The sequence below is a fragment of the Pteronotus mesoamericanus genome, unplaced genomic scaffold (assembly GCF_021234165.1).
Source record: "Pteronotus mesoamericanus isolate MK-2021 breed Mesoamerican mustached bat unplaced genomic scaffold, CSHL_Meso_final contig_32, whole genome shotgun sequence".
Classification (NCBI taxonomy): Eukaryota; Metazoa; Chordata; class Mammalia; order Chiroptera; family Mormoopidae; genus Pteronotus; species Pteronotus mesoamericanus.
Genome location: NW_026555134.1, coordinates 9,550,824 through 9,695,002, shown reverse-complemented (window position 1 = coordinate 9,695,002; position 144,179 = coordinate 9,550,824). Strand labels below are relative to the sequence as shown.

The window sequence follows — 144,179 nt, the reverse complement described above, 5'->3', positions numbered from 1 at the left end:
AACATTATTTTCAAGAAGGATGCTAAACTAGTAATTAGCTTCAAGAATTTAAGTAGATTTAATGATAATGTTCATAATATATTAATTCTTTCTCCTGGGCATTTCTCCCATTTTATACATTAAATTTACTATTAATAGAACTCATAATATATCTTCCCATGCTTTCAATGCCTTTTATGCCAGCCTGAGAATTGAAGTGGTTTCCTCTGGTAATATAAAAGCTTTTCTCTTTTTTTCTTGCTCTCTCATCTTTTTCTTTAAAGGCAGTGTGATGGCCTCCCATAGTGCCGCTCTGTTTATTCCAAGAACAATCAACAGGATAAAAGAAAGCACATCCTATGAAATTTTGCTTTGAGTTTAAAAAGCATGCCTGGCACTCACAAAAAGAAATGTCTTTCCCAGTGGAATAACACATTTATTATCTTTCTTCTTTGCCTCGACTGTAAGGTAGAATTTAAGCAATAGCAGGTCACTTCTGTTACAATTTTTACTCATAGGATTTCTACAAATCCTAACGTATAAGTAGGCCTATGAAATATTATAAGACTTTTGTTTTGGATGTAATGTTCTTATATTTTCCTTTGTGTAACCAGTTCTTATTAAAGGTAAGTAGAATCAATGAAAATATACACAATGAATTATACATAATTCAAAGTATAAAAACTTGAAAGCTGATGCTTACCCGTTGTAATGGAGCAATTAACAATCATTTAGGCACAATGTCTACCATTTTAGCATAATTCTCTTTTGCACAATTATTCCCTTGGGTTAGCACATGAAATATAGATTTAATAAAATGCATCCATTATATGAATCAAATGAAAAATTCTATCAACTACTTAATACTATTTCTGCATCAACATATATTAAATATATAACCACAGAGTAAAATACAAATGCCTATGTTGAATAAAGTTAACGTCAGAAAAAAACCCTATTTTTTGCATTATATCATAGCCTGGTAAATGCTTCATGCTGATCAGCAGGGGTTAGCAGACCAACATTTGAAACTTCTAATCTGGACCAACTCTCATGGAAATGAGGAAATAAAACCAGCACTTTTGAAGAATTCACTCCTAAAAGGGATTCCCTAATGGGCTGAGTGGAATTAAACTCAGTGTCCTTTTGTCAGAGGCAAAGGCACTATGCTTGCCCTTCTAATGGTAAAACTCAATCTATCATCTCCATTAGCAAAAGTGCCCTTTTAATGGTTAAGTGATTTTTTTTTTTTTGGCTAAATAAATTTCCAAAGGTTGATTTGATTTCCAGAAAACCTGTGATTAAGTCTAGTGTTGCAACAAAAGATTTTGCCTTGTCAGCAATAATAACCTTGCTGGTTTCTGGAATGACCAAGGTCAGTTACTCTGCCTGTATTTTTGCAGCTACCAACAAGTGTTTATAAATGTGTGAAAAGGAACTTCTTTTGTAATCTATCTAGGTGTCCCTTTGAAAAATGTTTTAGTTTAAAATAAAAAGAATGGGTCACGAGTAGGGCGACCATATAATTTATTATCATAAACCAGGCCATTTTGAGAGTAAAAAGGGATGCTATTAATAATTATTCTGGGGTGACAGGGCAAACCAGAGTTGTTCCAGACAAACTGGGATTTGTTTTCAGCTTAGTAGTGTTTTTCTTGTGGTTTTCAAACTGAACTCCACATTTGAGAAAATAAATGATACTGCATTTTTCTGTATTATTGGGATAAGTAAAAAGATGAGTTTAGCCCTGGCTGGTGTGGTAAGGTGGGTTGAGTGCCAGCCTGAGAACCAAAAGTTGCTGGTTAGATTTGCATTTGGCACGTGCTGGTGTATGAGAGGCAACTGCGCATTGATAATTTCTCTCCTCTCCCTCACTTCTCCTCTCTCTAAAAATAAAAACAAATAAAATCTTTTAAAAAATGATGAGTTTATCAGTAAAATATTTGATAGTGAGTACAGCAAAGGTTATTGTGACTCTTACAGTTTTAGAAGGTAAAACACAAAAAAATACAATCTTTAAAAAATTATTTTATTTACCTACATTGAGGTTGTTGGCTGATATATTTAATTCATGGATTCAGAGAAATGGCACTATTACATTTTTAAAAAGATATGACTTCATCCCAAATTGTGTATATTTGATGTGTTTATATATTTAGCCAAGGGGGAAAAGAAACTTAAACATGTTATTCTCTACAATGGCATGTGAAATGCCATACTAATTGTAAAAGAATCATATTATTTGGTGTCTTGTTTTGGACATGTGGAAGGATAAATGAGAAGGAAAAGAGATGAAAGAAGGTGTTAACATACAAATTTACATTTTCACCCATGAAACTTAAAGAGCATAATGTCAAGAATGAAAGTATTTATACATTTAGAATTCATGAATGTGGTAAAATAGTAACTTTGTCAATCCCTCACTTCTCTGGAGTTGAAAATCCTTAAATAGAAGTTTGGCATTTCTTTGTTGAAACATAATTTCCAAAAAGGGTGACTAAACAAGTATTTACATCGAGTTTTGTGGTCCCTTAACCTACTATAGTGGGTTCTTTATGTACAATAATAGCATAACATTTTCCTCTTCATTTTTTCCTTCCTTTCTTTCTTTCCTTTTTTCCTTCCTTCTCTCCTAATTTTTCTTTTTTAACCAAAATTATTGCCATGGAAAATCAGAATATAAACAATTCTTTCTGGGGAATTATAAGGAATTCAATGTAAGAGACAGGTTTTAGAATACTCACTTGAGATGTTAGTTATATGTTGTGGGGTCCCAATATTTGATAAAACTACTGTCAAGTTACAAATGAGGTCTAAAGTGTGATTCAGAGCCTCTGTATAATGAATCTGGAATATCCATTTTATGTCTTTCTGTTGAGTACTAGATAAATTTTAAATTGCTGTTTAGGTCCATCAGAAAATAAATCAGCACCTTTCAATCCTAGTATGAAACATCAGAGACCAACACAGACATAATTCATCATATTTAACAAAAGCATTATAATTTCAAGCAACTCTGTTGCCATAGGCACACAGCCATCCCAAAGATCTAAACGCCTGACACAAACCAAAACTAACCACACCAAGTGAGCATCTCATTTGCTCAGCCAAGAGACTACCATTTTAAAATAATGTTGAGTTATTAATGTTTAATAAAATAACATTTGCACTTTATGAGAAAATATAGAGTATCTGAAAAAGCATGTTAGGACAAGTTGCTAACCATTGGGGAGAGGAAAAAGTTAGAACCACATTAAGATTGCACCTAAAAAATGTTAAATGAATACAAGATAATGGAACTTTGGGTTGTGAAAGTCTAAATATGATTGCTGAGTCAGAAAACATACATTATTCAATGGAAGATGACTTTTTAATATTAATTATTATGAAAAATATATTCCCATATGTGGAGACATGTACAGTGTGTGACAAAAGTAGGTTTACAGTTGAGAGTATGCAAAACACAGATAATTCTTATATTATTATTTTTTAATTATTGTATTATTTTTCATATGAACAATGATAAATGTACTTTTGCCCCACCCTGTATGGTATATAGACAATGCTGTGTTGAGAGAAATTATAAAGTCACATTTTGTCATGGTGGGAACCATCCTATGAATTAAGAAATTAGTGGCAAATGCAGTGTGTATTTTCATTCAGTTCTACCTTAACATTTTATAACTTTTAAGATGGTATGAGATCTGAAGATCATTTAAAGGAACTAGTATTATTTACTTTTGAAAAAGACAAAACTAGAGGAATATATTATTTAAAATATTTCACTTGAGTTTCTCAATGTAAGAGTACTAAATCAGCTGGAAATTACAGAATCAGATATAGACTTCATAAAAAGGAAGAATTCTCTAGCAATGAGAAGGTTTAATGATGAAATAAGATGTTTCTTTGTTGGATTTATTCATAAGAAGCTAGGTCACCACTGGGGATGTTTTAGAAACAACTCATGTAAGAACAATAAATGAGAGAACATTTACTACGTGTCAGATTCCATGATAATCATTTTCACACACATAATGTCATAGTTGATGATTAGAATAAATTCTCATACATAGTTGACACAGAATTAATTATACCAATCATGGTAGAATAAAAGGAAGAGTTGATGATCAGTCTTAGAGACCATAGTTCTGAGTGTACTTGAAAGTAATTTATCTCAATAAATAAGCCAACTTCAATTATTTCACATGTACATTTCAATTAATACTCTGTCAGAATTTCCACTGTAAAACCGCATTTCAAAGCCTTGTCTGCCATACCACAAGGGGGCAGAGGGGGGTGTGCTCTGAGTTAAAACTAAGCCAAACAACTGTCAGCTTCAGTACATTTCTTTTATTCACAAATTATATTAAGTCGCTAAATGAAAAACTACAGCAAAAGAAAAATAGTGTATTGGGGGAAATGATGTATTGAAGAATATTAAATTGTTCAAATTTAAAAGTAAATATTATTCATGTTAAATAAAAATACTGAATATAATTTTTATCACACATACAAGGTAATCCTATTTTAAGATTATTTTCTTAATAGAAAATCAAGAGATTCAAAATCTTAGAAAAATGTAAAAGAAACTACAAATTTTAACCTCATCTACTGAATTTTGACCAGATGCAATACTCTACATGAGTCTGAATAGTTTTCTCAGACCAAATTTAAGGAGAGAAAAAAATTAAATACTGTTATTCATTTTGGAAGTATGATAACTTTAGAGGCAGAAGAGCAGTGAAAGAAAATATTATCCTATTTCTAGCAATTACATAAGGTTAAAGCTTAATGATGTTTATCATGCAGTATTTCCTCCAAACCATTCTTATCTAAGACCTAATTTTCCTGATTATTATAACTCCTTGTTATGAATCTCACCATCACCTAATCCCATCTAGTTTACACATAAAAAAATCTTCTATTAACAATATGATAATATTGCTTCACTATTTAAAAAAACAAGATATGTCTTTATTGCATACTATAAAGGCCAGCAATCTGTGTACCATGTGTGGAAAGTTGCTATAAAGATTATTTTCAATGGTAGAATGAAGGTTTTAACTGGATAGTATTATGAAGTTGCCAGAGGGTGTATCTTTATTTTCATTCTCCTCTACTCACAACGTTAGCTTTCTCTCTCCTGGATTCTTGCCCTTTGCTCCATCCATTTCAAAGCATCAGTAATGTGCCCTTCTCTCAGCTCTGCATTTCTAATGTACTCTGTGATGTAAGTAGGGCTCTACACCCCTAATAGTCCAACAGAGTAGGGTAGAGTCAGTAACAAAAACAGTCATTTTCATGGCCTTTTTAATTCCTTACTTTACTAGAATTTTAAGTATCAGTTTAGGTAAAATTACAGGGTAGAGCTGAGGAAGGCAGTGTCAATTACAGAGTCTTGATGGATATAAATCAACTATTTTTTAAAGTAATTGATTATTTTTCATTCCAAAATTAAAACAATACTCAGTGTAATACAATTTGATAATGCCAGATCACATGGTTCCTAGGGGCAAAAAGAAGTCATTGAAGAGTTTTAAGCAGGTATGGGATATACTTAGATTTTTCTTTGATTCTCTCTAAGTTTATGAAAAATTTGAGCCACCAGTTTTGAATGGCTAGGTAACAGTTAAAGAGAGAAGTTTTAAATATTATAATGATGTAAATAACTAATATCACTTAGACATATTTGCCAAATAACAGTATCTTCTACAAAGCACTTTTTCTCAATATGTCCAAGTGAATTGTCCAGAACTTCTAATTATACAAAGATAAATAGAAGAGTTCTGGATTCAGGAAGTATGGACAATATATAAAAATAAAAGTTTTGGCCTAATTTTCAAAAAGAGAAAAAACAAACTAAAATCCTTTAAATGCCTTTTTGAATGATGTGCTAAATTACTATTCAAATAGTAAAATCAGTGTGGTTCTTCATTACTGTAAAATGCCAGTTTTTCAAATATGTAGTTTCTACCTACACACACACAACACACAGTTACTCACCAGTAAATTTTATTTATTATCAATTACGTTGATAATTTTCATGCAAACCTCTTTCTTGTTTTCAATCACTCTTTCTTAGTCTCTCATCCTTTTGTGTAAATTTGATGTGTTTTCTTTTAACATTCTCTTCCTAAATCCTATCTAGTGCTTTCTTTCCCACTCCACAATAAAATATACTATTTCATTTACCTTATTTCTACTCTTTCATCCTTCAAGTTTCTTCCTTTGTTTGGCTAGGTTTGGTTTTCAATTCATGTTTAAAAACAGATTTCTGGGTAGCCATACCTGCGTAACTGTGTGACTGTTGTTGGCTAAGACTGTCCCAAGAAACCCCCAAAAGTGCATATTTCTGTTCAGCAGTTGCTTTATGGGATAAGCAGTGAGTGGGCACACCTGTCTTTGGAAAAGTGTTCATCAAAATACCACATTTATCTCTAAGGTTCTGGTATCTGCTTCAATGGCAATAGTTTTATCCAATCAACCTCTTTCTGTTTCATTAAAGAAAAGTCTTGTAGAACATGTTTGTTTGTTGCTGGGAGTGAGAGACAAGCTGCCTGAGCTCCAAGCTTTCCGAGTTGGGCAATGTCAAAGAGTTTGTCTCTAGGGCCGCTGCCTCCTCATGTTTTAGACCTCATCTCTCTACCTTTCAGAGAGTTGATACATTAGCCCATCTCTTCACTCCTTAAATTACCTTTCTTTTATGCTTATTTGACTTTATACTTTTAATGTCATTTTACTTAAGTATTGGGAGTAAGGGGAAACTAGTGTTTAATAATGTTGAATAGTAGCTATTCATACTTATATTATATTTCCAAGCATTTTACTTCTAGAAAAATGAATTGAGAACACAGCCTTTCATTAAACCTCTGAAATGACATCTTTTACCAAGGAATATAATGAGTAAATATCCTTACAGTATAAAAAAGAGTAAATATACTTTTGCACTGTGCAGAGTTCAATGTAGAATAGCTTTGAATCGAGAGAGAATGCAATTTGAGTTATAGCCCAAGCACAGTCTTTGGGGAAGATGCCGAATTTCTGTGATGTAATGCCTACTACACAGGCATGTACAGGGATTTAAAACAAAAAACAAAAAACAAAAAAACCTTAACATGTGTTATGCATAGCAATGTCTGGAATGGAAAAAGTGCTCAATTAATATAGATATGAATATAAGCATAGATGTAGATGATATATAAATAAGCATATAGAGTACTACTAAGGGCTAGGCACTCACTATACTAAGCTCTGACAATACAGTAGAAGGATAGATATATTTCTTGCCCTCAGAAAACTTTCAGATAATTAAACAAACAAGCAATTTCAGTAAAGTATAATACTAAGATAAGAGAAGTAGAAGTCTGTTTTCAAAGATTGTGACATTATGTGGTGAAAAGTTGTTTTCAGTAAACCTTTCCAGAAAATTCTTCCACAGCTTTTTAGACATTAGAAAGATCTCAGTCTGCCTACTTCTGAGCTGTAATACCCCATGGGGCTCATCAATTCAGCAGAGTCAGGATGAATCATTTATTAAATTAGAGGCCTACAAAGAGAACGCCCAATGTGAGTCAGAGAGAGCTGTTGCTAACGCATTATTGACTGCTGTTCTTTGAGGCTTTGCTGAACCCTGTCCCAGTGTGAGAGGCCAAGACAAAGGAGACAGACACAGGGGACATTTAAACACAGCAATTCGATTGTTTTCATTTCAGGGCCTCTGTGGGTTTTTTTCTCTGGCTTTGTGGCCAACCTGCAGTGATATTGCCTTCTTCTACAGAGAACGTGGTGCTAAATCAAGAAACTGAAGCAGAAGAAAACTGGAGTTGCTTCTTTTTCTTTTTCTTTTTCTTTTTAATTTAATTTACTGGGGTGACATTGGTTGATAAAATTATATAGGTTTCGGATGTGCAATTACATGGTATATTATCTGTATATTGCTTTGTGTACCCACCACCCAGTCAAATCTTCCTTCAACACCATATATTTGATCCTCTTTATCTTTCACTACTTCCTACTTTGTTTCTTGTGCTTCACCTACAAAATCTACCTTAACACGAGAAGTAAGAGGAGGGCTCTCTCTCTCTCTCTCTCTCTCCCTCTCTCTCTCCCCCCACCCCCTTCCTATTTTAACCCCCTCGTGAAGTAGACCTAGGTGAGATGCTAACTCTGGCAGCATCTCATCCTGTGGTGTCCTATGTTTGGTCTGGTACATTAGGAGTTAGAGTCTCCTCCCAAGACAATGTCCTGAACAGACAAGCAGCTGCATATTAAGCCAGTACGTAGAGCAGTTGGAGAAAATCTATATACTCAAAATGGAATTGGGAATTAAAATGATTCAGAAATGATATATTTTAGGACAACTTCAAGAAAGGTACATTTCCTGGATTGAAATTAGGGGCACTCATTCTGTTTAACTGAACATTGAAACTAAATGAATATAGCCCCTGGTTTTAAAAAATGCAACATGAAATACAAGAAGAAATAGGCTGGCAAGAGTTTAGTAAAAAAAAAATTGTAATTAAAAAAATGGCAAATATGCTGCAAATGGCTTTCTGCAAATAATAAAAACACTCAAAATGTAGGTTCTGTTCTCTAAACATTTACCGTCTTCTTTCAGGCCTGAGGTCCTCAGGCCATTCCTCTATCTGCACATAAAAAGAGCATCTGTAAGTGCTTTTCTACAATGTCAACCTAATAACATCCTTCTATATTCACTTTTTAGAGACAGTGCTTTTAATTAAAAAAAATCTTTATATTCAAAGGATGCGGATATTGTGGTATTTTAAAATTACAATGTTTTTAATTAATTTGTTTCTTTCTGTCAAAAAACAAACTCAATTTCATTCTTCAACTTTCAGATGCATTGTACAAGAATTTTGAAGAACAGAATATAATAGTAATACCTATAAATAATAATCAAATTTAGCCTAGTGAGATCACTGGCTTTTGCCCTGGATGCCTTGTGCCTTCTTCCTTAACATTCAGTTCTGTTTCCTTGGAAGTTGTCATGCTTTTCAGCTTAGGAGGTTTTGTATCTTTGCCCTGTAGGCCTCATTTATACTCCATGTGGCCTTTCTAAGGCCACTGAATTGCAATGACAGCACTATCTTCCCAGCAAATTCTGTCCTTCCTCTAATTAGCCCAAACAAAAAGTACATAGAAAAAGACTTAGCAGTTCTTTGGGGCCTTGTTTACTCAGGTCTACCAAGATGAGCAGTTTCATTGTATAATAGTTATACTTTTGCATGTAATGTGTATGAGTTCAGTTTTTTCAAGAGACATTGCAATTTATTATGGAGAAAATTGATTCTCAAAAATTCCAGAACACCTGGTTCAGTGATGTGTGGGAGAAGTGTTCTACATTTTGCCCAGAGGGGTCGAAGAGGGTCCGTCAGCCACCATGTCTTTGGAAGTGTTGGGGTGGGAGCAAATCAAATTATCCACACTGTGAAAGACTGTTGAGGTCGTATATGATGATTCCTCCCCTCTGCCACTGGAAATCTTCAAAATGTTTATGGGATCTGATATTTGGGAGATAATGGAGAGTAAAATTTAATATCTTGGTATTATATTGGGTGTAATTGAGCAGACCACAATGTCTCAGAATTAGAGACAAAGAAAAAGCAAGTAGTGAGTCTTGGAAAGTATGGAGAGGGCCTCAACCTGCCCAGGGCTGTGGATCTGGAGACCAGGGTAGCCTTACCTCAGTCACCAAAGGACAGGGTGACTCTCCTTGTATTATGCAGGCTATTTGCTATATGCTACAAATATGCAATAGATCAGGTAAGGCTACTGATCAAAAAAACAAATAAAAATTACAAATCAGTATTAAGATATATGGTGTCCCTACAAGGCAAATGACAGATCTCACCAAATCTTCAATTAACAAAGTGGTTCCGTGTACACTTTGCAATATATTTAAAATAGGACCCATGGATATTCCTTCCTCCAGACTGAGTCAAAGACAACAATGAGTCCTTCTAAGCCAAGAAGGAAGGAAAAACCTTTTTGCCCCTATTCAGTGCTGCCAGATAACTATGTTTATACACTGTCCTTTGCAAAGCTCAGCAGGACAAACATATACCATAGAGAAAAAAGCAGCAACCTGAGTGTCCAGGATTATAGATCAAGGAATCTATAATCCCTATTATACCTTTGGTTGCAACACCCGTTGTAGTCAATCTTGCAAATATGCTGAGACAGAGCTACATTAAACAAAAACACTTTGTTCTTAGGATTTAATTTAAATATATAGCATATATTTTAAAAACATGATATATATATTTTCTATAAAATATATACACATATATATAAAAGTAGTTCACTCAGATTTAGTATAATCTCTTCCCCATTGTAACAGGCATCATGGACAAAGGCAATTAAGGTCCACTTCTCTAACAGTATTTTTCTTAGCAAATGTTCCTTATGAAGCAGGTTGGGTTTTCCCTTTTTAATTAAAAGTGAAAACTGATCTTGCCAATAGGAGATCTCAGATAACATACTTGGTTGACATTTTGCTCGACTGGATGATGTTGACAACCATTCATATCTACTGTCCCTGATGTTCTGCCCCACCATTCAGCCCTATGAAAGACTCTAAAGATACTAGAAGTAAGTACAGATGTTCTCACTTACTTTGCATCTGCTCCAGCTATCAACTGGTTTCCTTGAACTACCTGTCAATTATTCCCTTAGGTCAGAAAAACATCAGACACATTTTCACTCAATATTATGAACAAAATAAGAAAATGTTTTGGACGTGCTGGAGAGACCCTCACTTTTAATCCCTAATTAGAGTGATGTATAAACATGAATCATTGAATGACTTGATGGCACTTTTTTTTATGGCTCAAGTATTTATAATTTTATTTTCTACAACAAATGCCTGGGGTAAAAAGCTTTTGCTTTCATGTAATAAAAATCATATAATAATTTTATTGTCATTACTGAATGTAAACAACAATCTAATAGATTGGATATAGAAAATAATTGACCTTAATTTAATGTTAACCAAGTGGATGCATATCACTGATATCTGCACTGTGCCATTGAAAATTAAATCAAAAGCTCATCATAATAAACAGCACTGCCACAAATCAAAAAGCCTTTAGAAAGCTTCTTACATAGCAAACTTTCTTGTAGATTATTTCCATGACAAAGCAACTAAATTGACCAAGGCCCAAGTCTTTATTCCTCTTTGACATATAAAATTCTTCTTAATGTCATATGAAAATTTCCAACAATAAAAAATGAAACATTGTTTTATAGAGAAAAAAGAAAGAAACAGATTCATAAAATGGCCATTGTGAAGTTGTAGGCTTGTATTAAGGTTTCTAATGTTCTGGGCGACATAAAGAATAGTTTTATGTCTGTAAGTATTTTATTACCTTTTGTATGAGATGGAGAGGGAACTCAGCTAGTGCTTGTAGAAGATTATAGTTTACATATGAAACAAGAAGGCAGGTCTCAGCCATTCAAAATACTTTTGTGGTGTAACGATGTATTAGAATTAAATCAAAGGAGTCACATACTGATAAATGTTATCCTTGTTAGAAGTTGTGGGTGATAAGAGCATTATCAACAGTTAATCACTACAGTAGTTTAAAATAATTTCTAAACTAATGGTAGTGAACCATAAATATTACTTGCATATACAGGACTTCATTTATATTTGAAATACTACATATAAACATATATCTTCACAGATAAGAACAAGAAAAAACAAAAGTCTCCACTAATATAGGCAGAGGAGTCTGGAGAGAGAGAAAGAGATGCTCTTAATCAATGGCTCTGCATAAAATTAGGAAAATGTTTTTGTTTCTATTCTCAAAGAATCATGCACTCAGGTGTGGCTTAATTGGAAAAAAAAACAAACCTGAAAGTGGCCATGGTTGGTAGGCAGTATATAAGGTGCCATCATCAGGGCAGCCAGGTGACATCTTACTATTCTTTTAACTGACTGAATGATTGTCTGTGTTTAGAAGCCAGGGGAATAATTTTGTTTGAAACTCCAAGTCCAGGGAGTTTAATGGCCCTAACGTTCCCAGGACTTTGTCAGTTTTAGTACTGAAAGTAGTGCACCCTGGAGATGCCTCAGTCCTGGGCAAAGTGAGCAGTTAGTTACTTTTCCAGGATATCTATGCATGGACTTCAAGTAGCAAATGTAGAGTACCAGCTGCAGGCCAACAATGGGCTACAGTCAGGCACATGGGTTGAAATCCCCTCTTCGCTCTACTTGGTAGGTGACCTTGTGTACTTTATCTCTCTGCAGTTCATTTTCATCATCTGCAAAGGGAGATAATACCTAACCTAATAAGTTTAAGTAGTAATGAAATGATGTATATGAAGCAGTCAACACATACTGGGTTTGAAATAAGTGGTCTTTTCATTCTCTACCAACTAACTGCGGCTTAAAAAATAGAAGTTATTTCCATGAGGAACAATGGCAAAGTCAAGCTTACTGCTAAAGCTGTTTGAAACTATATTTAATCAACATATCCTTACTCTTCTAAATACACAGGGAATAAAATTATATTAAGTCAGCTTTCTTTTCCAATTACCCAGCATAAGCTGAAAGCACAGTACATGTAGGATGAGTGGCTAGATTCAATACAGCTAAGTAATGCTGATGCTAAGTGTTGATACTTCACATCACTAGATGGACTGTTCCTTTTATTCAGGGTTTCATGTTTAAAACATAAGAACAAAATAAAGATATATCACAGCCAAACCACAATGATGCATGCCAGATATTTTGCTCCTACATTTTCTTTTTATTGGGTGAGAGAAGAGAGGGAGGGAGTGGCGGACAATATAAAGCAGCCTACCCTGCCTCTATTCTGGTCTTTTAACTGGGATGAAAAATCCAAATGTACAATAGCGAAATGGGTTTAAAAGGCAGAGTGTCACTTGTGTTAAGAAATGCATATTAATGATAACCATCTGGCAAAGAAGAAAGAAAGCATTCTTATTCTACCCCGTGAGTCAAAAAGAATAATTTATGATATGGCATAAAAATGATTCCACCTTGTTATTAAGCTGGTTGTACCCTTCCTAACGACAACCTATCTCTACAGAGATTGGATAGTAACTAAGTTTTCATGAGCTCTCTGATCATTTTCGTCTTCACACAGTATTTCTCCTTTGTGTGTGTGCTTTACATCTCCCTCATGCCACACCTTTATAGGCATATTTAGCCCTGTCCCCTCACCACCCCTACCCTGCTACCCATGCATCGGTTCTTCAAGTATATAATTGTGCCATTTCAAGACTGTTGCATATACAGAATCATAGAGTACGCGATCTTTTGAGATAGGATTTTTTTTTCATTTGGAATACTTCTGTTGAAATCCATCCAAGTTGTTGCATTGTTAATGGGTTATCCCTCTGTAGTGCTGAGTAGTAGTCTAGAGAGCGGGTGCACACACTTTGTTTAATCATGCCATCGCTGAAGAACATATAAGTTATCTGCAGTTTTTGGCCATTGTCCAAGTTCGTCAGAAAAGGGCAAGAACCATATCATTTTAACCCTATGTGGGATATAAAACAGAAAGCAACAAACAAACAAAAAACGGACTTATAGATGCAGACAACAGAACGGTGGTCACCAGAGGGTAAAGGGGATCAAATATATGGTGATGAAAGACGAGATTTCAGGTGGTGAGCAGACAGTGAAGGATGCAGATATCATATCATAAAGTTACACACCTTAAATGTATGTCATGTTTTTATCCAATGTTATCACAATAAATCTGTTTTAAAATTAAAAATTAAAATATTGTGAAAAAGTGAAACCAAAATAAACCATCTTGGGCGCATATTTTGCGTGTACGTGGATTTTCATTTCCCTGGGAGGAATGCTTGGGAGTGGAATTGCTAAGTCTTATCATCAGTGTAGTGTGGCTGAGAAACTACCAAACCATTTTTTATCCCCCTTCACCCCACACAATATCTTTGAATAAAAACATAGTAGCACTTGTACCAATATAACAAGTTTGCACATATATATTATGCTTTTTAGTATATTTGTTTTAGAGGTTTTGGCTGCTTCCTAGTGTTACAGGAGTCATTATGGTCACTAAATATGTGGGTGAAATGCAAAGAGATGGTGAGTGCAGATAGTGAAATCAACAGAAAAAATAGAGAATTGTTTAAGTATAATATTATGACTTTGACATTTAAAATGCGTATAAACTGTGTATAGTGTCATGATTTTGTGTCTACTGATATGAATGTTTATAACAAATTCCAGAAGGAATATTATAAATCAGCTCTTAGATATCACCAATAAGTGCAATATATGAAGAGTTATTATAGTGTCAGCTATTATAGTCCTTTGGGAACCCAGCATTTATTTTATTACATATATATGTTTATTTAATTTGAATAGCATTAGCCAAAAACTTGGTGGTGACCATTAGTTACTCTATTTTCTATTCTTTTTGTCATTTGAAATTCACAGCTAACTTAAATACTTCTGGTGCTTTACTGTGAATATGTCCGCAGTTCTTTAAATTCTCATAACAGTGCTGCAAAGTTAACATACCTCTCCCTGGAAAATTCTCTAATAAGAAAAATGTTGCAGCATGTACTGAAAAAGTAAAACTGAATTGGTTCTATTTATACTTTCAAAAGAATAAGAAGTTAATGTAATATGGATTTAATAGAGTATTTCCTTTGAGTAGACATGGTTAAGTGGCATAGAGCATACAAAATTGGTCTAACCAAAATACAATGCGTCACTTGTATTTTTCACAGTAGAAAACAAACCTTGAAAGACATGATTTAACTGGTTTTGTTTTTCTAAAAAAAAAACATAGAACCAGAGCAATAAAGTTCTTCTATGGATAGAAGCACGTTTAACCCCCTTTACTGTTTCACAGTGAGGGCAGGAGGGGCCCCAGGAATGAAGCAGCCCTTAGAGGTGCAAGGTGTTTCGATCACTGCAGCACATTCAGCAGGCTGACTCCATGCCCTCGGTACAAGTAGTACATTCCAGATAGTATTGCAGAACAATCTGCTCCTTCCCCATCCACACACGTATCCAAACTATCCTGGGGAACCACTGTAACCTCATTCAATATTCCATCAGGGAACTTCAAAATGTCCTTCCAGACTATAAACACTCATGGTCTCAGCTCCAGTTTTAATTATGCTAATGTATTTAGCCATCTGTGTCTTTGTTTCATAGTCTATAAATCTGTACTATCTGTGCAATCCCCTATTCTACTCACATAGATATGATGTTTAAAAAAATAAATCATATGAAATGTTTTCTATAAATATATTCTCATGCGTCAATTCTATATTTCATTACTCAAATGGAACTCTGGTATGGGTAATCAATGACATAATAGTAATGGGCTACTAATAGAATAAAATCAAGATTTCTCTGCTTCTGAAGCAACATCCTTATTTATATGCGGTTCTTCCTCTCCTTATAGAGCTGGAAACTTCTGACCTGTTGTGATGTCACATCTGTTTAACCATTGTCACCTATGCCATTCTTTTTTTATTGACTATATAGAATCCTAGCATTATAGCATTATAAGGTCAAGAGGTTGTTTCAAGGTCACCTGTCAAGTATTTCATAAACAAATTGAAATAGTAGTTGAGGCAAATAAATTAAAATATTGAATTATCTGCTTGGGAAGAAAACAAATCAAGATTTAATGATAATAACAGAGCACAATGACCAGAGGAGTAATTTGGAAGGAGGCTTTAGAAGGGACTAAGAATTCTATCAGACCTTGTAGTTATGATGATCCAAACTTATCTTGAGGTTAACATATGGGCCATATCATATGGCTTCAGAAACCATCCATGGTAGAGAGGGGTAACAACTAATGCATAAAAATATTGTGTTTCTCTAAGTTGTCTCAGGATATTATGTAGAAAGGAACCAGCTGGCCACAGTGAGATCAGTGGGAAGGAGTTATCACTTAAAACGCATATTTCTGGGTCTCAGACTCTCTAAAAGTGGTCAAAGGCTAAACCTTTAAAAAGTACTCCAGGTAAGTCTCAGGTACATGAGGTCTTGTGAATCACTGGACTATGATTTTGACGACTCTACTGAATTTATAAACTATTTGTAACTTTTCCAGGATTATTATTTTGTTTTCTTTTAACCCATATTTTGCCTCATTATAATTGAGTAAAATATATATTTGTTTTTGTTTGTAAAGATTGTGCCCTACTCTATTGCTAGTTTTAAAAGAAAAGAACCTCATTAAAACAAAGCAGAGCAAAGAGGATGAGACTGAATCCCAATGAACCTCTGAAGAGGAAAGGCAAGATGGCTTAGTAACTGCCCAGAGCAGGCAAGCGGACCGGGCCTCCTGAGGCAACCCATCCCCTGCAGTTGATATACTTAGCACCTGACAATTTGAGTGGTAGAACAGAATGGCTTTAACCAGAACATAACTTTGTAAGTCATCTTATTTCCTCCCTTCTTTATCAAAGGCTGGAATTCCATGGCTTTTCTTAAGAACTTAAAACACAATTTTAATGATCTTGACCTGTAGCCTTGAAGGAACTGAGCCTTCATTATGGAATTAGTAAGAAAACTATGGGGAAAAATATCAGAATTGAACAACATGGAGAATTAAAATTAAAATGGCATTGTGAAACTGGAAGAGTATGTAAAAATCTTTAAACCTCAAGCCTCATTTATAAAATCAGGAGGTTGAGTGAGCTGATTGCTAGTTTTCTTGGTCACATGGCTTGCTATCTATCTATGGGAGTACAATGCATTCCTCTCTCTGGTCCATCCCTGGACTCAAGGAGTACATGTTTTGCTACCAAACAAAATGTGCAGTCCTCAAGGACACACAAATAGACCACCAAGGGGAAGAGAGTTTATACAAAGAAGAAAATAATTAATAAAATTGCTTGAGGCCGGCTGCTTTGCTCTTTTGTGTATTTTTCCTTAGTCACTGTCTTCTTCACTCCAGTGCAGCTGGTGTGGTAGGAGAGTCGGGAGGAGCCTCTCATTAAGATGGCTTCTTGGAATAGGTCTGGGGATAGGAAGCAATAAGACTCCGTTCAACTTCTCTCCAGGCCTTAGACTAAAACGTCTCTGAGGTTTCCACGTAGCTCAGCTCAACAGGCCATAATGTGAGGATCAGATTTGCATTTGAGGTTAGGCAGTGATTAGAGATTATTTTTTTTTCTTTGATTCTCCTCCATATACACATCCTTTAGGGATTCATTCAGAAGGGAAACCTAACTGCAATTGATTGATCAGGGTATGATTATCATTTTTCACCTCTGTCATGATTAACAATTACTAAAAAAAGTCAATCTCAAAAAAAAGAAAAGGAGACATGACTTGAGGTGGTACACATACAATGTACAGATGATCTATTGTATATCTGAAACCTATATAATTTTATTAACTAATGTCACCCCAATAAATTCAATAAAAAATAACAATAGTATTCTCTTTAGATTGCCTTGAAAATAATGACTGTGTTTCTACCGTCTGATAATATAATTCCCATTGGATCAAATAACTTGGTATAAAAGACAGCCATTATATCAAATGATATTATCATGGTTCAGAAAAAAGTTTAAGTTAAGTATTTATTTTACATTAAATATTACATTAGCCTGTGACTTCAGGTAAAAAAAACTGATTTGTCAAGGACTCAGAAGACAACAGATGATTTAACCACCCAAGACCCTCCTATACTTTTTCTTCCTTGTATTCCCAAATGCCTTAATGTTGAAATAACCTCTTGCCATTACAGGATGAACAGTGCAGAGAAAAAGAAAGAGAAACTTTGTTTTAATCCAAACAGGGGAAAATTTAACTATTGAAAACCGTTTTCAGTACTGGATAATGGAAATAGGAAACCTGAGGGCATGGTAGCAACTACTTTTCAAAATGGTCAAAAGAATAGCACCTAGTTAACTACAGAAATTACTCGTGTGAAATGAACACTTGCTATAGAGATTGATTTGAAGCTGCTGATTAAAAAGCCAACATGCATGATGAAGCTAGCTTTTGGGGAACTATGGAATGAAGCTGGTCATAGAAATAATTATTACTAATAGAGACAGATTCTTCAGTTTTCAAAATACAGAGCTACACTATTGTATTAAAAATATTTAATTTATGAAAACAATTTACGAAAGCCTTTTCCTGTATAATTTCCATATTTGTCTGTTACTCTATGGTTGTATCTATAAAATGGAAATGATTATTATATTCAACCACCATACAATAAATAAATGCCCTCTATGCTATTTATCCCAGAGAAACAAAGGCATGTTACACATGTGCGTGTGCACGTGCACACACACACACTCCCCCCACCTGTACACAAATGTTCGCAGAAGCTTTACACATAATACCACAAAACTGGAAACAACTCAAATGTCCCTCAATGGGTGAATGGTTAAGAAAATTGTGGTACATCCATACTACAGAATATTATTTAGCATTAAAAAATAAAATATTAATATACACATCAACCTCTATGAATCTTCATAGAAATATGCTGAGTGAACAAAGCTAACCCCAAGAGGTTAAGTATTGTATAATTACATTTGTATAATATTTTTGAAATGAAAACATAGAAATACAGACTAAATTGGGAATTTCCAGGTGTCAAGGGTTAGGGTGAGGTGAGAGAGAAAGTGGGTGTGATTATGAAAGGCCAACTAGAGGAATCTTTGTGGTGATGAAAATGCTCTGTATCTTGACTATATCGATTTCAGTTTCCTGGTTGTGATAATGTACTTATCTTTTACAAAACACTACCTCCACCAGGGAAAATTGGGTAAATGGGGTATGGGATCTCTTTGTATTATTTCATACAATTACATGTGAATCTGCAATCATCTTAAAATTTAAAACAAGTTAATTTTAAAAATATTGATAAAAACACAAAAATTGAACATAGAGGAAATTATGTCTTAAATGAGTTCCCAAGTAATAGATACATGTCACATGTAATTTTAAATTCTTAGCATGGAGAGTGTCATTACATCATATTTATTCAACTTTCAGAGGAATAAATGCATAGAATTACTACAGTAACTAATGAGTGTTAATGCTAGTTGAAATTCTGATTCATTTTTTAGGAGGAGAACAAAAGAAAGAATTGCCTTAATTATTAAGTTTTACTAAATGTTCTGTCAGTATAAGCAAATTGAGGCCAAATATTAATTTTCTAAATGTCTTCTAGTGCTCTAATGGAAGCTTTTCTAAACTTGCTCTCACTGAAAGGCATGTTTAATGTTTCATTATTGAACATGCCGCTGTATTGGTAACTGTTCAAGGGATGATGCCACAAGCTGGAGCCTCAGTTGGGAAGACACTTTACCAACAAAAGTGTAAAACAAATCCATTTATTCCTACTATGAAGTAGAGGATAATAATAAGGCATAATATTAGTTGAAAGCTTAGATGAAGTAGAACAAAATGAAGACCAAGGTATGAAGTGTTTAGACCCCAAAGACTCACTGCAAGTTTCAGGTCCTCACAAATGAGAGAAAAAAGAAAAGTTCTGAGGTGAGGGATGCGCACAAGACAGGAATGACCGGAAGAAACAGCCCTCTGGGTCTGTTCATTGGGGCAGAGGCACAAGCAGAGACTGAGCTTCTATGATCTTGGTCCAGGAAAGTGATCTCCCAGCAAACACAAGCACAAGGAAAACTGGATCTCCCAGGCCAAGAGCAATCTAACAGAGTTTAGCTTCCAACAACCAGGGCTCACACTTTTTTTTTATTATAGGTTCTTAATAAAGAGAAATGGAAAGGTTAATATCAGAATTTCCATGTATATTACTTGTGGCTGTTATAAATATGCATATATAATTGTACAATTTTATGTTATAGAATAGAATATGTCTTATTTCTACAATTAAGGTTTTTCAGAGCTTAGGAACTCCTTTCTAATGCTCACAAGGTACCAAATAAAAAAAACCAAATATACAGTCCAAATACAGTATGTTGGCATCTGTGGCATATGATGCCAGCTAGAACCAGCCTGATGCCCAGACCCATGCTTGTTACACCGCATTTGACATTTTCAGAAAGAAAAAAGGGGAAAGGAAAAATAGAGAAGTGACTCTGGTGTGTTGTGTCCCTTTTTACTTCCCTGTGTCACTTGTTGCCATGGTTCCTTTTATCAGTACCTGCCAATGGCAGTTTAGCTATCAACCTAACAACTAAGCTAAAAATAGATAACAGTTTCAAATAAATTAGAGCTAGGTAGATAATCTCTTTATACCATCGTTCATATTTCTTTCTTGCTCTCAGTTTTGACAGGCAAAAAAGGAAATAAGAACAAGGTTCAACTTTGAATTGCATTTGCCACAGTGGCAAATGTCAAAAGTTTTGTTAATGCTGACATACAGTCCAATATTAAGTAAACAGTAATGTCTTTGTCTTTACCTTTAGTTTATGCAAAACACGTAATACAGTATCATACATTTTTATCTTTTTGAAAGAAAGAAAAAATGATACTATGGCCTTTACCCTTTTTATTATTTTCTTCATTTAATATAGGACTTAAGTTCAGTGGTTTAGAAACTTCAAATTAAATAACATAATATAAAACATTACAAATGAGCAATATATAAGAAAATTTATTTTGTTCATCTATATTCATGGAAATTTTTTTTCTTCACCTAAAAACAAAATGGTAGTTTAACATCATAGTACATTCAATTTATATGAAAACATAAAATCATTATCTTTAACTGTGTTATTTTTCAGTCGTTAGAAGTCTGGGTGCAAAGAGATTCAGTGTTCTGACTGGAACATAGCAAGTTAGTGGCAGATTGAAGGCAAAGGAGAAGTCTCTTAGTTTCCATTCTATGGCTTTTCCCACCAAAACACGCTATTTCTTTTCTTCTAGAGTTGCTCAAAAATCTGCTTAAAAGGAAGAACTAGAACATAGTTTTCCTCAAAACAGAACCCATGTCTAATGAAATGTTTAGAAATAAGCTTTCTTCATTTAAACCAACAAAAGACATCAACAGAAATAAAAATAAAATTCTAATAACTATAAGGTAAATATTTACATTTGATACATTTTTATATATTTAGGTAGTTGGCTCCTAATGTTGACCAATTTTATATATTTTGATAGGTGGCTTCTCTGTCGGTGGAAGCATCTCACACATGTGCTTGAGTGGAATCTCTCATTCTCTCTCTCACATACACACATGCGCATATGACAAAAGAAGTGTAAAGCAGAGACATTATTAATTTTTTAACGACAAATGGGAGCAGAGAGGTCTTTGATCTTTGCATGCCATCTATATCACAGACTGGTATTTAATGTAGTTCAGGAAAATAAAGCAAATCAAAGTAAAACATTTTTAATTGGTGGTTTAACTATGTGATTAATGATGTCTTTTTAAAGAAAATGCCTGTACCAGTAAATGAAAAACTCATTATTTCTAAAAGCTGGTTTTCTCTGCTTAATGACTTCTTTTAATAGGCAGATAAATTGAACAACAACGTATGAAACCTATTAGCCTGAACATTTTCACAGGGAACAAAATTGAATGTTGTGTTGCAGGTTGTTGATCAGCTAATGTGAAAGTAATGAAACAAACACCATTATACAGAGGCTTCTTTTAAAATAGCATGCAACTAGCTTTTAAACAACTACACAACACAGCTGAATCTTATTGCCACAACAGAATCATCTGTAGTAAAATGACAGCACTTACGAAAATATTAAATTAGACCCTGGAAACACAATTCTGCTTGTGTTAATATGCTTTACCCATTTATTTGGGGGACATTTCAACCATGTTCGAAATGTCTAAAAAATAAAATTTATCCCAGGAAAAGAGGAGAAATAGTTTTTGAAATATCTGGTTAATAATACTGTCAGAATTCAAAAAAAAGATTTCCTTAAAGTCAGTAAAGCAGTGACTGTGTCAGTAAAATACAATGTCCAAAGACTTGGCCTCCAGGGCCAACCAAACTTCGTGTGACTCCAGCTTAGCAATTTTACAGATGAATGTCTTTGTGACCTGAACTTCACTGTGCCTCACTAGGCTCATCGGTAAATTGGAACTAATACTATTACCTATTTCAAAGCGTTATACTCAAGTATGAGATGGTGCATGTAAAGCATTTAGCAGGAATTTATTGTAGTTCCAATTTTTTAGCAATAATTATTGTTATACCATATGTCAATAAATTGTGGTTAATATCTTCACTAATTAATTGTGCTTACTGCTCTGTAATAAGGCCCCCAAAACAAAAAAGATACATCTGCTTCTTTGATTTTCCCTACTCTGTTTATACAAATTAATTCTCAAAATAAAACATAAATATGTTGCTGCCATCAGAGTTTTTCTAAGGTGGTCATGCATCGTCCATGAGTAGAGAAGTGGGTGAGGGCTAATTTAACATGCTTTCACTTCACTCTTTTCTGGAGGTGGGGGACATGTGCTTATTTAGGGCGGGTGAGTATTTTTTTAGTATAATTTAATATGTCACCCAATAACAAATGTTTTATCAGAACTAATTATTAGTCTAAAAAGTGTGAAATGTGCTCATTTCCCTTCTCCCAATTTACTGAAATTGTACTCATCCTTCAAGGCATAAATACTAATATTTTTCAAAACAGATTTTTTCCAATCCTAAAGTCAAATAGATAGTTCTTTTCTCTCTGGTAAAACAGTGCGTTGCTTGTCTTTCTCTTTGGCCCTTCTTTCATTCTCTTCCTATTATAATTGCCTACTTGTGTGGACAGTAGGCTGTGACCTCAAATGGCTTCCAAGTGCATATCAAACCCCTCGAAGGGTTTGCAAGGATACACATGATATGGCTTGTGGTTACTTCTCTAGTCTTTCCCTGCACCATTGTCTCCACTGCTCATACTCCAGCTCACTGGAAGGTTCTTTTCTTAGCGCTGCATGTGTCTGTTCTCCTCCTTGTGGTTTCATCTTAAATATTGACCTTTACAAGATCCTTCCTCTAACCATACTTTCAAAGTACCGAAGTCACCATCATCTCTCACCCCGACCCGAATAGTAGCTTTAGGCCTGTATCCCAGTTGCCATTGTTGACTTGCATTCTCGCTGTTACAGCAGCCAGAGCGATTATTGCAAAACTTGTATAGTTAAAGAACTTGTATAGTGTATGGTAAACTCTTGAAAGTGTTGTGTTTTATTATTGTTATGAGTATGTTTTCTTTTCCTGCCAGTCCTAATTCATTTACTACTTTGACAACTGCGTGCAAGGGCTTCTATAGTTCAGTTCTCAGAATAAAGTTCTGGTAGGACGTATATTCACAAATGGAGCTATAGAAGCTATCTAGGAGTCACTTTGAAGACTTGGAAAAATGCATCTCTAGCTGTTTTTCTCAAAGGCAAATTAGGTGTAAAAACAAAACATGAAACAGTAATTTATGAAACTGAGTGAGTCTGTTATAAGCAGAATGTCATTCAAAATAAAACTTGGAAAAACATGGGGTAATATTTCAGAAAGTGATTGCAAGTTTCAAATATAGAGCAAATAACCTTTTTTCCTACATTATCTTTTTTCAAGTTTGAAAAAAATAGTTGTTTTTTTCATTTGTTTGTTTTCTCACATGGCACTAGAACATAATGAGTAGTATGTCCAGCTGTCACTGATCACAAAGTACAGTTAGACTACATGTCTGAGAAAAATAGCTATATATCTGATGTGTCAACTCATCAAATGTGCAATACCTATGCATAGAAAAATAAATGGAGAGTGTAATAAATATACGAATGCTATTAATTTTACAAATGAAACTAGTCCAACAAAGTCTCATTAACCTCTCTACCCTAAAATACTCGGGGAAACCAATTGGTGTCCTGCCAGAATTGCATGTTTAATATTCTCTTTATAATTTTAATTGTCCTCTATCTTTTCTCCACAGACCTTGATATTAAAATTAGAAACCATACATCACAATTATAAATTTAATCTTTAACTCTATCTGGTTGTTGCTCACCTTTGGCTAAAGTATAGAGTGATATATAGTGAGTGAATAGGAAAAGTATACTTTTAAATTTCCATTTGTTTTGTATGTAATTGGTGTATCTAATTATGTTCCCAGTGATTTTACATAATGAAAGTTACATTAATAGAAAATAAGTTAAAATGCTTTGTTTATCTTATAACTGCACATTACCAATGACCACACGAAAACAATTAATTTTAGATGCAATCATAACCACATCAATCCACATAGTAGCCACTGTCTGACTCAGAAATAATATCAAGACATGAATTTGCAAAGTCTTCTGGGTTATGTTTTAATATTTGTATGTATTTAACTGACAGATTCCCACCCATGTTTTAGTCCAGTTTTTGTCCCTGTGTTGAGTGTACACCAGGGTAATGAAAAGAAACTTATCTTACTTTTTAGTTTACCAAGATTTGTTTTACAATCTCATTTCAGCAAATACTTTGGGTATGGAGAGTCACATGAGTTCATGTAGTAGTGAAAATGTAATATGACATGTAGACTTGTCAGTTTCCCTTGTATTTCTGCCAAGTTTGTTTTTAAATATTTTAAAACCAAGAGGCTTTAGAAATTTTAATTTCTCTACTAAGCTATACTAAACTTTAATTGACACAAAGAGCTTGGAAAATTTTACTCTGATTTTAACATTATAGCTTTGTTTTAATTTTTGAATAAGATATTGTTTTATATACTCAATGTTTGTTTACATATGCCCTCATATGTCCTGCTTTGCCTGCTCGTCATTGTTTCCTCCTATCAGACCTCTCAGTGAGGATTGCTTTCGGGGAAAAGAGGGGCTGCAATATCCTCCTTACTTAGGGTCTATTTAAAGCAAACGTTCTTGGTGTTTTTGTTTAAATGAAAATGCCAATAGTTTGCTCTCATTTCTAAAAGAAGGTTTTGTTGATTATCCAATTCTTTGTTCATAGTTCTTTTCTCTCTGCTAATTTTAAAGTATTATCTCATTGTTTTCTGGTTTCTATTGGAAAATTAGCTGACAGTCTAATTGTTATTCCTTTGATTGCAATCAGTTGACTCTTTGTGCTTCCTTTTAAGAATTCTGTGTCTTCAGTTATCTACAATTTCACTATAAAATAAATGTCTTTGTGTAAATAACTATTAGCATAGTCAGAATCAAAGGTTCTCAGTGCTGGAACTACTGACATTTTGGGCTGGGTAATTCTTTGTTGTGGAGGCTGTCCTTGATCTTGTAGGATGTTTAGGAGTAATCCCTGTCCTCTATACAATAGATGTCCACAGCAGCGCTACTACCCCCTACCCCAATTGTGTCAGTCAAAAATGACTCAGACATTGACACATAACCCCTGCGGGGCAAAATCACTCCCCATACAGAACTGCTCAGCCAGTTTGAACTGTATTAACAAAAAAAAATATTCAAAATTTATCAATAGATTTGGACAACAAATGGGCATATCTCACCTATGCTACATGTTCATTGTGGGCTGACTGTGGCTTTGCTCCAAGTCTTCATTTGTCTGGGATCCACGCAGATTTTCAGTAATCATGAAAGACAAGAAGAAAGGTCTGACAAAACACCTTAAGGCTTCAGCTCATAAAACACTCATGTCACTTCGACCTCATCTCACTAACTAAAGAACGTTACACTGCCAAGCTCAATATTACTAGGAAGAGAAATACTGTCCCTCCTTAGGAAGGAGCAGGAAGTATTTATGAATAAAAATACAGTTTCCCACAATGTGGATATGCTTTTTATTTATTTGACTTCTTGAATATGCAAATTATAATATTTTATCACTCCTTAAATACTCTCTTCAAATGTTTTTTTTTACTGTTCTATTCTTCTGGAACTTCAATTAGTGGTCTAACAGACTTTCTGAAACCTCTTTGTCACTTAAACACTAAAACCTCTTTGTAACTTAAACTGCCTTTTATTTTTACATGTACCTATTCTTTCTACTGCATTCAAAATATCATTAAATATCTTCTAGTTCACTCATCTTTTCTGTGTTAAAAATTCTATTTTTTATTGATTGCTCTTGATGTTTTTAATTGATCATTCAAATGCATAATGTGTATATTTAACTTAATAAAGGTACACATTAATTACTATCTCTTTTTCTCATAAATAACAAAAGGGACTTAGAATTTTTTAAAGTTTTTTAATAAAGATTTTATCTATTTATTTTTAGAGAGGGGAAGGGAATGAGAAAGAGAGGGAGAGAATCATCAATGTATGGTTTCCTCTCGTGCACCCCTTACTGGGGACCTGGCCCACAACCCAGGCATGTATCCTGACTGGGAATCAAACTGTCAACTCTTTGTTTCACAGGCTGGCACTCAGTTCACTGAGCCTCACCAGCCAGGGTGGGACAGAAAGTTTTGATCCCTCTTCTTTATTTATATATATTTTTTCTGAGCATATTATTTCCCTCTTGTATTTAAGAATTCTGAATTTGCTTTTATAATCATTAAATTGTTATTGTATTTTATGTATTTACCACTTTTTTAAAAAACATTTTTCCTGGGTCCAGTTTTATTTTTTTTAATGCATGTCATCCTTTAATTTTTTTTTTTTTTTTTGCACAAAATTCTATCAGTGATAAAAATTCACCCTGTGTGGAATATTTCTTTAATCGTCACCTGAGGATATGTTTGATTTTAGAGAGAGAAGGAGAGACAAACATCGGTGTGAGAAAGAAAGGTTGACTCCCACATGCACCCCAACCTGGAATCAAACCCACAACCTTTTGTTGTATGGGATGATGCTCCAGCCTAGGGAGACACATGGCCAGGGTGATGTTGAACATCTTTATTTTACCTTCACCATTGAAAGATAATTTTGATTGGTAGTCATTTTCTTTCATTATTTTCAGGATCATATTTTTTTCTGCACTCAATTTTTGCTACTGTGATAATTGCTTTCTAATTATAATTCATGTGATTTATTGTTTATAATTTATGATTTATCACTATTGTCATTTTGGTTATTATTCAGTTTTTCTATAATATATCTCAAGGTTTATTACTGATCAGGATTTAAGTTGCTTCCAGAATCTGAGGGATTATTTATTTATCATCTATTATTCTTTCTAATTTTGCTTCTTCTCTGTCTTTATTTGTCTCTCCTTTTGAAAACCCCATGAGATTAGTGTTACTTTTGTCTTAGTCTACCTTTAATATCTCAACCTCTTAATATATTTCAATCATTTTTTTCCTGTGCTCTACCAATGAGAAAGAAAGATTCCTATACAGTAGACAAAACATTATAAAAGATGCTACAAACAGATAAAAATAAATATAGCACAAACTGACCACTTAAATATGTAGACAAGAAAAGGCTTTCTGTATCAGATAAATTATGAACAATCCTTTCAATGACAAAGGCAAAAAACCCCTTTTCTTAAAGTAAGAATGTTAACAAAAATTCTCATACATTAAATGCAAATCACTTTGAGAATGACACAGATCGCTGCACTGCTCTTTTGTTTAAAAATATATACTCAAGTGATTTTTCTGATTTTTTTTTTGTTAAGAAAAATCCTAACATCATAATGGTAAAATACAACATAGAGATTTAAAAAAATAAAAGTGATCTAAGAATATTTCTAAGCTTTGTAATTTTCTACCTAGATTTGTGACATCTCACCATCTCCTCATTACACCCCCTGAAATGCAAAGGCAACAATAATAAGAATAGTTTTGGAAAGTCCATTTCATTCACCCCTGAAATATTTCTGTAATAATCACCATGATGCGAAACTTGTAGATACCAACCAAACTGAACTACATGTTCATCTAATCCTTTCTTGACAGCTATGCCATTTCATTCTGTTTTTCCCTTTCACCATGATTTCTCATAAGATCAGTTTCATCTATATTGCAATGGGATTGCTTTCCTACTAATCAATAGAAAATATGAACAACTTTAAACCTTTGACCTTTAAAACTGAAAAGTAGCAAAAACACATAATAGTTTTCTGAACCAAAAGAACTGAAATCATTAGTGACTAAATGCTCTGTGCCAGAAGAGATGGAGACACAATTGAACAGAGGGAAACCACACCTGGAACTTTCAGTTCAGCTCAAAGAAAACAAAGGTCAAGATATTTTATATGGATAAATGACTCTGACAGTTGTAGAGAATTTTTGCTTTATGTGGAGTAGTCTCCAAACAAAATGCCTGAATGCTTACTATAATAAATATGTTACCAAGTTTTCCACATAGCTACAATAAATGCTTCTCTTTCTCAATATTGGCTAAAAACAGCAGCTAACATTGGCAGAGAACCTATGGTGGTCAAGGTCACAAATCATTCTTATGCTAAACATACCTAAGAAGGTATGGAACAGAAATATCCTTAAAGAAATAAAGAAGAGAAAACTATATTTTTATATAATGGACAATGTAATTAATGTTTATATACTCTAGAGAGAGGTAGCCCAAAAGAAATTTCTTCACCTTCTTATAATGTCAAAAGAGAAATTTCCACCTAAGTGACCATTTTTCTCTCCTTTGGTTTGATAATGGAAAAGGTGACTTTGAAATCACATAAATGATGCATTAATCGGCATTGGACATCAAGATACCCTACTAAAATGTGACTGCTTTTTTTGTCTGCAGTCTTGAGAACTAGGCATGCCACTGCAGCACAAGAAAGAAAGGATTTCGGTAAGCTTTACTCAAAATGTTATGTAAAAAAGTTGTCATTCAATACTTGGCCATTTGAAAACTCCAGATCCTTCTTCTCACTAAAGTTGTCATAGAAACTGTATTTCTATACCCCTGTTACATCTGTGAAGGACCTGGTGGCTGGTTTCAATAGAAGACAAGAATAATGCCAATTAACGCCCTAAGTACAGTCAGAAATGACTCAGAAACAAGCCTGGAGCCTGTGACTTCATCATCCCCATACTTCCCCAGCTCAAAGACAAGCAGGTTTTCTCGCATCTGGCCCTTCCTTTGTCTCTCCTGCTCACTCTGACAGGCTGGGTGAGAAAGATGATGGACTAATCCTTCCTCTGATGGCTTCCCTAATAAATTCACAAGTTGTGGAAATGGAATAAGCAGAAATCACATTTCACAGTTTTAGCCATAACAAGCTGCATTGTGTAAGCAGAGAGAAATAAAACTTCAGCAAACAGTCCTTTACTGGGTAAAAACTATCCCAAGATAACCCCATACTAAACTGCTAAATTACACTAATACAAGAATTTAAGAGAAACAAAAAACATTAACACTGATTACAGCATCACTAGACTATGCAACAAATTGTATATTGAAGTTCCCCTGAAGAATGTCATCTCTCTCATTGATACAGACAGGCCTGTAAAATAGCTTTGGCATTTTAATGCTAGTGCATTCTAAAGTTCCAGATGACAGCTGCAAAGCCAACACTTTAAAGCGATCAGGAAATTTATGCTCCACAATGGTCACAGCTGGACCCATCGATCAAACTGTTTTTGCTCCAATGAGATTCAGTAGTTGGTAGATAATTAAGCAGTGCATGTTCTGGGCTTTAGGATTTTAGCCATGGGAGCTAGATTGAGAAGAAAGGAAAAAATGTAAAGTTTTTCCTATTGCTTTAGCCTCAGATGAAGATTTTTTTAAAGCCTTGTATGATTCTATGACATTTAATAGGCCTGCATTCAGAGCTGTGCCCTACAGCTGTTATCAGCTATATGGGTCACGGAAGTGAAGAGCAGTTAAATGCGGAGACTGAATTAAAATACTCATGCTCACCCTTGTGAAAGCAGAGCATTCAGTACGAGCGGTAAGTTTCTCCTTACCGCTCTGCTTACGGAGAGCCCAGGAGAGAGAGAAAGCTCCTGGGATCGCAGGGGGGAGGGACATCAGTCCCACCGCTCTGTACTTACAGGCAGTATGTCAGTTAAGATCATTTTCATGGGAATGTACAGGAAGCCCCGATTCTAATAGCTCAGATTATGACATTTTATTATGTATCGGAATTATCAAAATTCTGACAAAAAAGCATTCCAAAGCTAAGTTGTTACATTAAACATGCTCCACGTTCAGTACAATCGGGGCTTCCGTGCTGCTTCCACGAGGCGGCCTTGCCCCCGTCCTGCGGCTGCTGTGTTTTGCTCCTCGCTGATGCTGCTGAACACTGTCTGTGTGCCAGCGCCGGGCTGAAGGGCGTTGGGTGTGTTTTAATTCATGTAATCCTCACAGCAGTCCTATGAAGCAGACCTCTTGTCATTCTTCCTTTTATAAACGAGGGAACTTTAGATACATGTTAACTCATTTATCTTCAAAATATGAAATTAGCACCATTTTACTGAGAAGGGAAACGAGGCGCAGAGAGATTAACCGACCAGCACCGGACTGTGTGGGCAGGAAGTGGCAGAGGCGGCAGCCACATCCAGCATCCGGACTGCGAAGCCTCTCTTCTTGGTCGTCAGTCTATCTGACCTCATCGTGGTGAGATGGGCCGAGAGCTACAGGAATCCCCTTCCCGCGTGATCGCACCTCAGGGCAGAGCAGGAGCTCACTCCTTTGTTCTTATTTTTAAGAACCCCCAACTTGCCAGGGCCCCTCATGCAGACTTTCACTCTGGTCTCTCTTGCCAGAGAATTGTCATAGGTGCCTGACCTGGGCCACCAGCAGCAGGTGCAGCAGGACCACCGGGATGCGCTCACACATTCCCAAAGCTCCCCGTGGGGATGGGACGCAGCCCTGGTTCTCCTGAGGTCTCCCAGAGAAAGGAAACCAGGACAACATGCCCGGGCCAGCAAGGACACAGGACAACAACGACCAATGGTGTTTGCTACAGTGCCCACCATAGAAATTCGATTCCAGGAATGTTGAAATACAGATTGAATATATGAAATTATCAGTCCTTTACCTTAGCCCTCCTTTCAGAGGGCTAAAATTTTTCAAATTTAAAGTCATTATGACAGATGTACACCAGAAAAGAAAAAATGTCTGGAACAAATTCATCCCTCCATTGAATACCTCTTACCCAAGAAATTCTTTCTTTCCTTGGACTAATATTTGTTGAAAACCTATGTGCTGTTTTTCTGGTGCTAGAAGTACAGTGATCAACACACAGATACACTCAGATTTATAGAGTGTACATTTTTGTAGAAGAAAGGCTTAACATACGGTAAACAAATAAACTTTATAATAGCAAGGTAAGGGACTAGAGAATAATTAGAGTGAGGTGGGAGATATTTTAGATAGGATGGTTCAGCAAAGCTTCTCAGACAAGGTGACATTTGGACAATGGCTTAAATGACATGAGGAAGTAAAAAATAGAGGTGGCTTGACAGTGTTCAGCATCAGGACTCTGAGGTTTGACTACAGTGGCTCAGACCCCAGAGCTGCCACACACAGGCACGTACACGACACCTTGGAGCCCTTGGAGCCTTGGGTTCTTCCACGGTAAACCTGAGACACCTTGTAAGTTTGTTGAGAGGATGAAATGAGTTTATATATTTCCCAGTGCAGGTAATACAGGGTGCTTGGGACCTTGTGAGCACTCAGTAAACATTAGCTGTTGTTATTGTTTCAGAAATAGCCGTCCAGGTAGAGGTAACAGCAAGTCACCCTCAGATGGAATGAGGTTGCTGGGGAGGAGAAGCCAGGGTGGGGCTGGCAGGAAATGGGAGCTAAGCGAACAAGGAGAAACATGGTAGGGAATGAGGTCTGAAAGGGAGGCGGCGGCCAGCTCACTCCCATCAGTAAGTCCCAACTCTGGCTCTAAATTAAGATCACCTTCGAATGAACTCAATCAGAATCTTTGAGAATAAAGGTCAGGATTTAGATTCTGAAGTTCAGCCAAAGTGGAAAATTACTGATGTGGGCTTTGTATGCTGAAGAAAAGAGCTTGACTTTTATTCCAGGAGCAAAGTCAAACCATTGGAATGTCTGTGGTGTCCTGCCCACTTCCGTCTTCAATCTCATTTCTGCATATCAAATTCTTAACTATTTTTCAAGGAAGTCACATTCTCTTAAATTAGAAAAGACCTATAAAAGTCTCTCTTTCCCCCAACGCTTTTTCTTTACCTCCTGATAACACTGACTTCATAGACAGTGTTGGGCTGTATACATGCCTTTCATTCCCCACTAGAAGACAAATTATTTAGCAGCAGAAACCATGTATCCTTAAACAGTATCTTGTATATTAAGATACAAAGAAGTATTTTTAAAGAATGAATTCAAGAGCTTTGCATAGAAACAATTGTTTAGGCTGAAAGCTGATGTTATACCAAAGCCCTTATTGTTTTTGCAAATCAGTTCACTCAAGAAAGATCCAAATGCTATGCACTGAAAAACAAAAAAGACCAAAGATAGTTTCATCAGGTTACACTTAGTTGTTGAAATTGGAAATTCATAGAATGTCATGATGCAATCAGGGACAGAAATACAAAATAAGAATATAAATTGCCTGTTCTAAATGTGATTTCCTCCAGCACATTGAATGAAATAACACAGAATCAAAGTTCTAGGTTTCATACCATAACGGTACCTAAGGGTAATGGATCCCGTTTTGGAGTAATTTTAAAAGTATCAGGAAAAATCTTAGGAAAATGGGATCTCTGAATTTAGACTGATTTAAGACAGAATTGTTTGAAGGCTTATAAATTGTGCGTTCTATTTCATCAATAAATCTGCACCTAATGCACAATTTATATTTATTTAGCAAATATTGTCTTAATTTCATGGCTATGATGGACATCTGGTTTGTCACAAGTTCACAAGCGGAGGACTATTGAAGGGGAAAGAAGGCAAAATGACTTTCTGAGCCTTTTAAAATGTTTTGCAATGTAATAAAGAAGAAAATATTAGGTTGTCTGTCTCACAAATAGACGTGAACTCCATATGGAACAGAAGCAGTTACTGCATGGAAACTTACCTTGAAGAGCAGTCTACAAACAAAATAAAAGTTAAAAATGGCCTTCTAAGTTCAGAGCTGGAAGAGCATTTAAATGTCTAGCCAACTCTAGTTCACAATGTGATATATAGTTCTCTTGGGTAGAAACTGTCAAACTGAGTTAGTGTCAATGAAAGAAAATGGGAGATGGACTTTCAGACGTTCTCAGGCAGCTATAAAGAAAAATACAGTCAAAAGAGCTTTTATCCACTGAGCTTTTCAAATAACCACTCAGTGGGATGGACATAGTGCTTGGAAGAGAAGGCTCATAGGAATACGCAGACAACTTGATATCTATCATCATTTTTAAAAGTGAATCCAGGCAATTGCTTCTGTCTTTTTACTTTAAAAGAGCAAACAGGTGCTAAAGATAATATAATCACTTGATTCACACAGTCACATAGCTGGTGAAGTGAATTTAGAATAGATGCTCTCTTTCTTTTAAATAGAAAGGTTTTAAATAACTAACTCTCTGCATCAACCAACTGATGCTTTTCATTCCCTTTTAATACATATGGTCCAATGTTGACAAATGACCTCTGACCTTCTAAATTTCACCTTCTACCACAAATGGCCCTTAAGTTGGTAGCAGGGCATTCAAGATAATCGATGGGGTCTTTTTAACTTTTTTCCTCTGGACATACAGCAAAACCTAGACTTACTGTGGTGAAATGCAAACATAAAAGTTAGACTCACATTTTTTTTTAAAGTTCAACTTTTATGCAAACTATACTTGTAAACACTGTTCATTGGTAACCCTAACACCTTCCATTTACCAAATTCAGGCATTTATACGATATCTGACAGTTAAATATTTTGGACTATCTCATTTTGGATGGTCCTCTGACCAACAACTTAATTTCAGATCACCACCATCTTTGACAATAAAGTGGGTCTATGCTATTATTTGAATGTTTGTCTTGCTTATCGACTATTCTAAAGCATTTGCTCTTACACTTTGTAAACAATAGAGTGGAAAACAAAAACAAAAGTGTTGATACTTATAAGAAGTATACTCTCAAAAATTTAACAAGGATGAATCAGATTAAGCCGGTCATCTGCCTCAATAAGTCCATTCATCTGGCCTTGTTAGCCAATCATGAGTACAACTGTGAAAGTAGAAGTCAAAATGTAAGACATATATGCAATGAAAATACATCGTCAAAGCTTGTATCTTAAAACTTCCAGGTATAATTAGAGATTTTATCTACCTTTTTATTGTCTAGAGAGTTGAGTTAATTAAACCCCTCCATTTAGAATATAATATCAATAAAATCTGTATAGGCCTTTTTTTAATTATTTTTTTTCCTCTTCAACTTAGAGATATTTTTCTGTGAGTTGATGAGAGACAAATGCTTTGTCTACTTCTATGAAACTAGCTATTTACTATTTGTAATAATTCCTGGGTAATTTAAACTGCTACAGATAGGCAATTTGAAAATATAAGCTCCAAATATATATAAATGTTAAGGTTAGCAGCATATGAGGTCTTAAGGTATGAAACTACTGAATATCTGTAGTATAGAAGAAATGTCCCCGATTGGTTCCAAAAAGGGACATTTTAAAATAGAGGGTGAAAAAGAGGTATTTGATATTAATTCAGTTGTGGCTCTAATGAAAAATCTGCATAACTCTAAGTAAACTTAAACCAAACATGAATGTACTAGTAAGATTTAATTATATACTGAGCACAGAGTCAAATAGAAATTCTCAAATTGAGGAATTGTCTAATTCAGGAAAGCGAAGGGAAAGATGAGTATCAGAAATATTAATCTGTGATTTTAGAGTCTTGGAATTTTTAAGACAGGAAACCTGAGTAAATCACTACACTTGGTCAACACTTGCCTTCAGAGTCGTTCTACTAAAATCCCCAGCATCAAAAAAATGTAAACGCCCCTCTTTTCTGCCCTGTTCTTCGTCTTGCTTCTTCCTTCTCCACCATTCACTCTTCAAAATGGACATTGAAACCTCATAAATAGGAACCAGAAGCCAGCAGAAAAGAAACTAGTCATTCAAAGCGAAAATGTGTCAAGAGAGACGGTTTGAGTACAATCCAGATGGCAACGTGCCATGAGATGCTAACAGAACTACTTATTTTCAGCAGAGAGCAAGAACAGGCAGTGTTTACAATGATGTGTTAACATCTGTCTGTGACTGTCATCTCCATGGCACCAGAGCACACCACCCAAACAATGGAAATTTACAATAAAGGCAAGACTCTACAGTTTTAATAGGGAATTAGTATTTGAACTGGCAATGAATCATCCTATACATTTGACGAGTCCAATTAAAATATACCATAGCTCAGTGAATGATTTTCATACGAGGTTAGGCAGGCCAAAAAGGAAGACACCGAGGAATTTTTAACGTGGAGTTTGTCTAACCATGCACCTCCGGTGATGGCAGTGGAGACAAGTGGAAAAAGTGCTGCTTTGATGTCTTAGTTACTTAAATTTAATCCCAAATCCATCACTTATTTTCTTGGTGTTTCTGGATAAGTTATTTAACTTACGGTTTCACTGTTTAAATGAGAAGAAATATAGGCAACTCATTGTGAGAATAAATAAGATAATGAATATTGACTCAGCAGACTATTTACCTGCTGATGTGTACTCAACAAATGTTAGTTTTCTCTCTGTTTTCCTTATAACCTAGTCTCCATTACTTTAATCTAAAGTCATAATTGCTCATTCGTTGTAAAAGCAGGTTATTGAGGCTATAAACACAAATGGCTTTTTTCCTCCAGTCACTGCTTTTAGCCATATTCATTTGCATCCCCTTTCCCATCCCTACATGTCACCTCAGGCAGATTTTGTAACTTTCTGAATATATGTTTTTTATTGGAGTTTGGTCCATCCTAGTTCAATGCTTTCCTTTTTGCCATCTCTGGCTCTACTTATGAAATGGTCAACTCTCACTGCATCCTCAAGGACCTTGTAACTTTTAACCCCGGGTCACCATGATCAGGAGGATGGGCGGTGGGGGGACAGGCAAATGCCCTTCTGACAGGGGTCAGCGGCAGTCCTCCTGGGCTGGGTTGTTACTGCTTCTCTAGCCAATGCTGCCCAGCTGTCCGTGCCTCCATGGGGCAGACACCCTGCTGCTGGTCCCCTCCTTGCACACCCGTGTGAGGATCTTGGAAGGTGCACCACAGCCTCCTAGTGCACAGGTTCTGAAATGAGGAAGTTGGTTTAGTTTCCTGTTTCCTGTACCTTCCAGCTCCAGCCCCTGAAAGTCCACCCTGAGCCCATGGATAATAAGGTCCCCTTATGGTGTGAGAACACTAAAAAGACAGCTCCTCTCACCCCCCTCTGGAGGTACGCACTGACCCATGAGAAAGACACATTCTCGCCATGCCAAGCTGGCTGGCGTCTTCTGCTTCATTTCTCCTCCCTCTCAGTGGCCTGCCTTTTCTCTCCCAGATCACCTCTCCCCTGCTCAGGGGCCATCGAATAGAGGGGCGGGAGTGTTGCCTAAGCAGACATCCAACTGCAGCTGTGAATGCCAGGCTTCCCCTCCTTTCCCTTCTCACAGAGCAGCCCTCCATCGTTTAGATCCTATTAACCCTTCTGCGGTCAACAGGCATGGGGCCTGGGACAGGTGTGACCCTTAGCTGGGAAAGCAGGGACTCAGCTTTCACCACTGACACTGCACTGCCCAGGAGGCTGATGGATTCTTCCATACCTCTTCAGGCTTCTTTGAGAGGTAGGAGTCCTCAATGGCATGGGCTGATTCCCCAGGTGTCTGGTTGTCATGGTTGGTAGTTCTCTTTATAAATGTCAGAAGTGTGCTCTGACGGGTGTGGTTCAGTTGGTTGTGTGTCCTCCAGCAAAGCAAAAGGTCTCCAGTTCAATTTGAGTCAGGGCACACACCTGGGTTGCTAGCCGGGTCCCTGGTTGGGGGTGTGCGAGAGGCAACCAATCAATGTTTCTCTTTCACATTGATGTTTCTTTCCCTCTCTGTCTCCTTCCTTTCCTCTCTCTCTCTCAAAATAAATAAATAAATAAAATATTTAAACAAAACATAAACAAACAAACAAATAAATAGAATGTGCTGTTAGGTTTCAGCTGTGGTTATAGGTCACCAATTTTAGGGTAAAGGAAAAAGTGTCCATCAATGTCGACTTGCAATATCATCACAAATATAAAGTAAGTCAAAGAAAAGTCTGAGAAAATGAATTTGAATAAATAACAGAAGACACAAATATTGAGGGTATACATAATTTGCTTCTCCCTCTGTAGTGTGGCCACAGGCTTACTCCAACTAAACATAGTAACTGACCCAGTCTTCCTCACAAGCTTCCACCCAAGATGGTAGGAAAAGCTCAGCCTTCACGTTCCTCTCTAAGGGAGTGTTTGCTGTGTGTCTGCAAGGACACTCATGGGATCTTGAGAGAGCAGGGGGAGTGGATTCTTAGGCCGGCACAGTGTGCCTGGGGTCTTTGCCAGTCTTGAGTAGACAGTGGCCAACCTAAATTTTCTTCAGGTGCCCGTGCGTGAGTCCATCTCTGGGTGTTCTGATAGCATCTGGAGCTGAATCGGCAGCTGACTGACTAGAGAACTACTAGTGCTTAGCTCAGGCAAGCCACCTCTGCCTGCAGGCTCAGCCTTTACTTTGCTGTCCAGAGCGAGGCTCCCCCATATTCTCTACCAGGTGGCTCTGCCCTTACAGCTTTTGAGGCAAATTCATCTTACCACTGCCTGGGTGGGCGCCATGACAGGCCCAGTGGCCCACTACTCGGCATCTACCCACATGGGAACCACATAGGGTTAGAGGCGCCAATGAGAACCTTTATACCTGCCCATTCTATTCCATCCTCTTAATGAGGATACTGGTTTCTTTGTCTTCTGTGGGATGATTTTAAACCTACAGTGTGCTTTTTAAGGCAATTTTAAGTTTCCTTTGGAAATTTCCAATAGCACTTGGGTTAAGAGACTCAACTACCAGATATTTAGTTTAGTGAGATTGTTCAAAATGATCATTTCTCCAATGTAATTTACAGAAAAAAGAAGCTGGGTATTTACTGGGTAATTTCTAGTATGAATTTTGTAACATTATTTGTTGCTTCAATTTAATAGAAAATAAAATCTTACTGTAATGTAATAGGATTTTATTGACTTAATTTAAGAATGAGAAATATTGGGGCAAAAGTTTCAATAACAATAAAACTGGCAATTATGTTACCATTGTCTTGGGGGGTGGCTGTTACATAGGCACATATTATAGAATTCTATGGTACAGAGAATAGAAGGGACACTTAAAAGTAGTCACAATTACTGCAGAAAATAAACACTTCTCCATAACTGACAGAAATTTGCTCCTTTTTGGAAAAGACACATTAATATCATTTAGATTTTTTAAAGGCATGGCCTATAATTTAAGAGTTGAAAAAATATATAATTATATATAACTTCTGGGAAATGATATATTTGAGCTGAAAGTTGCTTTTTCCCAAGTATTCTATTATATATCATAAAAATTATTTTTAAATAAAACTAGTTTCATTATCTTCCCAGCCTCTTTAATTGACATTACTATGTAAACCCTATGATTTATAACTTTGAAAAGCCTCAAACCAATATTTCAGCATTGCAGCTGGAGTAGATTTTAAAAGTACTTATGCTTAGAACTATCTTCTAAAATATGCTTAGGTCGATGTAATTGTTTCTTTTAATGTTACTCAAAATTTTTAGGTTTGAATCAGTTTTGCTACTTTTTAAGAAAATAAAACCATCAGTTATAGATTTGTATGATGATAATATATGTTAAGCCAATCACATAAAAATGTCCCAGAAACTCTAGATTTTTTAAATATTCAGAACAATAAAATAATTTGTCCTTTAATTTGGATTACATTTTTTCACTCATGTATTAACTGGAGCTTTTCTTCCATATATCACAATATTTACTCCTTGTTATAAATAGTAATGTTCAATTCTTCTAAAAAATGATTATTAGCTGGAACAAAGCGGGGATTAATTCAAACAGAGTCTTAGGCCAGATCTATAGAACGAAAGTGTAGTGTAAACCAAAAGCAATTAGCAACAACTACCACACACTCACTTTTCACACATTTTCTAATATGCCTGTGGATAACTTTTCCAAAAGCAACAGCATCTACCTTCACAGTGTTTAAAATTAAATATTTTTTCAAAAGCAACTATACACATGAATAAATATGTTAATAGCTTAAAATATAAACAAATGCAGTAGACATTAGCTTTTGTTTATAGCACACATAGTTTCAGAGATGAGAATATTGCTACAATTTTTTACTTGTTTGCAATGGGCATAATTGAAGAAAGAAGAGTAGGTTGCTTCCATACCTTGCCTATTGTAAATAACGCTGCAATGAACATAGAGATGCATATGTCTTTTAGAATTTGTATTTTGAGCTTCTTCAGATAAATACCCACAGTGGAGTTGCTGGGCCTGATAGATAAATGCATAAAGATGTGGCACATATGCGCCATGGCATATTACTGAGCCATAATAAGAATGAAATCTTGCCATTTACAACCATGTGGATGGACCTAGAGACTATTATGCTAAGTGAAGTAATTCAGACAGAGAAAAACAAGTGCTATATGATTTCACTTATATGTGAAATAAAAAAAAATGCACAAAATAAATGAACAAACAAAACAGAAACAAACTCATAGGTACAGAGAACATTTTGATGGTTGCCAGATAGAAGGAAGGTTGGGGGAATGGGGGCTGTAAATGGGGAAGGTGTGCCAATTGCCAGTCATAAAAATAGTCTTGGGGATGTAAAGTACAGTATAGGGAATATAGTCAATAATATTGTGATTATTATGTATGGTGTCAGATGGGTTCCACACTTTTCAGGATGATCACTTTGTAAATTATGTAAGTGTCCAATCACTATGTTATACAACTGAAACTAGTGTAACATTGTATGTCAACTGTAATTGAAAATAAAAAATATTTTTAAAAATTAAAGAAGAGCCAGGTGCAAATAATATAGGAGCATTCAATTATAATACAGAGACATAAACATAGACTTTTCACATTACAGGAATCAGCAATTTCATACATTACTTTGTACATGGGATGCATGGTTTAGTCAAAATGATAAGATGGTGCTCTTCTAAAGAGCTCACTGGGAAAACCCAACTCAGAAAGTCATGGTGCACAGGTAAGTGTCCTGGTGCAAGTTTCTTGGTGGTTCTCCCATAAAACAGAGCCTTGCCCCAGGACTGTTTTCTAGTTTGAAGAAAGAGATACAGCCATCCACAGGCCAGAATTGCCATATCCAACGTGGATTGTTTTTAGACATTGTAATAGGTAAATCATCGGACTCATCCTAAAGAGATCTAGCAGGCTATTTAACATAAATAAATAGTGATGGTATCATTTTTGTCAAGGACATTGGATATAATCTTCAATTCATATAAACATTTTCCAATGAATCATTCTATCTTCTCATCAGTAAATTCATTATATTGTTAAATTTACTTTATCAGTGGATGAAGTACTCAGGTTTATGCTGTAAGCATGCTGTATGATGTCCACCAAATTCCCATGGCTTACAAAAACAATCATTTTTTTATTTATTCACATGCTGGTGGGTGATCAACTATTTGGCTGATCTCAGAGGATCTTGCTTTGTCTTTCCTGAGCCAGGCTAGATCACAGGCTTTAAAGTGGTGTGGGTCTTCATTTCAGGCACTAGGCTGAGGAAGAAAAGGCACCCTTGAATACCCATCTGTTGTGGCAAAGGTTCCAAGGGTACTGGCTGAAATTTGCCATTAAGGCAACGGTTTGGAACGTAGACATTCTCATTTTTGCCCAGTATTTCACTAGCAAAAGCTGGATTCATGTGGCCAGACCCAAAGTCAATGGGGTAAGAAAATAAGCTCCACTCACAGAGAAGCAACAGCATAGTAGGGGAGTGAGGAAGAATTAGAGATCCGTAGTATAATCTGACCCAGTAATGTAAATAAAGGGCCAGATAATAAAACTAGTGTCTGGTGATAATGTGGAAATACAGCTGTAACAAAATTACAATTGCAAAAGAAATCAGGATGTAGCAATTTAAACCACTTTAAAAGGATGACTGGAGCTCATCCCCAGCCTAAGAGGAGCTCTATACGATCCAGGCATCTCTTTCAGGCACTGATGTGGATGCTTCCCTGTCTCAGTCGCATACAACACTCTCTTCACCTTCATTTGGTTTAGTATTTTGACCAAACAACAGCTTTTCTTCTGGGTTTAGCTCTGGCCTCTGCTTCAGATATTCACTCAAATCAAACCGTTCACTCTTATTCAACTCCAGCCAGGTATGCCCAATTTCCAAGTTCTCACCATAGGCATTTGGCACTTGGCACCTAACAACCATGACTTCTGACTGTGTGTTCTCCCTTTAAATTAATGATCAAACTACTTATCATGAATGTTTATTCTCCATATATGAAAGTTATAAATCAATGAAAATAATTATGAGTTTAGTATTTAATAATACAAAAAGTAATTATATTTTATATATTTTATTTTTATTTAAAACAAAATAACAAATATTAAGCTGCTGAACTTTCTAAATACCAGATAAGTCATAAAATATGATAGAATAGGACAGTTCATACTTTTGTCCTTGCCTCTGTTGTTAAGATTTAAAATTACTTTTCACAAAATATTTATCTTTGTGTTTCATCTCTTGGTAACTCATTCAAATGAGGGCAGTATGAGCTTTCAAATAAATCTTAATCAACAGATACTAAATATTTGAGACAATGTCATAAAATTATTAAAGACATATATATCTTTTATTCCAAATTATTCCCAATCACATACATATAATCTCTCCAACTGAAAGTTTAGAAATTCCATACAAATTTAACAGATAAATTTAAATACTGCACTTTCTTATTTAGATGGTACTTAAACAAACCTTTGAAGTTTGACTTCGTTACTGGAACTATATTTTCAGATGAGCATCTGATGTAGAAGTCTCATTCTCATGAACTGCATCTTCATACCAATTTTGTTGTTGTTGAATCAGAGTCACTCATTTCAGAAACCAGTCAGTGATCAGCTAGCACGCCTTGGGCATTGTGTACTCTACAAAGTGGGAGCCAACAGTATAGGCAGGTCTCTGTCATAAAGATTATAGTTTATGGATAATATCAGCCAGGGATACAGAAAAAGACAAATCTAACATATGCATACACACGCGAGCGCACGCACACACACACCCCTTTGGGTAGTGTACTGTTATATGAAGAAAATAAACAAAGAAATTAAATTAAAAATTACCCCCAATATGTGTGCTACTTAAATTACAAAAGTCAGGGAAGGCATTTGAGCTGAAATCTAAAGAAGAAAGAGAGAAGTAATGTGGCTCTCCAGCCACCTGGAGATCTGCAGTGTCCAAGAGATACAGGGGGAAAGCGTAGGATGCTGATGCCCAGGGAGCAAGGGGGAGGGATGCGGTGGCTGGTGGGCTCAGTGTGGCGGACAGGGCCCAGGTCGTCGAAGGAGCTCTCACGCAGAGGATGGCTGTTTCCTCAGGTGGCACATGCAGACCAACAGAGAGGCAAGAAACGGGTATTTGAGAACCTGATTTCTAATAATCACTCTCTCATTCACTAACTATATAAGCTTGGCCAAACGAACCACTCTTATGGATCTCATTTTTCTCACCTGTAAAATGGAGGAGTCTAAACAGTAAAAGTGCTAATATAGACTTTAATAAGTTAAATTGCACAAAAATCTAATGATCTAGTATTAATTGACAACTAATAATGTTATATTAAACCTCTGTATTTTATGCTTAATCATACCAGAAATCTGTTACATCTTTCATCCTAAAACTATACTATGCATACCTTGTTACTAGCAAAGTGGTATCTTAGCAACAGAAAAATAAGCACTAAACTAATAATCTTAATATGCTCACACATAAATGGAAAAAGAAATGCTGGAGCTCAGAGAGAAACAAAAATTCTTTCACAAGATAACTAATAGAATAGAATTCAGAAATTCACTCATTCAACTATTTTTGTTAAATGCCTGCTAAATGCCAAACTCTGTGGTGATCACTGAGGATTTAGGGTCAATGTCCAGCGTAAGATAGGGGTTTAAGAGTTTAAAATGTAATAGATTTTTTTAATTGATGAAGAATCCTAATTAATAATTATACAAATGACAGTCTGGTTTCAATTGAAAATATTTCAATTGAAATATTAAAGAGTGCCAAAGCGGCTGCATTAGTCAGGGTTCTCCAGAAGAAGAAGAACAAGCAGCCGTGGCCCACCCACGGAATGGGAGACGATATGATTTATCCAGCCTCGCGATTTAAATGTTGACCTCACCCAACAGCAACCTCACAGACCAAATATCTGAGACCCCCATGACCCAGTCAAGTTAACACACAATATTAACTCTCACGGTGTCCAATTTTTGAGGCTGAAATAGTGAAGATAAGCAGTAATTTTGGCAGAAGAGAAGAACAAACTGTAACGATTTAAAAGATACTAGGAAGGTAGAGAGAAATGGGGGGAAGTGAAGTTGTATAGCAAGCATATCTTGACGCACATTAGCTGATGCTTAGCCACAGGTTTGGAAAAGGGATATATGTACAATGAACAGTATCAGTGCTAAATTAAAGCATCCCTGCCCGCCCAGATACTCCCACCATGGTCTTGACACAGGTGAGCATGTTTTGTTTTTTGCATGTTTTGGCTGTATATGTATATGTATTTGTGTGACTATGTGACTAGGGAAGAAGATGCTGAGAAAAAGTTTTTAAAAAAGCATGCAAGGACATTTACTAGGAAAACGCGCATGTACTCTGCTTTTGCTAGCTCCTTCTTCTTGGAGACAACGCTGCAGTTTCAAGGCAACTGGCAAACACATGGTTGTGAGCAAAATATTAATGACAACCTTGAGAAGTCATACAGTTCAACCTTTTGCCTTCAAGTATATTCCTAAGTCTTCCAGAAATGAGATTCATTTTATTTTTCAATTTCTCCAGGCAGGAACATTCCTGTGGCTAATTCATTACGAGAAATGTTCGATTTCCTCTCAAATACTGTCACAGAAAATACTAGTGCATAATGAAAGGTCTCCTGAGTACCTGGGTGCTCTGATAATGCAATTATTGTTATCATTAATGCTGTGGGCTGGGTCTTTGCTCTACCATCAACAGACATGAGCCGCGTGACAGGGCTTGCTGATTAGTTTCTTTGGACCTCAGTTCCTTAAATTGTAAAATGAAAGTTTGGATTAAAGAAAATCATTATGGAGTCTTCTGGTTTTATGTCTCTATGATTTCTATAGCTTTAATACTAGATTTTTTTCCTCCATCCAACCTCTCTCTCTTAAAAGGTACCATGCTGCCCTCATGTGGTCAGCATTAAAATAATACACAGTTACAGAAGTCACTAAATGCATTTTGCTTTGCTTTCATTAATAGCAAGTAAAATCCTCTATTTTAAATTAAAATTCATAAGTCATCTGTTAAAAAATCAATTTGAACCACCTATCCACTGAAAGTGTCGGGGTTTTACCCATTCCTAGTGATACAAAATTTTCATGTAGCAATAATAAAATGACTACTAATACCAGTTAACAATAATTTCCACTGAGTGCAAAGCACTATAGATATTTTACATATCCTGTCTCATTTGATTTTTCAAAGATAGGTTTGTTTTTTTAATATGTTATTCTCCAAATGTGAAAACTAAAACACAGTTGGGGAATGTTCTGGAACGTCACAATGACTACATGTGAAGGCCAATCCAAGCTGTCTGACTCCTCAGCCCAAACTCTTCCGCCAAGCTGCTCTCACTCATCATCTCCTAGCACTCACGTGTTTCAGGAGATATTTATGAGGAAATGGTCAAAGAATTTGTGAAAATGTAAAGAGAAAAAAATACATGAAAATTACACAACTGCAATATCTGAAATGAAAATGGGAGTTTAAAGAATGTTGCTTCTTATGAATTATGTCTCTTACTGCTAATACTGTTTTGTTTAATAATTATATATTCACAATTATTCAATTGTGACATGAATCAATAAAGAGAATAAATATCTTACACCAACCAATAAGTAACCATTTTCTCAACAGAATAACTATTTTCTAAACTTTATTGCTGGTGAGTATGAAAAGATCTATTAGAAATGTTGTAATAAAAAGGAATTTTTTTTTAGGTTTATAGCTGTATTGGATGACTTCAGACAGATCAGTAGTGGCTATGTTTCAAGTTACAAAAAAGAGTCACGTATAGTTTTTAAAGTGGAAGGGCATATTTACTCAGAGAGGCAGCATAAGATATTAGAAGTATGGTAGTAGGAGTCGGGATACAATGTTCACCTCTGGCTCTCCAAATGCTAGCGATGTGCCTTATGTAGAGGTTCTTCATCTCCTTAGGAAATTTCTCATGTACAAATAAATGGAAGAGACTAGGCTCTAGGATTCGATTCCTATATGCTCTGCTAGCTTCTATAGTCCATCATCCTAGCAATTCTAAAAAATTTGGGACTCAGATCCACCTTTTTCTTTGGTTCACTTTGTTTAATAATGTCACAGTCACTCCTTGGCTATATAGCTTAAGTTTCAGAAACCCCCACAGTAGAAGGATCTATGTTTGGTTAGGTTTCATTTAACTTACTTAGCTTTTTCTCAGCCAACCTTAAGAAGTGAAGTTAATGGTCTTATCTCTGCTCAGCATAACTCAATGACAAAACAGGTGCCATCACACAGACATAGAAAGCTAGCAATTCATTTTCATATAACACTTTCTTTCCCCAAAGGTGATGCAGAAATCGGGCTTCCAGCTCCGCCATTCATGTTCCTTTTACTCTCTACTACAAACTTCAAGAACTCTATTTCCTTAAATACCCCTAAGCACAAAAAAATATAAACTTACAAAAAAAATTTTCTGTGTTTTTTGGATCAATGAGACTATCTAAGAAGAAATGTTGGCTGTATTTCTAAAACCTAAACAGACTCATTAGGGAGTTGCCTCATTTCCCTGATAAGGACAGTTGGCTCTTGTACTAGATGACTACTAACACAGTGGTGACATCAGTAAAGAAGATCACCAAGATGCAGAAAAGACAAGGAAAGACTACAATCTTCAAATATACAATTATTTTTGTCTAAGGACTTAACAATAAAGAGAGTGAAGTCTACAAATTTTGGTTCAGAATATTGTCCCAAAGGGAAACTTCATAGCTGAGCAACTGTAGCTACGATTACAAGTCAACTTCTATGACTTAAGTGCTCTGTTATCTCCAGTCCTCATAACATTAGAACTAGAACTTATTTCCAAATTATATGTAATAAAATTAAGGCTCAAGAAGAGTAAATAAATTTAAGGCCACATAGACAATAAGAAACAATTATAAAAACTGATGTTAATACAAATCTAAGATTGTGTTTTAGCCACTATAGTGCACCACATTTTGGGTTTTAGTCCAAGAATGACCTTAAAGGCTTTGTGGTACACACATGTGGTTCAAAAATGGTAATCATCAGGAACAGACAAGGATGTTCCCTCTTGCCGCTCTTTTTCAAAATTACACTGGAAATTCTAGCTAAAGTAATAAGACAATAAACAAAATAAAAGCTATATAGGCTTAGGGGGAAGAAATAAACTGCCTTTGTTCAAAGATGACAAATTCATTTATGTAGAAAATCTAAAAGAATCAACCAAAAACTCCTGGAACTAACAAGTGGTCATAGCAAATGTGCAGGATATAAAGTTAATATACAAACATCAATCTCTCTCCTATGTAGTAGCATTAAACAAGTGGAATTTGAAATTAAAAACACAACACCATTTACATTAGGAACTTCAATTTAAATAGGAATAAATCTAACCAAATATGCACAAGATCTATATGAGGAAAACTACAAAATTCTGATTAAATATATCAAATAAGAAGTAATAAAATAAAGATACTCCATGCCCATGAATAGAAAGATTCGATATTGTTGCTTCTTACTAATTTTTTCTGTGAATTTTACCACAATACCAATCAAAATCCCAGGAAGTTTTTTTTGTGGATATTGACAAACTGATTCTAAAGTTTATACATAGAGGCAAAAGACTCAGAAGAGCCACCTAAATATTGAAGGAAAATAATAAGATCAGAGAGCTGACACTGTCTGACTTCAAGACAATATAAAGCTACCGTAATCAAGGCAGTGTGATATTAGTGAATGTATAGGCAAAAAGATGAATGGAACCGAACAGAAACCCCAGAAATAGACCCACGTAAATACATTTAACTGATCTTTGACAAAGCAGCAAAAGCAATTAAATGGAGCAAAGAAATCTTCAACAAATGTTGCAGCAAAAACTGAACATGCATATCTAAGAAAAAAATGAATCTAGACACAAACTGTATACCTTCATAAAATAACTCAAAATAAATCTTAAACCTAAATTTAAAAAACAAAACTATAAAATCCTAGAAGATACTATAGAGGAAAACCTTAATGATACTGTGCATGGTGATAGCTTTTTAGATTCAACACCAAAGGCACAATCTACAGAAAAATAAATCATAACTCAACTACATTAAAATTGAAATGTTCTTCTCTGTGAAAGAGAATATCAGAGAATGTGAAGTCAAGGTACAGGTTAAGAGAAAATATTTGCAAAAGACACATCTAGTAAATAACTCTTTTTCAAAATGCACAAAGAACTCCCAGAACTTAACAACCAAATTTTAAAAATGGGCCAAAGACGTTAACAGACACCTCCTTAAAGAAGATATACAGGTGGCAAGTAAGCATATGAAAAATGAATTGCAAATTAAAACGAGATCCTACCACACATCTATTAGAATGGCTAAAATCCAAAGTACTTACATCACCAAATTCTCCCAAGGGTGTGGAGCCACAGAAACTCTCATTCATTAATGGTAGGAATGCAAAATGGTACATTACTTTGAAAGATCATTTGACGATTTCTTACAAAACTAAATATATTCTTACCATATGATGCAGCAACTGAGTATTTACTCAAGTGGAATTGAAAATATATGTTTACACAAAACCTGTACATGGTTGTTTATACCAGCTTTATTCAGAATTGCCCAAACTGGGAAGTAGTTAAGATGCCCTTCAGTGAGTGGATAAATAAACTGTGGTACATCCAGATAATGGATTATTATTCAGCACTAAAAAGAAATGAACTATCAAACCATGAAAAGACATTGAGGAAACTTGGATGCATATTACTAAGTGAAAGAAACTAATTTGAAAAAGCTACATACAGTATGATTTCAATTATATGCCATTCTGGAAAAGGTAAAACTATGGAGAGAGTAAAAAGATTTGTAGTTGACATGGGTCAAGGGTAGGAAGAAAGATGAAGAAAATCAGAATTATTAGGGAAGTAAAACTTTTGTGTGATTCAACATTGGTGAATATATGGCATTATACATTTTTCAAAACAAACTGCATATGCAGCACCCCAAGTAACCCTAATGTAAACTATGGCCTTTGGGAAATAATGATGTGCCAATGTAAGCCATTAATAGTAACAACTGTAACATTCTGAAGGAGGATATCGATAGTGAGAGAGGACGTGTGCGTGTCTGTACTTTTTGCTCGATTTCGCTCCAAACCTAAAACTGCTCTAAAAACGAAAGCTTATCAATTTTTTAAAATGATGATTAATTAATAATCGTATAAACCAAGTAGTTATTCAAAGCAATGAAATGAAATCATTCAACAGTGAACTGTCTCTGGTTTGGCAGCGAGCGGCTAGCTATTCCTTTTGCTGCCTGAGTAACAGAGTTCTCTAGAATTGTTCATTGGAAGGCTAGATTTACAGTCAAGATTTGTCCTCATTTATAAAAATTCCTCCTAGAGACAGGTTTGTCTCTATGCATTCAAGTCTGATCTTGGGGATAATGTGATTATTGCATAGGCAACATAGGTCAAGAGGTACATAATGCTTGCAGGCTCCATCTAACTAAAGGGGAATGGAGAGATATTAGAAAGAGCACGTACATTTGGATTAATGGCATACTCAGAATAAAAGATTATTTTCTTAGGTCATAAAAATTTCCACTATCTAAAATTACTATGTAGGAGAGAAGGAGCATTTTAAGCTCCTGCAAAATATTGTCATGCAAAATGTGTTGCTTTTACCTACTGATGACAGATTTTTCTAGAATACTTAGGACTACGGAATTGTCTTTGTCTATGAAGAGACAACTGATTCTATTTTGCTATGAGTAGTTAATAATTCTTCTAAGATAAACACATTAGCTCTGTCTCCACAGTGCATGAAAGGCAGCAGAGCTAAAGTGTTCATCTGTTCACATTTATTCAAATGTCAGCAGAATAGAAATGGATTGAGGTTTCCATAGAAACCACCCTTAGCTTCAGGTGTTTCTCTGCACATTTTGTTCCATTAACTGTTTGGAATAAGAAGGCATACTTTGTGGCCTTTCTATAAGTTTTTGTTTTTTTAATTTTATTGAATTTATTGGGGCAATATTTGTCAATAAGGTTATACAGGTTTCAAGAGTTACTGCATTTTCTGTCCTCGTGAGAAGCAGGTCAGTGGAGTACCACGTTCTCCTTTGTTCTCCTACATTTTTGGCAGCCTCTGTTACAGCCTTTTCCCTCCAGCTGAGAAGCTGGAATGAGCTATTTCGAATGCCTGACCAATCCTGCCCATTAGTGGTGGCTGTTCAGACAGCATTTCTTCTCTTTGGCCAGAAAGGAAATTTGAAAGTCTCAGACGTAGAAATTTATGTAACACATTTTTATATCAAGATTTATGTAGTCCCTGTGAAACGTTGCCAATACAAGAGGTTAAGGACGATTGCAATGACTGTGTGAACCCAATCAACAGCAATAACCAAAGGGGAGGTCATTAGTAAAGTTTTCAGTGTAAAATCTAAGACCAAAGATAATTAAATCTTTTAATCCAGGCAGTAACTAATTAATTGCCTGGAGGAATAAGGTCTCTTCCCATAATATATGGAGAGAAATTAAAAAGGAAAAAATCCTCTTCAATTCAGAGTCAATACACTGACTCAGGTATATTACCAGGTGTCATACTTTCCCATAAGTTACATTAGAAAATGGAAAGTGAATAGTGGGCCACAAATGGTATGATCAATAAAGAAAAGCCAAAACAAAATAGGATAATAATAGAAAACCACCACACTATGCCTTGGAGTAACAGAGGGCAGGTTGGGCTGGCTCAAAAAGCATCCTGGACTCTGAAGTTGGACAGCTCAATTTCCACCCTCCCATGGCCACTCACTGCTCAGGGTCTTGAATAAATTCCTTAATCACTATAAAAGTCAGTTTCCTCATTTGGAAAGTGAGGATAATTCCTACCTTGCTGGGTTTTTGTGAGGATTAGAGGTAATGGACAAGATCCTTTCTTATCAATGTATTTATTACTTTGAAAGTCTGCAGTCAGGAAGTGGTGAGGGAACGATTCCTCATGTCATGGAAACAATCATTAAAGAACTAATCTCATAAAATGAATATCCATTCAAACATTTCCCCCACCTCAACACCAGCATCTTTCTCAGTTTCTTTCAGATTATTTGACAGTCTTTAGTTGATTCTTTGAAGTTTATAATATTTCATGCAATTATAGTGCTCATTGATAATGAATTATAAATGCATGTCTTAAGAAGGTACAGAATTTCATGAAACACATAAAAATGATGATGGAGAACTAGAAAAAGAAATAGCAGAGATTAGTGCCAGGTTCCACTTAATCAAATACTAAATCCACAAGTTACTAAATGCATAACCTTGAATGAGTATCTTAACTTTTCTATGTCTCAGTTTCCCCATCTATACAATGCAAATGATAATGCCATGTACTGCAATGATTCGTTATAAGAATTAAATAAATATATTTGTAGAGTGCTTAACACAATGCTTAATAAATTATAATAAATACATGAGCATTTATTAAGTAAAAAATTTTACAAAACAACAAAATAACTCCATAACAAAGCCATTTAAAATGAACTAGAATGATTCAACACTGAAGAAAATCCAGAAGGCTCACAGCAGCATAAAAACAAAAACAAATAATGATTTTGATATCATAGTGGGTGAGAAGCATTTCCACAAGTGGATCAAGTACCTGATTATTTTCATAAAAAAAAAAGTGACCATGTTTTTACTTGGCAGTTCAAGTCAACGATAAGTCTGTGGTGGCTGGCTTCCCAGATGGCACCCAAGAAACCCCACTTCCTGTTATTCACATGCTGGGTAATCCCCACCTCCCACATTGTGCCGGGCTGGGTCTGTGCAACCACGGGCAGAAGGGATGGTCTCTTTCAAGATCAGGTTGTCGAAGACTCTGATGCTTCCATCTTAGTCATCCCCTTACCCATTCTCTGTTTTCCTAAGCTCTCCTTCTCGGGCAAGACGGTTGTCATGGAACAGCAGGTCTCTGGGGAACCCAGGTGGTAAGAATCTGAGGCCCTTGTCCAATAGCCTGAGAAGAACCAAAGACTCCTGCCAACAGCCATGTGAGCTTGAAATCAAACCCTCTAACCCTGCGATACCTTCAGGTGACTACAGCTGTTGTAGCAGCTTGTCTGCACCCTCAGGACAGAGCCTGAGCCAGAACCATCCAGCTAGGTTGTTCCCAACCTGCTCCACCATAACTGTGTGAGGTAATAAATGTTAGTATTGTGAAGCTACTCAGTATAGGGGTTATTTGTGATGCAGCAATAGATCACTAAAACAGAATTAATACAGGAGTGTGGTATTTTGCAAATTTAATGAAAAAAGTTACACTTCCCTTATAGATGCAATTTACTGTGTTTATTCTGAAAATTAGCAGATACTTGTCACCTTCACTTTCAAGATAAAAATGTTTTCAAACTTTAAAAACCTATATAATAAATAATTTTGATTCCCCATTAAGCCACAAAGACCTCTATAATCTGTGTGCTTCCTATTTATCTCATCTTCTTCTCTCCCTCTCATCCTCTCCCCTCATCCACACTGACTTCTTTTATATTTCTGGAACATGGCCGGCTTACTTTCACCCCAAGGCCTTTGCACTGACTATTCCTTCTGTCTTAGTTTCTTTTCCCCAAATATCAGAATATCTCACTCTCACCTCCTTCAAGTCTTTCCTCAGCTGTCTCCTTCTCAGGGAGGTCTACCCTAAACACCTCACTTAAAATCACGGCCCCAGCCCTTCACACTCCTGACTCGCCCTATTCCATTTTATTGCCGCATAACACTTTTCCTAATTTTTCTGCACATCCTTTCTCACTGCATGCCTGTTCAATGAGGGTGAAAATTTTGTCTCTTTAGTCATTTATGCACTGATGCATCCTCATTACATAGAATACCTGGCACATAATAGGTGCTCAGTAAATATTTGTTCACGTGAGTTTAGGAAGCAATTTTATTGTAATTTTTTTACATTACCATTTATACATAAGGACGACTGCCTATGATTAAATTTTCTGACTCAGTAGGTTGTTGATAAACAGTAGTTGTGATCTGAATCAAACCTCTGTTAAAAAAATAAAAAAGTATTGGCTTGAGTGGTTCACATGTAAGGGCTAGGGGCAGAAGCACTAGTGAGGTTGACATCAACACTGATCTTTGAACTTACTGTCTGAATGAAATCTTTACCACCATATATTCCAAGATCAGTATATCTCATCAAACGTGCATATAAAAAAGCTTCCAAGTCTGTACTCTTAATTCCCAGAACAGATGTATTTTAATTTTATTACCAACTTTGTATCAGAGAATAGCATGACTCACTATACCTAGGTAAAAACTAAAGACATAAATCAGATGGTGGTTCTAAAATGTTTACGAGGGTCAGGGCATCAATTCTGAAGACTTCCAGAAGCATTGTATAGAAAAGGTTATTATAGAAAGACCTGGTAGAGCTGCCTTCATGGGTGTGTAGGCTGTTCAGCCACACAAGACCCTATGCTTCTTGGTTGAATGCCCTACTGTTCCTGTCTTGAAATTGTTAATAATACATGAAGAAGGGGCCTCCATTTTCATTTTACATGGGGCATGCAAATTATGTAGCTGATCCTGAGGCCCGGTAATATTGAGCACCGACTTCTTTCTTTTCAAGGAAATAAGCAGAGATGGAATGACCAGAAAGGCATACAGAATTTTCTTTGAGGTAGTTTAGTTATCCCAGCTCTCTTCCTAGTTCTGCCTGCATGAAGAAAACTGGAGAAACAGTAGCCGCAGAGTGCTGCTTGCTGCTCTAAGTGTGGCCTGTGCCCCCAAGCGGCAGAGACAGCCCCAGAGCTTGTTAGAAAAGCAGAACCATTGGATCAGAATTTGCATTTCCTGTACACTTATTTTTTATGTCAATTACTTTTTAAAAATTTTTATATCTTAATTACAGTTGACACTCGGTATTATTTTGTAATAGTTTTAGGTGTCTGTGCACTTTAAATTTGAGAAACAGCTGAACTGTTCCAAGAGTCATCTAGGACCTGTGATGGTGGACATTTGAAGTCACCAAAGAAGGGTTTTTGCCCCTCCCTCTAGAAAATCCTTAACATGAGATGCTGCCATATTAGGATATTAGGATTAACTGACTTGAACATTACTTTTGTCCCTTCTGTGGTCCATTCTCTAGAACTGGGTTACTATGAAATGAAAATGTTTGAAAAAAAATAAAAAGAAGAAAGCATAAAAATGGGATATTATAAGCTAAGCTGAGCAGGTGGAAGGCAGTGTAACAATAAATGGGGGGGGTGCCTTAAAAATAAAATAAATAGCTAACACTGAGGACTTAAAGTGTGCCAGGCATCTTTAAAAGCCCTTCATGTGGATTACTTTACTTAAATTTTACCACGAATTTAATGGGTGCTATCTCTATCCGCCTGTGCAACAGGAGAAATGGATTTCGAGAGTTTCCAAAAGGCCATAATAAATTAAGAAGTTGTGCACTATTTCCACAATGGTAATTTTTTCTAACGTATTGCTAAACAAATACCTGCTGAATCAATGTCTCCATATAAATTCATAAACATTATTTCAGAGTTAGTTTCTGAACGTGAGGGACCATCACAGAGGCAACAACAGGATTAAGGTAAAGTTAAATTCAACTACTGCCTGAATCCTTCCATTTGAGATCAAAGGAAGGCAAATAAATGACTTAATTCTGGAAGTACAGGCCACTCAGTAGTTTGTATCTTCGTGTTCCTGTATAAAGAAAACTTTTCTCTAATAGATGGGAGATGAAACCGAAAAGCACGTGGTCATGTGTCTAATTTTTCTTCCCCCAAGAAAGCAGAAAGGATCTCAGCAGTTTGCAGCCAAGTGCATTCCCAGGCCCAAAGCAACGGGGACTAATGGAGTGACAGTCCAAGGTCCGCACACCCCGCTCCGCTGTTTCCGCCCCCCAAACCCAGAGAGGAGGAGGAGCCGAAGAACCGAAAGGAAACCCGCGCAGGTGGTGTGGTTTCGCGGGTCTCGGCGCGGGCCATGGAGCTGCGGGCGCTCGGTTGGCTCTGGCTGCTTTGCTGCTGGTGGTGCTGCTGCGTTGGCCGCGGAGCCGGCCAAGGTGCCACCTTCATCCCGACTGGACCACGGAGCCGCGAGCGACAGGAGGCCGCCTTCCGGGTATCGAGCGTGCATCTCCCCGTTTGTTTTCTTCTCGCCCTGTCCTGTCCCGAGTCCCGGCGGTGGGAGAGGGGCCACTGAGCCCTGCGACTCCTGGGGGTCCCCAAGCCCACAGCTCTGTGGTTTTCGAGCTGAGCTTACACCCCCGAACTTCTCCCTGCCTCCCCCATGTGGCTGTGTCTCGCTCTCTCTTGTGCCTTTGCTAATGCAAATATTTAATTTTCCATGAAAGTTTTTGCCGCTGTGGATTTACATGACGTGCCCCAAGTAATCAGTAGTTATGTCTAAAGTGTTCTTGATTAAAAGAGACTATCCCTTTTAGCAGAACCGCTTGGCGGTTCTCACTGCTTCCAAAGCTGTCCCACTTCAGTTACAGAACCAGAAATAAGCAGAAGAAACCTGCATTTTTTTCTTCCTAAGGAGGGCGCTGGTAAACTCCTTCGGGAATCAGAATTTTTTAAAGACCCTGCATTGATTGAGCAAGCTGCAAGAATCTTGCTGGTTTATGATTTTCTTGCACTGGGCTCCTTAGACTCGTGCGCTGCCTTAAAAGGTCACCAAGTCAGTCACTTGGTGGAGATTGATTTGGAGAAAGGGAAGCGTTTCATTTCCTTTTCAGTTTATTTTGAAAACACTTCGTAATTATGGTTAGATTTTACTCCAGCATTAAAACTCTGGAAGAGACCAGTTGTCTAAGTATAAATTAGGTTGAAATAGCTTTAGAATGAAATATTAATGTCAAAACGACATGTTTTTTCTAGTTTTATAATCATAAAATAATGTCAAGTTCTTTGGCCTTAGATCTCCTTCCAGACAGGAATCTGGTATGTCTTACTGTAACTCATTCAATTAAACACATTCAGTTAAAACAAAAGAAAACAAAAACCATGTAAAGATAATTATTTTTCACCAAATCTGTTTAAAGGCTGTTTTGACTTATGAGCTCCTATATTTTTAGTATATAATCCATCTCTTTTTCAAACTTCTGCACCTTTCAAAACTGCTAATGTTTCCTGTGTATTCTTCAAAACTTTCTAACTTTTAACTAATTTTTTATTTTCAGTTGCAGTTCAAAGTCAATATTATATTAGTTTCAGGTGTACAACATCATGATTAGACATTTATATAACTTATAAAGTGATCCCCCAATAAATCCTGCACCCATCTAACACCATATATAGTTTATAGTTACTACAAAACTATTGACTATATTACCTATGCTGTACTTTACTTCCTCATCACTATTTTGTAGCTGCAAATTTGTAATTCTTAATCCCTTCTCTTTTTTCACTGAGCTTCCCAATCCCCCTTCCATCTGGCAACCCACTGTGAAGTAAATTAAAAGCACATAAGAACTGTGCTCATCTTAGCAATAGTAAAAACCTTTACATTTTTTCTTTTATAAATGAAATTAAGGTTCAAGTCCTTCATTTTAATACTTTATATGGATTTAGGGATGTTTACAGCTGATCATGTTACATCCTCTGTTCCTTCTGTTAAGAACATATGCTATTGTAATTGATTCTTTCCTATGTCAATTCTATGACAGATTAATATGACAAGGAGTTGGAGCTCAATATAGACTCACAGTTGGTGATGATTCTATGAAATAGGCCTTAACAGCAGGAATTGAAGTAGACCAGAAAAGTTATTTGAAAGAATAGTTCACTCCCAAAATGGAAATCAGGCCTTTTAAAAATTTAAATGATAGGTGGACTTGGTATAATGGTATATTCTACCATTATAGCAAATAGGAAATAAATATTTTTGGGTATACTGATACTTCTATTTTTACTGTGAAAACAATCTGTAGCTTCTCTTTCTTTTTCTTTTCTCCCTTATCACAGGATCAATGACTATGAAAAGAAATGGGTAGAGAGTCAGGGAGAGCTATCTCAGAACAGTGAAGCTCTTACTCTGAGTGAAGGAGAGAGGAAAGGCAAAGTGTCCTAGTCTGCTGCATTTTGCTTACGGGTTTAAAACAAAGACACACAGTAAACAGATAAGTGCACAACCAAATATGGAAGAGATAGAGCTGGAAATGTACCACATGGTGGTCCCTTGAATATTTTATTTATGCCACACAATTGTAGTATGAGGAAATTGAGGCATGTTCACATAAAAGACAAGCCTAAGAAAAATTACCACAAAAGCTGAGAAATCTGTAAATAATAGTCATATTTTCTCTCCAGACAGACCAACCCCTCTTCATGGATTATTTCCAGGATTCCATCTATCACAAAGCTTTGTACCATAAATGAGACAGATTCTCTAAAGCTCAAATAGAATCAGATTCATTCATTCATTCTTTACTCATTCCCTTTCTCATGATTCATTATTTAGTGCTGAGAAATACAAAGATGAAGAAGACACACTTTCCAAATTCATAATATTTTAATCACATGAGTGTCTATTGGTGACAATTTCCACTTGTATCTAGTGCTTATTTGCAATTTATTTTTTTCCACTATGTTAAAAAAAACAACATATCTAGTGCTCTCAATGTGTTTAGTGAAGACAAGTTACAAATAGATTAGACGTACCTTCCCCAGCCTCAAAAATATACCTGAAATCAGATAGAAGTTCCAATAGAAAACATTTATAAATATGATATGTTCTTATATAATCCTTTTATTGTGATCTGCTGGAAATAAATCCAGCTTTAACTTTCACACCTAAAGACTATCTCCAAGTTAATTTACACAAATTGCTCTGGAAAGTTAACATAGGTGATATAAATTACCCTTTTTAAGATGGAGGCATCGGTAGATACACTTTACCTCCTCACACAACCAAAAGAAGGACAACAGCAAATTTAAAAACAAAAAACAAACAGAACTTCCAGAAAACCAAACTGTATGGAAGTCCGACAACCAAGGAGTTAAAGAAGAAACATTCATACAGACCAGTAGGAGGGGTGGAGACAGGCAGCCAGGGTGGAGAGAACACATTCAGCTGGCGGACCAGGCAGTCTCATGTTTGCATGCGTATAAACTGCAGGAACAGCTGGGGAGCAAGACAGACTGACAGTGCAATCCAGGGCTCCAGTGCAGGAAAAGAAAGCCTCGAAACTTCTGGCTGTAAAAATCTGTGGGGGTTGTGGCAGCAGGAAAAACTTCCAGCTACACAGGAGAGTCCACTGGAGAGACTCATGGGGCCCTAAAATGTACACAAACCCATGCACCTGGGAATCAGCACCAGAGGGGCCCAATTTGCTTGTGGGTTGCAGGGGAAGTGACTGAAAGCCAGTCGAGAGCCGAGCAAGCGGCATTGGTCCCTTTCGGACCCCTCCCGCACAGACAGCGTCATAGTGCAGCGACCTGTGTTGCCTCACCCTGGCAAATACCTAAGGCTCCACCCCTTACAATGGCCCAGACAAAGAACTATGGCCCAAATGAAAGAACAGATCAAAACTCCAAAAAAAAAAAAAAAAATACAACTAAGCAATTTAGAGATAGCCAACCTATTAGATGCACAGTTCAAAACACTGGTAATCTGGATACTCACAGAAGTGCCTGAGTATGGTCACAAAAAAAGAGGAAAAAGTGAAAGCTATGCAAAGTGAAATAAAGAAAAATATACAGGGAACCAACAGTGAAGGGAAGGAAACTTGGACTCAAATCAACAATTGAGAGCAGAAGGAAGAAATAAACATTCAATCAGAACAGAATGAATAAACAAGAATTCAAAAAAACGAGGAGAGGCTTAGGAACCTCTAGGACAACTTTAAATGTTCCAACATCCGAATCATAGGAGTACCAGGAGGAGAAAAGGGAGAGCAAGGAATTGAAAACTTATTTGAACAAATAATGGAGAACTTCCCCAGTCTTGCAAAGGAAATAGACTTCCAGGAAGTCCAGGAAGCTCAGAGAGTCCCCCAAAATGTAGACCTAAGGAAGCACACAGCAAGGCGCATCATAGTTAAGTTACCCAAGATTAAAGATAAGGAGAGAATCTGAAAAACAGCAAGAGAAAAGGAGACAATTACCTACAAAGGAGTTCCCATAGGACTCTCAGCTAACTTCTCAAAAGAAACTTCTGGAAAGAAGTATTCAAAGTCATGAAAGGCAAGGACCTATATCCAAGGTTACTCTATCCAGCAAAGTTATTGCTTAGAATGGAAGGGCAGATAAAGTGCTTCTCAGGTAAGGTCAAGTTAAAAGAGTTCATCACCAAGCCCTTATTATATGGAATGTTAAAGGGTCTTATCCAAGATAAAAGAAGAAGGACAAAACTATGAACAGTAAAATGACAACAAACTCACAACTATCAACAACTGAAACTAAAAACAGAAACAAACTTAGGAAACAACTAGAACAGGAACAGAATCACAGAAATGGAGATCACATGGAGGGTTATCAGGAGGGAGAGGGATGGGGGAGGATGTGGGAAAAGGTAGAATAAGAAGCATAAATGGTAGGTACAAAATAGACAGGGGGAGGTTAAGAATCATATAGGAAATGGAGAAGCCAAAGAACTTATGTATGTGAAACAGGAACGTGAACTAAGCGGGGAGAGGGAGGGTTGCTGGTGGGAGAGGAAGTGCGGGGTGGAGAGGAATAAAGGGGAGAAAAAATGGGACAACTGTAATAGCAATACAATATACTTTAAAAATAAAAAGTAAAAAAATAAAAATAATAAAATAAAATTAATTAATTAAAAAATAACCATCCCCTCCCCCCAAAATTATTTTTTCTTTTAGGAAAGTCTTAATAGACATCGATATTTGAATTCTTTATTTCCTAGTGAAAATTCCTCTGCTGTCTATGGAATAAATCAATTTTCATATTTGTTTCCTGAAGAGTTTAAAGGTATGGTGTAGTGGTGCTATTAGTTGATTGGTTCCCTGATTTTAACTTGTTTCCTTAATTTTTAAGGAATTGTTGAGTTGTGAACCTAGAAAATTAAGTAATAGTTAACAATTTATTAAATACTAAATGTTATGCATGTACTAGGTGCTGACAGAAAAATGAATTCGTGGCCACTCTTCTCATTATTGCTTAATAACTAAATATTATTTATATAAGACATTTTTGTATGACTGTAAGGGACAATGAATGCCTCATTCCTTCTGTAATTTTTAGTGCTTTTTAAATTCAAGTTACCCATGGTTCCATGGGTTATGATAAAACAAATGATACTAATTATACTCGTTATTATTGTTGACCTGTTCTTTCAAACAAGTCATTTTATGTGGCAGTTCCAGCTCTATTGTAAGAATTCTCATCTTTTATAGCTTTCAGGTATAGCTTTGCATTTGATGCTATGGAAAAGCACATAGAAAAATCTCCAATGGCAGCCTCTGCTTGAAAGCTACTGTTTCTGTTTGAAAAGTTCCCCTAGAAAGAACCTTAAGAAGTCCTTCCTATAATCTAATATTGTTATCTTTCCATTTCATGGTTCTACTCAGCTATTTATTTAAGGAGCAAAGCTGTCACATTTCAAAAATACTCAGCAGAAGTCTCAGAGTCCATCTCCAACTTGTCTTTGCCATTAAGATTTGACTGGAGAGACAAGCATGTTGTAACACTAGTGAAAAACCAGCAGGCGGTAAGTTTTAGGGTTTTTTTCTTTTTTAATCATCGTAGCATGGGAAGTCACCTTTGAGGTCCAGTTCCATCAAACCTGTAATGGAACTCATCACTTCTCTAGGTAAAAATCACACCTCAATCATTCAAAAAATGGCAGTAAGTCAAGACTCTAGGGGAATGGGAGGCAGAAGTCAAAGCCCAACTGTTATTCCAAGATAAACCACCTTTGCTGTGTTCTCTCACTAACTACCATTGCCACCAGCACACTGGCTCAGAGGTGCTTCCCAGTAGCTGTGTGACAGTTACCAAAGCTTCTGTAGAATAGCCGATGCTGGAGAAGGTAAACCTGATACTAAAAGGGAAACGGCACTGAAAAAAATAACACAATACCAGATACCCTTAGTGACAGTGTAATCTGGTCCCATGGGTTCTCAGGCCTCATCCCTTAGCTCCAACGCAAACCATACCCACTAAAGGGTCAGACACTTTCTATCTGTGACCCTCAGGAATGGAGTCCTTTTTCTTTAATGTGATATATACACACATTCTTAAAAATCACCACCTGTGCAAAACCCATGCAGAAAAATTGAAAGGGATTATGGGGAAAATGAGGTGTAGAGTACAACATTTAAAAATGTGTCACACTTAGTGACCCACTTAAAAAAAGATAAGAGGACAGTAAAAGTTTCAGCACAGGAAATGTCAGCTGACCAGAGAAGGTCAGTCCCCTAATCATGTGACTATAATCTCAATTTATCTTCAGTGGAAACTGCAACAGGCCATTCAACCTCCCCTTTTAATTTCTTTTCAATTACAGTTGACATACAGTATCATGCTACTTTCAGGTGTACAACATAGTGATTAGACATTTATATAACTTACCAAGTGTTCACCCTGATAAATCTAGTACCCATCTGGCAGTATGGCAAGTATTCTGGACCCTGCAGTTTCTCAGTCATCATTGATTCAGGGTAATCCTTTTTATTTCCCAGGTCCTATACTTACTGCTGTGAATTAGATTTTTAGCACCAAATCATGTGCTTTGTTATTGGGTTCATAATCAAGTGTGAAATGATCTGAAATCTAATCCTCCTAGGACTGTCTACATTGTATTAAAGGGGACATTTAAATTAGGAATCTTTAATTAAAGGAGTATATTGAAGAGAGATTTCTGAGCAAGCACTGCCCTCCTAGGGAAGCCAAAGGTAGCTTAACTAGAGCTCGCTGTAGACATGGTGTCAGCAACCTATATTCACATTTCTCAGTGGGTGAAGATCCTATAGTCTAGTCCCTCAGTGAATATTTTACTACGCAGTAGGCACTGGAGATCTAGACATAAAAGGCCATTCAAATCCATAAAGTTGTTCAGGTCTTCACTCCATGAAGACAACAAGTTGTTCTTTCTTCCTTTGCCTAACTCTGCAGCACGTGGTCCTATGATTAGGTCAGTTCTACTCAGTTTGAAATCCTACTCTCACCTCTGCCTTTTCTGTGGTTCTGTCTTTCTTGTGCATGATCCTTGATTCCATTTGCTGCATCTCCTCCCTTTGTTTCAGGACCTACCCTTTTACGCCTTTGTTCTAGTTTGTCCAACAAAAGCAAGTGAATAGATCCAGAATCAGGAAGATTGCCAGCCAACATTTGAATGAGGAATGACTAATATGGGTTTCTATCATTAAGACATTTAATGTGCATTTACAATATGCACAAGCCAGCATCTTGATAGTTTAAAAACTAACTTATTCAGCTCCTGTATCCATCAAATAATGAGGGCAACATATATGACATGCCTCCTCACTCCACCTCGCCTTATCACCTCCCTTAGTGGGTAGATGGTGGATGACACAGAAGTGTAGAGTCTGCAGAAATGAGGAACTGGAGAATGGGGTGGGAACTGGTACACGTCATAGAAACAGACATCACCTGTTTAATGAACTGACTAGTCTTTAAAAATACTATCCGTCTGTTTTCTCAGATCCCTAAAATTTTCTTTTATCTTGCATTATCTACTTTGCAATAATGATATGCCAATTTACCTTTAACTAATTATTGGATTTTGATACTTAAAATAGAATTTAGGTTTCCCTTTCTTTTTTTCAATTTGGAGATCAAAAGGATGGGCATTTATATTTTTCTAGGCCTCCAAATTCTGCTCACTTGTTTTGACAACTTGTGATCCTGAAAAATGTTGGCAAACTTGGTTTTAACGGTGTTTGATAAAAAATACTGTTTTGTTTCTATTTTAAAACAGTGTGGAGGATGCTGGGCCTTCAGCGTGGTAGGTGCAGTGGAATCAGCATATGCAATAAAAGGGAAGCCTTTGGAAGACCTGAGTGTGCAGCAGGTCCTTGATTGTTCATATAATAACTATGGCTGCAATGGAGGATCTACTGTCAGTGCTTTGAACTGGCTAAATACGGTGACTAGTTTCTCAGCCCTTTAAATTCTTTGTTTCCTCCTTTGCTTATTTAATGTGTTCCTAATTCAAACAATTTTACTCTCATTTACTAATAATGTTTTTAAGTTTTGAAATTTAGATGAACAAAGCTTATATTAATCAAATTTTAAAATGAATTACTTCTAGGCAAATCAGCCATCGACATCAAAAGGGAGAAAATCTTATGTGAGATCTGTTTTCCCAAAATTATTTATGTTTACTTTTGAACATTTATTAATAGGTTAATGACTTATTTTGCAGGTACATGTCAAATAGTGACCCAGAAAGGAGAGAGCATATGATTATCGATTTCTATAGAATTTCTGAAGATTAGGGTTAAAAAGGACATTATAAGTCAGCTAATTTAGTAACTCTTTATATAGATGAAGATGTGAAATTATATTGCCAGATCAGTGGCTGAGCCAGAATTGCACTTTAAGTCCTCTGCTTCCCATTGGACATCTTTATCCACTATACCACAGTGTCCCTTAGTGTTCTTAGGATACTTTCTAACATTGTCCTAGATCTAGCATCAGTTGTGTGACACCAGCCAATGAGGATGCTATTACATTTTCTAAAAGGTTGTCAAGCTAGTTCTCCAAACTCAAATATCCTTCCCTTAATGATTTGCTGTACTTGAGTCCCTAAATGCCAAAAGCTGCTCTATATTATGGGCAACAATGAATTGTGTCCTCTCCCGTTCATAAGCCCAACATTCAGGAAAGGAAGAGTGTATATAGATAACTATAAAATAAGTGACATATGCCAGATGCAAGGCACAGAGAGAAGAGCATAGGAAAAGTGCTTGACTTAACCATTACCTGTGCACAATGGTTATATGCTGAATGAGTCTCAAAGAAATGCTAACATAGAACCAGAAGCCCTGAAGGAGAAGGTGGATTGCCCTGTTTTAATCTCTGAAGAAAGGTGACAAGACTTTATTTTCAGAATGATAGAGGTTCCAAAGAAGGGGGTTACAGGAAAAACAAGAATAAGATAAAAAGAAAGATAATGACTCTAATTGCTAGAATGTCCATAACAAATACCTACAAATTGAATTTAAGATCTTATAATTACCCAGTGAATACCCACATGATGAAGTTGTAACCAAGTTGAATTTTATTTTGACACATTGCAGAAAGTTCTGTTTGACTTTTAAAACAACTGCATGACAGAGAACACTTTGGGTGATTATTTTCTTTTTAGACGCAAGTAAAACTGGTGAGAGATTCAGAATACCCATTTAAAGCACAGAATGGCCTGTGCCATTACTTTTCTGGCTCACATTCTGGATTTTCAATCAAAGGCTATTCTGCCCATGACTTCAGGTAAATATCTCCTTTTACTGTGGTTTTCTTCCTATTTTTTCATTTATGATCTATTGACTATTCAGAATTAATAACTTGATTGAAAGCTTCACTGCATATTTCTAATTGTTTTCAAACTTACTTCCTACCAGAGAGACTGATTGTCAATCACCATGGAGTGCTAGGGATATTGGACCTTAAATATGATCTGCTTGGGTGTCAATGTGTCATTATAATAAAAATATAAAGTTTAAATTAACACAGTAAATCCAGTTAAAGGTATAATTTATATTTACTGCCTTCCTCTTACCAACTCTAGGTGTCATCATTACCATTAGTATATTTTAATCCTCCTGTTGAATCAATGGAAAACGGCCTTGTAGAGAAGCTGTAGTGAATATCAAGCAGTATACTTACCAGGAATCAGTTTTTGAACACCCTCTGCATTCCCTGCATTTCAAGCTGTCAACTCTAAGAAAGGCATAAACTGAAACTTCCACATCAGAAACAAGGAGGAATGTATTACCAGAGATAGATCCTGTAGCACACCCTGTATTAACGCAGGGGAGTGAGGGATAGATTAGAAAAGGCTGAGGAAGACGTTTTGTGTCAGAACTTGAAGGGCAAGTTGACTCTGGACAGGTTCAGGGGAAAACAATCATTAAAAAATGCTTTCAAATTATATGAAAATGTCAAAGCCAGCAAGAGACCATTGTGACCATTCAATGTAGTGAAAAATAGGTGATCAGAAATGATAAAAACAGAAAAATACTCAACCCAAACCTGGCATTATTGTCTTCTTTGTTTTTAAATATGGAGGGAGCTTTGCACGGTCTTTTGAAACAGAGAACAAAGAAATTAAATTTGGATGAGATGACCGACTGCCCTCTGAGTTACTGGTACCGAATATAAACAGGATCTCTTCATCCAGATGATGTCTACCCATGGGATGTGAAGGGAATCAAGAGTGAAATTGGACCCTTGAACAAAATAGAACCCCTCTAAATAAGCATAAGTGTGTCAAAGGACTGGCAGATTGTCAACACAGCTCCTTTGCCCAACAAAGGACTCTCGGGGTGACTGTAGGAACCATACACCAGAAAGTTTCAATTCTACAAACAGCAGGCTACACTGGACCAGTAATAATATGCGCAGGGTCAGTGAGTACAGTGGTCAGCATCTCATTTGATAAAAGCAACACACTTTCTAAAATGAGAAAGTGTGCCTGTGTAAGCTCTCAGTTCCTTGAGAGTATAAGTGAAGTGTGTGTACAAGAAGGCACAATTTTCAAGATGTTATTAGAAAAAGATTCAGGGAATCCCTTCTCATGGATAATTAACTGAGAAAGTTAGGAAGAAATGAAAGACTAAGAGGCATTAGTCTGAGTTAGAGAGAGCATATGCAAAGGTCACTGGCATTGTGTCTGAAATGGGATTTCTTCAACCCTTTGATTAAACAGAAAGAGGTCCCTAAAAAATGTCTGTGTCTGTGAACATTAAACTGGTAATACAATGCTAAACTAACTGTGATAGACTGTGCAAGAAGACCTTTCTTTAATTAATTCATTGTTTTCCTTCATGGGTGTGGAAAATATTCCCTTGATAGGAACTGATGTCTAATTGGACACGATGAAGAATTATATACTCTTTCAAGCCATTAATCTACCCATGTCTTGTTGCAGCAATAATCTACCAAATGCTATCTTTGTGGCCCAAAATATCAGTAACTTGGTTATAGTGCCCTTCACCCCCAAAGCTGATCTTTAAAAATGTAAATAATAGTTTACTAACATACTTTCAAAATCAGTGAAGGCTGAATGTTGTGTAACATAAGATTTATCGTTAGATGTCCATATGTAGAAACAGTAACTGCGTCTTTGCAGTCTTCACAATATAGTACGAGGCCCTTGGCGTCTTATACAGTTCTTCTGTCATATAGTGATATTTGCTACTTTGGGGTAACCTTTCTCTATAATTTCTGTATTTGACATTCACTAACAAAAGTTGATCGGTCTCTTGATTTTCACATGGTATGGCAGAGATATTTCTACGCATCCTGTCTTTCTACCTTCCTTATTAGAAGAATCATTATATTATAGCTGGATACATTGCTAGCCAGTTGCAAAACTTCATTCACCATCTACCTTGAAGTTAGACTTAGCCATATGACTGAGTTCTAGCCAGTGAGATCCATGCAGATATATGCAGAATGTGTGTGTTATTTCTGGGAATTCTTCTCAACCTCTCCTTTCTACTTCCTGCTGTGTGAAATATGTGTTAAATGTCTGGAGCCTTTGCAGCTCTCTTGGACTATTAACTCACCCTGAGAATGGCCACATCACGTGGCAGAATAATAATATAAAAAGAGACTGGCTTCGTGATATCCTGTAGCCCCACATAGTCCTGGACTGCCAATATTCCAGGCTTCCTTTAGCCTCCATTGTTTAAATCATCTGTAATTGCAACCAAACCTACTTGTATTTATAAAAAGATTAAAGAGATCATTTTTATAAAATATTCTTACCTTAGCCCTGGCTAGTGTGGCTTAGTGGATTGGGCACTGGCCTGCAGACAAAAGGGTTGCCAGTTCAATTCCCAGTTAGGGCACATGCCTGCATTGCAGGCCAGGTCCCCAGTGAAGGGCACTTGAGAAGCAACCGCGCATTGATCTTTCTCTCCGTCTCTTTATCCCTCCATCCCCCTCTCTCTAAAAATAAATAAATAATTTTAAAAGAATAAAAATAAAATATTTGTACCTTAAAAATTAAACTCCTTAAACAAATATTTTCTCTTTTGGTAGTGGTCAAGAAGACAACATGGCAAAAGCTCTTCTTTCCTTTGGTCCTTTGGTAGGGATAGTAGATGCAGTCAGCTGGCAAGATTATCTGGGAGGGATAATACAGCATCATTGCTCCAGTGGTGAAGCAAATCATGCAGTGATCATAACTGGGTTTGATAAAACAGGTAAGTGCTGATAAGACTTGATTGATTGCTTTCTAGCTTAGGGTGATCGATAAATGATTGCCACCTTTTAAAAAGTTAAAATTTGATGTGGTTATATCTAAGTCCTCATAGTACCTTTACAACTTTTCAAAAGACTTTCAGGTATAAATGACCCCATTGTGTTTCTACCTATCAATTTTGGTGGATAATTTGTTTAAATGATGATAATTATTGATTTAAATAAGGTACATTTTCCACCTGGGGTATTTAGGATAATTTTTGGCAAAACAGAAATGCCTATTATTTTATCACTTATTTTTTTCCCTTTTTTTAATTCCCTGTAAATATGTGTGTGTGTTTTCATTTTATGTAGGCCCTGTATTAAGTGAAATGAATTCAAACATATTTTTCCATTAATTGGAGTGTTGACACTCACTACAGCTCAAGTTTACTTAGCTAGCTTAAGTTAGCATTCCATTACAGTTTTAATCATTCTCTCAAAGTTACTACACTGATCAAGAAATAAACTTTAAATAAACATGCATTCACACAAATATGAGTATTTCATGTTTGTTACCGTTTTTGTTTTGTAGGAAGTACTCCATATTGGATTGTGCGGAACTCATGGGGAAGTTCATGGGGAGTGAATGGCTATGCCCATGTCAAAATGGGAGGGAATATTTGCGGTGAGTCATGAATTTATGTTGAAAACTTCAAGCTAAATATCAAGAAAGACACTTGGAATATATTAAAATTGAAAACCTGACCCTTCCATAGTATGCCTCCAACATACTCAGATCACTTTTATAGTAATAATTTTCACTTTAGCCAATTGACAAAAATAGTTTTATAAATTACTTTATCACAAAAATAGTTTTATAAATTATCACCTCAGTTAATAAGTCATTTTGGGTTATACTGTAGTTTCTTGAAACAAAAGCATTAGTCATCTCTTCTGATATCTGCTTTTTAGGTTGCCATGTTTATATTGAGAGCTATAACTGTTAAATTATTTTCTTGGTAGATGCTAACTTTTCCTGAACCCAAATTAGAATTGTTTTTATTTGTTATGTATGGGGCATATAAAGAGGAAATAGACGTGTTCTAATAATTTCTTTCTTTTTTTTTTACTTAGGCATCGCAGATTCTGTTTCTGCCGTATTTGTATGATACATTGACTGGATCAAGAGATGATCACAAAAATGAAGGTTCATAATGAAATGTTGCTGGTAATTCCTTCTCAGCATTATTCACCTTTAGGTTTTAGCAACTACCCACAAAAGGTTCTAGGGGCTAGTAGCATTTAAACGAAGCTCTAGACTGTTCCCTTCATATGTGGAGAGATGGGCAACCGAGGTCAGCGGGAAGAACAGCAGCACAACGGCCTGGGAAAGAGCTTCCTGCTCTGGAGGGAGCCTCAGATTAAAAAATATTTTAGGTCTGTTTATTTTGAAGAGGGTGTTACCTGGTTTTGTCTGATTGCTGTTTTTGTTTGTTTTTTATTTGTTTATTCTTAATGTCACACTTCTGGGAGGGTTAAAGAGATGATGAGAATGTCTTTTCTTTTGCGGGATATAATCACCGCCTTAGCTTACCCCTCCATACAGCCATAGCCACCCTACAATTACGTGTGCCTCTCGCAGTTATACTCGCAGCCCTCTGAGATGAAATTTTGTAAGGATTTTGAAATACCAATAGCTTTCCCTCAACAAATTGCGCTTATCCCTTGAACTGCAGAGAGATCATGTAGTAAGAAGCAAAAGGACAAAAATCACTTTTTACAAGAATGAAATTAAATGACAATAAATTATATGGCAACTGTGTGATAAGAAAAAAAGTGAGTAGCATTGCCTGAGAGATAAAGTATTATTTGGAAATTTTCATTTTCAATAAGATTCCAATAGACTTCATTGCTTACTTTGGTCTCCCTAAATTGAAAGACAATATATTTTTCCATATTTTTCCATTCTCTCTCTCTCTTAATCTTTACTGTGGCACCCCTAAATTTTCCAGGTTGTTTGACTTCCCTGTCTAAGAAGTCTCATTGTTTATTTTTCATTTCTTTCTTTCTTTCTTGCTGCATCTAAACCACCAACATCAAGTTCTCCCTCTTTCTCTTTTTCCCATTATTTGTAGGTAACATGCCTTTCAAAGTCTAATATCATTAATCTGGGATATCAGCCAGAATGTGAGTTTCCCAAGTTCTCTATTTTCCCAGTTTTCTGCTTATGTTTCCCAGACTCCCATTCTAACTATTGTTTTGTACATCCTTTTGACTTTTGCCTGGTTCCTAGTTCTTTATGCCCATGTTCTCTATCTTGCCTAAATCATTATGTATGGCTGTGGAAAAACTTCAGAGCATAAGAAGATGGTCATTTGATTATACAACTGTATTAAATGTTATATAACAAAATCTAATCAAAGACTACATATGTAAGTATTTCTTCTCTAAAATTCATGGTTGCTTCTTTTTCCTTTTCATTGAATTTATTGGGGTGACACTGATTAACAAAATCGTAGATTTCAGGTGCACAATTCCACTACACATCACTTGTATACTGTAGTATGTGTTCTCCACTCCAAGTCAAGTCTCCTTCCATCACGATTTATCCTCCCTTACCTTCCTCTACTTCCCTCCGCCCCCACTTCTACCAGCAATCACCACACTGTTGTCCATATCCCTCTGTCTTCTCTCTTTCTCTCTTTCCTTCTCTCTCTTTTCTGCTCAATCCCTCCAGGTTCTTTCTAATGTAAAATATATTATAAAAATGAAATTGTAAGTATAGCAGCAACCACTAAAAAAAATTGAGGACATCTTATTTTTTCTTCCCCTTTTGGTTTTTATTTATCTATTCCCTTTATCAGAAAATGAAAATTAAAAATAAAACACTGTATTTCTTTTTCTTACACCAACCAGAACCAATCTCAAAAATGTATGTGTTGACTCGGGTTTAGAAATGTTACATGAAGACAAGCATTGATAGTTGAATTGATTAATATTCTAATTACTTAAGTATACGAAATGGAACTAAGTTTGTATTCATTTACTGATTTCTATATAATACAAATGCTTTTCTGATACTCTTTCTTAAATGCTAAATTTTTAAATTACAAAATGATCAATACCTCACAACTGCTCTGGATTTGATGACATTTATAATAAAAAAGCCATTATTTGACTTTGTGTTAAGAAGACTGTTTCCAGAAGTGTGTGGCTTACATTTGTAAACACAGTGTTAATGTGCTTTACATTCTTCCAAGAATTTTGCTCGGTTCCAAATCCATGTACTACATTTTTGGTTTTCTCCACACACACCTTAACCTCAATGTCTCAAAAATAAACAAACAAGGAAACTTTCTGCACCTCTTAGAGTCTCTATTTTGGTTAACAGCATCAACATTATGTAATCACCTAATCTAAAATTAAGGGAAATCTTCTTAGGTATTCAATCAGGCCAATTATACCTTAGTAACCGATCACCTAGTCACCTGTCTCCTCTCCATTTCTATTGTTCCTTTTATGATGCATGTTCTTTAGTATCTCCATTATTTAGTAATCTACCCACTAAACCCTATGTTCTTTAATCCAATGGTTCTCAAAAGTGTAGTCCCCAGATCAGATGACACCTGAAGATTTGTGAAGCCCTTTATTTTAATAACGTGATTCTGGTGAATATCATTATAATCCACCTACCCTCTGTCCCTTGGATTTATATTTTTTAAAGACAATGTTATCATGTTATTCCCGTTTTAAACCAGGGACTCCCCCCCACCCAATGCTTAAAAGATAACATGCCAACTCTTGCAAACGAGAGCCCCTTCTCAGCTCAACCTCTGTGGTTCTATGTAGGCATATGCTGTGCTCCAGCCGTCACAAACTGCTTTGAAGACAAACTAGACAATATGATATTTATAAGAAAAAAACCATGTAATTAATACTGAAGAACAGTTCAAGTTCAAAGAGAACTTTCTACTTGCTTTATATATAATTACCCTAGGTCAAAGTTGATATATATTTTAGATTCCTTGACAGTATTTTTTCCTCCTCTCATGTAAAAATTTAACTAAGTTTTGCCAATATCCAGGGCAAGCCAGAAAAAGAAGACTAAAATTCATTTCTAATCTAAACTCCTAGCCTGATGGTTACTAGAAATGAACTGAGCCATTGTTTAGTCTGTTTACCTCCTCTTTCTTCTGGAAAAAACACTGTTCACTTGAGGGAACTCTCATTCTTACCTCAATCCTACTGTGCATTAGAGTAGACTGCGCCACTCAGACCACAAGCAATGGAGCTGGGGGAGGTTCTTTGCCCTTCTGGGAGTTCAGAGGTGCTAAAATTGAGACCCAGCCTGAGGGAGGAGGAGCAGGTCTACATCAGCAAAGACTAAAGTCAACACCCACACAAAAGAGATGAGACACAGAAGATCCTCCAAGTGTTCCAGGAATATATAGTAGACTAGGAACTGCATCCATCTCCATGAACCTTGAGCTCCCAGGCTCTCTCAGTTCTTTAAGCTAGTAGAGTAATTTGTTCTTTAAGCTAGTGGAGTAATTTGTTCTTTAAGCTAGTGGAGTAATTGTCCAGAAAATCCCCTTTGGGCAAGCTTCACATAGATTTCTGTCATTGATCAAGAGTCCTAACAAATACAAGCAATGTTTTCAAAACAATATATTACAGAAAGACTAATTTTTATTACTTCAAAATATTTTTATTGAATAACTTTATATAGAATGACACATTTTATTGCATAAAATATTTGAAATTGTTGAAGTTTACAAGCTTATAAAATATGAAACAATGAGATAGTAGGATAAATGGTTACATCAAAGTATCAAGGGACATTAGATTTTTAATAGGAAAATACCATATGTACAATGTGAGAATGTAACTGATTTAATTTATTAATGCCTTGTATCATCACAAAAGGGCTTCACCTTATCACAGTAAATGTGGTAAAATTATTTCTGGGATTGAATGAGAGCACCACAGTGCTTAAATATGTGTATACACATATTAGGACTCTGTGTTTGTGAAAATTCATAGAAAAAAAAGGCAGAAATTATAGATTTTTGCAGATCATTATGAAGGAAAAAAATCTATGTCCTTCATAGATTTTTGCAGGTCATTTTAATCTGATTCTTCACTGCTGAAGTAAGAGCTGTCAGAATATTCAGCCGTGTAAAGGAATTTATGAATAACTGGGTTCAACTTCGGTATCCAGTATCGGGGAACCAGATATGTTGATAGATTAAATAAGTCCACAAATACCTTGTACCTGTCACTGGAAAAACATATACAGATGCTTTAGATTTGTCAAAATGAAATATTTAAATCTTTTTATCAAAACATCTCAGATAATATTTTGCCATAAATAATTAGTATTCAATATTAGATTGTATATTACATGTTGTATATATCACATGTATTATATTAAGTATTATTAGTATTAAGATTATGCCATTTTTTATTCAGTATCCAAAGTTCATGCCCATAAAACTATATTATGTGTTTCATTGATTTTGACGAGGCTGGTTCAGAGTAAAACCTAGGGTCTCATTATGGTCTTGTTTCTGACTTTTAAAGGACAGTATGCAAAATAATAAATTTAAAGCATCCAGAGTTTTTAGTTGTTCATTAGATAACTATTTCCCACCTGCAGGGTAGCTGCCAACTAACTGGCACAAATGGATTAATAATTAGAAATGCCATTTTAAGATTCATAGTAAATGTCTATCAGAGTGCTTATAAACACTAAAAAATTCCTTTTGTGTTTCTTAGTCCACTATTGTAACTGTTGCAGTTTTATAGCAGAAGAACATTTGCCTTTGAAGTCAAATTTGTGTTCAAATCCTGTTCTGTCACTTGCAATTCATATGACCTTGAACAAGTTGGCTAAACCTCAGTGTCTTGCTTTCTAAATTTGTAACATAAAACTCTTCCTTCCTCTGGCTGGTACTTTGTGAAGGTTCGATGATATAATGACACACTAGAAATGCTGTTATTTAAGGTGTTAATTATTCCCACCACTGGTGTTTGTGCTCATTTTGTATAATCATTTAATCTCACATATTTACAGAATTTATTCCCAGGGAAAGAAAAAATATATAATTATGAAAATTCATGCCAATGTATTTTTTAAACTCATTCGATCTAGAATTTCTTTCCAGGGAAAGTGAAAACATATAAACAATGAAAAATTGAAACTGTGTATGTTATAAATTAGCCAGTCTGTTGGTATGATTGGGAATGAAAACAATAAAGAATTTTGGAGACTAAAGGTGGCTATCTAACAGGTGCGTGGGCCAATTCTCCTTTCTCAAGGGGCCCTGTAAGTTTCTCAGTTTTCAGATATATCTACCTATGGATCCCTCTTTCAATGATGCTGTGAAGATTAAGTAAGAACACACATGTCCTAGAAATATCTCCAACATGCTTTAGGTGCTCAATAAATATTGACCTTTTTCTTGTAAAAATATGAAAGGGCACTCCCTGGGGTAGATAAAAGTAATTTTCATACTATTACATAGAGTCCTATCAGGAAATAAACTAATTTTTTAATTTTTATTAAAAATTTTCATTGATTATTGGACAGCGAGAAAGAGGGAAATACCAGTTTGCTGTTGTGCATTCGATGGTTGTTTCTTGTGTATGACCCTGACAGGCGATCGAACTCACAAACTTGGCCTTGGGATGATGCTCTAACCAAATGAGCTACCCAGGCAGGGCCAAGGAACTGTTGTTTTAGTGCATCACTCATCTCACCAAGAGTACATTAGTGGACTCAGTGATAACTATTTAAATCTAGTCTAAAATTGAGGCAAAATGAGCTGAAAATTTCTACCTGGATTAACTCCTTCATGTCCTTACAGGTCCTTCAGGCGTTTGTACCATGCCCCTTTTTATCCCAAGACCAAAGTAATGAACTCCCAGAACTAAGAATTTTTACAATGACCTCAAAAGTTTCTAAATAAGAATACCTTAATCTAATTACAAATGTGTTATCAGCAGACAGGAGAACGTATAAGTGACTTTTCATAGATAGCACCACATGTATATGGAAAAACAAAAACCTGGTGACTTCTGCCAAGATAAAAAGGTGAATTTCCCCCATCTTACCTTACTGTTGAACGCAGGTAGTGGTAGCCTGAGGACCCACCAGTACCAGCTTTGCTGCCCAGCATCCTGTGTACCAAGCACACGTGGTTATCTAGGCAAACACACAAATTAACTCCATGAATATTTTTCTGCTATTAGTTCCACAATGTTCTAAAAACAAGTGGTCAATAATGATTACTGCTTCTGAGAAAAAGGCTCAAGCCTTATCACTTAGCCATATGGAACATTCACCTGTGAGAGCCAGATGAGGCAAGCAGGTTGCCTGGCACCACACTTGGTTCCAAATCCTATTTGTCTCCAACTATGTTTACATTTAGTCTTCAGACACAATAGGGGAGAGCAGGGCCATAGTACAATTTTAGTGAGCTCTGGTCATTTTGCTTTATGGGTCTCTTCCTCCATTAAAAAATATTAAAATTATATTTTTAAATTATATTGGCATAAAGATGTATAAGTTACTATTACATAGTAAAACATTTCTTAGGACCTAAAATTTATTTTTTCATTCTGATTAGCAGATACAATTTTTATGGGCTCCCAAAGTTACTGTGGGCTCAAGGCATTGTGCCTTTGTGTATGTTGGATAAGTAGACCCTAGGGAAGAGTAACTGTCAAGCTGATTTTTTTTAAAACAACTCACACTCAAAAGATGGAAGAAAAGACACAGCAGGAAGGAGGGCAGATGGAGAAAAGGGGTAAAGGAATAAGGTCAAGGGGGAAGAATTATAGGGGTAGAGATGAGGAGGAGGACTTACATCTCCATTTGGTTAAAAGCGTGTCCATGTCCATTAGGGAAGTCAGCAACTGGAAAGGGACCTGGAATCTTGGCTCCTCCCTAAATGAGAAATAAGAAGGAATCTATTCAAGCAAATCTAGTGTGTTGGGAAGAGCATGACTCTTTTAATCTGTTGGCTCTGTAAATAAATGTCAACTTTGTTCTTAGTAGCTATGGTATCTCTGAATTACTCAGTTAGTCTTAGTTTCTTCATCTCAAAAATGGCAATACTACTGCTCACCTTACCACATTTGTGTGAAGAGCCTAGGCTATTCCATGCAATATAAATGAAGTAGCCAGTCAGAGCCACATCTAACATTGATCTTCATTCATAGGCAGACACATACACTATTTCTGACTTTCCAGCTAGTATAGTCAAAACCTTTTTGCAAACAAAGATAATAAAACTCAAAAACTTACATATTTATTTCCTCTAAAATATATCAATGTGTAATATATATCTAATCTTTGAACCCTTTTAGTACATTTTCTGCTTAGGATACATAAGCTCAAGTGGCACACATTTAGTAAGAGTTTAGGAAAAGGGTCAAAATTTTTTGTTTATGTTGTCATTCTGAAAAACTATTTGAGGGGATTGCAAATTAAGTAAATGCAAGTTAGTAAGACATCCAGTAAACATAGATATTTTTGCCAGTGTGCTTTCCCTTGTTCTGATGCATTTAATTCATGAAACATGAAGATGAGATCTTCATGCATATGAAGGAGGAGGGCAGGGAAAGGGAAAGGAAGGGGAAAGTCAAGGAACATATATATAGCAAGGACTCATGGACAAAACCAAAGGGGAAGAGCTGAGGGAGGGGGCAAGGGAAAGTGGTGGGGGGGAGGCAGAGACAAATGTACTTGAAAAAATAAATTAAAATAAAATTTAAAAAAATAAAAATAAAGGACACCTCAAAGTCATTAAACAATGAAGATAATTTTACTTGAAATTTCTGAATAAGTAGAATGGCAGTTTATAAGGTGTTTTCACTTTGTCCATTCTGTCTTTCCTTTATGAAACAAGGATAACTCCACAGCATTGTTTAAAGACAGAGAACATTTCATGACCATTTCTGAGGCAGACAGCACTGTGGTCTTTTTGGACACAATATCACATAATAGTAGAATTTTTAAAATTTAATCTTGATTGTATTTTTTCCCATTACTATTTAGTCTCCTTAGACCTCTCCTCCCCCAAGCAGTCACCACACTTTTATCCATGTCCATGAGTCTTTTCTCCTAGAAGAATATTTGATTGATTTGTGTGGGATTTTTTTTAACCAACTACAGAGATAAAGTTATACTTACTATTTACAAGAGAGAAATCCTCATAAAACTTCACAATGAATTACTTTCTAAGGTTTCCTCCAAAACTAACTTATTAGAACTACAATTTCAATTTATAAGCTATAGACTTGATACATTTTCTATATTCAATCTTCAGTTTTAACTTCTGCTTCTTTTCTTATTTGCTTTTACCTGTAAAAATAGATCATCAAGGCCCCTTGAAGTGCTCTGTATGACAGCCGTCTTTCACCTGCAAGATACACAGCAAGTTTTCATTTAATAGGCCACGCGGGGCAGTCATATTAATTTGGAACTATCACCTTAAATAATTTTTTTTTGTTTTAGAAAACAGTGTAGGTTTTTGTTTAAAATGTTTATATTTTAGCTTGAAATTAGAAGACTATCATATGAAACATTGTTTTAATATTAGAATTTAAAAGGCGAGTTAAACACACACCCCTGAAATTCCCAAAACCTTTAAATATGTTAGGAAAGCCATATATATAGAAACTACTTAAATTCTGTGATGAAATGTATTTTTCAAGTAAAATAGTATGATGACTTTTTAAAAAGTTAAACAAGACTAATTTCAAGTTTCATTTGAAAGTGTTTTTTACTAATTTACTTAAAATTACTTGAATTACTTAAAATCACTTGATTTCAAGGAGTATAATCATATAAAATTTCATATGTGTTGGTCTATCTGCAGAAAAACAAGATTTTGCTATTCTTTACTGAGGTTCTATAGAAAACTGAGGCTAACTGTCTCTAAGCTTATAGAATTCCATATATTGCTATGCCTTGTGCTTATATTTTAAAAATTAATTTTTACTTCCATTCTGCCTTTTTCCAAAAGATGTATAGGTCCTTTATAATAAAATTTCTAAATAAAAAATGAGCACAAGAGTTTCAAACAGATCAAAGAAAGGGATTATATAATAAAAGTATTTTTATTATATAAATAATAAAAAGTATTTTTATTATATTGGTCGATTAGTTTCAAAAACTAATAGCTCAGTATTTATTATGCAAAGATTCTAAACATGTGTTTTTCCTAGTCAGCTTGGGAAACTTATTTCATCAGCCAAGCCACCCTTGCCCTTCCAGCGGAGTTACTCCTTCCCTCTCCCACTGCTACTGTAGTATTTACAATTACATGACTATCTTATTCTTGTCCCTATTAGGTTATGAACTACTTGAAAAACCATTTTCAATATATCTTGGTATCCCTCGTATCTGACATATTATGAAAGACTCTACCAATGTCTTTGCAATAGATAACATTATCTATGAATATATTATATATAATTGTATATTAACATTAATATTATCTGTTAATATAATAGATGACATTAACTAGTTCTTGTTTCTATATGCGGAATATCAATTTTCATTTTATTTGCCCCAAGTAGGGTTTGATCTTTTGATGTCACAGTAGTAAAGTGCCAGGAAACAATCTTTAAGAATAAAATACTTACCTTTACTAAGGAGATGCTCATGACGTTTCTCATCAAATAAGGAGAGTAACACCTCTTTTTGTTTCTGAAATTCAGCCATTTGTTCCTCTTTTTCCTCTGACTCTTCTTTAGCCTTTAGGGGAAATACTACATTAATATTTTCATGAGAGAGAGTAGGTTCTTACTCTAGAAAACATTGTATGTAAGAAGTAGATTTGCCAGATGCAGAAAGGTTGTACTTGGAATATTTATCATTTTATCTAATATTACAACTTGGAAATTATGGCTTATAAGAAGGAATTTTCTTCACAGTCACTAATTCATTCTATCCTTCTATTTCAGTTTAAGTGATGGGTTAATCTCAAAGATTCTTTTTCATAAGTATCATGAGAAATGGATTCAAGAGAGCATTAGTAGATACAAGTAATCAATAATGATCTACTTTTTTGACAGAAATTATTTAACACAGTAAGTAAAGTAATTCCAGTTATGAAAAGTTAAGAATTCCTAGTCAGGAAAACTAGAAACACTACTGAAATTCCATAGTCAGCATTAAATTCAGTAAATATTTCTTAGCTAAATTTCACCCTTATATTTTTATTTATTTTATAGCTATTAATGTGTTTGAAAAGTTCTTTTCTGCCTACAGCCCATGCTCTACTACAACTCAATTAATTAAGTTGCAGCAAAAATGAGTTAACCCAATTATCTTCACAAAAACCAAACTGTAAAAACTTGTCTGCCCATTATTGCCAATTAAATCTTCATTTTTTAGCAAATGTAATGCTCAGGTGATAAATAAAATTACGAGCAATACTTGTAGTCCCCTGATCTTAATATATTATCTGGCGAGAATAAGATATAGAACAAATAACCACCTGAGCATTGACTTGTGACCAGGCACACGCAGGAGTGTCCCATACCATGCAGTGGTAAACGGGAGCAGCATAGTGCCATGATAAATTACAGTAGTGCGGAGGTCAGGAAAGACCTTCCTGAAGTTTTCCTTGAGCCAAGGCCTGGAGAATGAAAGGGAGTTATCTGGGGGAGACTATTCCAAGCCCAGGGACTACCTCATAGAAGGATGTGGTAGTAAATTAGAAAAACTAAGTTCAGCTTAAAGGAAATTAGTATGGTTGGCCCACATGAGATTATGAAATGCCTATGCTAAAGATTTTTATTGTTATGCTGAAACAATGAGAAGATATCAAAGAGTTTCATGTAAGTAGATCTGCACTTTGAAAAGGTTGTTCAGACTGCAGTGTGAGGAGTAAATTGAAATGGAGCCATATTGAGGAGCCTTGTAAAATAGTTAAAGGAATATTACTTTAGTCCAGGTGAAAAACAATGACAATCTGCACTTAATGGGTGGTGGTAGATTAAAAAGAGATACTTGAGAGCTATTTTGAAGGTTAAGTCAACAGTATGTCATGATAACTTGAAGTGGCTAGGAAAGAGGAAGTTGCCAAAGACCAATTGTAGGTGTCTGACTTGACAAACTAGACAGTTTATAGGAGAAAAAAAATGGAAAAGACCAAGTTGATACGAGAGTGGATGGAAGGAAAACTTTTTTTAGGGTTTTTTTTTTAATCAGTTTGTTTTTGAGAGGACCAGGAGCAATATAAATTAAGGTGTTAAATATATTATCTTAAATGTAAGGAGATATCTGTGCTGGAGGTACATGTTTAAGAATCATTGGTGTATAAGTAGGTATTGAAGTAGTGGGTATAAATGAGTTAATCTCGTGAAATAGTACAGAGAAAGGATGCAAAGGCTGTAAGCTAATGCAGCCTTGAGAAATCCCTCCATTTATTGGTCTGGCAGAAAAAGGAGGCAGTAGAGGAGACAGAGAAATAGGGACCAGAGAATAAGATGAAGACAGAATACTGTGTACCAAATCCAGGGTGGATGGCTTGTATTCAAGAAAGGATAAGTAGTCATTAGTACTGAATGTCACTGTTTGCTCAAGAAAAGTGAAGATAAAAAAATGGCTATTGGATTTATGTACATGGAGGTCATTTTTGAAATATAGGATAAGATGACAGACTGGGTCGTGTTGAAGATTAGATGAAAAAAAAAAGAAATAATTATGCTCACCACTGTTCTAAAACACTTTACAAATATTAATTTAATTTAATGCTCTCAATATTCCTATAAAGTAGATACTCTTATTTTCTATTTTATCAATGATGAAAGTGAATCAAAGAGAAGTCACAGAAGACATTCAATGTCACACAATTAAGAAGTGGAGGTGAAACTTAAACCTATGCAATGTGACTTCAAAGTCCCTGTATTAACTACTACCTGACATAGCCTCTCAAGACATAGAATTAAAACAACTCTTTAAGACAGTCAATCATGAAGAAACGAAGGGGGCCTGTAATTTGAAGGAAATGAGTAATCAATCGTATTTTAAGTGAGAAACAACATTGTCTGAGAACCACAAGGAAGAACCCAGAAAATGGAGCCAAGGGAAAATTCGATGATTAAGTATAGTTGGTTGACTGGGTCTTTGTGAGCCTACTTCTATCCAGAAGTGGTCATAATCTGGAATTTTCAATAGAAATAAAAAAGGTCTATTAATGTCATTTATTTATCAAAGGTAAAGTCTCGCCTGCAATAAACTTCTTAATTTTATTATATGTAAATAAAGTAAAATTAACCATGTAATATATTCCAAGAAGATGCAAATATGAAACAAAAAAAATATAAGAAAAGTGAAAGTTTAAGGGAAAAGTATATAATTATTTTTAAAAATTCCCAGTATTTTTATAGTAAACTTATATTTACATACGGCATCATAAATACCTGAATAATTGTGAATTCTTCTTCCAGACCTTTAACAATATTTTTTTCCAACTTTCCCCAGAAGTTAAATCCTTGTGGCTCTAAACCTGGTGTTCTTTCCAGCCATGCCTTAAGTAAACATTTTTAAGTTAATATATTATAAAATTTTAAATCTGTATGATATAGCTAATATTTATGAACATGAAACAGAAAATTTTCATGGTTTGGAGAAATATATGCAATAAAGTTTTTGTGTGTAAATATTTTCTTTCCCCTCAATTTCTTCATTTAAAAAATAAAAATCTATTATATTTCATCTCTTAATCTTTAAGGAAATCATATCACTGATGTTTACTCTTTATTAATAAACATATTATTACAGAAATCACAATTTTGTTATATATTAAAATATATAAATGTTGTTTTGATGAAGTCTCTGGTTTATTTTCAAAATATTTAATGTCTTAATACCTGAAGAAATTATAATATATACTATATGATCTCTTCTTAATGCAGGAGCATGGTATAATCAGCAACTTTGAAATCCACTAAGTACTCAATTATTTTAATACTCTGCAAGACTTTTTAATCAGCAATAAAACCTAATTTGTGCATCTCTATGAGTTCTCACTTAATCTATTTTTGGTTTGAAACCAGCTTTCTGATTCTTTTTATCCCAATCTTTATAAACTGTTATATGACATTATATATATTAACCCAACTTCATAATACACTAAAGTTTCATCTGCAAAGGAAATCAAGGCAATACAATACTTACTTAATAATTTACTTATTAAGAAACATTAATGATTTCCCAAAGCTATTATAGATGCATGGGGGATTAAAATATGAAAGAAAAAAATTCTGAAGAATATATACCTAAGTAATATAGTTTAACTGACAGAAACACAACTTGTGGGATTTTTTGATTACAAAATATTTTGAAGAAATTAAAGTTCACTAGATGATGAACCATACTTAGTTTAAAAATCAGCTAATTAAATGTTGCTTAGTAAGAATATTTAAAAGGATTGTTTTAATTAGATGAGAAAGTTATTAAATATTAACATATAATTGTTATATAGCTATTTCTAAAATTCTCAAGAGAGTTCTTAATATTTTAATTAATTAGTTAAATATACAAATTTAAGTCTTTTTATAAATTTATTCTGGTCTTATTTATAATTAAGGTAACCAAATTTTGATATGAGTTTTTCAATTCTTATCTACTGGAAGCTAAATTAAATAAGATGTAAAGTACAGTGTAGGAAACGTAGTAGCCAAAGAACTTATATGCTCCAAGAATTCATGTGCAAGGACCCGTGGACATGAACAACGGTATGGGGACCACCTGAGGGAGTGGGGGGTGCTGGGTGGAGGGGGGCGAAGGGGGAAAAATTGAGACAACTGTAATAGCATAAACAATAAAATATAATTTTAAAAAATAAAAGAAAAAAGATGTATAATTTAGACCTTAGAAACAGTATTTGAGCATGTACCTCCACTAGTTGCAGAAGTGTTTTTTCCTGCTCTGACTGAAGTAGCAGTTCATTTTCTTCTCCTTTGAAGTTATCACGATAATGTCTTCTGTTGTAAGGTACTCTTGAACTCTGAAGCACACCTATCTTGTTTTCTAGTAGTCGGAACTGTAAACTCTGAAAGCCAGATGCTGGAGATAAGTACTCTCTTTGAGAATAAATGTGGAAGGGAAGAGAAAGAAAAAAAATGTTTTGACATTTTAAATCACTGCAATGATCTATTGTGAGAGGCTTTCAGTTTTACTCCCCAAGATATCATCAAGAACAAAGACAAACAACTGCCTAGAGTTGGGCTTATGGTTTGGATGTTACTAAAATAAAGTAAATGAGCTACTTGCGTATCATTGGTGATACCAGTCAATCAATTCAAAGTTGAAATGTTTGTATAGTTTGTAAAATGTCACATATGTGTACTAAATTTTTTCTTAAAGACAGGTGGGCATTGAACAATATACTTTTCAATAGTGCTAATATATTCTTATAATTTATAAATATTCAATCCCTCTTAAAACATATTTTTAAATATTATTATCGATGTCACTACCTACAATTATTATGATCACCAATGAAATACTACAAGCAAAATGAAAGGGATGTTCCACAGGCCAAAATAAGCAATCAAAACGTTGTTATTCTTACCCTATGTAGCCACCCAAACTCTTACATCTCTGTAAGCATCCTTCATCTGATTGGTACTAAGACAATAATTTTTTAAATTCACCACAACAGAATTCTGCTACATTTCCTTTGATTGTCAAACATGTTGGACTATATATTACACTATCAAATGCACCTAATATTCTAGGAAAATCTACTTTCAAATTTGGTATTAAAAAAAAGTTTTTTCTGATATATACATGAATATGACTTTGGCTGCCTAAAAATGTTGAGCTAAACTTTATAACTCAATCCATAATTTATTCTGACAATTTTGCTGAAGTCCTCTTTTTATATATCACTTGTTTCTTTTCGATTTTTAGTTTTTAATTTTTTAGAAATTTAGTTATATGCATCACATAAGGCATTTTACTTCTGTAGACCATAAAAAGGCCTAAATTTTTTTTTGGATAAAATCAGGGCACAATGATGAATTGAAATTAATTGATCATATTATGCTTTTATGTAAAAGTAAATGATGAAATGTTTTATTAATTTCTCAAATGCTTTGTGATTAAGAGTCCCAGGTGGTCATAGCGACAAAGTGTCAGTAGAACAGACTCCTCTTGTCATACAACATACAAGTTATCTTTTGACCCATCCTGCAGTGAGAAGGTAAACCCCACTGCATTATCACAAAGCTGCAGGTGCACACCTGAAATCATTGAAGTCCAAGGCTGTCATCGTTTCCAGAACAGAAAACTGCTGTACCAGTAGTTTAAGGATTACCACCACTCGATGCATTCGCGTAACAACCTTAAGCATATTTCTTTCATCCCTGACCTGATGGTTAAGAAAGAAAACACTGAGTAATCGATTCTAGATTTTAGAAGATAAAAAATAGTCTACAAACAGTATATTCCTATTAATTTTATCTTTATTTCAAAAAGGAACATTGGAACTAAAATTTGCTGTAGGTAGGAGAGGGGACTCCAAAAAACAGGAATTATTTTCTGGAGGGCCGGCCCCTTGTAGTACAGGTTTCCCCCACTAGGTGAGTGTTCTAGGAACCCATCTGTATCAGTGTTCCAGCTGGTGGTGTTGGGAGAGGCTGCATTAGGCTTCAGTGAATGTTTTGTTTTTTTTTTTTTTGAAGACTCTCTTTCAACATGTTTGCCCATTTCAAGATGGGTGATTTAGGAGCCCATCTGTCCATACTGTGCTGTGTTCAGCATTTTTTGACCTAAGACAGTATGGCCCCCATGTCCCACCCTCCCTATTCACATGATCTCACCCCAAGCAACTGTTTTTTTTTGTTTGTTTCTCTGGGTTAAAAAAAAAAGTCCTCAAAGGGAAATGTTTTGCTGATGTGGAAGAAATGAAACAAAATGGCAGAAGCACTAAAAGGCATCAAAACTGCTGAGTTCCAAAACTGTTGGGAGCAGTGGGGGAAAAAAGTCTCAGTGGGTGTCTTGCAACAAATGGAGAGTGCTTGGAAGGTGACTGAAGTTTAAACATGTAAGAATAAATATACAATTTTTTATAAAAAAACTCTGGACTTTGGGGGGTCCCTCTTGTATGAATATGTTGAACTAATGGTAACTGTGTGCAAGGAATGCCTGCAAAATTAGAATCATTTTTCCTTCTTTAAAAACAGAAAATTAAATGAAAGCAAGTTAGGAGTAAATTCTGGAACACAGCACCTACTAATTTTAAAACACTTTTCCTGTAAGTTTGCTTTGAGGGATACAAATTAAGGTGATATAGAAAGTTCCAGGTGAGGAGTAAGCAACATGTGGGTAAATCTGTTCTTTCCAGAGGGACAAGTTGCCATTGACATAAAAGGGAATTGTATTCGCATATAAAGAGCACTGTCTGCGTATGAGTGTTGTCTCTTTCCCAGCCCATCCTGAGCGGGGCCCCGTGGTAGAGCACCTGATGCTGTGCCCTGTGTCTGGGAGGCTTGTGGGAGCAGGAAGCAGGGAGGGAGGCCATCAAGTGCAGTTCAGACTCCTGCCATCACCCGAAGCTCCACTGTTCTCCCACTCTGCTCTTCCTTGATCTTTTCTTCCTTGTCCTCCCCTTCTCCTCAGCTCTTTTCTCTTTTTCTTCCTCTTGCTACTCTTTTCCTACCTCCTCCTCTTCCTCTTCCTATTTACTTTCCTCATTATTATTCCTATCTTCCCCTAACAAATATTCATCAGAAATACAGTTCTGGTACTTATTAATTAAATGCTGAATATTAGCTATTCTGCAATCTACCATCATCTAAAACAACTATTCTTAAGGGCAACAAGAACAAAAAAAAAGATGTTCCAAACAAGGGGTTTGAAACTGAAATTTGAAAGGAACTTGAGTGCAACATGAAGTTCCAGGATAGAAATGGCACTGGGAAAACATGACTAAGCTCTTGTCCACTGGAAAACTTTTTTTCATTAAGTAGTTATTTCACTATTTGGTTTTAAATTTTTCTCATTAATAATATTTTCTATATTCTCCAAAAAGGGTATGAAGCCGATATTGTGAAAATGACAATAACTCACATGACCATTCTGAAAGATCTCACGAACAGAATCTAATTCCCAGAGGATTTGCTTAAACCAGAGTTCATAAGCTGCAATGAGAAAATCATTATCAGCTGAAAAATTCTAGGAGCCTCTTTGACCATAATTATATAAAAGACATGGTTAATACATTGAAAGAAATAAAAATGTAATTAAAAAATTAATAAATATCAATATAGCCCTATTTTATGCTATAACCAGATATTAGTGATAAACTTATAATAGCTCCCTTCTATTGAATGTTTTAATATGTTATGGGTATTATTTATATGCTTTATAGTTGTTATTATTATACTGATTTCTCTCAGAACTATATTGCTTACATCTTTTAGGATATAGCACATGCTCTAATTCTACCTTTCCATTGGAAGATGGAGGTATTTGGCAAAGGAGAAGTGATGCCCAACTTCATCTATAAACTGAAAATTCAATGTGTACTAACCTAATGTATATGACAAAGTTCGGGTTCTAGGAACTTAGAATATTATGGGAGGACAAGCTTATGAACAGTCTAAATCTAAAACTGCCTTACTTATCTATTTCTCTTAGTACTTAGCACAGTGTTGGGGTTAGGGCTAGGCTTAGGGTTAATCTTCATATTTTGGGGTCAGGGACCTCTTTAAGATACATATTAACAAAAGTTTATATACAATTTCAGAGTTCAGAGACTTTCTAAACTCCCAACATCAGGGACTCCTACATTAAAAACCCCTGACCATGTTGGCACTGCCGCTGCCACCAACCTGGAACAGCCACTGTTCCTTCTCAAAGTGGCCTTCCGGGGGACCTTTTAAATTTGATCTCAGTTCCCCAATCAATGCGCCACAGAATCCTCCATGTATTGGAGTAGAGGATCTCTTGAGAGGAGGACTAGATAGTCTGCTTGGCAGTGACCTTAGCAGGGGTGGCAGTGGGACAATTCTTCATCAATCCCATCATCAGTGCCTGCAACCTTTGCTCCTTCCCCTTCGTCTGCTTTGTGGTCAGCAGCAGTTTGAACAATCGATTTGAACTCTCTACAGGGACAGGCATGGCAGCTGATGGCAATGTGGCTCCTAAGGGTGGCTGGCAGCCTGCCATAAAGGCTAAAGGATTGGGAATTTCTGAAACATTTACTCATCACCAAGGGCACATCTCAATGGAAATGAACTTCACCAACAAAGCTCTGTAGCACATGGGACTTTGCTGTCATTTTAACAAGAACAGCTTTGTTGTCCTCCGCAGCTCTCCCCTGGACAGCCACACACCGCCAATGCCGACCAGAGCCTCGATTCCTGCCTGCCTCTCAACCCTTAGGCCCAGTCATGAAGATGGAACATCTGAATAATCTGCAGGTGGCTGTGAAAAACACTATGGATGTCTCCTACACCCCACTCCATATGCTATTTGTAGATGTTGAGAAAATGGAGAGTTGGGTCTTCCTTGCAACATGAAAGAATGTTCCCAGTAAGAATGAACTTCAGTTTCAGTTTTGGGAATGTTATCAAAATGCTAACCCTATTTCTAGCAAGTCGTAAAAGAACAACTATTGCCACGGGGATTTTGGAAGGATGGAACATGTTGTACCAATCTCTGAAGCTCACTAATGACCTTTGGCTCTTGGCTAAGCTACATACCCAGCCAGGAAACCTCAAGCGGATGCTGTTGCTGAAGTGTAGAGCTGCTGAAGTCTCTCAGGACATCTGTCAGGCTTACAACAGCATTTTGAAAAACTAATTGATGGTCCAGTGCCACTCTGTGACTGGTTCAAATCAGGAATTCTTAACTGGAAGGAACTGTAGAACCCAAATACACTGAGGCCACCCATGAAGGTAGAGACTAATCTAACTTGTGCCAACATTAGGGCACAACTTGTTGGATAGTTTTAGCTTCCTGTGAACATTTGTAACCACTGCTCAATCACTTCCTTCCTCTTGCCACCTGCTGCTGCTATCTATCCTTATCTGTGGGCTTCTCCATACTGTGCCAGGGGCTGGCATTTTTTAGTGCAATTTGATATATTGTAATTGAGAGCTCATTTCAAAAGCAGAAATAAACAAGAAATATTAAAGCAAGGAAAAGTGTCACTGAAACATAAAAAAACAATAACACTGTACAAAGGTTTTAAGTCTATAGAGGATAAACACATTTTAGACAAATTTATATTTCTATTAAATAGCAGATTTATATGGGAGTATGTAAAGTCACAATAAAATTGAGCGATTTATTTCTTGAGAGCAGTTTTTTAAAGTTTCAAGTTGAAAAATAGTAACATCTCTGCTTGAAAATTCTTTTTCAATTCCAAGATAAATGTCTTGGATCGAAAACAAAGCCTAAAAATTCAACCTGATCCAATTAACAGTGAAGTAATATTAAGAAGACTTACAAATCTCAGCAAAAGTTTCTCTGAGAATTTGTCTGAAAGCAAAGTATCTTGAGCAAATTTTTAACAAAGCAAATTCCTTGCTCTTGCACCATTTTATATTTAAAAGAATTGTAACTCTCCTCACTATTGATGGGAAATGCCTGTGGAATAGTTATTTTCCAAACTTTTGTGCAACTTACCTTGATGAGTTATGATGAAAAGGTGTTCATCATGGATTTTATTTCCTTTTATTTCACTTTGAAGCTCCTGTGCCTTCAAAATTTTTTCCAACTTAAAATAAAAAAATAGAAAAACTGATTTTGTACACACTTCCAGTTATAAGATAAATAAGTTATGGAGATCTAATTTATAACACAGTGATTATAGTTAACAACACTGTATTATATTCTTGAAAGCTGCTAAAAGAATAGATCTTAAATGTTCTCACCACACCAAAAATAGTGGTAATGATATGACATGATAGACATACTAGCTAAATGCTGCACCAATAATCGTATTGAAATATATAAAGGCATCAAATCAATAAGTTGTACACCTTCAACAAGCACAATGTTATATATCAATTACATAGCAATAAAATTAAAAAAAATTAAGTGACTGATTTTGAAATTGCAAAAGTTAGTTTTTATCAACTTTAACAAGAAGTAGAATATAATACTGAAAAAATAACCCAATTCTCAAATTCTCAGATTCCATTCTATTTTTTTTAAACAATTAATGAGTCTCATTGTAAACAGTGAGTTGAATTTATGGCCTTTATTTTTTGTGAAGAATTTTATATTTGGTAGGATTCTATTATAACAAATGCTAGTATACTCATTGAGAAGCCATAGTTCTTCCATCTCTTGAAACAAGTGTGATAAAAGCTTGATAACTTGCTTCGCTGACTGTGAAACTCCCATTCCTCCATTCCCCTAAAGAGACTCATCTGAGAAGACCTTAACATTCTTTATCAGCTCATCCTTTGAACTGTATTGATGAAGGCATCACAAGCTCTAATCATCCCACTTCTTAAATAACAAGGAAGACAAACAAGCTAAAACATATGCCAGAATAATGTCCAATATCTCATTTGTATCATCCCTCTTTTATTTGTTAATGATATCAAGAACATATTTGCCTTAAACATTTCTACTTTATAGAAGAGATACAAAAGAGAATTTTTTCTGGAATCATTTGGGATTTATTGACCTTATCTTACTATTCAAGTTGTACAGTGCTTTCCAGTTATCTACATGAATTTGATCATTTATACTCTTCCACTCAGATTCTGCGTTCTTTGCTTTTACTGTACCTCTGTTGGAGAGATGGATTTTTATAAGAGTCTCTTGAATTGTTCTAACAAAAGTCAAAAAGCACAAATTTTTATAAAAAAACGGTATTATTAGGTCCAGAAAACTATTTGATGACTGAGGAAAAAATAAGACAATAAAGTGCCCAAAAATGGAAGCTAAATACTTTAAGATACTCAGCTACTTACATGCAGATAGTTCCCATAGATAAGTCCTCCTTTGCTGGCTCTATTTATACCAGCTTGTGATTTGTCTTCTTCACTGTCTTCTAAAGATAGTTTTTCAGAAGGATGCCTGCAGATTACATAATTGATGAAAAAAACAGATCTTGAGAAAGCAAAGTAACTAATAATATGAATGATTAAAATTCTCTTACTGCTAATTATTTAAAAAGAGATTATTAAACAAGGGAATAAGGGTGACAGTTTTCAATCCTCTTGAAATTTGGAAATTAAAGTGTTCACATTTAGAATTTCTAAGAGCTTAACTATATTTAGAATAGAGGTAAATACTTACCTAAAGGCATTTCCTAAAAACGGACAACCACTCATGATGAAAACACGCTGAGAAGCACTGAGGTTTGGCTCTAGAGGGGTGATATCACTGACCTTCCCAGATGTTCTACTGCTGCTTTTTATTCATCCTGCTCACTCTGAACCTGCCAATCAGCCATCACTTCTGGCTAGGCTTTCATTTCAACTTGTTCAGAAGTTGAACCTCTGTGAACTTCAGAATGGACTTACGTTAGGAACAATGTGTTTGCTGGAATAGTTAAGTATTCTGCCAAACTGGGTCATTTGACTTGACCAATTCTGTTTTTGCATTTAAAGTAACAAACATTAAATAAATTAATAGAGGCCAAGTTAAATGAACAAAGATAACTTAACTACTTTACTCCCAGTACACATTTGGCATAGTGTTAAGGCATGTAAAATGATGAGCTTGTAAAAAACCAAATATTTATTCTCTTGGTCTCAGATTAGAATATTCTTACAAGTCCTAAACCAAAAAATAAACTTGAATGTCTCTGGGGAAAGTAAGTCATTACAGAACAGAGACAGGGTACATGCTCAGACCTCATTTCCATCTCACCTTCACAGGTCTTCTGGCCTAAGTCTCATCCCAGAATGAGCAGCAGGTTGCTGTATTATAGTGGAGCTTAAATGGATGTGACTGGTTCCCAGCTCACCTGTGGCATCCCAATGACAGGGCACTGGGAGTCATCCACGCTGGGGTACTTTGTATCTAGATAACTCAAAGACATGCCAGGAGTGTACTCCTTATTCTCTCGAACACAAAAGGTCACCTTTGTCTTTAGCACAAATAGCAAGGGCAAAAGCACTGCCCGTGAGCTGGTAGGTAGATTACGCGGGACCCTTTCAGCTGTCTCAGAACTGCAAATATGCTTTGACACGTGTCAACACTGCCACTGGCCTGCAGCAAGCATACTCTAGCAAAAAAGCAACCCAGAAAGCTACCATGCAGGGACTTAGACAATGGTGTACTACATACAAACTGTCCAGGACATAAACAGCGATGTCGTCAATGAACTCCTAAGGAAGATATGTACTTCCAGCTGTCCAGGTAGGAGCCTGTACCTTTATACATACTGACTATTGTATGTATATTCCTGATAACCATTATAATAGATCCCTTACTATGAACCAAGTGATGAATGAAATGTCAACTATCTAGCAGTTAGAAATTAATCCTCTGCCACTTTATTTCAGTGTTTATCACTACCTTGAAAAGGAGCTCTATTGGGTCTTATTTTGTCTGTGTTCATTGTGCTAGGCATCTGTGGAATATACTATTGCTGTGCCCACAGGCTCCAAACCATTATGGTACAAAGGTCCAAAATGTTTGCAAAATATTATTGCACAAAATAGAAGGACTCATGTTACATTTGGGGTAGGGTGTAGGGAAACTCACTTTTGGGAAGCAATATGGCTTCAGCAGCAAAGGCGTGCAGGAGATGTTGAACTCCCTGTGACTGCTGATCCTTTTGGGACTGTTCAACTCTCTATAACTTCATGCTTCACTGACTACCCCCAAAACTGAAATGCCACTCTATAACAAATGTCATGCCCTTATAAAGAAGTTAATAAATACATAAAATGTAATGATTTTCTGATGTTATTTTTTAACTTTTCTATTAATTTAGTGAAATATTGTTCTCTCCAGAGTTCTACACAGCTACCTGTCATTTGATATTGCTATTAACTTGTTCTATTAATCTTTTTTAAAAAGAAACTTTGTTCTGTGAGGGCAGTGGTTCCTTTTTGGTTGGCCACCACTGGGAGCAGCTGCTTTACCCATGTTTATAAGTTTCTCCTATTCAAGCTCTTATAAATTTAAAAAAGGCTATGTGTCGGTTCCCAAAGTCAATCCTAAATTTAGACTTTTGGGATTTTCCCCTAACATTATACACTGGATAGGGGTTTGTCTGCAGGAGAGGGAGAATTATTTTTGCTAGTGCCATGGTCCGGGGTATTTAGAAGCAGAGAAGGTTTGATAGCCCTCCTTTCTCTACTTGGTTGTCCATCTAACCTAATGTTTACAAAGAACGTAGCTAAATAATTTATACTACTCTCTTTAAAGCTTTTGAACAATCCAACAAGAGGATATAACCCTAGCAAACATTTACACACCCAACATAGGAGCAACTAAATATGTAAAGCAAACCTTGAGGGACATAAAGGGAGAGATCAACAGAAATATAGACATAGTTGGGGATTTTTTAACATTTCATTGACTTCAATGGATAGATTTTCCAGGCAGAAAATCACAAGACCACAGTGGCCTTAAATGGCACACTAGATCAAATGGATTTAATTGATATCCTCAGAGCATTTCACCCCAAAGCAGCAGAATATATATACTTTTCAAGTGCACATCAAATGTTTTCTAGGATAGACCACATGCTATGACACAAAACAAGTCTCGATAAATATAAGAAGATTGATATCATATCAAGCATCTTCTCTGACCACAATGCTATGAAACTAGAAATCAATCACAAGAATACTGAAAAACATGCAAAGATATGGATGCTAAATAACATGTTACTAAACAATGAATGGATTAACAATGAGATCAAGGAAGAAATTAAAAGATACCTTGAAACAAATGAAAATGAGGACACGACAATCCTAGATCTGTGGGACACTGGGAAAGCAATCTTAAGAGGGACATTCATGGCATACAAGCCTATCAAAAAACAAGAAAAAGCTCAAATAAACAATCTAACTTCACATTTGAGGACTTGAGAAAGAAGAACAAAGCCTGAAGTGAGTAGAAGGATAGAAATAATAAAGACCAGAGCAGAAATAAATGAAATAGAATCTAAAAAACAATACAAAAGATCAGCAAATCCAAGAGCTAGTTCTTTGAAAAGGTAAACAAGACTGATGAACATTTAACCAGGCTCATCAAGGAAAAAAAGAGAAAAGACCCAGATAAATAAAATCAGAAATGAAAGAGGAGAAATAACAACTGACACCAAAGAAACACAAAAAATTGTAATAAAATATTATGAACAATTATATGCCAACTAACAGGACAAACTGGATGAAATGGATACATTCCTAGAAACATAAAACCTTCCAAATATATATCAGGAAGAATTAGAGAATCTGAATAGACAGATTACACCTAACGAACGTGAAGCAATAATCAAAAAACTCCTAACAAACAAAAGTCCTGTACTATATGGCTTCCTGGGTGAATTTGACCAAACATTCTGAGAACTAACACCTCTCCTCAAACTAGTTTTTAAAATTCAAGATGAGGAAAGGCTCCCAAACTCATTTTACAAGGCCAGCACTATCTTAATTCCAAAACCAGATGAAGACACTACAAAGAAAAAAAATATAGGCCAATATCCATGACAAACATAGATGCTAAAACCCTCAACAAAATATTGTCAAACTGAATACAGCAATGCACCAAAAAGATCATACACCATGATCAAGTGGGATCTATTCCCAAAATGCAAGGTTGGTACAACATTTGAAAATTAATAAATATGATTCACAACATAAACAAAATGAAGGGTAAAAACACATGATCACATCAATAGATGCAAAAAAAGCTTTTGCTAAAACCTAGCACGATTTATGATAAAAACTTTCTACAATGTGTGCATAGAGGGAACATACCTAAACATAACAAAGACCACATGTGACAAACATGCTGCCAACATCATATTCAATGGGTAAAAACAGGTGTTCCCCTTAAGATTGGAAACAAGACAGGGATGCCTGCTTTCACCTCTTTTATTCAATATAGTACTGAAAGTCCTAGCCACTGGTCAGACAAGAAGAAGAAATAAAAGACATCAAAATCAACAAGAAAGAAGTAAAATTGTCTTTGCAGAAGACATGATACTATACATAAAGAATCTCAAATATTCCACAAGAAACTACTAGAGCTGATAAAGGAATTCAGCAAAATAACAGGATACAAAATTAATATCCATAAGTTAAGTGCATTTTTATATGCCAATAATGAACTAACAGAAAAGGAAATTAAGAAAACAATCTCATATACAATTGTTTCAAATAGAATAAAATACTTGGTAATAAACCTAACCAAGGATGTAAAATATCTGTACACAGAAAATTATAAGAAGCTGAAGAAAGAAATAGATGAAAATACAAATAAGTGGAAGCACATACCATGTTCATGGTTAGGAAGAATTAACATCATTAAAATGTCCATACTACCCAAAACAACCTCTAGATTCATTGCAATTCCTATCAAGATTCCAATGGTGTATTTCACAGAACTAGAACAAATATTTAAAAAATTTATATGGAACTACAAAAGGCCCTGCATAGCAATAGTGATACTGAGAAAGAAGAACAAAGTTGGCAGAATCATGTTACTTAATACCAAACTATACTATAAGGCCATAGTAATCAAAACAGCCTGGTACTGGCATAAAAACAGACACATAGATCAAAGAAACAGAATAGAGAGTCCAAAAATAAACCCTCACCTTTGTAGTCAATTAATATTCAAAAAGGGAAGCAAGCACATACAATGAGCTAAAGATAGTTTATTCAATAAATGGTGTTGGGGAAATTGGACAGATATGTGCAGAAAAATGAAACTAGACCAACTTCTTACACCACATACAAGAATAAATTCAAAATGGATCAAAGAATTAAATGTTAGATTCAAAACCATAAAAATTCCTAGAAGAAAACATAGCAGAATCTTGGACATTGTTCGTAAAATGTTTTTATTGGATATATCTCCCCAGGCAAGAAAAACAAAAGAAAAAAATAAACAAATGGGACTACATCAAATTAAAATTTTTGGCATAACAAAGAAATTCATCAATAAAATAAAAAGACAACCACAGAATGGGAGAACATGTTCGCTGATTCAGGTTATAAGGGGCAAAGGACCTGAATAGACATTTCTCCAAAGATGACATATGAAGGGCCAATAGACATATGAAAAGATGTTGGATGTCACTAATCATCAAAGAAATACAATAAAACCACAATGAGATACCATCTCACACATGTCAGAATGGCTAGCATCAATAAATTAACAAACAACAAGTGCTAATGAGGATATGGAGAAAAGGGAACCCTTTTGCACTGTTGGTGGGAATTCAGATTGATGCAGCCACTGCTTTACACATTAATTTACACATTAATTAATTTTGAAATTAATTTTAATTTCAAAAAATTAAAAATGGATCTGCCTTTTGACCCAGTGACCACACTTCTGGGAGTATATATCTGAAGGAACACAGAACACTATTTCAAAAGAACATAAGCACCTCTATGATCATTGTAGTGTTATTTACAATCACCAAGATATGGAAGCAGCCCAAGTGTCCATCAATAGATGAGTGGATAAAACAGGTATGGGACACTTATACAATGGAATTCTATTTAGGTGTAAAAAAGAAAAGTTTACCCATTGCGACAGTATGGATGGATCTGGAGAACATTATGCTAAATGAAATAAGCCAGTCAGAGAAAGACAAATACCATATGATTTCACTCATTTGCAGAATCTAACAAAGAAACTGAACTAACAAGCAAAACCCAGATAGACTTGGAGAGCAGATGAGAGCTAGTTTGGGTGAAGGGGAGGTTAGGAGTTGGGGGGATTGAACAAAATAGAAAAAGGACTCATGGACATGGACAACAGTGTGGTGATTGCTGGGGGAAGTAAGGTATAAAGGGACTAAAGTGTAATGGAAAAAATGCAATAAAGATTAAATCAAAAAAGTTTTAAAAAAAGAAAATTACACAATCTGTTGTAAGGGCATGAAGTCTTAGATTCTCTGGTAATAAAGTTAGCCATTATGCAGATTCTATTGATATTTAAAGATATACATTTACCTTGATAAGTATCAGAGTTTGCTTTCTTCTTCCTTTTTAAAGACCAGGCTTGTCTATTTGAATGTTTTGTAAATTTTTCTGACTTGAAAGCCCCTTTAATAGTATTTTTTGTTTTGCATTATTACTTTAATAGTAATAAGATGGACCATTTGAACTTGGTGATCTTCAACCATTTTGACTTAAGAAAGCAATAATTTCAAAGTCAAATGTGTTTCATTTGCCAGAGGAAGGCTGTGGGCAGGAGACTAGGACCCTGATCCCTCCCAGCCCACTCCCTGGAAGCTGTTCTTGCCTCTCCCACGTATTTGGTTGGGAGTTCTTCGTGGCCTCAGTATCCTGTGGCTCAGGGGGCAGAGTCCCTGTCTGTGGGGGCCCTTTTTTTCCCTTCCAACAGTTATCATCTGGTGGAAACACGTGTGGCCACAGATTTGCCAGCCTCTCAGCTGCTGGATCGGCAGATTAATTTACTGACTACTCTTTTACCTGTTCTTACCAGCTGTCCAGGTGGGATTATAAATTCTACCTTGTTTATAGTAAGAGTTATCAGTAATTCTAAAAAAGAGAGTGAATTGCCTGGTGTGGGGAAAAATCTCCACACATTTGGTGACTAGAAGTGAATTCTTTTGTTTAAAAATGAAAGTGACACCAATAGGTGGAAAAATGAGTTTTTCTCTATATTTACTTTTACTGATTCTCCTCTTTATCAAGGATTAAGGTCCAGGTTTTACATGCTGTAAATCCTGGAATACCCTTAATTACCTTATGTAATAAAGAAATTGATTTTTATCATAATGATTTATTAATTTGACTTTGGATTTAACCTTTGTTTTATTACTGACAGACTTACAATATCCAGAATCTGACCCATGTGGTGAGTTTACTTATGTCTCCAGGAAGTAAAGCATTTGTGAAAGACAGGAAAGCCCCCAATTTGCTTAAAGTCTTGGATATGTTTAAATAGACAAATGAGAAGAAATGTATCCAAAATTATTAGGATACATAAAGAATCAAGAGGAACCCCAAAACTCATGTCTCTGGTATAAAAACAAGTCCTTAGCATTTTCTACATAGTATTTTTTCATTTCATAATACCTTAAATTTTTATAAAACCAGCCTGGGTTTTAGAAGTTAAAAGTTACTTTGTTCCAGCCTCCTCCTTATGATAAAGAATACTTTAAAATAGTATACCAAAATATCAACAATCTTAAGTGTTGATTTGAATTTAATTTATCATAAGCCTATTTAAACTTGTACTAATAACATTCACTTACTCAGAATATTGGGCACGATGGTTATGTTACAAGCAATATCTAGCCCTTGGGTTAAAATGATGAGCAGGATGGAAAACATCCATTTTTTTTTATAATACTAATACCCATGAGAGGGGAATAATTGTTAGATCAAAGAAGCATATTTTGAAATGACATATCCTGGTTTTCTTCATTATTGACCTCTTGGTCATTTTGGTTGTCCTTTGCAATTATTATGTAACTAGGTAATGAAAACAAGTGAAATAGTCTGACTCAGCAATTTATTTGAAAACCACATGTTTTCTTTAGTAGAGAGGTTATGCCAAATTAAATAACCCCCAAGGAAGAATTAGGTGTGAATTTTTCTTTATTTGAGTAAAAATACATATATTGTATCAAAATATCAATACAAAAATCCACCAAGTCAAAAATGAAAGTTGACAGGGTTCCATCTCTAAGAAGTATTCTATCGCTAACTTGAGTTGTATGCTCCCCAAATTTTCCAATATCTAGAAAAATAGTTGTTTTTATTTTCATTTTTATTTTAATTAATTAATTTATTTTTCCAAATACATTTGTCTCTGCCTTCCCCCACCACTTAATAGTTGTTTTTAATATTGTAGTTTTATGCAAAGCTTTCTTTACTGAAGTTAAATGGTACAAATATGTATATATTTGGCCATCTTTATTATGTAACTTTTCAATCTTACTATAGACATTCATATATGAAGAGCTGTAAGCAAACCAGTATCTCTTGATTAACCAGTTATTACTTCTCTACTGAAAACCTCCTGTAAATATACTGATTCTTCAAAAAGACCTCTCCAGTGCTGGCTGTCTTTTTTCTCTTGACTCTTGTACCATGAGAAATGTTAGAAACTATTCATTTCTCTCTAAAGAGGACATAGAGATAGCCAATATACATGTGAAAAGACGCTCGACATCACCTATTATCAGAGAAATGCAAATTAAAATTACAATGAGATATCATCTTATACTTGTCAGAATGCCTATCATCAATAAATCAACAAGCAACAAGTGTTAGTCAGAGTGTGGAGAAAAGGGAATTTTCATGCACTTTTGGTAGGAATGCAGGTTGGTTCAGCCACTATGGAAAGCAGTATGGAGTTACCTAAACAATTAAAAATGGAGCTGCCTTATGACCCAGTGGTTCTACTTCTGGGAATATATTCAAAGAATCCCAAAATACTGATTTGAAAGAATATATGCACCACTATGTTCATTGCAGCATTATTTATAATAGCTAAGATTTAGAAGCAGACCAAGTGTCCATCAGAAGATGAGGGGATAAACAAGCTGTGGTATTTTTACACAATTGAATACTACTTACTACTCAGCTGTAAAAAAGAAGAAAATCTTTCCCTTTGTGACAGCATGGATGGACCAGGAAAGCATTATGTTTTGTGAAATAAGCCAATCAGAGAAAGACAAGCACCATATGATTTCACTCATATGGGAAATCTAATGAACAAAATAAACTAAAAAACAAAATAGAAATAGACTCATAGAGAACAGACTGACAGCTGTCAGAGGGGAGAGGGGATGGAACTGGGTGGAAAATGTGAAGGAATTTAGCAAAGAAAGAAAAAACTCATAGACACAGTATGGTGATTACCAGAGGGAAGAAGGGTGAGGGGAAGCATAATGGTGATGAAAGGAGACTTGCCTTGGGGTGGTGACCATACAATACTATATACAGATGATGTATTATAGAATCATACAACTGAAACCTATATAATTGTATTAACCAATATCCTCTCAATAAATTCATTAAAAAATAAATTCTACCCACTTCCTAATTCTGTTTTTAGACTATTTTTTTTTCTTTCTAAAAACATTACTCCTCAATGATGCTATTATCTCCTGAGTCTTGCATAATTCTCCTATATTTGTCAATGATTTTACTCACCGGCTTGCTGCCATTTTCTTCAAAACTTCTCATTTATTAGTCCTTAGAATTTCCAATATATGTATATGTGATTCTAGTAACAACTTGGTTATTCAGTTTCTTGAACTCTTCTCCTCCTCTTCTGAGAACACTGAACTCCTCTCTTTCTCAGCAACATTTGACAGAGTTAATTACTTTTCCTCTATAATTAACTTTTTTCATTTACAGTTAAGGATATCTCACTCTCTTGATTTTTCTCCTATCTCACTTTTACTGGTCATTTCATATTGTCTTCTCTTTTCCCATAGTTTTTAAAGTTGGAGATTCAGGGACCCATCTTTGATCATCTTTTCTAGCTATACTCCCTTCTGTGTCGACTTTTTCTGATTATCTTAAATACAATCCATTTGCTATTATTTCCCAAATACCCATCTACAAACCAAGTGTCCTTCCAGAACTCTAGACTCATATCTTCAGATGTCTATTCAATAACTCGACCTGGATGAGCTAAAAACATTGCAAATTCAATAGGTATAGAACTGAGCTAATCTTTTCCCATCCACAAAATCTACAGAAAGCCCTCTTTATCTCTTTTGATAGTAATTCTGTCCATCATGTTGCTCAGGTGAAAAATCTTAAAGTCATCCTTGACTGCTTTCTTTCTCACAACCCACATGAAATCCACCAGGACATCTACCTTTAAAATATAAGAATCTAAAAACTTCTTTAAACCTTTTCCACCCGCTCACCACCCCTCCCAGACACACACACTCTCATATATGTAGTATTATAAGTATTTTAAGCAAGAGTAAATTGAATCACGCCACTTCCTCTTTAAGCTAACATGCAAAGAGTGTCCATTTTATCTAAATAAAAGACAAAATCTTTACAATTGTCTATAAGCCCAGTATTATATGTCCTTCCATCATCCTTCTTATCTCTACTCTCTGTTGCTATAGGCCAGCTATACTGGATTCTTTGTTAGTCATCTAAAGCAAGTGAATTCCACTCAGGACCTTGGCTCTAGGTAGGCAGGGTATCTCAGGTGTTCTCCTACTCTAGAGTAATTTCTTCACTGCTCTCAAGAATCCACTCATATTTCATCTTCTCAAGTATGTCCACACTGAATTTGCACAAATTTCATTTTCCCAAGTATGCCTACACAGATTACCTTACTGATTAATATAATTTACACCATCTCCTTAGAATGAGCACTATTGATCTCTTCTGCCATGTTTCACTTCTTTTTATCCCCTAGAGCATTTTATTTTCTAATGCATTAGATAATTTACTGATTAGATTTATTGCCATCTCCCACTGAACTAGAAGCTCCATGAAAATAAGAACTTTGTTTTCCTCATTAATGCATCTAAACATCTGGAAGTGGCATTTGGACTGTATTAGGTATTCTCTCTTTATTGAATAAAATAATTATTCCTGGAAATTTACTGCTAAACCCAGGTACAGTATAAAAATATTTATTATTTTTCTTGATTTACTGGAAAAATTAGAGATTTGACTTTGTGCTGTGATATAGATGTTGATGAATTATTTCTTGATATTTAATAATGTTTATTTAAAATCTTCTACATATATCCTAGCATTCATCTGGATTGTCATTTGTTTTTCTGTAGAGCTGAAAAAGAGTTTCACCTCACACATAACCTCAGTGGTCACCATTGAAAGACTGAAAAGCTAGGCTATAACATCAGGCTTAAAATTTTTGTAGCTGTCAAGGAACCCCATAACTTTTTATGATTCCACAGTTGAAATCCACTTGATTTATTTTCAGTGTGTGTGCCAGTTTCCTAGGACTGCGATGACAAGTTACCCCAAATGTGCTGGCTTAAAAACAACAGAAACTTATTCTCTCAAGAGTTCTCTAGAAATCCTCAATCAAGGTGCCACCAAGACAATATTCCCAGGGAGGAATCCTCCCTTGCTTCTTCCAGCTTCTGGTGGTTTCTGGAGCTTCTTGCTTTGTAGCAACTAAAATCTCTGCCTCCTTCTTCAAATGGACATCCCCTCTGAGTGTTTCAGTGTTCAAGTCTTCTCTTTTTTCTTTTAAGACAACAGTCATTGGATGTAGGGCACACCCTAAATCCAGAATGATTTCATTTGAGTCCTTAATTAATTGCATCTACAAAGACTCTATTTTTAAATAAGGTCACATTTAGGTTCTGAGTGGACATGAATTTTGGAGACCACATTTTATCCCACTGCAGTGTCTAAACTCTATATGGATAAAATTTGTAAAATCATTTATATTATCCATCATGATTTGTGTCTTTTGAATGTTCACTTTTGAAATTTTTCTATCTTTGAGTTGTTTGTCTGCTTGCTTATTTGTTTTGCTTTTTTTTGTAAGATGCACTAAGCACACAACTTATAAAACTGCCCTAATAAAATAGTCCCCAAAAGTATGAAAATAATGGCAAATCGATATTTTTGTTCCATCTGCCAGGAAAGCACGTAAATTTTTCACAAACGACTTATTGCCAAAGAGATATGAGACCCAAGTTGAGAAAACAGACACAGACATAAAACTGCAAATAGAACGTTTTGACAATTTGACCCTGTCTAGGAAACATTTACTCAAGAGGTCAGGTACTGTGTCAGCACATAATTTTGCAATTTCCAGGGCTTAAGAGTTAAGCATTTGTGGAGCCCTTTCCTGGCTTTTCCACAATGTCAAGAACATTTTCAATACTGTGTTTTACTAATGATGTATCTGGAGCTGAGCGGCAAACAGAAACCTCCCACGGACTGAGCCAGTCACAGACCATGGCAGGTAACTGGAGGAAAAAACTCATTTGCAGATTCTTCAAAGCACACCAGCCAGGGATGGGTTTTGTCAATATAGAAATAATTAAGATATATCCATGCTATCATGAATATTTGTGAAAGATGATGTCACAGATATGTAACTTTTTCCTGTGTAGAGGTTCAGAACAGTCCTCCCCCAAATGTACTGCTTTGACGTGTAACTTATTTTGAGCTGAAGGCAATCCAAACACATGTGTTCATGGGAAAATTTTACCTCTCCCTTAAAACATTTAAATCAGGGGCCTTGCCTATAATAAGAATAGTGACCAAAAATAACATTTTAGACCAATCTATAAAGCAGAGCAAACTTTTAATTACTGAACACCTACTCTTCTTGTTATCCTGAAATAATCTTTCCCTCTGAAGCCCCAAAAATGTCATCAATACCTCATTGTTCTTCTGAGCCTGTCGTGTACATGGGGTTTCCATACACACACACGGAATTAAATTCGGTCATTTTCTCTTTTTAATCTGTTTGTGATTATTTGACTATGAGACCCACTGAGGGAATCTTGAGGGTAAAGGAACATTGTTTCCTCCCCTGTAGTTGGTGCTCTGATCAGGATATCTTACCAGTGGGCACTGCTGGTACAGTGGGAAGACCCTGGGACCTCTAGCATGAGCTGGCAAAAGCAAGAATTCTTGCCAGTTCAGACTCCAGATCTCCACCTGAAGAATTCAGTGGAAGCAGAGTGATGACAGTATCCCATCCCGTTTTCTTAATTTATATTACAAGGAAAAAATATTTATAAGACTAGTTTCTTGGGCTTCACAACTTTTGGTTATTTGTTATGAGTATGTATGGTTTTGTAATTCTGCTATTCTCTCTCTGGTGTCTATTCTTTTGTCTTGTTATATATCCTGAGAGTTTGACCTTATGACCAGTGAGAATGTTTTCTCTCTTGCCCTTATCATTCGGAGGATACATTTACCAGGGTGCACCTTGCTCTCTGTCTGCCTGTGCCAACCTCTCAGGGGAGTTTCTGTGCCTATCCATTTCCTCCCAGAGATGAAGAAAACAGGATTGTTCATTCTTGTTTTCCACCTGTCAGGGGATACATATGCATATTTCAGTCATTCCAATAGGTTGTAGATCTAAACTTAAGGAATATAAACAGCCCATTTAAAAGGTATGAAAACATGTGCTTTTCCTGTGTTTTGGAATGGCTGTTTCTAACTCTGTGAGTGAACTTTATCTTGTGAAGGTTGCACCTTTTAGCACTCTCTTTTGGGGTTGCCTCTGGCTTCCATAGTTAAGTCATAAAAAGGCTTTGGTTTCAGTCACTATTAAGATTCTACTCATTAAGGCCAGACAATGTATCCTTTGAACTGGAAGAACTTCTAAATTGAAAATAAAGAAAAGAAGGAAGGAAGGAAGGAAGGAAGGGTTTCATATTGTTATAATGGCTAGTTATTAAGAGTCCCTTAATAAAATGGAAAGACAGAAATTAGAAGAAAAATCAAAGTTCACTCAGACCCCTTCTTATTTTCCTTCAAACATTTGGAGATATTGTAAACAATCAGGACATTAGAAGTGCATTGTCTTGCACTTAAGGAGAAAAAAGGAAAAAGAAAAAAGAATGGTGAACTCTTACTAAAAGACTTTTACATTCTAAGAACTGAGCTTGGTAACTGTCAGGTTCAAAGTTTCAAAATACAGCCAGACAGAAATGCGGACTAAACTCCATTTACGGCTAGTGTCCTACTAAAGTGTTGCCAACCTTCAAGGAAGTTACAATGGCTATTATGAGCAATGTTCCAGTTCTACTTGATCACTAAAATTCACCCAAAAGCAAGGGCTTCCAGATCAAATAGAATGATACGCCTTGTTTTAAATATTGATAAGTGTGAAACAAAGAAAACAGAGCCACAGTACTCATCCCAACAGGGCGAAAATATTTAGATGGTGATTTGAAAAACAGAGGCGGGGTAGATAAATAAAATTGATGTGGTTACAATAAATTTTTAACAGCACTACCAAAGGCTGTATGTGCCCAAATGATCCCTTCTGGTTCCCTGATATTTAAGGTCACCAAGTCTGCTCTACTTATACTGACTTGGAGAAACTCAGAAAGCTGGAAAGCAGAGGTTAAAGTGAGAAACTTGGCCACAGCTCTTAGGTCAGTGATAAGGTCAATTTATTAAATTAAAGACTGACAAAAGGCTAGGTCTCTTGGTTTGAAGTTTGAACCCTGGCTAGAGACCCATAGCCTATTTTTTTTGTTATTTATTTACACAAGGGTGAGTAAAATAGCCAGGGAATAATAAAGAAAAAGAAAGAAAAATGTCCAGAACTCCTCAATATAGGAATTCCATGAACTGGGGTACTAGAACCCATGGGTGAAGAACTGACTCAGGTTACAAATTGATTTAAAAAAATATATAAAAATTGGAATGTTTAAATAAGCTTTATGTTAATGTTATGTTACCTTTTCCTGACTGTTTTATGGGGATAGATATTATGTCTGGCCAAGAACAATTTTTTACCCAGAATTGTAAAACCAAAAGTTATTGAACAAATGGAGGCTATAGATAGAAATGTAAGAGTTGATGAAATTAAGGTAAACGTTTATGGGCCAATTAGTATATTTGGAACAGGTTTTATATGAGGTGACCATGTGTCTTTTACCCCATTGTCCTGATTGTATTGTAAAAATAGACATGTGTCTCAATAAGAAACATTCCCTACCTAATACTGTAAAACAGAGGGCATATGAATCCATCCTTAAAGCAGTAAAAGTTAGATATGCTGAAGAAAATATTTGTATAGCTTTACTGAAAGATTTGTTACAAAAGCCTAAAGAAAATTTAAGACAATATGAATAAGATGGCAGAGGAGTGAATGGAAGTCACACTGACCTCCTCCCAGGACCAACCTGGAATTACAACTAAATTGCAGAGAAATCACCTGGAACAAACAACTGAACAATAGCAAGACAGGAGCCATATAACCTCAGACAGAAGAATCAGCTTTAGCACAACCTGACTCTCAAAAAGAGCAATAAAATGAAAAAAGACGCAAAAAGAATGAAGAGGCATTTAGGGAAAGCAGGACAAACTGAAACATAATAATATCCATATAATAGGGATACCAGGAGAATAAAAGGAAGAAGGATAGAGAAGCTGTTTGAAAAAGGAATGATGGAAAACTTCCCTAATTGGAGGAGAGAAAAACTCACACAAGTCCAGGAAGCACAGAGGGTCCCATTCAAGAGGAACCCAATGAGGCCCACTCCAAGACACATTATAATTAAAATGGCAAATATCAAAGACAAACAGAATCCTAAAGGAAGCAAGGGAGAAAAATGTAGTAACATATCAGGGAGCCCTGGTACAGCTAGCAGCTGACTTCTCAACAGAAACACTACAAGCGAGAAGGGAACAGCAAGAAATCTTCCAAGTCATGAAAAGCAAAGGCCTGCAACCAAGACTGCTCTACCCAGAAAGTCTCTCAATTAAAATGGAAGGCGTAATAAGGAGTTTCCCAGACAAAAGAAGGCTAAAAGAATAAATCTCCACCAAACCAGCATTGCAAGATATGCTAAAGAGACTGCTTTAAGAAGATGAAGAAGTCTATGAATACCCAGTTCCTTTCAGAGCCACCAATACTTGATGTTACCAATACTTTTAATACTTATTAATCTGATTGTAACAAAGATGTGGTATTTTAAGTGTTGCTTTATTATTTTTGAAACTGAACTTGTTTTTGTAGATTTCTTGCCTATTTGTATATTTTTTAAAAAGCTTTAAATGACTTTTTGGTATTCTTTATCCATTTTTTGATTAAATATTTGTAGAATTTTTCCCTAAAAAAAAAGAAAACTATTAACCTTTTTTTAGATGTGTTGCAAATACTTACCTATTCTATCACTAGTCCTTTAACTTTTTTAATATGTATATTATTGTATAGTCTTAAATGTTCAATATAGTCATATTGTCAATATTTTACTTTATAGCCTCTGAGTTTGAATATTTTACTTCAGGTTAAGAACAATGTTATTTTGTATTTTCTCCTAAAACTCCTTAGATTTTACATATTGATTTTTAACTCACCTGAATATTTTTTGTATAATGTGTGAAATAGGGCTCTATATTTGTTTTTTTTTTCTAGTAGTAGTGGTACATGCACCTTATTTGTTGAATAAGCCTAATTTTCCCCACTGATTGGAAATATCAATTTAATCATATATTACATTATTAGACAGATATATACATTTGTTCTAGAATACTCATTTTATTTCATTGATCTACTTGATTATTTCTGTGCTGGTGTCATGTTGTTTTAATTGCTGAGATTTTATAATGGATTAAAATTTTTTAATATTTTGTAATGGATCTTGACATGTAAATAAATAAATAAATAAAATCAATGTGCATTAAAAAAAAGAAAAAAAGAAAGAAGAAACTCCTACCTTTAGTGACAACATGGATGGAACTGGAGAATATTATGCTCAGTGAAATAAGCCAGTCGGTGAAATACAAATACCAGATGATCTCACCTATAAGTGGAATCTGTTCAACAAAATAAAGTAATGAACAAAATAAAACACAAGTTGGAAACATGAAGCAGACTGAAAATGACCAAAGGGGATGGGTAAGGAGGACAATGGTGTAAAGAAGGAGAAGAAACTAAACAAAGAACATCTATGAATGACCCATGGACATGGGCAACAGAGTGGGAATCAGCTATGGGAGTGGGGTGGGTTGCATGGAGAAGGGCAAAGGGGTAAAAATTGAGACAATTGTAAGAGAATAAACATGATTTAAAAATAAAAAATTTAAAAAAGAAATAAAAGAAAAATTAAGACAATAAGAGGTACCTAAAATGAAACTATATTCCCAGAGGAAAAGAAGCAAATTAAGATTGAATGTAGCTGGACAAGTAGGTCCAGGTGTGACATCATTTGAGAAATTCAGAGCATTTGTCTTATCTTTCAAATCTTTGCAAAACCAGAAATGCAGCTCTAGAAGACATTCAAAATCTATCTTTACCTTTCTCAATTCCTAAGACTGAAGAATAAAGAGGGTTTTTAAAAAAAGAAAGTACAAACAACTATGAAAACAATCTTACCCAAAATCTAGCCACATCTTCCATAAAACTGTCTTCTCCATAAATATTAATAAAAAGCTTTAGCCATCTAGGCAGGTAAACAACTTATTCTGTCTGCTGGAAACATAGTTTGGATCCAAATGTTCTTTTATTTAAATCCTTGAAATTTCTTAGTTGGTCTTCATACCAAATTAGTTTTAATTTATAACACTCAATTACCAAGAAAGCACACATAAAATGTATGCATGAATGGTTAGTGGTTACATACTTATAAAACCACCCTGGCAACTCTTAAGAAGCTGAAAAAAGAATGCATGCAATTCTGATTTTGGTCAGGAGATGGTGTTGTTAATACACAATAATGCATATTTGCCAGTTTATAATTTAATATAAAAAATTCTAGTAGTAATTTCTCAAAAGTGTCAACATGAACACATACTTGGCCTTTGTGCTTTATTAAAGGTTTATACTATTCTCAAACATTTCTTCTTATGGAGCTATTTTCTAGTGGTTTATTTTGTGATTTTTATTGATTACTATTTCTGTTTTGAAACTGCTTTATCTGTTACTAAAAAACTTTCACTAGGAAAAGACATCTTTACCCCCAAGATTTCATTCCAACTGCATTTTGATTCAGACTTGTAAACAGAGAGAGAGAAATAAAGGCTAAGGAGACTGCCAGGTGGGCCCATTAGGGGTTGCTGGCCAGGTCAGGGATACTTTAAAATCACAGGTATTTGTAAGGATTGTCTCTAATTCTGTGAAAATGGTTTCCTAATTCTATTTTGGGGGGGTTTATTCTATGATAGTTTCTCATCAGTTCATAAATGCATATAGCTGGTTCTGCCAGTATTCTTGGCTTGCAGATGATATGCTTTCTGAGGCAAAACATAGCAACACAAACATTTAAATTACCCCCACATTTTTACAACCTCAACTGCTGTATTTAATACAAAGCCCACAAAAGGAACATGGTTATGGATGAAAACTGAATATACCCCAAGGACTCCTGCTTACTAAAATTACAAATGGAGCAGACTGAGAAATCAAAAGTCTATGCTGAGAAAGGTGGGTGAAGGGTAAAATCCTCAGAACAATTACAATTTTCATTTCCAAAGGCTAGCAATTAGCAAAGGAGAAGGGATTTTTTTTTCTAATTTGGGAAATCTGCTTTTCAATATTTACTTGAATATAACATCAGTAATACAGTTTTGGTTATTTAAGAATAATTTATATAAGGAAGTCAAAATAGTTTTAAAATATTACTATATACTACAATCGTTTTTGTTGTTTTATTTTGGTGGTGGTTGTATTTTTTGAAGGGGGTGTCTATTTATCAAGTACCTACCCGTTTTATTTTTAAAATACAGCAAAATTTATGATGATCCTCAAAAGGTTTCTGTAAAGATCAGTATTCAATGCAAGGGCCATTTGACATAATTCCATAGTGTATGCTTCAGTCAGGAAAATAAGATGTTTTCTGCTTTTTAGGCTGATGGATTGTTTACTAAGCCAATCCTAATCTTCCTCCCAGTAACACATCACCTTGTTTCTTCACTATTTATCTAAAATAATATTTAAAAAAAATTTTTAAACCCTGGCAAATAACTGAGAATACTCCAGTACAAGCAAAGCAATTGCCAAGATGTAGCTCTGTATTAAAGGAGCTAATTTTTGACAGATGAGATGGAAACATATGTATTTTTCCCGGTAATGCTTGCAACCAGTTGTGGACCAGTTGCTGGTTCCCACCTCACTCTTCCCTTTCTAATAGCTTCGGTCCCTGTTGTAGGAAGACTGCCAGGTGCCCGGAGGCTGAGTTGCCATTCTGCCAGAGTCAGTTCTTCATATGTGTTTGTAAAATGCACAAAAGACCATTATTAAACTTATTGTGCTAATGGATAACAACAATAATTTTTCTCCTACCTCTGATTTTGCTTTGAAACTGTGCCAATTACACTATTTATATGTATGCATGTGTGTGTGTATCCTAATTTGATATTAAAAAGAGTAGGTGGGGTTACTTTAAATTTTAGTCAAAATTCAAACTGCTCGGAGTCCCTTAGAAAATATTCATATATGTATTATCATATAACCATGACTTAAGCTGAGCTAATTGATTGGAAACTTATTAAGTATTAATAATGATTTAGAGGTAAGTAACACTTGAAATCTTTTACTAGTATACTCATGCTGATTAGTTGACAAAAATAAACTTCAATGAATTAAAGCAAAAGTTAACCTAATTATAAGCATTTGTGAGACCATTAAGAACTCATTTCTTAAATGAAAATTTTAGTGTTTCAAAGTCCCTGACTATTTTATCATTTATCACATCACAACTAAATTTACAGAATAACAGATATAGCTAGTATTGAGGGCTTATCATGGTCCAGGTAATGCACCAAGTCATTCTCAGGCATTGTGTTATTTACTACTCACAACAAGCTCTTGTGGCAGGGACTATTGCTCCCATGGGACAGCCAAGAACAAAGCATTAGAGAGATTAAGAAACTTGGTTAAAGTCATACAGATTATGAAATGTGAGACCTGGACAAGAAACTAGATCTTTCCTTTCCTAAGGCCATCTCATCCTCTGAACTATATTGAAGGTTTCTCTCAGCAAAAGAATTCTGTACATCTTCTACAGAAAAATAAAATCAAATTAAACCAAAAGAGAATATTTGAATGTTATATGTTTCCAGAAAATTCTTAGGGCCACCTTTACTGGGTTCTTATCAATCAATATGAGTAAGCATGATTTGGTTATTGATAAGCTTGAAAGGATGAATTCACTTTCTAAAGAGGTAGAAAATAGATTACTTAACTAATAATGCAAATTTAAAGATTCTAACTAAATAACCATTGATGTAAAAGAGTTGTGTTTCAAAGCATACGAAGCCATGGATGCTTCTTTCAACCATTCAATGCACCACCATAGGACACAGATTGCTTTATAGCTCCACTTAGGACTCTCAGAAGAATCAGCCTGATTTTGTTTGTGGCATCCATAGGACTTGGTGATTCTTCAGAGAGAAAGAGTGTTTTAAAAAAGAGAGTTTCTTTGTTAACAATTATGTGATTATGTATTGTAAGCAACCTACTGAGGGTAAGCTGATTTAGCAATTGGGAGGAAACACATGTAAATACTATGATGGCATTCACACATTTACATTAACAAGAAGCACTCTAGGAGCAGTGTTAGCGTATTCCCCTTCTACCCATGCAGTCAACACTGCTACTTCTTGATTCCTGAATAGACCATGCAACTAAAGAAGAAATGTATGTGTTACACATAAAAAGAGTAACTTATTTAAATTTTTGTGAATTGTGATTTTTACAGAGAGCATTAAGGCTTCCTAACTCATTACATTTTTATTTAATTATTTTATGCACTAAATCTTAAGGACTCTTGGAAAGGATGAAGCTCTGCCTTTCAAAGAAACCACTGCCATCTCCCACTGACAGAAAGAAGTTTGACCATGACTTTGCCATCTCCACTTCCTTTCATGGGGTACATAATATAGTTCGGAACAGGAGCAAAATTCGCAAGGTGATTTGGTTGGTGGTGGTCTTGGGCTCAGTCTCATTGGTGGTATGGCAGATCTACAGTCGCTTAGTCAACTACTTCACATGGCCGACCACAACATCTGTAGAGGTTCAGTATGTGGAAAATATAGAGTTCCCAGCTGTGACGTTTTGTAATTTGAACAGGTAAAAATTACTCTTTTAATAATAATGTCTCGATAACATTGGTAGTATAACTTTTCTTGGATGACAGAAATTAAGTTTTATTATGTATTATTTAACATGTGAAACAATGTACATTCTTAAATTGTACTTAAACACATAAATTTAGGGAGATAAAAAAGCTTATTAATTTTTTCTTTCACTTATTTTTCTTCTTTTCTTTCTTCCTTTCTACCTTCCATATTTGTGTGTCATGCATTGCAACAAACCCTGTTGTTGAATAGATGTAAAAGTCCTGATTCTTGCACTTTGAAAGTTTAATTAGTGAAAAAGAGAGAAACATGCAATCACAATGCAATATGTATGGTGATTTTACAACCCATTAAAGGTTTGCACAAGGATTCTGAGAGCACAGCAGGTGACAGTCTCCATCTGGGGTGTCATGGAAGTATGACTATTCAGGGATGACCAGGAGCTTTCTAGGTTGAGATGAGGAATCATCTAGGTCGAGACTGAGGAGAGAACTACTGTGTAAAAGTTTGGACACATGAAATGTTCTGATGCATCTATGATGAGATATTCAATGAAATAGAGGCAGGGCTATCTCCATGGATGTGTGATCTGTGCAGTCACACAAGGCCTTGACACTTGGTTTCATACTCTGCTGTCACTGTCTTAAGTCCTTGACTACAACTTCTTTCAGAAAACTGCAATTTCCCAACTATATTCTGAGTCTGCTGTGGAAAAGGCATCTGCCCCAGGAGGCCTTCTAGACAATGCCCTGCAATTGGCCATGGTCAAGCCTGAAAGAGCACACATAAGATTTTCACCTGGCAGCGGGGTGAGGAGGTGGGGTAAGGGTGGGGATTCCTTGAGATCCACATCTATTTATCAGCTATTTGATCATGGACAAACCACTTAACCTTATTAGCTTCAATTTTTGTATGTATAAAATGATAATATATTATCTAGTTCACATGTTTGCTGTTACATTAGATGATGTAACATATATAAATCATTTGGTCTTATTCTTGAAGCATCCTTTGGATAGGTACTCAATATATAATAGGTATTGTAGCATGTTTTACAGGAATGCAAGACATGTATCAAGGTCTCAAAAAGTAAAAACAAATCAACCATCTCCAAAAGGTTTTCAATATTATTGCCTCACACTGTTTTAAATTGTATGTATTCTAACAAAAGCAAAGATTGGTACAGGTATCTAAGAATTAACCAAGGCTTCTCTGAGTCAAGCTACAATTAAAGTATGCCTCTGTTTAGAGCCCTGAGGTTCTTATACACTAGCATGCATTATATGCTAAGATTTGTAATGGGTGAAAGGTAAAAGCTTTCTCATAAATGGTAGAATATATCTTGTGAATGCAGGTTCTTTATTAAGAGTAGAAGATCTAAAAATATATTCCCTTAAAATTCTTTGCTCTTGAGTATCCCTCAGGCACATGCCCATCTCAGTATGAAGACCATTGTTCTAAGCTGCATTGCATTCAATTCACAGAGAGAAAATAAGGTTTAATTGACATTGCAATTTACTTAAAGTTACCATTTAGGGACTGGAAAGACTGTTTACAGACCCCTATTATTACACTCCTTGTGCTGATACATCTTGATAGCAGAAATAGAGCCCCGAGATGAGAAAACTTGGTCAAGAGACTCTGATTATTCAGAAGGGTTTAACTTTTGCCATGGTACTAGGGGCCTATCCAGTGCACATGAAACTCAGAGCAGACCATTTTTTAATTGTCCCTTATTATATATGACAAAATTATTTTCAGTAACAATCACAAAAATAAACAAATGATAATAATGACCTATGTGTATTAATTCCAATAAAAATGATGAAAATTAATAAATATAAAACAAAAATATGAGTGCAAAATAAAATCGAAAGAAAAAGTTTAGCATTTGGAGTGATTTTCAAATGTCTGTGTCAAAAATTTCCACTAAAATATCTTTACCATAAAACTTATCATATATTTCCATTATATGTGCTCAAGACAACTCCTAAAATTTGTTATCTTCTACTAATGTCAGAAATAATTACTAGATGTAGTGACTACTGATTTTATTTTATCCATTGTTTTAAAACAAGTAACAAGTTCTGGTTCTTCATCTTTACAATAATCATTGTACTCTTGTTTATTCCAAACCTGCATTTAAATGCAAAAAATGTGTTAAAAGATTGCAAAAAGAAGACAAAATCATGAGTGTCATACAAATATAAAATGAACATGTGTCAAAGTTTTTATTAATTAATAAGAGAACTATAAGGTGTTAAGATTAGTTCATAGGAGAGTGCAAAAAATAGACACTTTCACATTTTTCCTCTCCATCAAATTATTTTAAAAAATGTAAATTTCTTGTTAATACATGGTAGACTCAGATTTATTTTAGTGGGACTCAGTGAAGGACTGAGTGAGGCATCAACTTGGACTTAAGATTCATTTGTGTCATATAATTTGGGGAAGTGTAGTTAGAGACATTAATATACATAAGAAGGGCTGCTTTAGTAATCGGTTATCAGTTATTAAATTGTTCAAACAAGTCAATGTATTTTTATTATTATTTTCTATTATTAGCTTCTTACCAGTATGTTAAGTAAAAGAGTAAGGCAAACTATAACTAAACACGGTTTCTTAAAGAATATTCTTGGAAGAATTTTGAAATTTGAACTGAAGTTGAAAAATAGAAGCAAAACATTTGTTTTATGTATTTGGGGTTTTTTTTTGGCATTTTGAAACAACACACCTCACAAAATGTTTCACTTCCTTTGTTCCAAATACTGCTAAATTTTATTGTTTCGATCATCTACTTAAATTATTGTCATGGTCTCAACTAATATTAGTATAATAAAAAACATTTTTAAGATATTTTAAAATGCACCCCCTTTCACCTTTTTATCTACTGCATTCATACTCCCTACACATGTGGTAATTCCTTCATTTCTCAGCAAAATCATCTTGAAAAGAATCTAGTAAATGTTGCGTGAGGCAGTATTGATTCAGCCTCTCTAGGATTCCAAGGTCACAAGACTTTGGAGCAGATCCTGCTAGTCAAGGAGAGTGAGAAAGCCAAAGTAGGTTAAATTTCCATTGCTCAATTTATGCCTAACACTGTTCTTCATACCAAAACCTGTTGCTAATGTAGACTGCTAACTCCTCAAAAAGTCAATACAAACACTTTTGAAAAGAAAAGTTGTTAGAGATCATTTTATTAGGTAGAATACCCCCATGATGGAGACTTGAGAGTTTCTCTACAGAAAGGCAAAGTCGGAGGAGGATGTTTATAAGATTCTAGAACCTGGGCTAGTGGTTTTAAGACAGGCCTTGCAAAATCCAAAGCTGTTTAGCTAAGGTGTTCTATTAGAGACTGTTCATAAAAAATGGTTTGTTTGTTTTAATCTCTAAAAGACTATATGTTTTTTTCTTCCATTTTTGGTTTGGTTTTGTGTATGTGCTACCTTGACTGAGAAAGGATCCAATGTAGCTTGTCTGAGAAAGAAAAAGTTACATGAAAGATAATATAAAGGAAATTGAAAATAAAATATAAAATCTGGGACAGGAGTGAGGTTACACACAAGCCACATGGCTCTGTACACTTATCGAGAGTGGATCATACATTTCACCCCCCGCCTTCTTCTTGCAGGCAATTTGAAGAAAGTTGGTTCAGTTTCAAGATTTATAGTACCAAAACACTAATCACATTTTGAAAAGAATTTAAGGCATGAAATTAAAGAACCCTACATAACACAAGGCAGAAATTGCTCAGCAAAGTCGAAGAATTACAAATTACTTATAGTAGTTAGAGCAAATAGATTACTTCTGCTTTGATTGTCAGAAAAACACTTTGCAATTATGAAATATTTATTTAATGAATATTTACCTAATATTCACTACATTTCAGGCACTCTTCTCAGTAGTTTAGGAAAGATAATTCACTCACCAAAATAACCTTCTGAGCTAGGTGATATTAACATATACCAACTTTAGGAAAGTCACAGTAAGATGAAATTTGCTTAGTCACACCACTAAGTGGCCGTAACAGTCATGGGTCCATCACAGAAGCAGCATCAGTATCAGTGACACAAAACAAGGGATGTATTACAGAGTTTAAGGCCCCCTGAATCACGGGGCCTGGACCTGAAGTTGGCAAGTCAGCAGCTAGAAAGAAAGATAAATACGAAGGACACAGATACAAGCTGGAAACGTGAGTCCCTCTTTTTACTACCGCCCATCTTAAATGTGCCAGGATAAGTTGGCACATTTTCCAGGTTGCACTCTCATTGACCCAGGATTTAAAGAAGCCAAAGGAAGAAATCAGACTGGAGATAGAGGAAATGTCATCCTGGTTATTGCCCCATGTCACAAGTTGAGTAAGGCAATCAACCCCAATGAGTGTGAGTGGCCTACAATGAGCTTCAGATTGTGACCAGGCACATACAAGGAAGGGGATATTAGGAAATATAGCTCCAACATAGCCATGCAAACACAGTACAAAGCCACCACAATGTCAAAGGAAATCTGGTTCCAAAGACTATATTCCTAACAACTATACATTTCCACCTCTCCCTTTATGTTGGGCCTTGAATATCCATCAAAATGTATCCATATCAAAGTCTGGAAGGTATTCTAGGTAAATGAAACTATATGTACAAATACAAGGTAAGTTGCAGGATGTGACAAAGACCTCTTAGGACTCCAGTTTTGTTTGACTGTATTAGGAATGAGGGAAAGTGTAGGAGAGAAGCTAGAGAAGCTGCTAGGGTCCAGATGTTTTGTCTCTGTCCTCTAGATAATAACAAATTTTCATTATTCTAAATATTGTCTTTATTTCTATTGATAGGTTCCAAACTGATGCTGTGACCAAATTTGGTTTTATTTTTTTCTTATGGAATATCGTATCCAAAGTCCTCCATCTCCAGGAAATCAGTGCCAATTTCACTGGTTTTAAGGAGGCTATTGATTTTCTTGAAAGTCAACAAAACTTCAGCATTACAGAGTTTGTCAAGAAAAATGGTTTTTATCTCAATAATAGCACTTTGTTGAAATGTGACTTTTTTGGAAAGCCATGTGGCTCACAGGTAATGATTTGTTTCTTTGAATACCATCAGAATAACAAGCTACTTTATCATACTGTTTCACACTGAGATGGTTTATTCCCATGGGCAATCTAAATTTGCACACAAATTATGTTTCATTAGATCAGCCTTATGATATCAGGGGGTATGGAATATATATAAGACATTTTTTCTTTTACAGATAATTAGGTAAGAAAAGATAAAGAACACAAATCTTTGGTTACCTTTCTTGCAGGTTAGTCCTTTCAAAAGAAAAATAAATTTAACACAAGAGGATATTTTAATTTTTCCCATTTATCAGTAAACAATATATTCCAAGATAGCATTTTTATTATCATTAAGCAACCAACATTCTGTTTTTAGGCTTGTTGTATTGCATTAAAGGTTATAGAAAATGACAAGGCCCCAGCATTTGACTATAAAAATTATATGTATATCTCTAATCACTCAAAACATCTTGTTTTTTTAATATAACTAATATATATTTAAGATAAAATGATTGACATGTTTGAAATCTGTTAGTGAAAAGAGATACAGGTAATTTCACCCCTTATTTCCTGTCAGCAATTCTGTATCTTGTGTTGTTAGGTGATTCACAAATTCATGGTTCTGGGACACAATTCCTTATCTTTTTGGTAGAGTTCCTTAGCCCACAGTAAACAGAAAAGAACTGCCTGAGAGACTTCTGACAGAGACGAAGCCCTGCTCTAAACTTAGTTTAGAGAAGAAGCTCTTCTGTGTTGTTTTTCATTTACAAATATATTTAAACTTATCCCTAAGGAATTTTGTATGAGACATGACTTTTTCAGTTACAAATTACAGAAACCCAACTATGATAAGTTAAGGAGTAAAAGAAATGAGTTGAGTTAATTAAGTGGGAGCTGTAAGAGTGGAACTGGCTTCAGAATGGCTCAGCAAGGGACTCTGAGACCATCAGTAACGTTCTGTTTCGGTTTCATCTCTCGACTCCAGCTGGCTTCTTTCTGCACAGAGCCAGGATGGCTGCTGTCAGCTTTAACCCCTAATTATCATAGTTGCCTATGTCATCCAGTCGTGTATCCACTTACTAAAATCACGGAAGACTCAAGTTAGCTCTAGTTGGGATACGTATTAACTCCTGAACCGATCTCTAACACAAGGAAATTGGGTATTAAGATTGGCCCATGTGCCTGGGTCGGTGTGGTTCAGCTGGTTGGAGTATCATCCTGTAGACCTAAGGATAGGGGGTTAAATTCCGGTCAGGGCACATGCCTGTGTTGTGGGTTCGGTTCCTGGTCAGGTGTGTGCCAGAGGTAGCCAATGGATATTTCTTTCTCATATGTATATTTCTCTCCTCTTTCTCCCTCCCTTCCCCTCTCTAAGCATGTCCTCCAGTGAGGATTAAAAAAAAAAATTGTCCCAGTTTTTGTCACAAGCGCACCTCCATAGTGGAAGTGGTTGTAGGAAAGAGGTTCGAAGGAGCTGAGCAATGTGATGGCCGCCCCACTGTGACCATGCACAGTGGGGGAGGGGTGGCTCCTTATAAAAGAATGCTGAAGGGGTTCTCCAGAGGTAAAATATATGTTTTCATGACTCCTTAGTAAATATAAAGCAAGTACCTTTTTAAATGTTTCTAAAATATGCTAAATTATATACAAAACTGTCTCAATTAGATAACACATACAAATTGACTAGTGCACATGTTACAAAAAAATGAAAACATTCATTGGATACAAATATGAATCATTATACTGTTTATTCTTTCTAATATTTCTTCATTCTCATTTAGACATTCGTGATTTATGAAAAAATATTATAGCAATTTATCCTTTAGACATGACCAAAATACCCAACTGATTGTGTTTTATTTGGTTTATTTTCACATTGAAGGATTTTGCACATGTCTTCACAGAATATGGAAATTGTTTTACTTTTAATCATGGTGAAAATATTGAAGCAAGAAGAAAAGTGAGTGTCTCTGGCCGAGGCTTACGCTTGCTCTTCAATGTCAATCAGGTATTGTGCTTCCTTCAACCCAGCCAGAGCTTAAGACATACAACAATAAACATGGGTTTCCAAAGATTTGATCAGAATATTTTGTCCTGTCAAGTTGTTCCTACAAGTTGGATGCAATTTTGGTTTAAGTTAACTTAGCTTTGAGTCCTATATCTATAGGACTCAACTATTGACTTAGAGATGTAAAAGGCAAAACGTAGAGGCATAGCCAGGACAGTTTGGGCCGCAGTACTGACATCTATTACTGTGGCTCCAGGAAATGGCCATGCCACAAACTTTTTTTAAAAAATATCTAACTCAAAATGTATAGTTAATTGAAGATGATGCTATGCATTTTTAAAATAGATTTACATGCAACAAAGCCTAGTTTCTGTAAGGTGTGAATTGTCTAAAAAGTTCTAAGTATTTAGGTTTAAATGTCTAGACCTCTAAGAAATGCAGTGGTGCTACCTTCAAGAGTACCTGATGGAGCTCTCACCCAAGGTTAATTCTTCATCTTCTATCTTGTGCAGCTAATTTAGCATTAAACACGAAGAGGTAATTGATTCCATTATTGTAGTTTTATAGGCGAATATGCTGAAATGCTGATGAATTAAGTATTCAAAATCATGCAATTAATGACAAGGATGAGAAGTAACTCAGTCTCTGCCAAATACTATTAAACTACCCCACTTCCCAGCCCAAGTGAATGAGACCATTGGCTACATTCAAAGAATCTTTCTTCAAGTATGTTTCATAACTCCCTCTTCTATCACATTCTAAGTACTTTGTTTAAACACAGCAGCACACAGTGCAATGCATATACCCACACGTATATCTATTTGATTAATATTTTCAAGTCACTCGAATATTAATCATATGGTCACTTCAAATGTAATATTATAAATGTTACAGGCTAGAATTTCGTAAATATCTTTAGAGGGCAATTAAAACCTGCAAATTCAATATAACATTCCATAAGTAAATGGCACAAATATTTCTCTACATCAGCCAGTAAAGTGTTTCTTACATGGTCATAACAGTCCCCAGAGAAATAGAGTTCTGAGTTACAAATGGAAGATTAAGCACATTTATTAAATGTAATTCCATAACGCAGTTGACCCATTTACAAGAAAAGTCCTCATGTTTCCAAATCCGTTCCTTCTCGTTATAGCCTGAAACTACAACTAACAGTCAAAGCCTCCAGAACTTTAGTCTTAAATTTCTTCAGCTCATATAAGATTGATAAAAGAAGAGCACTGGGGTTAAAAAAAAAGATATATGTTCACTTTTATGGGAAAATGAGTTTGACTTTTAAATAAGGCAGAGATTTTAATAACAAAGAAAAAAAGAATGTCCAATAATTTTCTAAAACAAATGAAGCAAAGAGAACAGCCAAGGAGAAAGCAACCAAGAGGCCACTAGGGGAAGAGAGAGGCAGAGGAAGCCAGATGACTAAAACACCTGCTATGTATAGCCTTCACCGCAGGTGACAGCGATCCTGCAAAACCGTCCACGCCTTAGAGTGTCACTCAACCCTGAAAAGGATGCTTTAGGTGTTTCATTTTCACAGCTTGTCTATAAAAAGAGGTTAAAGGCAGATAAGAAATATTTGATTTTAAGTCAGTCAAATTCTACCATGCGATGAAACTAAATCTCAGACTTGTGTGGAATTGATATTAATTTGCAAGGGGGAGGGTGTTTCCGTTTCAGGAGGAATTCACTGATGACCCTGCCCTTGGTTTTGTTGATGCTGGGATCATCTTTGTTATCCATTCACCAAAGAAGGTGCCACAGTTCGATGGTTTAGGTTTGTCATCACCTGTGGGGATGCACGCACGTGTAACAATCCGTCAGGTGAAGGTAAATATTGGTCAAATGTGCATTCTGAGGAAATTAAGGGGCGGGGGTAGTGGATGCATATATGCTTAAATAATATTTTTTACTAGAAACCCCTTCTTCCATGTCATTAGAACACCACTGGAAATCCCACAGTTTCATTTCAGATACTTCCCTTTACTAACAGGTATACGTTTAGTGAAAACAGTAAATTCACATATACAATGTAAGTGGAAGCTAGCAAGCCTAGCAAACCCAAGGTAACTTTAAAACTCATTCAAGTGGGAAAGGCTCAGTGAACATGAGGAGACACCTGCTGAACTGTGAGTTTTCTCAATGGGATGTTTTGTGAAGGAGAAAAGTAAGTGGGAAAAACAGAAGTGTTGGAGTCAGACATGTCTGCCAGGTTTCCATTTGCCAACCACTTGATCTGTTAACTTCTTTAATTAACTTCCTGAAATTCCTTCTCTTCTCTGTACACTGTGTGTGTGTGAAGGTGGGTGGTGCATCCAAGGGGAGGTAACATTTCCTTTTTCACAGTTATTATGAAGTTAAGTGAAATCACTTACCTTCTTGCCTGGTACCTAACAGGTGTTTACAGCAATCGGTCTGTCTGATTTTATTAACTCACTACACGTACAGAACATTTGGGATACACGTTAAAGGACCACTAATACTCTTACCTTCAGAGATTTTTCAGGTTGATAGAGTAGCCAGAATAGGTTAATGTAGTCAAGTAAAAAAATAAAAAATCAAAACAGTTTGAGAGAGCCTTAGCTGACATGGATCAGTGGATTGAGCGCCGGCCGGTGAACCAAAGGGTCTCTGGTTTGATTCTCAGTGTAGGGCACATGCCTGGGTTGTAGGCCAGGTCCTCAAGCAGGGGGCGTGTGAGATCCAACCACACATTGATGTTTCTGTCTCTCTCTCCTTCCTTTCCCCTCTCTAAAAATAAATAAATAAATCTTTAAAAAAAAACAGTTTGAGAGAAAATTAAAAATATATCAGCCTCTCAACTTGTGACCTAAGGGAGGGAATTGGCTCAGAAAAATCTCCTGAACCAGGTGTTTATTTTGTCTTAAGACAGTTCATCAGGAATACCCTTGGGGAGAATGCAACCCTAACATCAAGCTGCAGAAATTTAGTACCTACAGCACTTCTGGTTGCTTGAAGGAATGTAAAGCGAGGCACATAGAGAAGCAGTGTGGATGTTTGCCTTTTCTGCTTCCTGGTAAGTAAAGGATGGCAACTTTTCCCTTATTTGATTTTATTTTCTTCCACTTGGCAAATACAACCTCAACTGACAGATTTTAACTCAAGGAGTCATAGCAGAGATTTCTGGAAAACAAAAAAATATTGTGTTATCAGGGCCAGTAGCTAATTCTTATTTTCAAAATATAAAATTGGGTCCTATCATACATCTAAAATTGCTCGTTATAGTTTTCTCAATTTGAAAGAAAAATGAGATCATCTATATAAATCTTACTGACCCTGAATATTTCACTATGGGGAATCTCTTTACTTTGCAACTAGAAAAGAAATTCCATGCTCTCTTGGCACACAAGGTGAAACATTTCCAGAGCCATGGATATTTGAGGTAAGCGCTGCACGAGGCATAAGAACAGGGTGGATAAGAGTCAACTCTGACCCAAGCTACTCAGCTCCACAACTTCTCAGCTTTGTGACCCTGGGTATTTAATCTTTCTGTATTTCCTGTACAATGGAGAGATTAATAATGCCTTACTTTATAGGGTTGTGATAAAGATGAAACAAGTATGTAAGTGGTTTAAAAAGCCCCTGGGACAGGACTGAACCCATGTGACTCAGTTGGTTGGACATCGTCCCCAAATCCGAAGGTCACCGGTTCAATTCCTGGTCAGGGCACATGCCTGGGTCAAGGGTTAAGTAGGTCTGGGCGCATACAAGAGGCAACTGATGGATGCTTCTCTCTCACATCAATGCTTCTCTTCTTCTCCTTCTCCTTCTCTACCCGTCTCTCTACAATACATACATACATACATTAAAACGTACCTGGCACAGAATACATGCTATGTATTGACTATTGGCTATGTATTGGCTATGTGTTGGCTATTTTTATTCAGAGGTACTTCATTCTCATTCTTCAGTATATTTATAAAGAAATGTAGTGTGTATTCAAAGCAAAACAACTTTGGCTGTGTAAGTTTGCCACGGTGGCCAGTCACACGCACACGCACATGCACACTCCACACTGCACTTCCTGTCACACACAGGTATACTAATACTGACTCCACTCTTACAACAGTGGTCTCTACTTGGCAAACTATTTCTTTAAAATTATGAGAATCATCACCTCTTTCTTTCTAAAATTCTGATTACTGGCATCTGAGCCCTCCAAAAACTTATAAAACTGCTAACTCTGGCTCTCATTTTTTCAAAGTTCTTGGAAAAAAGTCTGAATTGATAAATGAAAAATAATGTTTGTAATTTTAAAATGTATTACTTCTTACAAACAGAGTAACTGATATAAACCAGAAACTAGGCAAAGTGATACATAAAACACAAAGCATGACGTGCACAAACATTAGGATATACCAAGTGCTTTCAGATAGTATTTTTATTTGGTTTGATCATATATCCTTTTTCAGTTTGTATGTAGATGAGGAAAAATTGAGATTTTACAGACATTAAACAAAAAACTACAGTAGTCCCGTTAACAATTTGCTGGGGCAGTCCTCAAAACCCACTTTACAGGTATGAGTTGTCTCCAAAACTTTATCATTCTTTGTAATGGGAGAAATATCACTGCAAGAAGTAAGGCACACTTTGGAAAGTGGTTCTTTACATAATGTTGGAGGTAGTTTCTTTCTTTTAAAAAAAAATTCTTTAGTTCCTTCACAAAGACAACTTCCTAATGGTTAGCCCTGAGTTTATCCACAAATTATAGGTGTACAACCTCTTTTGTTTATTCTCAGGACTACTGACTAAACATTGAGGCTAACCTCAGAGACCACATGAGTTTCAGCAATAGACAGATAGTGTACTAAAATGCAAAGACTGAGGCTTGAGAATCAGCCTGAGATTACACCAGCTTTGATACATACTGATTTTACAAATTGTCTCAAGGTCCACAGCACAAGCTTAACAAATATTGGTACTTACCTGTCCCATCTTACTACTTGAAAGGCAGCCTATCAAGTGAGGTGTGTGTGTATATATTTGGTCTAATCACACACACACTTATGTACACATGCATAAATCAATGGATAGGAGACGCAGGATAGAAAGTGAAAAGAATGAACCATGAATTCCCCTCCCCCAACTGCTCGGGCAAGCCACATTCTGAACCTTACTTTCTTCATTGGTAAAATGATGATTTCCACATCATAGGATTAGAATTGGAACAAATGAAATGATAAATGTGAAAGCAATTTTAAATTTTAAAGGTACCAACGTTTTAAAATTGTTACCCACTTAAATACATTTAGAATGATATACACAGATAGAAAGAAGCATGGAAAGGAACAAAAACATTATTTTTCTTCCCAACATATATTTTCATAGAGAATTAGCAGGTTTCATACTTTTTTGCAAAAGAATAAATGTACAGATGGATATATTGGTGGATGGATGTATAGATGGATGAAAGGAAGGTATTTTTTTCATTATATCATTTATTTTATAAAATGTAAAGTCTCTTTATTTATATTCTTTTTAAGGAAATGGGATAGACTGTGACCTACAAAAGTTTTACAACTGTGTTTCTCCTACACTTGGTATGTTGCTTAATATTTTTTTCAAGATTTATATGAAATCTGTTTATGGTAACACAAGATATGAAATTATACTATGAGTAGTCTATAAATGAAACAAAAGACTATAAGAAGGGATTTCTAATGTTCTCTAAAACTGAGAACACTAGTAGCTTACACAGACATAATAAAACAAAATAACGATATTTTATAAAAATAAGCACAAATACTTTCTGGGAAGAATTTCTTTTTTTTTTCCTAATATATCTGAATCTGGTGACTCAATTAATTCAAGAATAACAATTTCTTTCTTTTACATTTTGCTTCCTTTGCTTCCTTTGCTCTATTTATCCTAAAAATAAATAAAATATAAAAACCTTTTGTTAAGAAAGTAGTGATAAAAGTTGTTAACCACTTTTTTAGCATTAAAAGTAAAACAATAAAATTTGTAAAGCTCTGTCCTCCCTCCACCATACCCCCAGTGAAATAGTCCTCCTCTCTGAATGTTCTGTTCTGGTTTTCATTTCAGACCTCATCGAAGTGAAGGGATTATGTACAGTGGGAACACACAATTCTACCTGCCCTGTTCCTTGTGAAGAAACAGAATACCCTGCCACTATTTCTTATTCCACTTTTCCAAGTCAAAAAGCTTTGAAGCACCTTTCTAAGAAGTTGAATCAAAGCCAAAAATATATCAGGTAATCATTTTAGTCTTGTAAATTATTTGTTATTAATATGAATATTTTCTTTACTCAAAACTTTCAAAGACTCAGGAAATGTAACTGTGATCAATCCGAGGTACTAGTAACACTATAATTTTAAAAGTAAAATCATATCTTTCAATTCCTTAAATTAATTGTGTGAAAAGTAAAATGAGGCCTGCTTGAGTAATCTGCTCATGATCTTACTTGGCCCAACTGGGAAAATTAATAATGCTTTAATATCAGTTAATCATATCAGTTAATGCTTTAAAATATCAAAATTCTTTACCTGTGTATTATACAGTGTGAGTCTCCTAATAACTCTGCAAGGTAGATAGAGCTCACATCATAATTCCTGTCTTATAGATGAGAAAGCTGAAGCACTGTTTCAAGTAACTCTTCCCTAAAGGTGCTCAGTGGCACAGAAAGAAGTTATGCCCAAGACTATGGCATTGGTCTTTATATATTTTTTCCACAGAGATATATAATTCTAATTTAATTACCTAAGGATTAAATTAGGTCTTTTTCTGCTACCCCATGCTGCCTCTCAGAAATTACAAGTCAAATTTCATAAAGAATTCCTTTTCTTAAAAGATCAGGAAGCAACCTTAACATTTGTCTTTGTTTTTTATTCATGTTTTTGAACAGAGGACCTGACATAGCAATATAGTACATTAGTGTTTATACTTACATTTGTTATAATGGAAATATATCAACTACTTAAAGCTGATGTACTTTTGCACAGACAAGTACCAAACTGCGAAAGCATGTTTAAATTCTATTTTTAGCCTGGTATTTATTTTAATTTAATGAGAAATGTTCTTCTTATGTAAATGCCTAGATAGTAAAATGATCTTTGCAAATCGGGAAGAAAAATTATTTTCATCAAGACAGTGCTGATAGGGTATGATTTCAAACATGTAGCAGAGAAAAAGATAGCAAGCTAGAAAATGTATAATTATATTTTTAACACTATTTTTCTTACAGATACCTCTTTGTATTTCATTTCAATATCAGAAACTGATTCACTGATATTTAGTGAAACTGATTTATAGTGTTATTCCCATTATATACTTAAATATGACTGGGAGACCATTTTGTATGACTTGGAACTGATAGAGATCTTCTAAGTTTCAAAATTATTTAATATGCAGAGAATGTAGGCATGTTTATTCAGGCACATTGGTGAATCAGAGAAGAAACCCATGTATAAACAAGATGATCCTAGAGGACATTGTTTTGTTTTTCCTAAAACTTACATTATTGTTGTAGGTGAAAAAACTTTTCCCTTCTTCCCTTTGAGGTTCTTTGGCTGATCTAACAATTAAATTGGCATAAGACAGATTAAAAGGAGAAATAAAATTTAATTTCATCCATTTGGGAGCCCATAAAAACTATGAGACTCAATGAAGCGGCCAATGAATGCAGCTTCTATACCTTTTAGACAAAGAAGCAATACATTTATTAAAATTGACAAGACAAAGGGTTTGAAGCTTGGAGAAGTATTAATGAAGAAGTAACAAGGTTTGTTTATACAGCTTTCTTGCACTGAAGTCCCTGTCTTTTTTACAAGGAGGGGCACCTTTCATATGGGAGGTTTATCTTTACTTTCAGAGGGACAAACAAAGGTCAGAATATCGTCTCCCACTAGCTCTTTCTTAAGTAATTTTAATTTAAAATAATCAATATGCCAATATGGCTTATTTGGGGATGACATATCCTGCTCCCCTTCATGATAAATTGCTCTATGATTACTGTTATCACATAGTTGATATGTGTTGAACCTTACACTGTTGTGAATGTTGGAGACCATTACCATGAAGACTAAGGCAAGTAACTGAACAAATGCAGCTCAACTTGGGTATCTAAATCCTATACAGAGTTGGTGGTTAAGAGTCACACATATAACTAAGAAGCTGGTTTGTGAACAGGTGCCAGAAATCAAAGAGTAATAAATCAGAAACCAAAAATTCAGTTTGTTAAGAGTGCAGATATGAAACCTTAGCAGTAATAAGATATTTTTGTAAAGCATTACCTACCTTAATCGTGAACCCCATATGTATTTTTTCCTGAGGCACAAAGCAGTCCCCAGACTTTGGCCAATCCTAGGCCTCCTGTAGGAGCTGATGAACCCCACTGAGAAAACAATAAAAAAGCTTCCCTCGCCTGAAGCAGGCAGTATGAAATTGAATATAAGGGCAAACGATGGCTGAATTTAGGCCAATTCTAGTAGTAAAGAAGTGAACTTTGCAAATTGTTTTGTTTTAACACCTTTTCAAGTAAAAATGTATAAAATCGTTTGCTTTGTTCAAAACCAATTTTCTCCTTAGTACAGTACTCATACTCAAGCACCTGGAAGCATTTCTCTAGTGTTTTGTATACACAACATCACTCAATTTTTCTTGGATTTCCTCACCCTTCTTAAAATCCAGATTTTATTTTATAATCGTGCATTTCCTGACACAAACAAATATTCTCGGACTTAAATCCTCAACAATTTTACAATCATCATGATGCATAGGATCAATGAGATCCAAATTACTAGGCACTTTACTTACCTAAGAGAAACTGAGTAAACATCACAATATTTTTGTAGGGGATGAATTTATCTTCTCTCAAAAACACAGATTAATAATGTTTGAAAATGGTTATGAGTTTTGTACTTGGGAAATTAAACATTATTATCAGTGTTCATACAAATTAAGAATACAACGGATGACAAAAACTGCAATATTACTAAAATTTTTAGACTTCCAAGACAACTTTATTATTTCCTTTAATTTGGAAATTGTTTTATTATTTGTAAATATTACAATACCCCTGTGATTATTGATTTAAACATAGTACATTGTCCTGTTACCCAGGGCTAAACCAATGAAAATTAAGTAAACATATTAATGATGTATTTTGAAGTAGGTATATTTGGGAACATTGATTTCTAAAACTGTAAACAATAAGGAGAGTGTTTCATAGTTATCTTTCTTAGATATTTTAAAGAAAACCACATAATTCCAGGAAACAACGCTAATAGAATCCATTCTTAATGATAATTATTATTGCCAACTGAAAATTACCAGGTGGTTAGTTCCCACCTTATCGTATAAGACAGACAGGTTAATATTTATCCACTTATTCATGAATTTCATCTTTACTTTGTCCCCTTATTTGTTCATATCATGAATTCCTATTAAGTGTCAAGATTCAGGAGTGTTGTAGGCATTATAGATACCCTGTGCACAGAAGACAAAACCCTACATGATTTCATTTATTTCCATTGTGGTGGAGATAGTCATCTCAGTGATCATAAGTGCCGTGGGAGGAAAGGAAGCAGAAAAAGAGGCTGGGGAAGCCAGAGTCAGGGAGGGTTATTCTCAGGGTTGAGGATTGTGGTCAAATAAGATTGTCTTGGGAAAATGACAGCTGAGGAAAGGCCTAAAGCAGTGGCGCTCAGACTTTTTGGTTTTAAGACTGTTTGCACTCTTAAGACTTACCGACTTTGCGTTTCATTGTGGTTACCGGGTAGGACTAGATAAGAGATCCCAAATGTGGGCCAGAGGTTGTGCGGTTTAAACTTCCCTGGTGCCAGTGGGGGAAGTGTATGGGCTTTCTGATCAGCTTACATCTCATGGGACAAGAAGCGGAAATGGTGACCTTTGAAAGTTTGTCAGCAATGAAATATAAAAATATATCAATGAATTTTTCACACTCAATTATATTAATATCCATTGATCCTGTAGTTTGAATGGATCTTTTACCCATGCATGATTTCGAACATCATTTATTGGTCATTAGGAAAATTCTCTAAGTTATGCAGAGCTCTCAAATATTGACTCATTTTATTATATAATATGCATTTTATTTTAATATTATTACTTATCAGTAAAACTTTTAAAAATGGGGATCTTTTCATGTCTATCATAGCAAACACAAATTTTTTAAACTTTTAACTTTAACATGAAAGCTAAGCTTAAAATTTATTCTTGACTAAAAATCTTATTATTTTTCTTGAAGGGACAGCTCATTTTGTTCATTTTTGTGGAAATGCCTGACAAATATCCTGAATAACCATAGTTTGTCAGTAATTTTTTTAATAAAAATGATATTCCATGTAAAAAGTGGCTACTGCAGCTCTCTTGAAAGACCAATCATAGTGAAAATGTCAAATAATATGTTAGTTTGAAAATAATTTTAACCTATGAACCTTCAAAAATGATTTTGGGGACCCCTGGAAATCTGTGGCCATACTTTGCAAACTACTGACCTAAAAGAGATATAAGAGCTGGTCTTGGTATTATATGAAGGAGCTACATTGCACAAGAGGGAAAAATCAAATGCAGAGGAAAACCCTAGGCCAATAGCATGCTTGTATGTGGACAGAATAGAATGGAGGTTGGTGTGGCAGGAAGCAGAATATGAGAATGCAGTAAGAGGTGGTTGGATTCAGGATGTACACATATGTTAATGGTAAAATGAGGATTTACTGCTAGATTGTCTTGCAATGTTATTAAATTATAAGTGGGAGAAAAATCAAGAGTTTGACTTGGACTATGTTGAACTTGAAATAGAATTGAACATCCAAGTAGAAATACCAGGAAGTAGTTGGATATATCATGTAAGTTTGAGATAGAAGTCTTCTCTGGAGATTGAGAGTGTGAGGGTACCTACAACTACAGAAAGTGTTACCATTTTGAAGTAGTGTCCAGCCACTCTGGTCACATATACAATTTTTTTAACCTTTTATTTTTATATTTTTTCAGTTACAATTTACATTCAATATTATTTTGTATTAGTTTCAGGTGTACAGCATAGTGCTTAGACAACCATATACTTTACAAATGTTCACCCTGATAGTTCCACTATCCCCTTGGCGCCATGCAGAGTTATTATAATATTATTGATTATATTTTCTACGCTCTACTTTGCAGCCCATGACCATTTTGTAACTATCAATTTGTATTTCTTAATCCCTTCCCCTTTTTTACCCAGTCCCCCACCCTCTAGCAATCATCAGTCTGTTCTCTGTATCTATTAGTCTGTTTCTGTTTTGTTTGCTCATTTATATTGTTCTTTAGATTCCACATGTAAGTGAAATAAATGGTATTTGTTTTTCTCTGACTGACTTATTTCACTTAATACAATACCCTCTAGGGCTATCCATGACACTAAAAATCAGTCTCTGACCTAAAATATTAGTGACCTAAAATAAACGACTAGAATTTATTGTACACCCAATATATTCCAATTCTTTAATACATTATTTAATTTCTCTTTGCTGTAACTCTAAAATCCTGACCCTAAAATCTTGACTATAGATGAGGAAACCAAGACTTACTAAAACCATGCAGTTCTCCAGAATGGCATAAGTAAGGAAGGACAGAACCAAGACTTGAGTTAAAATTAGACACACACTTAAACGTTGGTAAATACTCAAATATACTCAGTAGATATTTACAAGGTCTGTCTGGGAAAAGTGCAGCCATTGTTAATACCACAAAAATGGTTTAGGTGACATAGATGTAACCTGGCAGCCAAGGAGAATGGCCTGGAATGAGCATACTGAATAATAACAACTTAACTTTACTAGTCACTGTGGTTGGTAGAGGCCCTTGAGTGAGCATGTGTACTGTGTGGCTGTTGCATTCAAAATGGTTGAGCAACGAGAGCAACAAATCTGCATCAAATTTTGCATTAAGCTTGAACATTCCTCCATAGAGACTATTTTGATGATTCAGAAGGCCACATCTATGGGCAACTAGTGATTGGCAGCTTCCTCAGGACAGTATGCCCACTCACACATTACATCTTTTATAGAGGGTTTTGGTGAAACATCAAATCACCCAGATGACTCGGGCCCCCTATAGTCCAGATTTGGTGCTTTGTGCCTTCTAGCTTTTCCCAAAACTAAAATCACCTCTTAAAGGGAAGAGATTTCAGACCATTGATGAAATTCAGGAAAATATGATAGGGAACTGATGGTGATTGGCAGAACTATGTGAGGTCTCAAGGTGCCTACTTTGAAGGGGACTGAGATGCTATTGTCCTGTGTACAATGTTTCTTGTATCTTCTTCAATAAATGTCTCTATTTTTCATATCACATGGTTGGATATTTTCTGGACATTTAAATGATGTACTTTTCCAGATTCTCAGGAATGAGACATAGAAAAATTGGTTGGGTAAGGGGAAAAATTATTTTCCCTAAATATCAACATGACAAGAGTGGCCTCCAAATGAAGGTATTATGATTAGTATTAAATACAATGATGATGTGTCTAATTTCACATTAAATAACATTTGAACCAAAAATGGGTATTACTTTTGTTAAATAAGAATTAACAGTAGTGCTGACAATCTTGAGCTGGCTTCACTCTGTTTTTATTCCCAGGGAAAATCTTGTAAACATTGAAATTAACTATAGTGACCTAAACTATAAGATAACTCAACAACAAAAAGCAGTGAGTGTGTCTGAATTACTCGGTAAGTGTTATTGCTTCTCAATTAAAAAAAATATATAGTTTTTTTCTTTTGTATCTTAAGTTTAGTTTATTATTGGAGGAAAAGAATCAATAGTGTTTGTCATTCACCTGCCTTTTAAATCTGACACTCTACTCCCTGGACACACCTCCAGGAAATGACATCTGCACTTTTTTTCACACACAGCATCTTACTTTCCTTTGAGACATCCCCCCACCCCCAGGAAGTGACTATTGCAGAGCGTTCAGCAATCCAACATCAGGATAGAATGTCGGGCATCTCAGACCTTCACATAAAACTTACCCAGAAGGAGCTGAAAAGAAAATCATGAGGAAGCAAATTTTAGCCATTTAGGTTGCCACCATTGTGTGCTCACTCTCCTTCATCATACAGTCCTTAATAAACTGAATTGCTGAGTTCCTAGATCTCACTGCATATTAGAGGGAAGTCACATAAGAGACAGCAGAGGGTTTGAGAGTCAGGGAAAATGACAGTAGTCAGATACTGGAGGCTGAGCCCCTGAAAAGAAAGGAAATTCCTCAAAGCTCCTGGGCAAGCCCAAACCTTCATTATCATACTTTACAAAAATCGCATGATCCTAAGAATGGCCCGAGGCAATGAGTCAAAGATAAACGATGTAATTTATTTTAAAAAGTAGGGAAAGAGTAGTCAAAATCATAGGGACAAAAAATAGAATGATGGCTGCCAGGGCCTGGGGGAAGGGGAAATGAGGAGTTTATCGTTTAATGGGTACAGAGCTCCAGCTGGGCAGACGAAAACATTATGGAGATGGATGGTGATGATGGTCGCACAATAATGTTAATACACTTAGTGCCATGGAGCTGTGCACTTAAAACCAGACAAAATAGTAAAATTTATGTCATGTAGATTTTATCACTTTTCAAAAGCACATACAATAAAGACAAATACGGATTTACAAAATTTATTAAGAAAATGGCAGTGTGGTGTTACTATATTTTAAAGAAATCGTACAAATACTTAAAAAGAAATAGTTTGGACACTTGAAGTCACAAATTGCTTAGAAATTTATGTTGATGGAAAATGTCATTGCCCAGTAATGCCATCTGAATGTCCCATGTCTACGCTTCATTCAGCTCATGTAAATCAACTTTGATTGTCAAGGATAGTTAATGAATGAATTAACAGTCTCTAAAGTCTTTGTGTTATATTTTGGATATGAATTTTATGTTCACTTTTTCTCCCACTCTTTTGAGATAATTTATATGAATATATTTTAAGATACCACTAATTACTAATACTTTATACCAAACTTAAAGTAATACAATCATCTCCTCTTCATATACCAGTTATAATTAACTGATTAGCTTCAAGTAGTTCAAATTCTAGTAATGTTTAATTTCCTTTTTATGAAAAACATGGTTTATTTAATTTATTGGTTTTATTACAGCAGATGTTGGTGGTCAACTAGGCCTATTTTGTGGGGCAAGTATGATTACAATTATAGAAATCATTGAATATGTATTCACCAATTTCTACTGGATATGCATTTTGTTTTTGCTGAAGATACCGGAAATGACCCCAGGGGCCAGTCCACCTCAGAATCATCTGGGCAACAAAAATAACATAGAAGAATGCTGATGCTCACTTAAGACACAAACTTTTGCTTTTTTTCTTCACAATATTTTTAGATTTATTCATGACTAACCCATTGTTATGTGATTTTCTATTATAGTTTTTGGGATTCAATAAAACTCATTGTAAATATCTATCTCCTTAACACATATTTTTATCTCTATGTGTGTATGTGTGCGTGTATATATATATATGTATATATATACACGCACACATAAACATTTATACATAAAAGAAAACCAGGCACTATCTTGTTTTGTATATACCATTGAATTCCCAGCACCTAGAATAATAGAGATTATGTAAGCACTTAATAAATTTTCTTTAAATGAATGGATGCTTTTGTAATAGAAAAAGACATTCTTTATGGCTAAATATGTAAATTAGACCTAATAAACACTGTATATGAGGAGACAAGATATTTTCTTATTCAGGAAATTATATACATGATCCGTAAATTATAAAATTTCTGTGCTTTCATTTTCACTGGAATCCAACATAATTTTATTTATTTATTTTGTCATAACAGTACTACTATATAACTGACTTTTGGAGGGACAAGATATATATCCATTTCCTATACAGATGGATACTTAAAATAAGTCTATTTGAAAACAGTTAACTCTGTAGTATAGTGGGTATACACAGTGTTTATCACTGTCTCCAAATACCTATATGTACTTATTAAATCTAGAAAGGAAATTCGAGTGTTGTAGTGCTCTCTTCATTTCCCCTCAGACAATCAACCTACTTTCATCCTCTAGGGAGATTCAATCAATGGTGCATGGTCCAGAAGCCTTATCAAATATACTTAAGAAGTAATCATCAAGTTATAGAAAGCTAACCCTAAATTCATTCTGGTGATTATTGCTGGGTCTCATCTCCTTCTCGGCCACATGAGGCTAAGTCTTGGCAATCCTAAAATGTTTTCAAGTTTAATTATAAGTGAGTGCAATTGCCACAGGAATGAGGCCAATGCAATTTGACAATACTCAGTCAAAACAAGAATAGTTACATCTCAAGACCCTGAAATCCCAAACATGGATAAGTACCCTGTGTCTTTATGCCTGGAATTTGGCAACTGTCCCCTGGAACACTATAATCTCTTCTCAACAATTAACTACATGATAGTATTGCCAGAATAATTCCTTAAATATTTCTTTTATCATGAAATTCTCTTATCCCAAATCATATTACCGTTTCTAATTTTTAATGACCCTTTTAAGCTAACCATCTTATATATTCATCGCCATTTTTAAACTTCTTTCTTAACATGTATATACCTTAACATGTATTATCCCTGGAAGTTCTTTTTCTGTCCAACAATGTTGCCATAATGATTTGTTCCTTAATAATTGTCCTCATCATCTCTTCTTTTACAGTAATATCCTTCTTGTTCATGTAAATTCTTAAATCTTTCCCATTCCTTAAGGTTATACTTTCTCTGTTTAGTTTCACCAAGCTTCTACTTTTTATTTAGTTTTATTTTTTTACCTAAATATAGTAAAGCATTAAATAGTACAGCAGTTTTTCTAAAAATTTCTTAAACATTGTAATAAATCAGTAATTAAATAAAAAATGAACACTATATAGAAATTGAAATAGAAAATTAGATATACACAATTGATGTTTTTTCTTTTTTGATTGATAATCAAAAATTGGAAAATTTGAGAAAACAATAAAATAATATAGCTACCATTCAGATTTAACTATTATATTTTTCCATATTTCTCTCAGATTTTACATATTTTGAATCATGCTGTATATATTAGCCTGAAACTTGCTTTTTCACTTCACATGTTTACTGTGTATTCATGCTAACACATGAAAATACAGTTTATCTGAATGCTGCACAAAACACTGAATATATCATTATTTATCTATTCACTTTTCCCCAACTAATGTATATTTCCATTGTTCTAATAGTTTGCATACAGCACAGATATTGCAGTGAAACTCTGTACTCATTTCCTTTTGGGTTTGTTCGTAGAAGTGACATTGCTTGAATTTCTTGGTATATGCATTTTTGCCTTGACTATGTATTGCCAAATTTCTCTCCAATATAACTGTACCCATTTATACAGGTGACTGTAGCATATGAGAATTCATATTTCCCCATTAGATTTTCCATTAGATTATAATGTGGGACTTTTAAGTGTTTGGTGGGTATTTTCCCCCAATCTGATGTATTTGCATAAGTATCTTATTTTTGCAATAAGAATTTAGTGGTCATTAAGGGGCAGAATGGAAGTTAACATGCTCTAGACAACAAGAAATATTGCAAAAGTTAGAAGAAGCTACAGCAGAATCATGGCCAAATATGTGTGTAGCTTTGATTGTACTCTGAAAATACTAAAGCTGCCAGGGAGATTGTGACGCCAAATGTCAATAGGGTGGGCTGGAGCCCTGCTTAAACTCTATCCTTTTTAACATGATGGAATTTGTATAGCACAGCTCATAGGTAGGTTTAAGGAAATATAGGTATTGGCCAACTTTTTGGGTTACTCTGTTGTGAGTGAGAGGAGCTGTTAAAGTAAATGTGACACTTACTGGGGGAAAGAGTGTCTAAGCGAGAATATAGCCCAGAAAACTGTTGGTCAATCTACTCAGTACTGACCATTCTTCTGTAAGTAGTCATCCTCTAAGATTTATTACAATTTTTCTTGTCATGAAGAAAAAAGAATGAGAAACTATATTCAGAAAAAAAGAATTTATTTAAAATTATTTTAGGAACTAATAAATTCATTTATTCACCAATAAATGAATGGTTGGCTTTGGAAAATGTATCTAATGTAGGGACTATTCCATCTGTTTGGATACTTATTTTACTAAGTCATCTCACTGCTAAAATTCTGGAAACCCACAGGAGCACCACTCCTCATCCTAAGGCAGAGTGATTGTCAGCCGGTGAGTAATTACTTTTAGACTTAAGGTGGTAGGAAGCTTTCTTCCAAAACTTAACAAGATTAGGAATGACCTCATTAGAATGCCTATATCCAAAGCCTAAATAAAGGTTTAGGATTAGCAGAAACACAAGTTCGAAGAGAAGGGATTTAAATCTCCAAGTTCAGTTAGAATCAATGGAAACAGATTTTTCCAGAGTTAGGAGATATGAGCAAATAAAAAAGACAATTAAGCACCATGAAAATTATTCAAAAATTTCCCCAGTACTATCAGTAACCTCTACAACATTCTGACAACTTTTTTGCAAATTCATTAATTCATCAAAGTCTTACACATCTGCATTAATTAAAACCTATAGAAAGAAGACTGAAGTAAACAAAGATTAGCTCAGATGATTCAAATGTCCACTTTAAATGACAGTTAAAATTTTCATATGCTAACATACCACAGTATGCTGTTTAATTAAATATTACTTCTACCAGTGACCATTCAAATGTCCTGAATATATTTGTAAATGTTTCTCATGCACTAGTAAAATTTCTGTCCTATTAAGATTCATTAATGAACAGGCTGTCTCTGACATGAGGTTTTCACAGTCGATTGGACAAAAATACAAGTCATCAAAATTATAGCAAATAGGAAAATGCCAATTGTTTTTTTTTTCCATTTTTAAATTTTTATTTTTTGTTCAAATACATTTGTCTCCACCTTCCCACTACCACTTTCCCCTGCTCCTCTCCCTCACCTGCCTCCCTCAATCCTTCCCCACTTTGGCTTTGTCCATGGGTCCTTTATACATACATATTCCTTGACTTGACCCTTCCCTTCCCTTTCCCCGCCCCCTCTCCTTCCCTTTTGACTCTGTTGGTTTCTTTTTTCTTTCAATGTTGCTGGTTATATTTTCCTTGCTTGTTGGTTTTGTTGGTTAGGTTCCACTTATAGGTGAGATCATATGGTATTTGTCTTTCGCCCCCTGGTTTATTTCACTTAGCATGATGCTCTCTAGTTCCATCCATGCTGTCATGAAGGGTAGGAGTTCTTTCATTCTTTCTGCTGCATAGTATTCCATTGTGTATGGAAGCACAGACCTAACTTATGACGGGAAATTAGGGACATTTCTTCTATATTTCTGGGAGACCATGTTAGAAGTCTTAGAAAAAAAAAAATTTAAGTTCTCCTGATTAGTAACCTCTATAAATAAAATGAAAATGCTAGTTGATGGAGGCAGGGTGCAAGAAAGTGACAGGGTGCAGAGGATTCCCTACACTTCCAGAGAGCCAGCACTTTTAGCCAATGACTTAATGGAAGGATACAGCCAATGACATTCTTTTCCTACTCCTACAACCCTTCAGAGCTCACTGTTGGAATTAATCAATCCCACAACCTGAATCCATAATCTAGGGACAATCTGGTTTTCAGGCAGCATAGAAGAATTTTCTGTTTACAGGGGCCAATTACTATTATGACACTTCTCCAACTGCAGTACCACATGAGTTCTCTTGTTCTGTCCTTATGATTGCTGCCTCCACGTAAAGCTTTATCATGTTCCCTTTCCTAGAGCTGTTTTGGTCCTCTGTCTGTGCCCCAGGCCTCCAAATCCTTTTCTTCAGTGCTTGTCATGAGTTTAGGGACCAAGCCACCTGTCATATTGTGCTTATAATTTTGGTCATTTGTCTAACTAGAACTTTTGTTACCTTATACCCAATCATCTCATGTCAAAACACTCACCAGAAGTTTACTTGTCAACTGCTTTGCTTACACGTAATTTGAGAGATCAGAACATACTGACTAGAAGCATAGGCTCTGGCATTCGTTGAGTGTAGAGTTAGTTCCTGGCTGTTCAACTCACTCTCTGACTTTTGGCTCGTCACCCAAACATTTTGTGCTGTAGTTTACCTTTTATGTAAAATGGAGGTTACAGTAAAAGTATTTACTCAATGGGTTGCTGCAAGGACTAAACATGTGCAAAATGTTGGGCACATGGGGTCACTGGGTGACTTTAGTATTGTTCCCAAATTGTGATCTGGGGGTGTAGATTTTGTTGTGAGTTTAAGGTTCTGATCACCTCTTATCTCAAGTTTTTCATGCCCACTAAGTTTGTTTAGCAGTTACAATACAGCATAACATTTAAAGAGATGTACATTTTAAAAAGGAGTTTTGAAACTTTTATAATAGTATGAACACTCTTTTTAAAATAACTCTTTTGTAAAAGGCTTTTACATGCTAAGAAATGGAAAAGATTTATTAAAGAGTTTGAAATCTCAAACGTTCATAAATTAGAAAGAACTTTTGCAAAGCTGACAGAGAAGCGTGTGTAATCTGTACAATAAGAACATCTCCTTCCACTAAGTTCTGGTACATTCTGTTAAGTACAAATCAAGTAAAAATCATCTGTGTGTTCACAAGTGTGAAAAAACTGTAGCAATTATCTTTTGCATATTTCTTTTTTTGTTAATACATTGCTATTCATGCAAGTGCAGACATGGTAGGTTGAGTGAACAGAGAACCTTTAACAAGAATACAAGTGAAAAAGAGAAACGGAATGTGGGTGGTAACTGAATGACGAGTTATACCTTTTTTATAAAGAGTCTTAGCTTTGTCAAAAGATAATAAATGCCGCTTAAGGTTTTATAATTTTTTCTGATGCAAAATTTGCAAAAGAATTGTCAAGTGAAAATACAAGGTCCTTTTTTATCTTAAAACATTAAGTTGGTAATGTTAGTAACTTATAAAAAAGGTCCACTTTCTTTTTCTTAAATATTTTTCAAAAAATCCCTGAGAACTCACTTTATTACCCTTCTTATCACAACCTATATATATGTACATAATGTTTAAGTTTAAAAGAAAGGTTTTATTCAAAACTATATGTTATATCTTAAAATAAGTACAAGCATGGCTGGGGAATCAAGATGGTGGACGAGTGAGTAGAAGTTACATTAACCTCCTCCCAGAACCAATCTGGAATTACAACTAAATTGTAGAGAAATTACCTGGAATAAACAACTGTACAATAGCAAGAAAGGAGCCTTATAACCTCGGACAGACAGAAGAATCAGCTTTAGCACTACCTGACTGCTAAGGAGTGTGGTAGAGACTCGAGAAGGCAGGCGGGGTACCCACAGATGGCAGCATCAGAAGGAGATTGAAATGGCCAGTGGGATCCCCCTGAGAAAGCGGGATCTAAATCATAAGCAGGGATCTTCAGGCTACAGCACCAGAGCCCCCAAAATATATAGACAACAGCCAGCAGCAAAAAGCAGCAGGGTTGCTCTCTGTCAGAGACAGGCAGCTGGAGATGCAAAGAGCCTTTTAAAGGGCCAACATATAAATTTTTATTTATAGCCACTTACCCTGGTCTCCAGCAAAGGCAGGGACAAAGTGGGCTAGAGACGCCAGAGGAGAGACTGGGGAAGGAGGCTTTGAGGAGAGAACTGAGAGGGTAGCCAGCGGGATCCCGGTGCTGACTCATTCCCAGTACAGCAGGAGCCATCTTGCTCAGGTAGACCACTCCCCTGAGTGGCAGCAGCATGAGAGAATACAATAGCCCCACCCTCAGGAGGGACCCTGCCCCACCCTGTGATGCCTAAGCCTGACTGCTGAGTGCAGAGTGACTAGATTAACAACTGAAGGAGACAGCCACAGACAGTAGACTCCCAGAAGTCTCGAACAGATGGCCTAAGGTCAGACAGGGTCAACATCTGACATCATCAGAGGCAGATCTAGAGAGAAAAACCAGCAGTCTCCTACCATAGAAGTTCACACCACAAAGTCAGGAAATCAAGGCAGATTAATTTAAGAAGCAGGAGCAAAAAAAGGAGAGTCTCTCACAAATAATGGGAAGACAAAGAAACACCCCCCAGTCGAAGGGAAAGCAGGAATCCTCACAAAGAGAACTAAATGAAAGAGAGGCAAGTAAACTCTCAGATATTGAGTTCAAAACAACGGTTCTAAAGTAGCTCAATGAGCTCAGTGAGCTCAGAGGGAATTACAAAAAATTACAAGGAAACTATGAGGAACTTACTGTAAACTATATCAGCATGAGAAGGGATGTAGAAACTATCAGTAAGAAACAAGAGGAGATGAAGAATACAATTTCTGATTGAAGAACACAGTAGAAGGAATCAAAAGCAGACTAGATGAAGGCAAGGACCAAATCAGGGAGCTGCAGGATAAGGTAGAAAAAAGCTTAGAAACAATGCCCGATAAAAAGCCAGAAAGGGCAAGAAAATTAAAAAAAATAATAAAAAATAAAAAGACAACATGCATGAAGAGGCATTTAGGAAAATGCAGGACAAACTGAAACGTAATAATATCCATATAATAGGGATACCAGAAGTAGAATAAAAGGAAGAAGGAATAGAAAACCTGTTAGAAAAAAGAATGATGGAAAACTTCCTTAATTGGAGGAGACAAAAACTCACACAAGTCCAGGAAGCACAGAGGGTCCCATTCAAGAAGAACCCAATGAGGCCCACTCCAACACACATCATCATTAAAATGGCAAATATCAAAAACAAACAGAGAATCCTAAAGGAAGCAAGGGAGAAAAAGGTAGTAACATATAAGGGAGCCCTGGTACAGCTAGCAGCTGACTTCTCAACAGAAATACTACAAGCCAGAAGGGAATAGCAAGAAATATTCCAAGGAATGAAAAGCAACGGCCTGCAACCAAGACTGCTCTACCCAGAAAGGCTCTCAATTAAAATGGAAGGTGAAATAAGGAGTTTCCCAGACAAAAGAAGGCTAAAAGAATAAATCTCCACCAAACCAGCATGGCAAAATATGCTGAAGGGACTGCTTTAAAAAGATGAAGAAAAAGAGTCTATGAAAACCCAGTTCTTTTCACAGTCACCAATACTTGATATTACTAATATTTTTAATACTTATTAATATGATTGTGACAATGATGTGTTATTTTAAGTGTTACTTTATTATTACTCTATAGTCTTAAATGTTCAATATAGTCATATTGTTAATATTTTACTTTATAGCTTCTGGGTTCGAATATTTTACTGCAGGGTAAGAAAAATATTATTTTGTTTTTTCTCCTAAAACTCCTTAGATTTTACATATTGATTTTTAACTCACCGGATTATATTTTGTATACTGTGTGAAATAGAGCTCTATATTTGTTTTATTTCTAGTAGTAGTGGTTCATGAACCTTATTTGTTGAATCAGCCTTATTTTCCCCATTGATTTGAAATATCAATTTAATCATATATTACATTGTTAGGTATATATGTTTTTAGAATACTCTTTTTATTTCATTGATCTACTTGATTATTTCTGTGCTGGTGTCATGTTGTTTTAATTGCTGAGATTTTATAATGGATTTAAATTTTTTAATATTTTATAAAGGATCTTGACATTTAAATAAATAAATGAATGAATGAATAGAATCTGCATTTTAAAAAAAAAGAGAAAGAAAGAAGGAACTCCTACCTTTTGTGACAACATGGATGGAACTGGAGAATATTATGCTAAGTGAAATAAACTTGCCAGTGAAAGACAAATACCATATGATCTCACCTATAAGTGGAATCTATTCAACAAAATAAACTAATGAACAAAATAAACCACTGACATGGAAACATGGAGCAGACTGGAAGTGACCAGAGGGGACGGGGAAGGAGGACAATGTTGAAAAAAAGAAGGGACTAAACAAAGAACATGTATGAATGACCCATGGACATGGAAACAGAGCGGGAACTGACTGTGAGAGAGGAGCGAGGGGTGGGGGTGGGATGGGTGGAGGGGGGCAAAGGGGTAAAAACTGAGACAACTGTAATAGAATAAACATGATTTAAAAATAAAATTAAAAAAAGGAAAAAGAATAAAAAGAAAAAGAAGGAAAGGAAAAAGTATAAGCATGCACTTTCTGTTCTTTACTGAATGACCATTTTCCCTTTCCACTATTCAGATACTTGTTTTGTTTTTAGAAATAACAAGGTATGAATTCAATGTAATGACAAGGAAGAAACAAAACAATAAAAAGTCTTAGATGATGACTCATTTTTTAAATGAATTATTTACTGGTTTTAGAGAGAGAGAAGAAGGACAGAGAGAAAGAGAGAGAAACATCAATTTATTCATTTGTTGCTACACTCACCCATGCATTCATTGATTGCTCCTTGTGTGTGCCCGCAACCTTGGCATATCAGGGCAATGCACTAACCAACTGAGCTAACAGGCCAGGGCTTACATAAACCCTTAAAATGTTTGCTATACCTCAGTTTATCTTTTAACACTAGTCTGAACTTACATGTGCTTCATATATAAAATACACACTGGATTTCCAACTCTTAGGATAAAATAAAAATGTAAAATGATTCATCTATTAATAATGTTTATATCAATCGCATGTTAAAATGGTAGTATTTTAGATATATTAGGTTAAATAAAATATATTATTAAAATCAATTTCACCTGTCTCCAGGTGGCTACTAGACATTTTTAAATTTAAAACTCTATGTCATATATGACTTGTGTTTATGTCTGACATTGTATTTCTATTCAACCATGCTGATAGATAAGCCATCTTGCAATTTTCTAAATACCTTTAAAAAAATATTGTGCTTTGAAGGAAAACATAGTTATCTTAATGCATCAAGGAATTACAACCACCCCATTACTTAATACCCTGTTCTGTAATTAAAACGGAGAATATAAAATCAGTAAACAGATGTATCCCCAAAACATCTTTGCACACACAAACTGGCATCCTGCAAAAGATTTTGGCCCTTTTTACCACATAACTCCCAAATCTTTCCCTAATTCTCTGTTACTGGCTTGTTTTGACAGAGCTCTAGGCTTTTTTGTCAGGTCCTAAATTTGAATTCTACATACTTCCTAAGGCTGATACTTCCTTCGGCCCGGTCTTTTCCTTGTTTCAGTTTCCAGAATATGAATCCCACCCTCCTTTTAGGCCACCCTGCCCACTCCCATTCACAGTCCCAATTGCCCAGGAGCAGAACAATCAGTAACTGCCTTAACCTGTTTCTCAACTCAGATTTATTTATTTCTTAGAAGTTAGCTTTAAATCCCTCATTTGATCTACTCAATTTTTCTGGACCATTAAACAGAGTACAGTTAAAAGTTCAGATTGTCTTCTAAATATTCCCAGAAATGCCAGGACAGAGTCTTATCACAGCACTGGAATTTTTACCAAAGAAACAATGGAGTTTTGAAGCAAGCATTAACTTTAGATAACATCTTGCCCAGCTCCTTTTTGACGGATTGAGAAGCTGAATCCGAAGAAGTAAATGACTTGTCAAAACTGCGGGACTGGCCTTGCAGGAACTGGACTCAGGCCCTTGACTCTCTGTCCAGAGTTTTTTGCTTTGGTGTGTTTTTTCAATCTACCCTATACTATTTCCTCTCTCCAATATGGCAGAAGTAGCAAGGAAAAATCATTTAAATGCATTTTTTTACTAATGCAAAATGAGGGGTTCTCCAATGTTCTCCTTGTAAATAAACAATACTTTCTCATTTGTATTTCATAGCTTTTAACATGAACGAGCTACAGCTTAACTTGCCTACAATAATTCTGTACAGCTAACTTCTATTACAAATTGCATGTTTTAACCAATTTACATAGCTTCCTACAGATTTTACAGGAAATATCTGGGTGAAATTCCAAATACGATATATGTGAACAACTTTCATGTAACACACATGGTCATAATGAGGTAGAAATTGCTATTTTTATGACATTCCTTTGAACCTAGGGACAGGTGGAAAAGATGAATTTAAGGTTGCACACAGGAAGTTGACAGTCAATTGGGAAATCAAGAAGGTGAAATGCACTTCTCTGAGACATCCTGTGTCCTTCCCTGTTGTTTTTCAGCCTGGCATTCTAAGCAGCACCCTCTGCCGCCCTGCAGAGGTTCTAAGAGCCATTAGTGAGGGAGGCAAAAAAGAGAAACATACTTAGGGGTAAGCAGCTGAGTATTTTCCCCTCTCTAAGAATTTACAATGGGGGCTTTGTCCCCCAAGCCACACAATGATTCTCGGGATACCAGCTGAGTTTCCTACAGTTCAACCCAATTCTGACACTATCTTCTAGGGCAGTGATTTTCAACCTTTTCATTTCATGGCACACATAAACTAATTACTAAAATTCTGCAGCACACCAAAAATATATTTTTTGCTGATATGACAAAAATAAATAGGTATATTTTCAATTCCCTCATGCCAGACAGCTGTTGTTGTGCTGGCTGTTGTCCTTTTTTTTTTTTTTTTTACTTGACAGTCTAAGGAAAAAGAGGTCAGTGAGCCTAACTAAATAATCATGTATTGTATGTCTTCCAAGTTCTTGCGGCATACTGGTTGAAAATTGCTCTTCTAGAAGATAGGATCAGATTCCACAGGTTAGGAGGACTGCCCTAGGAGACTGTCCGCACTTCAGAGGCCAATTGCAAATCCACGTCATCGCCTGTGCTTCTGACCCACAAGCTGGAGATACAAGATCCCCACAACTCCCAATTTGTGTTGGGTTAATGTGCTAGAGCGGCACACAAACTCAGAAATAGTTTACTACTTAAAAGGACATAACTCAGGAGCAGCGGGATGGAAGAGATGCATGGGGCAAGGTACAAGGACAAGGTGCAGAGCTTCCACTTGGTCTTTCTGAGGTTTTTACGAATGTATCATTACAGAGAAATGATTGATTAGATTACTGGATATTGGTAATGGTTGGAACCTCCAGCATCTCTCCCCTCCCTGGAGGCTGGAGGTAGGGGTTGGAGGGACTAAAAGTTCCAACCCTCTCAACTCAGGTTGGCTCCACTGGAACCAGCCCCTGTCCTTAGGGTTATGGTGTATTTCCAAAGTCATCATTAACATAGCAAAGCAACCTTTGTCATTTTAATCACTTAAGAAATTCCAGAAACTTGTGCCAGAAACTAGGACAGAAAGGAAGACCAAATATGTTATAATTTCTTATTATAAATCACAATATCACTATACAAATGTTCAAAATGGGCAAATCCTTAGGGACAGAAAGTAGATGAGTGAATGTCAGGGGCTGAGGGAAGCAGTTAATCTGAAGTGACTGCTAATGGTTACAGGCTGTCTTTCTGAGGTAATGAAAATATTCTGCAATTAGGTGATTGTCCAACCTTGTGAATATACTAAAGCCATTGAATTGGACACTTTTAAAAAGTGAATTTTATAGTATGTGAATTGTATCTCAAAAAACTTTCAACCCTGCAGACTACTGAAAGCTAGGAAATGAATTTGTCAAAATACAGTATATTTTTAATAATTGTAAAACCCAGATGCAGGTGTATGGTTATACCCTGTACAATTCTTTTAACGTTCTTTATGTTTTAAAATACTTACCAAAAAATGTTTGGGAAAGAAATTCACATAAACAATAAAAAGATAATAATAATGTTTTTGAAAACCTGCACAAAGTAGTCATTAGGGCCAAGGAAAGAGGCTGATGAATGTTCACTGAATTTAGAAATTAGAAAGATAACCTCATGCAAAGCAACCTGGATGCACAGAACACATGCTGCTTATGAGGGTTAAACAGAAGAGAAACTAGAGATACTGAGTGCAGGATATATTGACAAAAGAATGTCCAGCCTAAGAAGAAGTCTTGTAAGAGTTTATCCGAGCCAAAATGACCACAAATGCCAGGAAATGAAATCTTAAGGAATTGAGAAAATACTCCGGAAAATGGCAGTTTTGCAGGCTCCTTTATCTATTGGAATAAAAGGAGGAGACTCAGGAAGGTTACATGAAATCCATTGCTGGTAGATTAAGGGAGTGGGAGAAAGCAAAGCAGAGAAACCTCTGGGACTGGATACAAAGTAAAATGGAGAAACACTTCTTTTACCTTGGTGGCTACAGGATAGTTAATAATTAACATTTACTGGGCTGTGGAGATGATATTCCAGGAACAAGAGAAAAACACTGAGGGGTTGTGAAGCCTCTTGCTCTGGTGAGGCAGGAGTGCCCTGAGGATCTGGAAGAGGACATTACTCTGACATTTCAGAGGTCTGTTATCTTAGATAACAAACAAACAAACAAACAAACAAACCAGACAGGCTCGCTGAAGGTAAAGGCTGACCTTTGTCAAAGAAGCTACAGGCCTAGGACGTGACTACCTGCCATGACCTGCTTTTAGTTAGGAATTTTTATGTTCAGACCACCCGATGTGATTACTTTCTGTCTCTGAGTTTATAAGGCCACCATGCCTCCCCTGAGCCTGTCAGGTTTGGGTGCAGCCCCTTTCTCATCCACAGCTACTAGAACAGATGCAGATCCTCGCTTCTACAGTGTTAACTCATATTTAAAGTAGACCATCATTAACTCCTA

At 35.5% G+C, this 144,179-nt stretch overlaps 3 protein-coding genes across 7 annotated transcripts; 2 read left to right on the top strand and 1 right to left on the bottom strand.

Annotated features, from left to right (window-relative positions):
- The first annotated feature begins 54,234 nt into the window (after window positions 1-54,234).
- On the top strand, window positions 54,235-70,306 carry CTSO (cathepsin O). Its single transcript, XM_054576080.1, has 8 exons — window positions 54,235-54,430; window positions 59,133-59,241; window positions 59,841-59,980; window positions 62,213-62,380; window positions 63,605-63,726; window positions 66,505-66,668; window positions 67,241-67,333; window positions 67,783-70,306. The coding sequence occupies exons 1-8, from the start codon at window positions 54,293-54,295 to the stop codon at window positions 67,815-67,817; spliced, it is 969 nt and encodes a 322-aa protein (XP_054432055.1). The 5' UTR covers window positions 54,235-54,292; the 3' UTR covers window positions 67,818-70,306.
- A 1,058-nt stretch (window positions 70,307-71,364) lies between these two features.
- On the bottom strand, window positions 71,365-89,047 carry TDO2 (tryptophan 2,3-dioxygenase). Its single transcript, XM_054576079.1, has 12 exons — window positions 88,943-89,047; window positions 88,615-88,720; window positions 87,314-87,404; window positions 84,749-84,819; window positions 82,921-83,048; window positions 81,570-81,756; window positions 80,092-80,199; window positions 77,305-77,416; window positions 76,019-76,076; window positions 74,520-74,599; window positions 73,765-73,855; window positions 71,365-71,929 (listed from the first exon to the last, which is right to left on the bottom strand). The coding sequence occupies exons 1-12, from the start codon at window positions 88,975-88,977 to the stop codon at window positions 71,776-71,778; spliced, it is 1,221 nt and encodes a 406-aa protein (XP_054432054.1). The 5' UTR covers window positions 88,978-89,047; the 3' UTR covers window positions 71,365-71,775.
- A 790-nt stretch (window positions 89,048-89,837) lies between these two features.
- ASIC5 (acid sensing ion channel subunit family member 5) lies at window positions 89,838-131,015 on the top strand. 5 transcript variants are annotated; one of them, XM_054575947.1, is made up of 10 exons: window positions 89,838-90,010; window positions 109,240-109,546; window positions 114,383-114,620; window positions 116,487-116,612; window positions 118,377-118,454; window positions 119,514-119,661; window positions 122,129-122,185; window positions 122,691-122,859; window positions 129,246-129,337; window positions 130,764-131,015. In XM_054575947.1, exons 1-10 carry the CDS (start codon window positions 89,923-89,925, stop codon window positions 130,952-130,954), a joined length of 1,494 nt encoding a protein of 497 aa, XP_054431922.1. In that variant the 5' UTR covers window positions 89,838-89,922; the 3' UTR covers window positions 130,955-131,015. The 5 variants fall into 5 exon arrangements, with proteins under 5 accessions (XP_054431922.1, XP_054431919.1, XP_054431918.1 ...); XM_054575944.1 differs by having other exon boundaries at window positions 118,305-118,454; window positions 130,767-131,015; XM_054575943.1 differs by having other exon boundaries at window positions 118,305-118,454.
- The last annotated feature ends 13,164 nt before the right edge of the window (window positions 131,016-144,179 follow it).

What these genes read in the sequence shown, in the direction of transcription:
- TDO2 (XM_054576079.1), bottom strand. Translation starts at nt 88,977, where the DNA reads ATGAGTGGTTGTCCGTTTTTAGGAAATGCCTTTAG. An exon ending in TCTATGGGAACTATCTGCAT is followed by an intron (nt 87,405 to 88,614) that starts GTAAGTAGCTGA and finishes TTTTATTTTAAG; the next exon opens with TTGGAAAAAATTTTGAAGGC. An exon ending in TGAGCATCTCCTTAGTAAAG is followed by an intron (nt 76,077 to 77,304) that starts GTAAGTATTTTA and finishes TGTATCTTGCAG; the next exon opens with GTGAAAGACGGCTGTCATAC.
- ASIC5 (XM_054575943.1), top strand. Translation starts at nt 89,923, where the DNA reads ATGGTGTACTACATACAAACTGTCCAGGACATAAACAGCGATGTCGTC. An exon ending in ACGTTTTGTAATTTGAACAG is followed by an intron (nt 109,547 to 114,382) that starts GTAAAAATTACT and finishes TTCTATTGATAG; the next exon opens with GTTCCAAACTGATGCTGTGA. An exon ending in TTTGCCTTTTCTGCTTCCTG is followed by an intron (nt 119,662 to 122,128) that starts GTAAGTAAAGGA and finishes ATTCTTTTTAAG; the next exon opens with GAAATGGGATAGACTGTGAC.
- CTSO (XM_054576080.1), top strand. Translation starts at nt 54,293, where the DNA reads ATGGAGCTGCGGGCGCTCGGTTGGCTCTGGCTGCTTTGCTGCTGGTGG. An exon ending in TATTCTGCCCATGACTTCAG is followed by an intron (nt 63,727 to 66,504) that starts GTAAATATCTCC and finishes CTCTTTTGGTAG; the next exon opens with TGGTCAAGAAGACAACATGG. An exon ending in AATGGGAGGGAATATTTGCG is followed by an intron (nt 67,334 to 67,782) that starts GTGAGTCATGAA and finishes TTTTTTACTTAG; the next exon opens with GCATCGCAGATTCTGTTTCT.